This window comes from Carex rostrata, chromosome 1 (genome assembly GCF_964058835.1).
Source record: "Carex rostrata chromosome 1, lpCarRost1.2, whole genome shotgun sequence".
Lineage (NCBI taxonomy): Eukaryota > Viridiplantae > Streptophyta > Magnoliopsida > Poales > Cyperaceae > Carex > Carex rostrata.
The window spans coordinates 4,160,915-4,295,336 of record NC_135918.1 but is presented as its reverse complement, the minus strand read 5'-3'; the positions used below and the strand labels follow the sequence as shown (position 1 = coordinate 4,295,336).

At 34.3% G+C, this 134,422-nt stretch overlaps 9 protein-coding genes and 3 long non-coding RNA genes across 21 annotated transcripts; 8 read left to right on the top strand and 4 right to left on the bottom strand.

Annotated features, from left to right (window-relative positions):
• Window positions 1-3,583: 3,583 nt before the first annotated feature.
• Window positions 3,584-8,473, top strand: LOC144553078 (eukaryotic translation initiation factor 2 subunit gamma-like). Its single transcript, XM_078301157.1, has 9 exons — window positions 3,584-3,821; window positions 4,364-4,498; window positions 4,798-4,859; window positions 5,231-5,343; window positions 5,610-5,712; window positions 5,908-6,135; window positions 6,463-6,681; window positions 7,209-7,469; window positions 7,909-8,473. The coding sequence occupies exons 2-9, from the start codon at window positions 4,393-4,395 to the stop codon at window positions 8,227-8,229; spliced, it is 1,413 nt and encodes a 470-aa protein (XP_078157283.1). The 5' UTR covers window positions 3,584-3,821; window positions 4,364-4,392; the 3' UTR covers window positions 8,230-8,473.
• A 6,257-nt stretch (window positions 8,474-14,730) lies between these two features.
• Window positions 14,731-20,714, top strand: EMB1968 (ATPase family associated with various cellular activities (AAA)). Its single transcript, XM_078301145.1, has 12 exons — window positions 14,731-14,873; window positions 14,949-15,027; window positions 17,103-17,182; window positions 17,554-17,676; window positions 17,768-17,834; window positions 18,219-18,292; window positions 18,374-18,494; window positions 19,225-19,287; window positions 19,367-19,426; window positions 19,633-19,758; window positions 20,334-20,417; window positions 20,509-20,714. Exons 1-12 carry the CDS (start codon window positions 14,830-14,832, stop codon window positions 20,608-20,610), a joined length of 1,023 nt encoding a protein of 340 aa, XP_078157271.1. The 5' UTR covers window positions 14,731-14,829; the 3' UTR covers window positions 20,611-20,714.
• Window positions 20,715-25,013: 4,299 nt separating this feature from the next.
• Window positions 25,014-30,657, top strand: SWI3C (SWITCH/sucrose nonfermenting 3C). The gene is made up of 9 exons (XM_078301134.1): window positions 25,014-25,418; window positions 25,512-26,012; window positions 26,210-26,781; window positions 27,450-27,807; window positions 28,262-28,335; window positions 28,489-28,577; window positions 28,966-29,033; window positions 29,383-29,540; window positions 29,958-30,657. The coding sequence occupies exons 1-9, from the start codon at window positions 25,379-25,381 to the stop codon at window positions 30,450-30,452; spliced, it is 2,355 nt and encodes a 784-aa protein (XP_078157260.1). The 5' UTR covers window positions 25,014-25,378; the 3' UTR covers window positions 30,453-30,657.
• Window positions 30,658-35,998: 5,341 nt separating this feature from the next.
• Window positions 35,999-46,435, top strand: LOC144552979 (CELLULOSE SYNTHASE INTERACTIVE 3). 2 transcript variants are annotated; one of them, XM_078301050.1, is made up of 9 exons: window positions 35,999-36,283; window positions 36,808-36,858; window positions 37,723-37,850; window positions 38,266-40,865; window positions 40,914-41,356; window positions 41,636-44,171; window positions 44,737-45,191; window positions 45,599-45,715; window positions 46,015-46,435. In XM_078301050.1, the coding sequence occupies exons 3-9, from the start codon at window positions 37,777-37,779 to the stop codon at window positions 46,171-46,173; spliced, it is 6,384 nt and encodes a 2,127-aa protein (XP_078157176.1). In that variant the 5' UTR covers window positions 35,999-36,283; window positions 36,808-36,858; window positions 37,723-37,776; the 3' UTR covers window positions 46,174-46,435. The 2 variants fall into 2 exon arrangements, with proteins under 2 accessions (XP_078157176.1, XP_078157167.1); XM_078301041.1 differs by lacking the exon at window positions 36,808-36,858.
• An 8,375-nt stretch (window positions 46,436-54,810) lies between these two features.
• Window positions 54,811-59,935, top strand: LOC144553020 (aspartic proteinase Asp1-like). Of its 4 annotated transcripts, none has more exons than XM_078301099.1 (9): window positions 54,811-55,061; window positions 55,689-55,806; window positions 56,661-56,869; window positions 57,359-57,589; window positions 58,450-58,585; window positions 58,912-59,106; window positions 59,279-59,351; window positions 59,486-59,621; window positions 59,690-59,935. In XM_078301099.1, exons 1-8 carry the CDS (start codon window positions 54,871-54,873, stop codon window positions 59,593-59,595), a joined length of 1,263 nt encoding a protein of 420 aa, XP_078157225.1. In that variant the 5' UTR covers window positions 54,811-54,870; the 3' UTR covers window positions 59,596-59,621; window positions 59,690-59,935. The 4 variants fall into 4 exon arrangements, with proteins under 4 accessions (XP_078157225.1, XP_078157239.1, XP_078157218.1 ...); XM_078301113.1 differs by having other exon boundaries at window positions 54,813-55,061; window positions 59,486-59,573; window positions 59,695-59,935; XM_078301092.1 differs by having other exon boundaries at window positions 54,813-55,061; window positions 59,486-59,573.
• A 1,181-nt stretch (window positions 59,936-61,116) lies between these two features.
• Window positions 61,117-71,214, top strand: LOC144552993 (aspartic proteinase Asp1-like). 4 transcript variants are annotated; one of them, XM_078301058.1, is made up of 9 exons: window positions 61,117-61,642; window positions 62,243-62,360; window positions 68,019-68,233; window positions 68,711-68,941; window positions 69,807-69,942; window positions 70,276-70,470; window positions 70,643-70,715; window positions 70,850-70,937; window positions 71,054-71,214. In XM_078301058.1, exons 1-9 carry the CDS (start codon window positions 61,413-61,415, stop codon window positions 71,145-71,147), a joined length of 1,380 nt encoding a protein of 459 aa, XP_078157184.1. In that variant the 5' UTR covers window positions 61,117-61,412; the 3' UTR covers window positions 71,148-71,214. The 4 variants fall into 4 exon arrangements, with proteins under 4 accessions (XP_078157184.1, XP_078157199.1, XP_078157192.1 ...); XM_078301073.1 differs by having other exon boundaries at window positions 70,850-70,985; window positions 71,059-71,214; XM_078301066.1 differs by having other exon boundaries at window positions 70,850-70,985.
• A 1,573-nt stretch (window positions 71,215-72,787) lies between these two features.
• On the bottom strand, window positions 72,788-74,767 carry LOC144553048 (NAC transcription factor 32-like). The gene is made up of 3 exons (XM_078301124.1): window positions 74,483-74,767; window positions 74,081-74,358; window positions 72,788-73,617 (listed from the first exon to the last, which is right to left on the bottom strand). The coding sequence occupies exons 1-3, from the start codon at window positions 74,643-74,645 to the stop codon at window positions 73,096-73,098; spliced, it is 963 nt and encodes a 320-aa protein (XP_078157250.1). The 5' UTR covers window positions 74,646-74,767; the 3' UTR covers window positions 72,788-73,095.
• A 12,348-nt stretch (window positions 74,768-87,115) lies between these two features.
• Window positions 87,116-102,287, bottom strand: LOC144552966 (aldehyde dehydrogenase family 3 member H1-like). 2 transcript variants are annotated; one of them, XM_078301024.1, is made up of 10 exons: window positions 102,007-102,287; window positions 90,949-91,017; window positions 90,430-90,526; window positions 90,132-90,338; window positions 89,790-89,905; window positions 89,257-89,361; window positions 88,691-88,863; window positions 88,281-88,371; window positions 87,898-88,047; window positions 87,116-87,551 (listed from the first exon to the last, which is right to left on the bottom strand). In XM_078301024.1, exons 1-10 carry the CDS (start codon window positions 102,235-102,237, stop codon window positions 87,306-87,308), a joined length of 1,485 nt encoding a protein of 494 aa, XP_078157150.1. In that variant the 5' UTR covers window positions 102,238-102,287; the 3' UTR covers window positions 87,116-87,305. The 2 variants fall into 2 exon arrangements, with proteins under 2 accessions (XP_078157150.1, XP_078157156.1); XM_078301030.1 differs by lacking the exon at window positions 102,007-102,287 and adding an exon at window positions 92,191-92,615.
• Window positions 99,577-100,806, bottom strand: LOC144565820 (uncharacterized). Its single transcript, XR_013514980.1, has 3 exons — window positions 100,697-100,806; window positions 99,992-100,186; window positions 99,577-99,892 (listed from the first exon to the last, which is right to left on the bottom strand). It is a non-coding gene; the product is annotated as an uncharacterized LOC144565820 (long non-coding RNA).
• A 4,067-nt stretch (window positions 102,288-106,354) lies between the features above and the next one.
• LOC144552951 (pre-rRNA-processing protein esf1-like) lies at window positions 106,355-111,384 on the top strand. 2 transcript variants are annotated; one of them, XM_078301011.1, is made up of 9 exons: window positions 106,355-106,494; window positions 106,736-107,061; window positions 107,547-108,010; window positions 108,112-108,228; window positions 108,593-108,939; window positions 109,294-109,456; window positions 109,577-109,705; window positions 109,990-110,693; window positions 110,994-111,384. In XM_078301011.1, the coding sequence occupies exons 2-9, from the start codon at window positions 106,860-106,862 to the stop codon at window positions 111,184-111,186; spliced, it is 2,319 nt and encodes a 772-aa protein (XP_078157137.1). In that variant the 5' UTR covers window positions 106,355-106,494; window positions 106,736-106,859; the 3' UTR covers window positions 111,187-111,384. The 2 variants fall into 2 exon arrangements, with proteins under 2 accessions (XP_078157137.1, XP_078157132.1); XM_078301006.1 differs by having other exon boundaries at window positions 107,544-108,010.
• A 1,269-nt stretch (window positions 111,385-112,653) lies between these two features.
• On the bottom strand, window positions 112,654-113,491 carry LOC144565151 (uncharacterized). Its single transcript, XR_013514848.1, has 2 exons — window positions 113,288-113,491; window positions 112,654-112,992 (listed from the first exon to the last, which is right to left on the bottom strand). It is a non-coding gene; the product is annotated as an uncharacterized LOC144565151 (long non-coding RNA).
• A 10,515-nt stretch (window positions 113,492-124,006) lies between these two features.
• LOC144565144 (uncharacterized) lies at window positions 124,007-125,191 on the top strand. The gene is made up of 2 exons (XR_013514846.1): window positions 124,007-124,054; window positions 124,976-125,191. It is a non-coding gene; the product is annotated as an uncharacterized LOC144565144 (long non-coding RNA).
• The last annotated feature ends 9,231 nt before the right edge of the window (window positions 125,192-134,422 follow it).

Here is a 134,422-nt window from a genome sequence, read left to right as displayed (position 1 = left end):
ACGGCCCTTACCAGACTTAGCCGATCCAGCCTCTTTCCCATCTTGTACGGCCTGGCCGTACCACCTTGGTACGGGCCGTACATAGATGCCGCCTGACAGAATTCAAATCTTGGCAGAGGCTATTTAAAGCGAGGGATCTCTCCATTTTCGAGGATTCCATTCCATTCCAGATTGAGAGCTCAGAGAAAGAGAGAAAGAGAGCAAAGGAGCAAGGAGAGAAGAAGAAGGAAGAGGAAGAGGCGAGAATCGACGGATCAACCTCTTCTCAACTCCCGATCTTCGATCTAGTTCTATCATGCCTCTCTTTATCTCTTTATTTGTATTTCTGGACAGATCTATGACTTGTGAGTAGTTGATCATTGTTTCTAGGGTTTGATGATGGATTTTCTTGATTTGTTTTGCTTTTCTTGATTTGGATCTTGTATGAACTCTTTTGATTGAATTGATTGTGTATTTGCTTGTCTTGATTGATTTGTCTTTCTGTGATTGCATATGGTGTGTCTATAGTGGTAGATCAACCCTAACAAGGTCATGTGACCATTGCCTTCTCTCAACCAAACCAATCCCTTTAGGTAGACTTGTTCGATTTGAAGCCGAAAGGTTGAATTCTCCTCTAATTGACAGATTAGAGGATACCTTAGATCTCCAATCAATCAACTAGAGGATCTGGACCAAAACACGAGAGTTGAGGTTTAGAAACCCTAGAAGGTGAAGAATTGACTCCAAAACCTAGATCTTGAACCAACAAACGAGAGTTGAGGTTTAGGAACCTTAGGTATGGTCAATTGAACCTTTCTCAAGAGTTTTATACGAGGTACCAACAAGAAATGCATCAACTCGAACTTGTAAGCTCTGTTCTGGTACATCAGTACGGGTCTTACAAGAGTGGTGCGGCCTACCCGTACCAAGCCCCACACGGCTTGGTCGGACCAGGTTGGTGCGGCCTAGCCGTACCAACTTGGTAAGACCCGTACCACTAGAGGCAAATCAGAGATGAAGTCTGAAACCCTTGAAACATCTTTTATCCTAAATCAAAACACAGTTTATTCTTTTCCTTGCACAGTTACTATTCTATTGCATTGTTTGATTGTTTGAATTGATCCTTTAGGAAGATTAAATACCAAAACTCCTTCTTTCTCACTTCTAGTCTTTAGTCGAGATAAGTAGACTCTAGAAAAAGAATCCGTCCCTGTGGATCGATACCCGATTATACTCCTCGATAGGGTTGTGCACTTGCAACCCTAATCGGAAGGTGTAACCGCGGTTTTAAAAGGTACGCTCTCAAGCGTACCGAAACTTGAGTTGCGCTTTCACGCGAACAAGTTCTGAAAAAGAAAACTCCCGAAGGCTTGCCATGAGGGGTCGCGACAAAGGTCTTTCTAGCGCAGAATCTCTGAGCATATGCAGGACAGGTCTCCCCATCCGGACGGCCCCGATTTGGAGCCCAACCCCCGTCTAGTGGTTGTGGACGACCAAATGGAAATCTCGTCAACGACCAATGCTGAAGGAGACCAATCGGTCCGTACAGACCTTGTTTGTCGACCTATTTTTATACAAGTTGCATTTATTTTTAAATTCAATAAGAGAAAATAATTTATTTATAATAAGAAGAGAAAGTAATTTATACCCGGCACGCAATGCATAAGCCTCGGTACAGACATGCCAAGACCGCTGCTCCCCAATTCATCTGTGGAGGGTCATCCAAGTCCCTTAGCCACTGCAACATACAAGCAGGGACGGTGTTCCCAGAGGAATCTGGGAACAACCAGCAAGAGAATAACTCCATTATGTAAGCCCGTGTCCACCGATCTATCTTCTCCTCAGGCGCATCTTCTTCCAATTTTCCACTACATATACGAACTAATTTAGTACAGAGTATGAAGCATCACAATCAAATACTTACTATTACAAAAAAAATACTTACCTGAATGCCGCCCGCAAAAGAGGGATACTGATGTCATTCTTCGATGCAACCTTCGACCTCTTGAGGGACCTTTCCTTCATCAGGTTGGGTCCCAACAGTTCTTCGACGTCTTTTGTGAAGTCCCCGTACTCCACACCCGTCACAGCTCGTCCAGTAATAGGCAGTCCCCAGAGACAACTGACATCCTGGAGAGACACCGTAATCTCTCCGACAGGCATGTAAAATGTGTGTGTCTCCGGCCGCCACCTCTCGACCAATGCAGATAGAAGAGCGACATCTGCGACAATGGGGGTCAGCTGTGAGACATGCCACAGACCCAAACTCTTCAACACGGGAGCGTATCGGTCGTCGTAGAGGATACTCATCTGATTGTTCCGCGTATTCGTCAAGGTATGAGTCTGCATTCAATTTCAAAACAAACAAACATATAACTTACCTATTTTTATCTAAATGAAAATTAAAATTATTTGCATTTCTCAAAACAAAAACTTACATATGCGTTTTTGATCTTGTGCTCCTCGAATTTATACCAGCAAAGAGGACTGATACTCTCTTCCGTCATATTTGGAAATATGTGACGGGCCAGTGATAAATCTAACTGTAAATCATCTTGCGTCCGATTTTGATTGGTACTGCTGGTTGACGCCATACTAACAACAAATTTAACAATTTTATCAATTTTGACCTCTATTGATAATTTCAAATAGTACAAATCTAACAATAATACAAATATCTATGGTAATTCAATAATATATCACCATTCTTGAATGAATCGGTAAAAAATCTTACAATCTACGCTAATTCAGAAAAAAATAAATTCTGAATTGGTGCATTTATACTCTATTTTGGTCTAAATACAACATTTCTAAATTTGTCGATTTGTAAATTGGTACATTTCTAAATTCTAAATATAATTTTTAAATTCTATATACAATCACAATTCTAAATTGGTTTAAATACACAAATATTTTGGTAACCAACTAAACTACTATTTTAGTGTAATTTACAATATACTACTATTTAATAAAAAATATATACAAATAATAGTATATCGTAAATTACACAAATATTTACAAATAGATCACAATATACTATTTTGATCTAATTAACACAAATATTTACAAAACTACAAAAAAAAATAAACAACTATTTTGGTACCTAATTTACAATATACAATATATAACTATTTTGGTACCTAACTAAAATAAACTATCTAATAAAACTAAACTACTTAATAACTAAATTAAATTAAATTATTTAACAAAATTAAACTAATAAAAAAAAATTACCTTTTTACTGTGCTGGACGCGGCAGTGCGGAGACAGGGACAGGCGGTTTAAACCACTGCGGAGGGGCTTATATCCGGATCCACCACGTACGCATATCCATAGTGCGAACGGGTCGTCGGGAACGGGTCAGGTCGCGCACGGGTCGTCGAGAACGGGTCATCGGGAACGGGTCAGTCCGCTTATCCATTACGCGAACGGGTAGCGACCCGTTCGCAGATCTACTGTGCGAACGTGGCGGAATCTGAATTCGGAATTAACGGGTGGTATTGATTTAATTCTGATTTATCACGGTGGTACATAAAAAAAAAACGGGTTATATTTTCAATTCTCTGTTGAACATTTTTTTTCGGTGCACATTAAACAAGCGGTCCACAAAGCAAAAGTGAAGACCACCTTGTCGTGGCTTTGTGCTACGCTATTTGCAATTGAACACCCTCATCTTATCAGAAAACAAAATAAGTCCCTCCGCTCATAAAACCCTCGTATCAGATTCCCAGTCTCTGTTTAGCCCTAGCCGCCTTCAACTTCACCGGCGCGAGCAGATCTCCGAAACCGGTATCCACTATTAACCAGTCACCGGCGGTCACACCCAAAGCACATCTTCTCAGGTTCGCACTTTCTCCATCTCAATCGCTATCCTTCACGTGCCATTAACTCTTCCATTTGGGCAATTTGATTGGTAATTCTCTCTTGTGGTTGATTCCTTGTAGCAGTTTCTTCAATTCGGCTTGTTATCGGGGAGTTAAAGTTGTTTTTAATTGAATTACGTGAGGGACTACAAAGTGGCACGATGAGCATTGCAATTTTTATTTTTGACCGATTACAGTGCTGAAATGCGAATGAACTATCTTTAGTTTGATTTTGATATTTATATACTTGTTACTTGCACGATCACAAAGCTTAATCTCCCTGCTTCTCGTGCTGTCTATGTGTAATGACCTTTTCATGAAAATTTGAACACCCCATAGTATAATTTTCCTATTTTTGTTTCACATCAGCACTGATCTTCTAAGTTAATGTGTAAAGTTTGATTGATAGTTCTGAAAAGTGGTATTTGTTGCATATTTTCACTTGGATTTAATGCATTTATGGTTCAATTACACTTTGATGTGCAATTTACGATTAGCTTTACCATTGTTCTTTGATCCAGGAGTAAGTGAGCAGTACTATTCTAGCAAAATGTCGCGCAAAGGTTTGATGGAACAAGACTTAAGCAAGCTTGACGTGACAAAGCTTCATCCTTTGTCACCTGAGGTTATTTCTCGTCAAGCCACTATCAATATAGGTTTGTTTCCTAAAATTACTGGGAGCTTTGCTACACATTATTTGTTTCAAGCCCATCCAGTTTTGTTCTGATAGTATTGTTGGTAATATGAGGTCTCCTATTTGGATCAGCACAATTAGTCCATATGTTTCTGTTAGTTTTAAGGAATTTATGTCTCTCTCATTAAGCTTTTTGAATCGATCACATTACAAATTTTTGTATCCTTTTAGATTATATGTAGCAGTTCTATTTATTTAATAGTTTGGTTAGATAACATTTCATTTACTATGATATATCATGATAATGTGTTTCTATAACAGGCACTATTGGGCACGTGGCTCATGGAAAATCCACAGTTGTTAAAGCTATTTCGGGTGTTCAGGTGCTAACTACTTCTTAAAAGAAAATTGAGATCACTATTTATACTACTACTTAGTAATGCATCAAATGAGTTAGTATTTGCTCACTGGCATGGTAGTAAATTGAGTAAAGTTGGTATTTAGAAGTAGACAGTTATTGTTTTTTATATCTTAATCTGCTGTATTATAATTTTTCTGCAAATACCCATCACATAGTAAGAAAAAAAGGACATAAAAGTGGGATCAAACTGTTACATTCTCTCTGCCTGGGTTTTCGTACTTTCCATACTTGATATGTGGAAGACAATATGAAACTTTTCCTCTTGCATTTTTTATGGCTTTTGTATCTGCCAACATATCTCTTATGCTGTTTTGATGTTATTTACATATATAGACTGTTCGATTTAAAAGTGAGCTCCAACGTAACATCACCATAAAGCTGGGTTATGCAAATGCAAAGATATATAAATGTGACGATGAGAAGTGCCCTCGACCTCAGTGCTACAAGTAGGTGACCTTTGTTGCTACAAGTGAATCTCATATTACTCTCATTTGAACTGTTTGAGATTCTTACAAGTTTCAAATCGCTCTCTTTGGTATTGGAAGCAATTGAAAATAGCCCTACTCTGAGGGATTTTAATGCTTGCCTCTTGTATTGCTATTATAGATAACAGAATGAATGAACCATTAGCAATCTTTGAAATTACTCTCCTGAAGGTTTAAGCCATTGTGATCGTGTCTTCTTTTATTTTGTTATTCACTTCCCTGTGCAGGGCATATGGAAGTGGTAAAGAAGATAGTCCTCCGTGTGATGTGCCTGGATTTGAAAACACCAGGATGAAGCTCCTCAGACATGTCTCCTTTGTTGACTGCCCAGTAATTATATATTTCTCTTATCTGAATTCCATATTGTTCAGGCTAGATAATAATATCTGCTTCTTGGGTTAGGTTCCATTAGATGTTTATTTTATAATATCACTTGTTGTGCAGTCCCCCAAGCCCAGAACTTTTATATATATATTAGTCGTGCGTGTCGACAAAGAAACTTAGCACTATTCTCTCATTGTACAGGGGCATGACATTCTCATGGCTACAATGCTTAATGGAGCAGCAATCATGGATGGAGCGTTGCTTCTGATAGCAGCAAATGAGAGCTGTCCCCAGCCGCAGACCTCTGAGCATCTCGCTGCAGTTGAAATTATGAAGCTTAAACACCTCATCATCCTCCAGAACAAGATCGATCTTATTCAAGAAAGTGCCGCCATCAACCAACACGAGTCCATTCAGAAGTTTATTCAGGTACAAACTTGCTTATTCATATGGCTCTTTGCCTGGCAGGCTACCTAGCTTAGACTCCTTTTTAGTCTTTTTTTAAAGATCCACTTTCTTTACCCAAAAGAGAAACAAATAGATGAGTACACAAATTAATAACTAAACAAATAAAAGCACAAAAAAAAATTAAAATTGTCAAGAATTTGTTATTAGAAGTTGGCCAGTAACTAATCCAATGTATATGATACTACATTTTACATACTTTTCCATAACAATTGCCCAGCATGGTTGTAATCTTATTATGGCTGCTTTGCAAAAGAGAACCTATAACATCATTGAACTGCTCTTGAACAGCGCACTGTTGCAGATGGGGCGCCCGTAGTACCTATATCGGCACAGCTTAAGTACAACATAGATGTTGTTTGTGAATACATTGTTAAGAAGATTCCTGTCCCTGAGAGGGACTTTGTTTCACCTCCGAACATGATTATCATTCGCTCCTTTGATGTGAACAAACCTGGTTCAGAGGTTGATGAGATAAAAGGTGGTGTAGCTGGTGGAAGCATCCTGAGGGTATGTTGTCTGTTCTATGTCAAAATGCATTAAGGTTGTGGTTTTCTGGGTGTGGCATTTTTGATCTCAAGGCTATTCCTAAATATTAGCAAAGTTTAATTATACCCTTGACAAAAACTAATTAGAAAAAAAATATATGAGATTTAAGCTCATATTTATAAATGAGAATATAGGTCCTAACTGAATCAAAGGGACAAAGTATCACGTGTAATCCCATAAAGCCATTGAATAATCCATCCTAGTCTGTTGCTCCTTTTGTTCCTCCGTTATTTATTTGTAGATGCCCAACTCTACCCTGCCGTGGTTCTTTCTCTACATAAATTAGGAAGGTTGGAAAGGTTGGCTATTTCCTCTTTAACTGATGGGAAAGGAGGGCATAGTTTATCTTTTGCATGGTTTCATTTGCAGCTGTAGATGATGTTTTGTAAATTTAGGGGACACAGGAGAATTTTCAGTAGATATCAGTTCTGATTTGTAAAATTCTGATGATCACGGCAAACTGACTACTACAATATTTTTTTTCACAGGGAGTACTGAAGGTGAACCAATTTATTGAAGTGCGGCCTGGAATTGTGACCAAGGATGCAAGTGGCAACAGTAAATGCACACCAATTTATTCTAGGGTTGTCTCCTTGTTTGCTGAGCAGAACGAACTCCAGTTCGCTGTTCCTGGTGGGCTTATCGGTGTAGGGACTACCATGGACCCATCATTGACCCGTGGTGACAAGCTTGTGGGCCAGGTCCTTGGCTCAGTCGGCTCTCTCCCTGATATTTTTATTGAGCTTGAGGTTATATTTTTTCTTTTCAGATTGTCTGGGTTACCATCTTATTGCAAGATATAGCTACTTTGGTGTCTTCCCCGACAAAACAGAAAAGCACCTTTTTTTAATTATTCCTGAAAGAATGCAAAGAAAATTCACATGCAGTCTCAAGAAAGGCTGTTGTGTTGGTTTCCTCTTGACTTCCTTTCTAAGAATGAATGGCTACCAACAGAGCACAAAAAGGAACCAGTCATCAAAAGAGAATGGAGTTGCAAAGAAAAGGGAAAGAACTTGTTGGTTAATTACTTGATGCTTCTCCCTAATTTATACAAAAGTTATACTTTGTTAGCTTTCATGCTATCAAATCAGTGCGGTTCTTACCATGTAAATTTACCTCAAGAGGCTTTTCACAACATTACCCCTTTGAATGGTCCCTGATATAATAATACTTCTCAAATTCAATTAGGTCAATTTCTTCCTTCTGAGGAGGCTGCTGGGTGTGAGAACAAAGGGCTCGGAGAAGCAAGAGAAGGTATCGAAGCTGATTAAGGGAGAAAGCCTTATGCTTAACATTGGTTCCATGTCTACAGGTGGCAGGGTTGTTGCTGTCAAAAATGACCTGGCAAAACTTTCATTGATGACCCCAGTTTGTACCAGCAAGGGTGAGAAGGTTGCACTCAGCCGACGTGTCGAGAAGCACTGGCGTCTCATTGGCTGGGGCCAAATCCAGGCTGGCAACACCATTGACGTCCCTCCCTGTCCTGCTGAATTAGCTAATATAATATAATAAAGAAAGAGGGAGATAAAAACAGAGTACAAGAACTTCCAACAGAGTTCAGGGCAATGTGGGAAGGTAGGGAACTTTTAGGAACTATTTTTGTCAGATGGCGTAGAAAACTTCGAATTTTTTTGTTTTTGATTTTGTTAATTTTTGTTGTGGTTGCCTATTTGTTTGTAATAGCTGTTCCTGCGGAGTCATTTTCGTTTGAGGTGGTTCTAAACTTGTTGCTTTGGATGCAGTGTTTGTTTTTGACTGGGGGGTTTATTTGATTAGGGGGGATTTTACGTATACCCCTCAAAAACTTCAAATTACATATCTAGACTTCATAATATCATATTTGCCCTAAACCTCATTTTAGATTTATAAAATGTTTCGCCTTCTCCTTCCCCCACTTCCCCCGCAACTCTCACCTACATTAGAAATTATAAAATTATACAACGTTTCAGCTTTTCTTCCAGCCCTCAGTGCCTTTAATGCCGACGTAGGCAGGCCATCTTCCTCCGCTTGGCACGTGAGCGTGCACAGATTAACATGAAATATCAGTGTTCTAAATAGCGCTGCTATAGCGTTTTTGAAGACTAAACGCTAAGCTATCGCATCAAAACACGCTATTTGAGTTATAGGCGCTATAGCGGTAATAGCGGTCCACTATAGCGCATAGCGTGTAGCGCAAATAGCGCGCGCTATGCAACATGAGTTTTTTTTTTTTTTTTTCAATTTATATGGGCTTTAAATAAAGACTTATATTGAATTTTAACCGTGATTTTTTTTGCAATTGACGTACTAAGCTTTATATTAAACTATTAATTATTAAATGAGAGATCTATCATACGAAATCAAATAAGGAAGCTACAGTGCGCTATGCAACATGATTTTTTTTTTTTCAATTTATATGAGCTTTAAATAAAGGCTCAGATTGAATATATTAAGATATTTTTTGAAGTAACAAAATGATACTTACTATCAAGCTTCTAAATAGCGTTTATAGCGGTGTAACGAGGAGATAAAAAAAAAAGCTTTAGCGAATAGCGGAGCTATAGCGAAAGCTATTATAAATAGCGTTTTTTTATTTGAAAAATTATATTTTATATTTCTACTAATAGTAAAAAGAGTGATGCTTCTATGGACATAAGGGCCTATTTGTAAAATGAATATATTTTTATTTTCAAAGTTCAAACAGCCGATCCGAACCGTTCATCTTGTTCTCCATATTAATATATCTTTGGAGACCAAATTTTACATTTTTCTGAATTTATTTACTATTTATTAAGATGGGTATAAAAAATATCAAATTCAGACCATTGAATTTTGTACCCAACTTAATAAATAGTAAAAAAAATCAGAAAAATGTAAAATTTGGTCTCCAAGCACATATTAATATGGAGAACAAGATGAACGGTTCGGATCGACTGTTTGAACTTTAAAAATAAAAATATGTTCAATTTACAAATAGGTCCTTATGTCCATAGAAGGCTTTGCCTAGTAAAAATGTCTCATCAAGAAAAAAATATCAAATTAATTAAGAAGTTCTAATATTATTCATATTAAACCAATACAAAGTTCAAATTGTCATTCAAAATATCCCTAATTCAAAAACTATCGATATATTTTATATTCAAAATATACCACTACCATATATTAATGCATGATACAAAATTTAATTGATATAGCGGTATATCCCGCACATGTTCCATTGTATTGATATAGCTTAATAAAGTAAAAAAAAAACCAACCTAGATATTAAGGTCCATTAAAATTGCAAAATCATGTTTTCTGAAAAAAAAATTTGCAAAATCATAACCCATGTAGCATAGCGGACCGCTATTGCCGCTACGCGCTATGCGCTATAGCGGACCGCTATTACCGCTATAGCGGTTGTAGCTTGATTAGCGCAGTTTTAGCCCGTAGCTTAGCTTTTTGGGTCCAAAACCGCTATAGCGGCGCTATAGCTTTGCTATAGCTAGCTATTTAGAAGCTTGCTTACTATATGGTAGTTTGAATATTTTGAATAGATTAAAATAATTAATTATGCCATGATTTCTAGGTTATTTTGAAATTTAAATAGAAAAAAGATAGATTATGTCATGATGCTGAATATATTTTGAATAGAAAAAGATCGATAGTTTATAATATTAGTATTACTATGGATATTTTGAGTCGCAATTTGGACTTTGTATTGGTTCAATATGAATATTATAATTTTTTAATCAATTTGATGTTATTTATTGTTTATGAGACTTACATAATGTTAATATTTAATACAAATATATGATATAATTTTTATAAAATAAAAAAAATGCTATGTAGCATAGCTTTTGCTATAGCTTTTTTTTAGGCTTCCCGCTATGACGCGATAAACGCTATTTAGAACCTTGTGAAATATATACACTGCACATGATACTTTCTCCTCTTTGTCAATAAACTAGTCATTCCTTTGAGAATAAAACAAACTGGAAATTTAAACTTTAAAACAAATATTTTTATATATGACATGAAATGCAATTTTGGGCATAAAAATTGTTTACTGTTATTATTTGATCTTCAAAAACGAAGTCTAATATTTTAGCGAAGAGAGTTCAATCAGAAGACATGATTATTTTTTAGGATTTTGATAACAATTTCCGCACCTTTATCTCCGCAATTAACCTTGTAGAAACTTTCAAAACAACTATGAAGTTAATAAAATGCTAGTGTTGAAGCATCAAAGTATTTATGTTGAATTTGCAAGTATTAATCCCTATGTAACGATCTTTATTTATGAAAGAATAAATCAATTCATCAGCTATTTCCACACAAATTTTTTTTTCTTTGTATCGTCTCCGCATAATTGGGGACCATTAAATAAACATCGTGGTCCAAAACTTCATGGGCCGAACTTCTCAGACATAATGATAAATACTTGTCAGAAACAATAATAAATACTTTATTGAACATCAATAAATAGATAAATATTTATTTCTAAATATTTTAATTGCAACTTTTAGTAAAACATCTATGACTTAAAATAGATTAGATGAATATTTTATGTAATATAGATAAATAACTGACAATACAAAAATGAATATTTTGTTCTTGAACTTATCAACAAGTAATGTTTAATCAAATCAATGTATCATCATATCATAAATAATGGTAAATACTTGTCATACATAATGATATATACTTGTCGGACATAATGATAAATACTTTCTTGAACATCAATAAAAAGATAAACATTTATTTCTAAATATTTTAATTGCAACCTTCAATAAAACATCTATGACTTAAATAGATTAGATGAATATTTTATGTTACAAGGATAAATACTTGATGACACAAAAATGAATACTTTGTTCTTGAACTTGTCCACAAGTAATGTTTAATCAAATCAATGTATTATCATATCATAAATAATGATAAATACTTGTCATACATAATGATATATACTTGTCGGACATAATGATAAATACTTTATTGAATACCAATAAATATTTATTTCTAAATATTTTAATTGCAACTTTCAGTAATACATCTATGACTTAAATATATTAAATGAATATTTTATGTTACATGGATAAATACTTGACAAGACAAAAATGAATATTGTATTCTTGAACTCGCTAACAAGTCATGTTTAATAAATGACAATTATTAGCGGGACCATCGATAGTTAAGAAAGTTATTAGGGGACAGTATAATTTAATGAGGGAGTAAATGGAAGTTATTAGCGGGATAAATCTAGGGATAAATGACAGTTAAGGAAGTTAATATTGATAGAAATAGTGCAGAGATAAATAGAGAAATATGGGTGAGTAGAATGATATAATTATTCTACTTTTTAATATACTTGTTTCATATAAAAAATAGAACAAAAAAACTACTATTTATAAGTTTGTAATATTAGTTTAGAAAAAATGATTGCTTTAGATTTCTATAATGGGCATCAAGATTGTTGAGCATCATGGGAGTTCTATAAATTTCTAATAAAGCTGATAGTTGAATAGAAAAGAAGGGAAAAAAGGAGTAGGACATAACTGACATGCATTTTGTTCATTTAAAATGAGTTTTAATAAAAAAAAGTAATAAAATGAATAAATTTGTGAGTTTTTAAATTTTAGAAGGATAAATATAATATTAGAAAGTTTAGAGAGGGAAATGGGCAATTTTAAAGTTTTCGAGGAGTATACATGAAGTTCCCCCGGGATTATTGTTCTTTTTATTTGAAAGCAAGCGGAGGATGCTTGCTTTAACTCCATTTAATCATCAATAGTTACGAGCATCTTTAACCCAACGATCATATAAAAACGGATAAAAAACAATGTGCTTGCACAGCAGTAATGCTTTGCAATTTATGTTAGTCGATTGGTAAATCAAAATGCTTGTGCTCACATCAGGTTTTCTGTGTAATAGTTGACATTGGTGTTTAAGAAAAGAAGTATTCTTTTTTTCTTTCATATGAATCGTTTAAAATTATCACAATGCTTAAATTATATCTGAATCGTTTCAATAAATTAAATTGATATAAAAATAAGAGTGAGTCTATGGTACTATGCATATTACGATTTGTTACCGTGCTACGGCTCTATATTCGAGTTTTCAAATCCTAACGGTCGATCCGAACCGTTCATCTTGTTCTCCATATTAATATGTGTTTGGAGACCAAATTTTACATTTTTTGAAATTTTTTTACTATTTTTTATATTTATTGAAAATCACTGTTTTTGGATGGTCCAGAATTTTCAGATCAAGCGATTTTCTAAATATCTAAAAAAATAGTAAAATTTTTTCAAAAAATGTAAAATTTGGTCTCCAAACACATATTAATATGGAGAACAAGATGAACGGTTCGGATCGACCGTTAGGATTTGAAAACTCGAATATAGAGCCGTAGCACGGTAACAACCTGTGATATGCTTAGTACCATAGACTCACTCATAAAAATAATAATTGAAGCCGTGTGATTGATTTTGAACAATTCATATGAAAGAAAAAAAAAGAGTGCTCATTTTTTAAAAAAAAAAATAGCAGATTTGAATCCGACATTGGATGTTCCCAATTCCGTTAGTTTCAGATTCAATCTCGTGCTACATCCATTCGAGGTATTATACTCAATAGTCAGGGCTGATAATCATAAAATGTTGCCCTCTAACCATGTCTCATTTAAGTTTTGACACATTTGTCTGTTATGTTGATACTTGCTTATTTTGTAGATGTATACTCAGTTTTTAAGATTACTACTGACAATTGTTTCTCTGGGAGACTGGGACTCATTTTTCAAATATCATAAAATGGATAATTGATTATTATTCAATGCACATTCAAGTAATAACTACATCAAAATCACAGTGTACATTTATTTATTCAGCCTTCTTTAAAAAATTAGAGAAAAATTAGAGAGTATTTGAGAGGGTGAAGACTTGATGAATGCAGGTATTATTCCTAATCAATATATCTCCGAATATACTTCAAGGGTAAGCAAGTTCACCAAATGACCAGCTTAGGGCAACGAGTAAGGTGTCTAATAAATATCAACCTGACTACAACAAATCTCAGACTAGGCGATGAATAAATGGCCAGCTTAAAATGTATACAAATCTGCTGCGATTATTGTGATTGAACAGTAACTCTAAAATCTCTATTTTTTCGAATCTAGTCGGTGAACTGTTTTGAAATACGTATACATAAAAGTTCTTAAAAATAATTACTTTGAGATTTGTTTTAAAAAAAAATTAGACGGCTGAATTTGAAAAAAGATAAATTTTTAGAATTACTATCCATGATTGCACCTGATTTATTTCCGCTTAAAATTGGATAACATCTCTATTCCATCTCTTCGTTATCCATTTAACAGTCTTCTAATTTATCTGTTAACAAAATTACTTATACGATAAGTGAAACTATACATTTTTTTGTATTTAACAGGATGAAAAACAGTTATTGTATATTTTTATTTAAGTTTGTTAATATATTTTTGTCACCGATAAATATATAATTTTACATAATGCATATGTGATATTGAGATTGGCTAGTATGCTATTGATTGTATATCGACATGCGGTACTATATATTGCCTCAAAACTATAATAGGTATCAAACGATAAATTCAAACTATTAAAACCGATATACTTTACGAGTAATGCATTTGCATGCAAAATTTTTAAGTTTTTTAATTCATATAGTATAAATTCAAATGGTAAATAAAATGATGAAGAATCAATTGTTAAAATTAACTTATTCATTTTCTGACTGCTTGATTTTATCCTTTTTTTTTTTTTTATAAAATATTGATTTTATACTAGGTGACTTCGTAAAGTTAATTTTACGTGTAAATATATTTCTGGTGAAGCATATCGGTTTATACCTCTTGTTAGCCAAACTCATGTAATATTTGTTGAAGGTTAGAAAAATATATTGATGGGATAACACTTTGATTAATATATTCGAAGAAAAAACCTTGATTTTTTTCTCCGTTATAAAGCCCAGCCCGCAAATACCCTACTCAAGAGGTACGTGGTTTCAAGTCACGCAATAAAACCAAAAGCCACAATCGCCATTTTTTTGTCTCACACTAAGCTGTCTGAAGTCTGAGCAAAGCGAGAAAGGAGAGAAAATCGAGCGAGGGAAGAAATGGCGCCTCTTGTACCTAGCTCCCAGCCATGGGTGGAGAAATAGTAATCCCCTCTCCCCTCTCTAATCTCAATTTGTGTGTTAGCTATCGCTCTTTTCTAATTGCTTCTCGAATTCAGTCGGCCGAGGCAAGTGAAGGATGTGGCCCACCAGGATGAGGTGGTGCGTGTTCTAACTAACACTCTCCAGACAGCTGATGTAAGTTTAGAAAACCCTATTTTGTTGTTTCTTCCCGGTTTCTCTCCTTGAGAGTTCAGTTTATTGAGTAATGCGAAACAAACTGAAAGAAACCTTAATTGCTAAATGTTGGGGGTGTCTTTAGAGAGATGTGAGAGAAATAAGAAAAGTAAACCATAATTCTCTGTGCTTCGTTGCATGTAAGCCATGGGGGCTCTTTCTTAGAGTAAAACACGTTTAATCAAGCAGGAAATGGAAATGGAAGAAGGACATGAAGGTCAGTTTTAGTGGCCGAATAGGGTTGAACTGCAATTAACGAAGGTATTTTGGAAAAAAAAAACAACGATGAATGAAGTAGCAGCTGCTTCTCTTTGAAGAGGTAGCGAAGTGGTATACGAGTTGCTGTTTCTCTCTTGTAATTGATTTTTGAGAAATTTAGATATATATCCAACATAACTTCTTCAATTAGATATTTACCTATGAAAACTTCAAAATTAGTTATTTCCCCATCTAAATATAACTATATTATAAATATACCCATTTATTAATTAAATCAATTAAAAACTGATTGATAGTAATAAACTATAAAATGACAATAATGCCCTTACATTTAAACCTTTGTTATAATAACAGTTTCACCTTTTTTAGCTCCCATACTAATTCATCGCCCAAGGTGTTAGCACAGCTCAGAACTGTAAATCCCAAGGTGTTAAGCCGCGGTTCATTTGATATGACAGTAAATTCTTCAAACTACCTTGATGAGTGATTGCTATTATAATTCTCAGTCCAATCCAAAGAAGCCATCAAAAGCAAAAATGTTGGCCTGATACTGACACCGAAGCAGTATTTTTTTTTTTTGAGGGTTAAACCGAACTTGTATTATTACATTTGTTATTCCAACTATAATATTTTGATTCATATGTAACTAGCACTATATGATATCATATAAACCTTAAAATGACTGCTTACAATATATACACCATATTCTGTTTTATAAGTCTAGAAAAGGAAAAGGAGAGAAATATCAATTGAAGTTGGGAAATTTAGTTATAGTTACATGGCCATAAATCCATAAAAATGTATAATTGTTGCTTCTTTATTTTGTTATTTTCCTGCTTGAAAATTAATCTTCTTCATCAATGTCCTATTCCTTCATTCTCTTGACAAGTCAGAAAGATGCACCAGTGAAAAACTTGGCTCCTGATACGATACCAGTGGTGAAAGACAGAGCAACATTCTAGTAAATGAGCTTCAAAAATTGAAAATAAAAAAAAACAAAGCAAGAATCAGAGTAATTGAGATGGAGAAAGAAAAAACCGAGAAGATGAAATAGATCTCCGCTCTGATATCAAGAAAAATCAAATATCGATGACCTTGATTCAGACTTTCAGGTTCTGGTTGAAAAATAAATTAGCAATGAGACCTTACTATAAATCAAATAGGAGATTGAGTTCCTTTGCCAAAATTAGAGAGATGATGGAAGGAGGGAAGGAGAAAGAGAGAGACTGGATCGTTCAATTGAGAACGAGAGCTGCTGCAGGGAGAGAGAAAGAATGAGAACAAAGACATTAAAGAGACGGACTACCTTGGCTTACAAGCACGAATTTTGAGGCATGATCAAACGGTGGATCTGTCATCGGACCAGAATCGATTCGGGTATCAGAACGCCCCTCCCACGTTATAGGATTTTGAAAGGGGGCAAAATTGTCAATTTAATTATTAATCATTATTAATTTATATTCTTTTAGTTTAAAATGAAAAATGGGCATATTTATAATATAGCTATATTTGGATGGGTAAATTACTAATTTTGTAGTTTTAATGGGTAAATATCTTAAAGTTTACGGTGTTGAGAATAATGGGATAATCTGTCTAGATATACAACTCAATCTTACACTTTAGTCCCTACAACTATTATATTCACACTTTTACCTAAATACCCTTATATTAACAATACAATATCCAACATATCTAATTGAAGAAGTTATGATGGGCATATATCTAAATTTCTCTTGATTCTTATGGGGCAATTTAACTTCTGTTGTCTAATAATAACAGGGAGTGCTTATTTATGATTGATTTTGTTTATTGTTCAGTTGCCTCACATGCTCTTTTATGGACCTCCTGGTACTGGTAAAACTACTACAGGTCTTGCCATTGCTCATCAGCTCTTTGGGTATATTTTAATTTTATTTATTCCGATTCACAAAATTTCGATGAAATCTTGAAAAAATGTTGTCAATATCTCTTGACCGCTACAGTTGCATAGTAGATACTATATTGTTACTGCACAATTTTTTTGACTTTTTTTATTGAGGGACAATTGTAAAATCATCAGTTCTGCTATATTAAACTTAAAATATATTATTACATTCATCAAAAGAGAAGGAAACTTAGAAAATAATGGACCAAATAAATTGCAGATATTGATATACAAACATGATCAGATGTTTTCCTTTCTTTTTTTTTCGTTTTTTTTTTCTGAAAGATAACTGGTGCATGTGCTGCTTATTGCAAAAATTAATACTATTTTTTTTAATGTATTAGGCCAGAGCTATACAAGTCAAGAGTTCTAGAACTTAATGCAAGTGATGATCGTGGAATTAATGTGGTGCGAACAAAAATCAAGGATTTTGCGGCTGTTGCTGTTGGCTCCAAATCTTATCAAGGGTAGATGTATACCTCTTTATTCTAAATCCTATTTGTTTCATGGCTGTGCGAACTTAACCCTGTTGGTTTCTTTTAATTGTACTTTAAGCAGTTACCCTTGCCCGCCTTACAAGATAATAATACTAGATGAAGCTGATTCAATGACTGAAGATGCTCAGGTGCATTTTCATTTATTTCATGCTGTCATTAATAATGTAAAACATCCCTTAAAGTCTTCAAAAGGATCTTGTTTGTAAAACATACTTTATTTCATGCTATCATTTATTTTCACTTATCTTGTTTGGACCACAGGATAGTAAATCCTAGACTTTGTAAATAGCTACCTTCCTTTCAGAATTACGTTTGGTAATCTGAAGAGATATCACTCATGAAAAACTGTCTAACATTGCTTGTGATTCTGTATTGACACCCCTAAGGATGTGAATTTAATTTTTGATTGATGTTTCATTGATAGCAAGTTAAATATAACATATTAAATGTTATTTGTGATAAAAACGTTTTATTGTCTGCCCAGTTGATAATTATATTTGTTAATCTGTCAGAATGCTCTGAGGCGAACAATGGAGACTTATTCTAAAGTGACAAGGTTCTTCTTCATATGCAACTATATCAGCAGGTCAAATACTACCTGAAAGTTCTTTTATAAGTGTATTTGGTTTAAATCTATTGAACATATGTATGTATATGTTGTGTATAGGATCATAGAGCCGCTAGCCTCCAGGTGCGCAAAGTTCAGATTTAAGCCTCTCCCTGCAGAGATTATGAGCAACCGCATAACTCATATTTGTAATGAGGAAGGCCTTAACCTAGACAGCGAGGTTTATTCTTTTCCTTTGCTTTTCTCATGTTATACACTCAAAAAGCGTTTCCACCCAAAAGCATCCAATTGGTGAAATCACGGTTAGAGCCATGTATTCAACACAAAGCAACTAGCAATGTTAATTTTATATAGGATAAATTGCTAATACCTCTTGTTTATTTCTTGTCTGTTACGACTAGTTCTGTTGTTTTCTTGCTTCCTTCGGAGCATTTTTTTTTTTTGGCTTATGAAGAGAAATTTCAGAAAAACACAGTCAGTATCTATCTTTATTGAAGTAGGTTCTTGAGCTCGCTCCAAAAAACATATGCCTGCTATCGGAATATTAAAAAATAATATTGCAGCTCAATTTGAAAATGATAGCTCTATAAAATGTTTTAGGAAGAATGTAAGTTTGAAGGGATGGTTGTCAGAATGAGAGCTTTCCATTGTCAGTGGTGGAACTCCAGTTTCATGTTTTTTCTTGTACACTTCATCTGTTTTGTATGAGCTATAGCTTGTCAAGGGGCTATGCTTGAGAACCTTGCCTGGCCTAGGAAAAACTTTTGTATATATCTGGGTTAGTTTCAATCTTTTTTATTAGATATGCATCATCAAAATGTCTTTTGAGTGGCAAAGGTTAGGTTTGGTACCATTAAGAACTGGAGTTATCCTATACTTCTCATTAAGATCCTTAAGATTTTTCTGATGATATGTCGGCAATTTTTTGCATTTCTCATGGCTGACATCAGGCACTATCGACACTGAGCTCCATCTCCCAAGGAGATCTTCGACGTGCTATTACTTATCTACAGGTAATGCAAATAGATACATCATGATTACAAGTTTACAACTAATAAATATTACTATGCAAAACTCTACCTATGAATGCAGAGTGCAGCTCGGCTCTTTGGCTCATCTATTTCTGCAAGCAATTTAATTAGTGTTTCTGGGGTATTCATCTTTTACTCTACTTCTATTATCATGTTTTCAATTCTAGTAAGGATATAATTTATTTTCCAGGAAGTTGTTTATTTGATTTGCGGTAATGGTGACCTTTACACGCAACCTTAGTTCAATATTCCTTAAGCCAATTATAGAACAAAAATATTACAGTACTCAACCTAACCTGAGGTTTTGTTAAACATTTTAAAAATTAGGTAATACCTCCTGAAGTAGTCCAGGCACTTTTTGAATCTTGCAAGTCTGGAGATTTCGATAGTGCAAATAAGGAGGTGGATAATATTATTGCAGAGGGATATCCAGTCTCACAACTTCTCAACCAGGCAATTCCTCTCTTTTATCCTTTCTTCATACTGCTAAACCTACTCTACAATGCAACTCCTTTCTTATGCAATGACCTGCTTTCAGTTACTGCTTTTGAGGGAATTAATGGGGTTGTCTTTGTAAATAACAACATTTTTGTTCCTTCTGTGAATTATACCAAAGGAAAAAAAAAGATGTTTTCGAATGATACCAACCAGTTAGTCAGGGCATAGTATGTTCCAGTAAGACTGGCAATACTAAATTAAATCTAACCAATATCAGTGTCCGGCTTCAAGTTGCATGGTTAATATCAAGTGATCAGTATGTAAGGGAGAGGGAAATTTGTCTTTGTTGCTCAACTTCACATTGGTTTTGGTGGTTGGGTCTAATTTTCAAGTAATGCATAAGATTATTGTAGTTTATTGCAAAAATATGGGTGCTTCAGGTGTTGTTTGCAACTCAAATTTCATGTTAGGTGTAATTTGTAAAAGAAGCCTACCTGTTATATGACAAGTCTTGGTGTAGAAACAATTCTTGTTTTATGGTTTAGCTTTCTTTGTTTGGTTTTGCTTGCTAAATAGAGGTGTAATTCCAGCTTCTAGATGTTGTCGTAGATGCTGAGGATGTTACAGATGAACAGAAGGCAAAAATATGCAGAAAGTTAGGCGAAGCAGATAAGGTTTGTTAAGTTATGTAATCCTTTTCTTTTGTGGATTTCAGTTAACACTTGTCATAGTTGAAGTGTTTATTTTTAATTGGTTATTTTACAGTGCTTGCTTGATGGAGCCGACGAGTACTTGCAGCTACTTGATGTAACCAGTCAAACCATCCGAGCTGTTTGCAACATGCCAGAGGAACTCCGTTTTGACTAAATTTTCAGGAACTGCTTAGTAGATGTTTCTCATAACTATCCATGTTGAAAAGTCATAGAGCTGTGTTTTGAATTGACCATCTCTCTATTATTTAATGATATATCCATCATTTCTACTGATCGGGTGCGGATCCCCTATAAGTAACCCAACTTTTGGGTTTTGGATCGGACCGTCCGATTTGAATCCGTCGCTTGAGATTGCCTCGGGATTCGGATTCGTTGCTTGGGATGTGCGCGCTCCACTTTGGATGGATTGTTACGGGTTCGAATCGGACGGTCCTGATCTAAAATCCAAAAATTGGGTTACTTCACTGGATCTGAATTCTGATCCATGTCTCCTTGGGCTCAAGTGGGAGTAATGCAGAGAATAAGAAAGCGGGGAATGCGAACACATCTTGAATTATTGAACCAACATAGTGAAAATCGATAATTTATTTAAACTAAAGTTTTAATTAAATTGAAAATATATAATCTGCATGAATACTCAAGTTCTTGTTGTCAATTTGCTTAATAAGGAGATTACGCGAATAGACATTTAATAAAAGAAACAAATAAAAGAGAAAAGAACTAATATATTGCTTTGGGTTTGCATTTCTATTATCTACATCTCTCACTAGACAATGGCGCACTTTTAATATGGGAATTTATGCTTCATGTGCTTGCAAAACACACAAATTATTCTATTTTAATTTTTAATTTCTTTCTTTTAAGAAGGAAGATAACCTATTTATATTATAAATATTACAACATGGGAAAATGGACAGGCAGAGATGGTGTGGGGTTGAATTCGGATCCTCAAGTTGCACTACTTGGTTGTACTTTAGATTTGGACCGTTAATCGTTGAACCAATTACCAGGACTGAAATTTCATTTGAACTTATTCTCAGTTGGGGTTGAATCTCCATTCGTTCTTGAATCTTAATTCTTAACAAATGCATGATACGCAACAAAGCAACTGACTCCGTTTTTAATTTACTATATACGAACGAAAATGTTCAATAATGTTTCATGTGCAACTCTTTCTCAATTCAATAATGTTCAATTTTTGGGTGTTTTCGATTCTATAAAAATTAGTCAAGTACTGATAATATTTCATTAATTAATAGGGAATAAACACGGTTGTTTAAACTATTGAAAATATCTTGCCTCCTTACCCTAATAAACCATTGAAAATATATTTACATGGCTGTACGAACTTGGCATATACAATTGTCAACTAATCAGCACTAATTTGTGGCTTGTGAACTTTATAAGCTCCGTATCAAAGTTGGTGGTAGTCTCGTTATTTCACAAAAAGAAAGTCATTTTAACTTCCCATCGAGTTGAAATCAAATTATATTGTTTTAAGAATTAACGGATGAGAACTAGGATGTTTCTATTTTCTACGCTCACCAATTATCTGGCGATGTTAATTCTAAAACCTTACGTTTCCTATTTAAACTAAAAAAAATTATTGAAATGATTTCAAATGATATATATAAATTAGGGAGCACCTAGCTATCCCCCATAACAATCCTCCATTTCATCTCCCAATCATTAACTACTTCAATAACTACTAACTACTTAAGGGGACCACTTACTATTTGGGGACTACATAATATTTGAAAGATTTTACAACTGGCGAGTGCTAGTATTCATCTATAATGTATCAAGTATTCATCTATAACACATCAAGTATTCATACCTAATATATCAAGTATTTAAAAAAAAAAAAACAGACACATTTTTAGAGGTGAAATTTTTTTTTTCGTTCAATCTAATCAATATTTCTGACAATCGGTGAGAAATTTTGCAAATCTAAAATCACGAATGTTTTTGACATAATTTTATCTTTAAAATGAGATCCATGATGACATACTTTCGAGTTGTCCGTTGTACAAGTATTCATCCTTATCGAGAAAATATTCATCATCGTCGTGCAAGTGCAAATATAAAAACTGGACACATCACTCATCTATCTTTTACACGTTTTTAGAGGTGTTTTTTTTTTCTCCGTTCAATCTAACCAATATTTATTACGATATGTGAAGAATTTTGCAAATCTAAAACCACGAACATTTTCTACACAATTTTATCTTTCAAATGAGATCCATGATGACATACTTTTGAGTTGTCCGTTGCACAAGTATTCATCTCTTATCGAGAAAGTATTCATCATCGTCATGTAAATGCAAATATAAAAACTGGACACATCACTCATCCATCTTTTACACGTTTTTAGAGGTGGGTTTTTTTTCTCCGTTCAATCTAACCAATATTTCTGACGATCTATGAAGAATTTTGCAAATCTAAAACCACGAACGTTTTCTACACAATTTTATCTTTCAAATGAGATCCATGATGATATACTTTCGAGTTGTCCGTTGCACAAGTATTAATATCTTGTCACGCAAGTATTCATACCTAAGATATTAAGTATTCATTTATACACATTGAAGTATTCATTCTAAAACATCAAGTATTCATTTATATATCTCTATTTTTTTTTTCAAAATTTGTTTTTATGTCATTTATTTAATACGCAGTGGTCTAATTCACCATTAATAAAGCTTTGTTCTTTGCAAAACTCGATACTTCATGAGGAAGGAGAATATAAACATGAAAGGGATTAATTGCATATACATATACAAAATTATTTTGATACGATCGACAGTGACAGATTTGACCGGGTAGAGACGTGTTCTAGTATTCATTCATACATATTGAAGTATTCATTCATACACAATGAAGTATTCATTCATACACAATGAAGTATTCATTCATACACAATGAAGTATTCATTCCTGGCAGAGGCGTGCTTGATTGGGATGGAGTGACGGATGATCTCCGGCAGAACGTTCGCTGGAGCAGGAGTAGCAGGCGTAAAGGGAAAAAACCGAGGCGAAAGTGTAAGAGGGAGAGAGCTTATTGTATTTACCATTTCGAGGTGGGAGAGGGAGGGGAGCTTATCGAAGGAAAAACGGAGGCGGAGGAGGAGGTGGGATGCGGAGGTGGGAGAGGGAGGTAGAGGCGGAGGTGAGGTGAGGTGTAGGAGGCGGAGGTGAGAGAGGGAGGTGGGAGGCGGAGGTGGGAGAGGGAGGTGGGAGGCGGAGGCGGAGGTGGGAGAAGAATGTGGGAGAAGAAGATGGAGATGAAAAAGAAAAATGGAGGTGGAAGAGAAATGGAGAAAGAGGAAAGAAATAAAAGGTTGTTAGAAATAGTAGTTATAGTTATAGTTAAAATAAAAAGTTAGTTGGGGGATGAAATGAGGGATGGATAGGTGGGGGAAATTATAATTACCCTATAAATTATTGAAGCCGATCTACTTCACGAGCAGTGTATTAATGTGTTTACATTACAAATTTATAAATTTTCGAATTAATTTAATATAAAGTCAAGCGATAAGAGAAGATCTATAAGTTAATTTAAGACGTTTGTTTTTCATCTTTTTTAACCGCTCAACTAGGGCTGCACAAAAAATTCGTAGTTCATGATTTGATTCGAGTTTGATTCAAAAAAGTTTGTAAAAAATTCGATTCGAAATAGTTCGAAATTAATTCAAACCAAATTCAAACTGGACATGGTTTGTTCGAAATAGGTTCGCGAACCATTCTAGTTCGAAATTCAAAGTAACGTGAATCGTTAATTTATGTTGATGACTTAAAAGTTAAAATATAAAACCACCCAGCCATAAGTCATAACTCGTAAGTCGTAAGTCGTAATCCTTGTTCTCAGTTCTAAAATCCCATACGACTTTCACCTCTTGCTTTCGGCGCCTACAATCACTATTCCCTGTCGTAAAAAAGTTCGTAAAAGATTTGAAATTGAGTTTGTAAAAAATTCAATTCGAAATTAATTCAAACCAAACTCAAACTATGATAATTTCGATTCGTTTGCAGCCCTACGCTCAACTTTACACAAAATTAATTAAAATATATATAATTCTTTCACGTAAATAGTGAAGTAGATCGGTTTCAACGGTTTGAATTAGTTATTTGAAACCAATTCAATAGATATTAGAGTTAAGTTTATCAAAGATTCGGGTGAGCTTAAGAACACTAGTTCTTCTCATTTTGCACGTATCTTAGGAAACTAATAGTTACTAAAGTGGATTTTTAAAATTCAGTTGTGGAATCTATAACTTATTGGATGCACGATTAAGATTCGTATACATATTCATAAAGGTAAATTCATTAGATCGAATTTCGAATACACAGACGGCCTTATGGTATGTGGGCATTACAGCAAAAACGTTAAAATCTTGAGAGACTTCCCTTTTTAACTTTCTAAAAAAACACTTTCCTTTTTAACTTCACAAAAATAAACTGACTTTATCTTTTGATACTCCACACAATAATAACAAAAATATTACCAACCGATGGACAGTTCAGAATTTTTGCCAATTGTGCATGTCGCGCGTTAGACTTTAAGACCTCTTGATCGCAAATAAAAAGGTAAAATATCTCATTTGTAAATGCTAATCACCGTCCCCTATTCCAATTAGCTCGATCCTCCTAGCACGCCAGCCAGGCGCCATAATTCACCGTGCATCCCCAGCTTTGCTCCTGACGCTTTCCCACGTGCAGCGGGTTTACAATATTCTAATAGCAGTCTAAAGTAACCCGCCACACCAAATAAAACACTAAATTTTAGCAAAGGACTCGAACGAGGTTACCCGACTCGTCTTGTAGCCCAACACGACATGCCACAGCGCCACTGTCAGTACAGCTTTTCCCAAACCCCTCGAGTCACGTGAGTGTCACGTGCCCCAAATCTCCTCTCCATCTCCGATGCCTCGCCGTAGTATCCCTCCGGCCTCCCCCTCCATAGGTACTTTCTTCGTTTCTTTCTTTTTTTTTTTTCATATATTTGTACTCTACAATTCTCTCTCCTTTTCCTAAGCTAGGGTTAGGGTTTTTGTAGATCCTCGCCCCAAGTGGCGCAAGAAGAAACGCAAGCGCGACACCGGCAAGCAGGACTCCGACTCCGACTCCGACTCCGGCGGTGCCGCCTCCCCCTCCGCCGCGGCCGCCGCTGGGGTTGGAAGCGGTGCGGGAGGCGGCGATCCTTTACTCGACCTCCGTGAATCCGAAGTGGTCTCGGGTGGGGCTCAGAAAATCTGTGATTTCCCGGCAGCATTCAAGCGGACTGTAAGTAGGCCCCACCACTCTGTACTTTCTATTGTAGCAGCTGAAAGGAGGTGTCTCGCTTCAGCATTAGGGAATGGTTTGGGTGGAAATGCGGCGTTCATGGAGAATTTGTCGCATGGCCAGCTTCAGTCAGTGTCAGCTGTGGCTACTGAGAATTTGGTTGATGGAGATAAGCCGCCAGTTTATGTGTGCACGCCACCTCAGCTGATGGAAGGGAAAGGTGTGGTACGGAAATTTGAGGGAGATCGTGTTTTGGTTGTTCCGGCACATTCTGGTAAATTGCCTTTCTGTTGCTCTCAAATTTGTTTGCTTGACAATTCTATCATATACTTTTCGAATGTTTTAGCTGTGCTCATAAAGATAGAAATTAATATTTCCATAAGTTGGAAGAGTGATTGTTTAATGGGGCCTCATATTGTTACTGTTTCTTTTCCTCGATATATAACTCATTTTGCCAATGCAATTTTACAGAGTGGTTTTCACCCACAACAGTGCACAGACTAGAGCGTCAGGTGGTACCACATTTCTTCTCTGGCAAGTCCCCATCCCACACGCCGGAGAAGTATGTCTCTCTTCGAAATAAAATAATCTCAAAGTACTTAGACAACCCTACCAGGCGACTTGCATTTGGTGAGTGCCAGCCTCTTGTTTCAAGCAATGCAGAGCTATATGACCTAAGCCGCATTGTGCGCTTCCTTGACAATTGGGGGATAATAAACTACCTGGCGATAGGCTCAGTCCACCGTGGTTTACGCATGGCTGCCTCTCTCTTAAAGGAGGACCCTGCTACTGGAGAACTCCAGCTGGTGACAGCACCTCTGAAGTCGATAGATAGTTTAATCTTGTTTGATAGGCCTAAGTGTAGCTTGAAGGCTGAGGAGTTAGCTTTTCTGTCAACCTCATCGGGTTCTAGTTCAGGTTTGTTGGATTTAGATAATGGGCTGGCAGATCTGGATGGAAAGATAAGAGAGAAGCTATCAGAGAATTCATGCGGCTATTGTTCAGTTCCTCTGCCTGGGTTGCACTATCGGTCCCAAAAGGAGGTAATTTTCTATTCTTTTCGATTGTCCGGTTTATTCCTGCAAACTTAACTTGATATTGGGAAATTGGTACTAGGTTGCTATGGTTCATAAGTTGGCTAAAGTCAAGATGGTGTAAATCATGTTTATGTTGGGCTTCTAAGTGAAGTTGAGTTTCGTTTGTCAAGTATGGGACCAAACCAAGTCCAAATCAGGCTTGCTCTTTTCAGATCTATTTTGACTTAGGTTGTATAAAAATGCAAGTGTCTGAGATAGATTGCTTTCTGACTTATTGCTAACTATATGGTTGACCAACTGGATAATAGATCATATGGTTGTATCATGTAATTGAGTAAGAATATCTTCTTTTTTATTTTTTAGATTTTCTAATTTATTTTTGCTCTGATCTCACTATTTTAATCATATAAAGTTCTTTAACAACCCCTTTTATTTGTTGTTATCAAATGAAAGTATGAATTAGAGAATTAAGCGTTTCTATTTGGAGATACCCTCTTCTGTTTTTCTTTTTCTTGTTTGTGTCGTTTGCTTCTAGGACCCTAACCCTATCTCCAGACCAGGATTTGCCTTACAGGGGCAAATGGTTTTTTCTTGTTTGCCTTTAATTATTTTATCTAGATTGGCCTTCTTCTTTTTTCTTTTAGTTTTAAAAAATAATATTGATTATTTATCAGGCTGATACTGCTCTATGCTTGAATTGCTTCCACGATGCCAAATACATCACTGGCCATTCAAGCCTTGATTTTACAAAAACTGACTCCAAAAGAGAACCATTAGAAAGTGAAAGCGATAGCTGGACTGACCAGGAGACACTCCTGTTACTTGAGGGCATAGAGAAATACAATGACCGCTGGAATGAGATAGCGGGGCATGTTGGAACAAAATCAAAGGCTCAGTGCATTCAGCACTTTATCAGATTACCAGTTGAAGATGGGTTACTTGAAAATATGGATGTTCCTGAAATGCCCCAATCTGATGGGATGGAAAGAGAGGCTCCAAGCTCAAGTTACATTCCCAATGGAGAAACTTCAGGTACTTTTATTTGTTTTGAGGCGAGTGGTTTTTGTTTTGGCTGCATTTGTGAAATTTCATCCAGAACATACCTATGTCATTATATTAGCAGTTCAGTATTGATTTGGTATATACCATGATGTGACCATATAGCTTCTCTGTACTTAATTTTATATTTGTTTTTGGCGAGATGTTCTTACTTTTGTAATAACAAATCAATTATAATCTGACTGACAAGGTACCAGAAATTCAGCACAAGGAACCAATCATAGTCTGTAGCTAAATGTACCCAAGAAAAAGGAAAGAGACTTAAAGAAATAAGAAAATTTAATTAAGCATAAGAAAGCCAATCAAATGACATTCATTTGCAAAACAACAGCTGATAATACTGAAACTCTCATGTAGGATCGTGAAATTAATATTGATTAGCTGTAAGATAGGGTGTTCGACTAAGTGATTTATACATCTTATGTAGGTGTTTTACAACATGATGCTCAAGCTGCGCACAAGTTTCCTTTTGCTGATGCACCTAATCCTGTTATGTCTCTTGTGAGTAACTTTTGGCTGCTTACTTTTTCTTTCTTCTCCGTAATCTAAAAGAAATAATGTTCTTGAGAAACAAACAGTACATGCAACCCAGAGTACTAGCAACTGAAACAGATAAATATTGATGAGACTTTTTGTATGTATTTTTTTCACAAGGTTGCATTTCTGGCCTCTGCGGTTGGGCCTAGAGTTGCTGCTGCTTGTGCAAATGCATCTCTCTGTGTATTGACCAAGGAAGATTCAAGGTATAATGCTGCACTCCATGGCTTAAACGAGCTACATGTACTTTAGTAATATTTATTTAATAGAGCCATGAGCAACATATATGATTTGGCTTTTTAGTACTCCCTTCGCCAGTGTTGCAGACAGCAAGCAAAAAGTATTGTAATTTTTGAAGTGATGCATGATTTTACATTACTTCGGATATGTATATGACCATAATTTTGCATTCCCCTACCCCGAAACCAAAAAAAAAAAAAAAAATACAAATTGAACTTTTTTGAGCTAGGATGGGTGCCATATATAGGCTGCACCCCGCTCTTTGCAGCTAATTCCATATGTAAGATTTTATTTTTTATTATTATCAATAGTGATAATGGCAAAAAATGATTTGATTTTTAAATTCTGATAAAGGTCAAATTCAGATGGCTCTCATACTGAAGCTAACCATCGAGCCAACGCCAACATGCACAATTCTACTGGTAATTGTATTATTAATATTATTGTTCTGCACCACCAGGTTTTAATTCATATGAAATAGTTGAGATACTAACCTTTTAAAAGTTTTTCTCGCTGCCGACATTCAAAATAACCCTTTGCTTGTTTCTGAAAGCAAAAGTAAAAGTTGACCACCTGTTCATTACTCATGAAACAACCTTTATAATAATGTCATTGTACCAGTACCGGAATCTATACCCCTGGATTCAAAATAACCTTACATCTATGAAGTTGTTCCAACTCATTTTAAGGTTGTATATTCTATCATGGGTGCATAAATTATTCTTGTAAATATATATAGTTATTAGAAAGCTCGTAATTTGTGACTTTCAGATTGGAGTACAGATGATCCTCCCTCCCCGCTTTCCCCAGAAGGTGTGAAATATGCAGCAAGTTGTGGCCTATCGGCAGCTGCTGTGAAAGCAAAATTGTTTGCTGACCAAGAGGAACGTGAAATCCAAAGACTCTCTGCCACAATTATCAACCACCAGGTCCATTGATAGATTTATCTCAATTCAATATGAATTTGAATTCTGACTTCATTATGCTTGTTGTTTGTTAATTATGGGTTTGTTTATTATTAGTATTTTTTTAAATTTGGTAACAATTCACAAAATGCCCACTTAATTATTGTACTATAATATAGCAACAACATTTGACTTTCCTACAGCATACAGGAAAATTAGCGATATAGTTCACTCTTCCTCTTTCTTTTTCCAATACAGTTTTATTACTCCTTTGTTGCTGTTTAGTGCCCGAGAGTTCAGACTGCATGCGACAGGGGGTGTCTGACCTGTTGAGCTAGTGGTTGTCACAAGAGAAAGTTGTTTATTTTCATGTTCATCAAAGGCTAAGAATCTTTTGTAGTAGTTCCGCTGAGTTATTTAGTATATTGTTTATATTTGCAGTTAAAAAGATTGGAATTGAAGCTGAAACAATTTGCGGAGATCGAGACCCTTCTTTTGAAGGAATGCGAACAAGTGGATAAATTAAGACAACGCATCTATGCGGAGCGGGTACGTATGATGACATCAGGCCGTGTCGGGCCGCCATTAGCTGGGCCTATACCTGCATCCATGTCAGCACCTACTAGCACCAGCCCAATGAGTCCAAATTCTAGACCCCCACCGGCTATGAGTGCCTCCCTTAACATTCAGCCAAACATGCCGGGCATGCAACAAGGGACCCATGCACAGTTGCAACAGTTAATGCAGAGGCAACAACAGATGCTTTCTTTCGGTCCCCGCTTGCCTTTATCTGCAATTCATCCAAATCTCAATGCAGGGCCTGCACAAAATGTTGTGTTTAATTCTGTTACAGCAGGTGGTGTGGCACCTAACCATCCTAACCATCCCCTGAATTCCTTGTTGAGACCCTCTGGGAATAATTCAAATGTAGGTTGAGGATTCTAGTTATTTTTTAAAAAAAAATATTTTTATTTGTAAGTCATAGTTGTAGTAATTAATTTGTTTGGCCTCGTTCTTCTATTGCAATTGTAGAGGTTGCTAGTTTATTTATAATCTTTTTGTTTATTGTGTTTTTCTTCTGGACAATATGTCGTATCTTTGAAAGGAAATAAGATAGTATAGGTCTAGGCTGTTTAGCTAACCAACCTCTTTGCAATCATCCCTATTAATGCCAATTTGATTGCATTCCCTTTTGAAATTTGAGCATATACGGAGGATCATAGATGCTGAAGGAGAAATTGAGATGTGGAAAATTAGTCTTGAGGTTTGCCATCACACTTAAACATTTGTTCAGACATTTTATCATTTTGGTTTGTAAGTGTGGGCTCTGTATAAATTTGAATTTGGATTAGCAGTTGTATCTAATAGAAAAATCAGACAAGGTTTCATCTGACAAATGTCAAATTATGTTTTGATCTATTTAGACAAGTGCCACTGACAAATGTCAATTATGTTTTGATCTATTTAGACAAGTGCTAATTCCAAAAATTCAAATCTATATAGAGCTCTTAGCCTCTTACAATGATCATACTTAATCATTGTACAAGTTTAATATTATTTATACAATGATTAACTAATTTTAGTGTATTATACGGTTGACTGAAGTTTGTTTAAAGAAAGCGATACTCAAATATATCATTGAAAACTATTTAGGCCACTGAAAATTAACATAAATAATGGATCTATTATCTTCTGCCTAATGTTGCTGTTCATTCGCTGTCAATCGTATTTCTTATGATGTGCTTCTTGGGACATGCAAAGCGCAGATTTTGAATCACCTAGAGATTGTCAGCTAGATATAATGTCACTTGATCAGACTTGATATTATATCAACCTTCATAATTAATTAAAAAAGACTTGTTAACAATCGTTCTGTCTAACACATTCTTGCACTGAGCTTGTCCATTATTTAATCATTTTAACGTGCCAGAATTTCTTATAATTCCATTCATACGTGCGAGTTGTGCACAAATTCAAATTCATATGAAATATTCATACTTTTAAAAAAAAATTGTACAGTATTGGAGCCTAGAGCAACAATACCTCTGACGAAACAAAACATTTTCCTTCACCTTATTAAAATGTTTGTGACTCCTGAATTTTTTTCAAATACACATGTCAACTTTACAATAAATGTCGACCTATCCTTATATAGCTTCTAGCTTATCAGTTACGTGTTAAAACTAATTGATATCAAAGTACGAGCAGTTTCAGTGGAAGAAATACAAAAACTTAATATTTTTATCAGTAATTTTTTTGACAATCTTTTGGTTATGTTTGACATCATTTCCGAGTTATCCACTCGTCCGCGTGTTACTAGACAATATGTATGAGTAAGATATTTATAAAGTTAGTTTCAATTCATGCAACACATGACAATAAAGACAAAAAACGAGTATATGATATTGATGTGTTATATGAAATGAAATTAGTTATGTCAATATCTTTACCTCATGTATCCTGTTTATGAGTAATTATAATCCTCTTGACTCATGTATCAATATTTATATGCTTTATTACATTATCCTAGTATGTGTCTATGCGTTACAACATGAATATATCATTAAAAAAATTCTCATAGTAATATAAAAAGAAGAACAATGAAAATAATACTATCCAACAAGATATTAAAATGTATTGGTTATAAATTCAAGTTATAAATAAAAGGTCAATTAGTAATATAGAGTCCAATGATAAATCACGTCGACTGAGTGCAAATTGAAGATATCACAATAGTAGTTATATTATACACCTTGTACCTGTCAAAAAGAAAACAAATATTTAATTGCTATAATTGAAAACAAATAATAAAAACAGAAATGTTAAATTAATATGGTTCATACCTTACTAGTATCATGCCCGCGCATTGCAATATGGACAATATTATAAGAGAACAAAAACAAATCTCATACAAAATGACATATTTTCATAAAAAAAAATTAGACTAAATAACAAATAACATTCTTAAATGACATAAAATAACATCTACACATAAATAACATTTCTTAATGATATACATATTTTTTGTTTGTTTGTCTTTCTGACATATTTTCATAAAAAAAATTCATACAAAATGACATATTAAATGACCAATCAATTATCAATAAATTATAAAGTTTCTTAAATAAAGACATGACTAATCAATTATCAATCAATCTTAAAGTTTCTTAAATGACATATAAAAAATAGAAAGAAATCAAGACTAATAAAAAAGATGATACAATTTGCATGTGGCCAGTACGTGCTTAAATAAATTTGGACTTCTGCACGTAAAAATATATTTAAAAAAAATGCATAGAATCAAAAGAAGACGTACTATTTGATTGGAGGAATGATATTCAATTATTTTAATCATAGCCATTGGTGAATCATGGCATCTACATACTTAATATAAGAATGGAGATTCCTCGCTCAAGATCTTCCGGTAAACTATATTTTTTATATAAGCACTCTTTCTCTCTTTTGAAAGCTTCAAAACATATTACAACTTGCTAATATTTATTATTAGCGTATTTTTGGGCCAATAAGATTCAACTTATTTAAATAAATAATTAAATACATAATGATGATAACAGATATAGTGTATTATTATATATATTAATTTGAAATGATACATATTTGAATATAATAGAATCATTTTTACTTAAATGGGATCATTAAATGGCAAATAATATTTCTCAAGTGATATAAAAATGAAAGAAATGAAGACAACCAATCAATTATCAATAAATCCAAAAAAAATTTAGATGATATTTAAAAAATGAAAAATAAAACAAAACCAATATGAAAATTGAATATCTAACAATCAAATAAGTGTGGCGAGTACGTGTTTAAATAAATTTAAACTTGTACATGTAAAATAAAATAAAAGAGATACATAAAATAAAAATTTGCAAACTATTTAATTAGAGAAATGATATTCAATTTAAAATTTTATCTTTTAGTTTCCACTGTTAACGGATCAAACATCTACGTAATAATATTAAACACAGAAAAAAATAATCACAAAATACACGTTGAATCCCATAACTATTTTGCGACAACAACGTTAGAATTAAGAAGAGCAACCATAGATCTTGTCTTTATCTATTTGTACAATTCTGGAAAGCAGAGTAGCTTTAATGCTGATTTTATGAAAAAAGGTTTGTCACAACAACTTTGATTTTGACGATTACCAAGTAATAACGCCGACAAATTCTAGATTCGCAAATATTCAAATAAATCATTCAAGTAAACCGCCGAATAAAAGAAAAATATGCTAACGAAATGGTGCATACATAAAGCTACTAAATACATAAATGCATACAAATAGTCAACTTGTTTGTTTATTCCCGTTTCAAATATGATTAATGTCTTTCTGACCATTATAACCTTTAAAAAAGAATCATATATCCCTCTAACAGTATATTTATTATAATTACCACATATACCATACATATTATTATTTACCATGTATATCAATGGCGTCCATCAAGAGAGAGCACCATTTCAGGAGCATTATATACTGTTTCATATTTTTTAAGGTAAAATAAAATTGTCGGGTGAGATAACAATTATTCAATCCTTTCCAAATTTTATGACCAATATATTTTTCAAAGACATAATGGGATCGCATTATAAAAATTGCTTAATAAAACTACTCTTTAGACACAATTGGAATTTCATAGAAAGATTTACAAAAGACACAATTAAAATATTTTCTTAAAACTTGGAAAGACAAATCAAGGAAAACAAAATTGAAACCAACTTCTCGTTAATGTACACCGTTCTTTATAAAATATACAGTGTTACATTTGTGAATCAAGTAAATTCAATGCGAATCCAAAATTGGACCACAGACAATGTCTTCAAGATTTCTTACTATTAGATTCTATAAATTTAAAAGAGTGAGTCTATGGTACTATGCATATCACGGGTTGGCACCGTGCTACGACTCTATATTTGAGTTTTCAAATCCTAACGGTCGATCCGAACCGTTCATCTTGTTCTCCATATTAATATGTGTTTGGAGACCAAATTTTACATTTTTTGAAATTTTTTTACTATTTGTTTAGATATTTAGAAAATCACTTGATCTGAAAATTCTGGACCATCCAAAAACAGTGATTTTCAATAAATCTAAAAAAATAGTGAAAAAATTTCAAAAAATGTAAAATTTGGTCTCCAAACACATATTAATATGGAGAACAAGATGAACGGTTTGGATCGATCGTTAGGATTTGAAAACTCAAATATAGAGCCGTAGCACGGTGCCAAATCGTAATATGCATAGTACCATAGACTCACTCAATTTAAAATTCATTTTAATTACTTTCTGTTTAAAAAAAATAGAAAAAAAGGAATCAATACAGGGTCTTATTCTTATACCCAGCTCCCTGTTCGGCAGCAGCTTCAACTTTTACTGTTCACGTGGAAAAACAAAAATTTAATCTGACTGAATTTATTTTTTCACCATGTAAACAATAAAATTCAGTTCAAAATTTAAAGAGCATGATTTTCTAATAAAAAAAATATAAAGTATATTCCACCAAAAAAAAAAAATACAGCTTCACAGGGATACAGGCGCTCTTTTACTTTTATTTTTTTTATGGGAACTGACCGTCTATTTCAAATGGCTAAATCCGCATGTCTCCGTTTGAACAGTCAAACTACATCCTTTTATTTTGCTTACAAAGAGTCAAATACGCCTGGATGATAACGCGCATCATACACTAGACTAATATCACGTCCAACGGTCCAAGTAAAACCCCTAAATATTTTTTAATGTTAAGGAGAGATCGAGTTACAATAATTTTGAGTTACAACAAAGTTATAATAATTATTTTTTATATTTTTAAAGTCTAAATAGTCGATTCAAACCGTTTAATATGATTGATATGTTAAAATGTGCTTCCATATCAAATTTTATATTTTTTGAAACTTTTTTACTCTTTATTAAGATGGGTACAAAATTCAATGGTCTGAAATTGACTAGTTTTTGTAAAATATGTAATAAATAGTAAAAAAATTTCAAAAATTATAAAATTTAATCTGAAAACACATTTTAACATATTCATCATGTTGAACAGTTTAAATCAACGATTTAGACTTTAAAAATATAAAAAATAATTATGATAACTTTATTGTAACTCAAAATTGTGTTAACTCGATCTCTCCTCTTTAATGTTTCATGTGACTTTTGAACCAGATGCATTTAATAAACCATGGAACGAGTCCTGTCCTTTCTCGAGATGGTTGATTGTTCCGCGAACATGATTCTTAGAAAACCATTATCACTGACAAGTGGGTCAATTTGTGGGCCCCAGAATTATCATTGCCGATCGGTTTTTAGTACAACATCTCAATTAATTATTGTTATATTATTTCGCTTGTATTTATGAAAATCCTGCAGTTTGTACGTCTCCAGTTCTAAATATCGGGATCTTCCGTTACCAAAGGGAGCCGTACGTCGTATCACCTGGCACACAAGAAAACAAATACGAAATGACGGATAAAAATGGAATTTTCTTCCAATACATTAAAGGACAGTGACTCAGTGAGTGAACCTTTTGACAGCAGTCTCTGTCTCTCTGGTTCTGTTGTGGATCGACGCCATTTTCCGATCTCACTATAGGGAGAAGAGAGGGACAGTTGTGTAGAGAGAGACGTAGGTGTGTAAGAGACTTTAATTTGGGAAGAGGATAAGTTAAGAAGCTTTGTTTGAGACAGCTACCGTTTAGTAACGCTCAAAAACGCTTGAAAGTGATGCGACGCTAATTCTCGCCGAGGTACACTATAACTCCTTTTTTATGCAAATTCATCATCTCCGTGCCAAATGTAATTGTTTACTGTGGTTTAATCAGTGGTCGTGCAGAGTTTCCGAGATCTAAGGTAATTTTCGGTTGTTTATCTAAGAGATCCAAGGTATTTTTGTTCTCCCCTTTGATCCTCTTGTAAAAGGGGATTCCTATTTTCTGAGCTTCCTTTGGAAGAAGAGAGGTCCAGTTTCAGGTTTTGCTTTTGATAGACCTCAGAGCTGTAAAGATTCTCTCTCTATCTCTCCTTTTTACTGAAATTCAACAGTTAATTTTTGGCTATGTGACTTATTAGTTTGAATTTGTAGAACTTCGTGGTCTACAAAACTGAATCTTTAAAAAATTCTCTTCTTATAAAAGCTTAATCATAATAACTGGATATCTAAGTTTACCAAAAATTTAGTAAAAGAATAGGTATGAGGTCTCGTTATATAAACTCACAGCAGTCAAAATTATGATTATTTGCTAATTTGTACTTTCCTCTATGTCTTTCCTAGGTTGTTTGAAACGATATCAAAAGGAAGCTTTTCGTAGCAGTTTAGATTCTGGTAAAAGAAAAGATAAATAGCAAGTATAAAACGATATTATTGCATTTGAACTATTATTTTAGGGAAACATATGATAGTATGTTTATTGATACGACCAATTTCAAGTTTATGAGACCCAAAAGAATGAACGTGAAGGAAAGTCCATTTTTATCGAGAAAAGGCAGAATACTACTAAACTGGTAATCAGTTTAATCTGTCTGGCGTGGGAAAACTATAATTTCTCAAATTGGTTTGTATGAACTATGCAAAGTGGTTGTTGGAGATGTTTGGTTTAAATTCTGTATTGCGCGGGAAAAATGGGTTTATATTTGCGGACCTTTTACGCGGGAAGAAATTTAAAGTAATAATAAAAGCATACGAGACCATACCGCATGACTTAGTGGGACCCTCATAGCTGTGAACTGTACTTCTTTGAGCCTGGTATCTGTGTCCATGTCAGGGTGTTATTTTGTGTGCATGCATGTAGTGGCGGCTAGTGATGAAGCCAAGACTTTTGGCTAGTAGGCAATTAAGAAAATTTTAATGTCATATGACTTTACAAACACGTGCCATTTTAAAGGGTTCATTTAAACTTAGTTAGTGGGGTCAACTGACTACCATCAATTTCATGGGGATCCGCCCCTGATTGTAGTTTTTTTTTTTTTTTTTTTTTATAAAAATAAAAACATGCAAAAATGCCAAGTTGCTAGCTTTTAACTTGGCGTGGAAACCGATTTTTGTGTGACCAAGTCAGTGTGTTCTTTTGTGCAAATGTATTTGATAATGCGGGCTACATAGAATAAAAGAATGCTGACTTCTAAATTTGTGAGGAAACCAACTTTCATTAGAAATTTTTTAATTTTGTCTTTCAATGCTTTTCCTTAGGTTCTACTGAAGATTTGCATTTAAGGGTGATGATAATAGACAAAAATTATAAATATGGCACAATATTCCTCCTCCGGTGGTCGTGAACCCAATTCTCCCGTGCCTTCTTCTTCTTCGGGTAAATCAAGGTATATTTATAAATTTTAGTAACCATATTCTTTGTGCCTTGTTCCCAGGTTTGGGTTTAGATATTAATTTGAATTATATTGAATGGACAAATAGAGCAAGATGCTTATAGTGATCTTCAGGTTCTGTATTCCAGCTCCTATTATATATTGAGAGAAAATCTTTCTATAGGATTTATAGCAACTGCTATAGAAAATGACCAAAGCATGGCCATAAATTCTAAGCAGATGAAAGAAAGTTTCATTGGGCTGAATAAAAGGTGCAAAATCTGGGTATTTATAGATCAAGATGTTCCTTTTATGTGAAATAGGAAATGATGCTGGGAGCAGTTCAGCATTGCTCAGTGACAACTGTGAATTTGATTATTGTCATATATTGCTCTGACATTTATTAAAATCTTATTAATTGCCAAATCAGGGAAACCAATGGGCTCGCTGATTTGGATGACCCAGCAAGCACCGTGTCCACTGTGGCCCGCACCCTTGAGCAGCTCCACATCAGCATGTCGTCCCCACTTGGGAGAGAACAGCTCACCTCCAACCTACTCTCCCTTGCGAGGGAGAAAAAAGAGGCACGCATTCTCATTGGGACCCATGCACAAGCCATGCCTCTTTTCATATCCATTTTGCGAAGTGGGCCCCCACCTGCCAAATTTAATGTTGCATCTTTGCTGAGTGCAATCTGCAAGGAGGAGGACATGCGAGTGAGAGTACTTCTTGGTGGCTGCGTACCTCCACTACTTGCAATGTTGAAGTCTGACTCAGTAGAGGGGCGAAAGGTGGCTGCGGAGGCCATTTTTGAGGTCTCATCTGGAAGCTTGTCGGATGACCACATTGGCATGAAGATATTTGTGACTGAAGGGGTGGTCCCCACTCTGTGGGCTCAGCTCAGCAGTAAAACCAGGCAGGAGAGGGAAGTTGAGGGCTATTTGACTGGTGCATTGAGGAATCTTTGCCGGGACAAGGATGGGTATTGGCGGGCCACACTAGAGGCTGATGGGGTTGAGATAATTACAAATCTTCTTTCATCTGGAAACCCAGCTGCTCAGTCAAACTCTGCTTCCTTATTGGCTAGACTGGTATCAGCATTTGGGGATAGCATACCAAAGGTAATAGATGCCGGTGCAGTCAGAGCCCTAATTCGTCTCTTGGGGCAAGAGAATGATATCTCAGCTCGTGCAAGTGCTGCCGATGCTTTGGAAGTTCTCTCTTCGAAATCTACTGTCGCTAAGAAGGCAGTGGTAGATGCAGGCGGGCTACCTGTTTTGATTGGATCCATTATCGCCCCTTCCAAAGAGTGCATGCAAGGTGGTGAGTCTTGCCGCTCCTTGCAAAGTCATTCAGTCTGTGCCTTGTCGAATATATGTGGTGGCATGACTTCTCTGATATTTTACCTAGTCGAAGTATCAAAGACTTGTAATTTACCAGTGCCGCTTCCTGATGTATTGGGTGCGCTTGCCTATGCCTTGATGGTTTTTGTTGAAGATGAGGGGCACAAGGTGTTCGATCCTGTTGAAATTGAAACTAATTTGATAGTATTGCTGAAACCTGGGGATAAGAAGCTGGTTCAAGACCGGGTACTGGAAGCATTGGCAAGTCTATTTAATAATAGCTATCTCTGCAATAGAATCAGCAATGCAGTTGCCAAGAAGGTTTTAATTGGCTTGATAACCATTGCCTCTGTTGAAATCCAAGAGCATTTAATCCCCTGTTTGACGGGGCTATGTTGCGATCGTGTCATGCTGTGGGAGGCTTTAGGAAACAGAGAAGGTGTACAATTGCTAATTTCTTTACTTGGTCTCTCAAGTGAACAGCAGCAGGAATATGCAGTTTCACTTCTGGCAATTCTAACAGATGAAATAGATGAGAGCAAGTGGGCCATAACAGCTGCTGGGGGAATACCCCCATTGGTGCAGCTATTGGAGACTGGGTCCAACAAAGCAAGGGAAGATTCTGCGCATGTGCTCTGGAATTTGTGCTGTCACTCTGACGACATCCGTGCTTGTGTAGAAAGTGCGGGGGCAATTTCGTCATTGTTGTGGCTTTTAAAAAGTGGTGGGTCCAAGGGGCAAGAAGCATCAGCTAAAGCACTAAAAAAATTGATCCGGCAAGCAGACCCAACCATAATAAACCAGTTGTTGGTTCTTCTTTCTAGTGAGTTGGTCGGGTCAAAATGTCAGGCGATAACAGTTTTAGGTCATGTGCTTATGATGGCTTCCCATAATGATTTGGTGCATGATGGGTCCACAGCAAATAAAGGATTAAGGTCACTAATACAAGTATTAAATTCATCTGATGAAGAAATGCAAGAGCATGCTGCTTCAGTCTTGGCAGATCTTTTCAGCACCAGGCCTGATATTTGCGATAGCCTGGCAACAGATGAGGTTGTGAACCCATGCATGAAACTTCTGTCAAGCAGTGCCCGTGGCACAGCAACTCAATCAGCAAGAGCACTGGGGGCTTTTTCTTGGGTGACTAATGCTAGTTCGAGAAATCCCTACCTTGAGAAAGGCGATGTGATACCTCTTATCAGGATGGCCAAAGCTGCATCTATGGATTCAGCAGAAACAGCAATAACTGCATTGGCCAACCTCCTTTCTGACCCCAATATAGCACAAGAGACACTTGACCAGGATATTGTTCCTGCTTTGAAAAGCGTGCTCAAAGAAGGAAGCTCAGAAGGAAAGAAAAGTGCAGCCAGGTGTCTGTACCAGCTACTCAATCACTTTCCTCTTTGCAATGTGTTTACCGATTACTGCCAATGCCGGTTTGTGGTGCATTTATTGGTAGATTGGCTCATTGATGTGGACATGGGAACTGACACCTGTTTGGATGCCCTAGCTGTCCTTGCTATCACGGTTAGAGCCAAGGAGAGTGTCAATTTTGAGAAACCTGTGTGGTCTGCTATTGCTGACATGCCTGAAGGGCTGTTGACTTTAGTGAAATGTTTGGATTTGGGTTCCCCAAATACACAAGATAAGGCAATTGAGATTCTTTCAAGGGTTTGTCAGGAGCAAGGTAGTTTGGTTGGTCAGGAGCAAGGTAGTTTGGTTGGTCAGGAGCAAGCTAGTTTGGTTGGTCAGTACTTGGGTCAAGTCCGAGGCTGTGTGCTCTCTCTTGCTGAGAGAGTAGTCAACTCACCAAGTTTAGAGGTAAGGATAGGTGGAGCTGGGCTTCTGACATGTGCTATCAGAGAGAGAAGAGATGAGTCAGTAAGAGTGCTCTACTCATCGGAACTATCAGAAAAGCTTGTTGGTTCATTGGTAGATATGATGAGGCCTGATTTTAGTGCTAGTTCATTACAAATTGAGGTGTGGAATCCAAAGAGTTATCCAGAAAGGGATGAGGAATATGTGGGACCTGACCCAGCTAGGGTTTTGGGAGGCACTGTTGCCAACTGGTTGTTGCTGTATCTTTGTTCAGCTTCTGCAGTGTGTAGGATTACTGTCATGGAGGCTGGTGTTATAGGGGTTATCTCTGATCAACTTTCAAACTACACTGATCATCAGGTAATTATGCTTCAGTTATTTCATGTCATTGTTTGTGTTGACTCTTTGCAAGCTCAAACGGATTATATAATTAAAATAAATCTCAAGTGAAACCAATCAGATAAAAAGAAATTAGAAAAAGGAAAAGACAACAAAGCCATGTACCTAAAATCTGAGATTTGCATAATTTTGTCCACACATAATTGTACAGGTTTGTCTCTTGCCTTGATCTACCAAAATCCCTTTTCACACAAAATATTTCTTTTATTACTTGACATAAGTTATGATTATTTTTTACAGGCAGAATATGGAGAATTTGACGGTATTTGGAAAAGTGCACTTCTCTTGTCAGTATTATTTCAGGATCAAACTGTCATTCAATCCTCATCATTCACACGAATGGTACCTTCTCTCGTCTCTGTACTCAAATCTGAAGAATTAGCTGACCGATTCTTCTCAGCCCAAGTACTCTCCAGTCTTGTCCAAACTGGAGACAAAGAAACCCAACTCTCAGTTGCGAATTCTGGTGCAATTCCCAGCCTGATAACTCTAATTGGGTACACAGAGTCCAACTTAACTGCCTTGTGTGAAGAATTTATGTTACCAGCTGATCCAAGTTATGCCATAATGAAAAGAATATTCGAACTGGAGGAAGTGGTGACAGGTGCAATCGCACGGAAGTCAATACATTTCCTGGTTGACCTTCTGAGACCAATGGCAGATAGACCTGGTGCACCATTAATCGCGCTTGAGCTTCTGACACGTCTGGCAGAGGCTAGTGACACAAACAAAATCACCATTGGAGAGTCAGGTGCCATCGATGCCTTAACCAAGTACCTCTCTCTAAGCCCGCAAGATAAAACTGAGACTGCTATAACCAACTTACTAGGAATTTTATATACAAACTCCGAATTACTCCACCATGAATCTTCTCTAAGCACATTGAACCAGTTGCTAGCTGTTTTAAGGTTTGGGTCGAGAAATTCTCGGCTTGTTGCCGCAAGAGCTCTGAAGGAATTGTTTCAATCTGAGAGTTTGAGAGACACTGAGATTGCAAGACAAGCAATCCAACCTTTGGTTGACATGCTGAATGCAGGAAATGAAAGGGAGCAACAAGCTTCCCTATCGGCTCTTATCAAACTAACAACCGGAAACCTCTCAAAGGCTTCAGCTTTGACTGAGGTAGAAGGGGACCCACTTGACAGCCTCTGTAAGATCCTCTCATTCAGCTCCTCACTTGAGCTTAAAAATGATGCTGCTCAACTCTGCTGCATCTTGTTTCAGAACCCTTTTGTACGGGACCGTTCCACTTCTTTGGAGTGCATACGGCCTTTGACACAACTTGTCATGTCGGGGTCCGGTTCAGCCATGGGCCCTGCCGTCAGTGCTCTCAACCTGTTATTAGAAGACGAAGACAATGCAAATGTGGTTGCTTCAAACGATTTGGTTGATACTCTGGTACGATATGTATCACCAGAGAATTTTGAGCTAGCAGAGTCCAGTTTAAGTGCGCTTATTAAATTGGGAAAAGACCGGCCTAATTGTAAGATAGAGATGATTAATTCTGGGGTGATAGATAGTTCACTTGACATGATTCTTGAAGCACCAGCTACCGTCAGTTCATTGATGGTCGAGTTATTTCGCATCTTGACCAACAATAGTGGCATTGCAAGAAGCTCAGCTGCAGCGCGAATGGTGGAGCCCCTTTTTCTGGTCTTGCAGCGGCCTGATTTCACTGTGTGGGGTCAACACAGTGCCTTACAAGCTCTCATAAATATTCTTGAAAAACCGCAGAGTTTAAAAAATTTGAAGTTAACCCCAAGTCAAGTGATTGAGCCTCTCCTCATTTTCCTCGAGTCACCGTCTCCAGCCATACAACAGCTTGGCACAGAAGTTCTCATGCACCTCCTAGAACAGGACCATTTCAAGATCGATATCACCACACTAAATGCAGTGGTCCCACTCGTGCGGTTGGCAGGGATTGGTATAATAAGCCTACAGCAAACAGCGATCAGAGCTCTTGAGAGCATCTCTGTGACCTGGCCTAAGGCTGTCGCTGATGCCGGTGGCATTTTTGAACTTTCAAAAGTTATCGTGCAAGATGATCCATTGCCTAGCCTGGAGCTGTGGGAGTCGGCTGCTTTGGTACTGTCTAATGTTTTAAGGTCCAGTACTGACCACTATGTGAAAATCTCCATGTTGGTCCTCGTTAGACTATTAACTTCTAGTGTAGAAACTACGGTTACTGTGGCTCTCAACGCTTTGTTAGTTCAACAGAAGAATAGCACCAGCAGTGCCGTGTCAATAGCTCAGGCTGGAGCTGTAGAAGCACTTTTGGAGCTGTTAAAGTCGCACCAGTGTGAAGAAGCTGCCGCTAGATTGCTAGAGGCATTATTTAACAATGTCAAAGTGCGTGAAAAGAGGGTTGCAAAGTCTGTAATTGGGCCACTTGCCCAGTACTTGCTTGACCCACTTACCAGATGTCAACCAGCAAAGCTCCTGGTAACCCTTTCCCTAGGTGACCTTTTCCAGCATGATGCCCTAGCCAGATCGAGGGACTCAGTCTCTGCATGTCGTGCTTTGGTAAGCGTGCTGGAGGACCAACCGAACGAGGACATGACAACTGTGGCAATCTGTGCATTGCAGAACCTGGTGATGAATAGCAGAACAAATCGGCGTGCGGTGGCTGAGTCAGGCGGGGTCCTGGTTGTGCAAGAGCTGTTGTTGCACCCAAGTGCTGAGGTGGCAGCTCAGGCCGCATCGCTGATCAAGTATCTATTTGCAAACCATACACTTCAAGAGTATGTTTCAAATGAGCTCATCAGGTCGCTTACTGGTAAGTGTTTGGCTATTTTTGCGGGTTTATTTTTGCATATGCCCTTGAGAAAGATGATATTTTCAATGGTAATGATTATTTTTGTGTCCTTAGTTTTTTTTCTGATAACATTGGGTGCCAAGAAGTCAGTTTTAAATAAAAAATGTTCTAAAAGAGAACTAGCCGCACTGAATGTTAGGGAATAGCTCAAGTGCTTAACCCTTTTTTCAGGTTAGTGAGCTCACACTGTCGAAATTCTAAATTTATTTTTCTTGTAAAAAAATTACCTCTTCGAAATCAATTTTTAAGCAAAAAGAAACTGCAAATTGTGAAACGTTCCATTATATTTTCCATGGAAAAAGATGCTCTTTCTTTTTGAATAATGTTTCTTACTTCATCATGTCAACATTATAAATGTACACATTTATAAGGTCAAATGAGAGAAAGGCGATAATAATGGAACAAGTGACATAAATTTTGTTTGTATCACATACCATATTATGGTCCCTAATAACTGTCACAGGGATAATCCATCTAGTTTGAGATTATCAACTATCTACTTGTTCACAACTTCATATTTCTCCAGCTGCACTAGAGAAAGAATTTCTCTCGACATCAACAATCAACGAAGAGGTGCTTCGGACAATCTATACAATCTTTGCCAACTTCAAGAAGCTGCGCATGTCAGAGGCAGCCACGCTTTGCATTCCCCACCTGGTTGCTGCGCTGAATTCTGGATCTGAACCAGCCCAAGAAGCTGTGCTTGACACTCTCTGCCTCTTAAAGGATTCTTGGCCTCAAACTGGTGAAGACATAGCCAAAGCACAAGCATTAATTGCTGCTGAGGCGATACCGGATCTCCAATTGATGATCAAGAATTGTCCCCCATGTTTTCATGAGAGAGTTGATAGTCTATTGCATTGTTTGCCGGGGTGTCTTACTGTGACTGTCAAAAGGGGCAATAATTTGAAACAGACTATGGCGAGCACAAATGCGTTTTGTTGCCTGAAGATTGGAAATGGCCCCCCAAAGGAGACACGGGTAGGTCTTCCCAAAGTATCTTTTTTCTTTTCCCAAATCGTATGCAACATTATTTGGGTGTTTGTGATAATACCAGACTTTAGACTGATAAGAGGTATTAAATCTTGGAAAAAAAAAATATCTTACAGTCCCTGATAACTTCATTAATTTGACCATGCTCCATGCTGGTAAAGAAATACAGACTTTGGACACAATACTGTCATCTGTGATCTACTTGGCTTGTTTCGTGTATACTTCAGTGTTGTTTTTTTATGTAGAGGCCTTAGAGCACAACTTCCAGTTTTTAGACATTAATATGTAAAATGCAGGACATAATTTTTAAGGGTTTAAAAATATTTTGGTATAATTGCGGAACTAATATCTTAAAGATGAATGGTTTAATTAGTATTATATATTCTTATATGTAGGTGGTGAATCACTGTTCAAACCCTGAATGGAAGGAGGCCTTCACTTGGGCATTTGACATACCCCCCAAAGGGCAGAAACTTTACATTATTTGCAAGAGCAGGAGTACTTTTGGAAAGGTTTATTTTTTCACCATGCAATAATATTCCTAGTCTTTTGTTATGACTACTTTTGGCTATTTCCGTTGAGAAAATAGCTTTCATCACCAAACTATCCAATACCTATTTTAGGCCTGCAGCATTTTCTTTCTTGCATCGTTCTTTTCTGGGTCCAATTAATTTGCAAACCTTCCTTTAATAAGGTATACAGACATTGACCTGAAGGAAGTTTCGGTAATGCTGGCATTAATTTTTTCTCATCAACATCTCTCATTATTTCTTATCATTACTCTGACATGACTATTTTCATTGACTTGCAGCCTACACTAGGGAGAGTAACTATCCAAATAGATAAAGTTTTGACCGAAGGGATATATAGTGGTCTGTTCAGCCTTAGTCATGACGGTGGCAAGGATAGCTCGAGAACTCTTGAGATAGAGATCGTGTGGTCAAATAGAACTTCAGGGAGTACATTCTAGCAAAATTTTCTTAAAAAAGAAAATCTAAAACATTTTTAGACATGGTTAAAGGGTTGAGAGAGTATTGGCTTCTCATACTCTGATGGTTGAAAAGAGTGTTGAATACTATACTTTTTGTACAGGTGCTTAGAGAGTTGGGTGCGTGTAACTAAATTGAAAGTAGTGTTTGATGTGTCGAGTTGTACCAGTGCTGCCAGTGGAGTGGCGGTGCTGACTGTGCTGCCTTTCTTTTGTGTTGTTAAAAGAGGGGGTTGCACTATAATGTCAGTATGAAAGACATCTCAGATAAAATCCAAATTTCTCTCAGGCTTTTATGCTGTATATTTACTCGATCCCCATGGCCACCATCGTAATCAACCTTGAATATCACTAAGATTATGTTTTCTCATTCATATATCTGGTATATGTCAGCTTTGGTAGTCACTTGTATGATTAGAGACAAAATCAGACTTTCAAGTTATGGGGGTTAAAATAATGTTGGGAGGTCAATCATAGAAAATTTCATGGGGTCAATTTTACAAGAGTAGAACTAGGGTGTTCTTAAGTTCATTAAATCCCTTTGTTAACTTAGTTCTAAAACTTGTCGAATTGGCTTTAAACGACAAATTTAAACTATTGAAATCATTCTATCTTACGAGTGATGAGTTTATATGTAGAAATTTTAAATTTTAGAATTAATTTAGTATAAAGTAAAGTAGTCAAAATTAGAAGGTTTATAAATTAATTTAGTGTATTTATTTTTTGAATATTTTTTTAACACTTGACTCTATACAAAATTAATTCATTTTTTTTTAAATTTTTGTATGTAGACACATCACTCGTAAGGTAGATTGGTTTTAATGGTTTGAATTTGTTGTTGAATCAATACGATAGGTTTTAGAACCAAGTTCACAAAGCAGCATGGTGAACTTAAAAACACCCTAGTTCTACTCATTTTACAATACCCATCATATTTACTCTAAACTATATAAAATTTGAAAATGAATAGAGATTAATTGACCGCATTCAATATATTTGCCCTTGTATATGATATATTCATCTTACAACAAACACATTTAAGAATTTGGTGAACACAACTTCAAAAATCTATCAGATTGGCTTCAAACGATGAATCCAAACTGTGAAATCAATATACTTCATAAGTGTTGTGCGTACATGCAGAATGTTAAAAATTTCGAATTTACTTAGTACAAGTCAATCATTAAAAAGAATGATCAAAATTAAATGCATAAAATTATTTATTAAATTTTTTTTTTTTTACCTCTTGACTTTGTACTTAATGAATTCAAAAATTTCAAAATTTTGCATGTATATATATCACTAATGAAGTAGATTGGTTTTAACTGTTTTTATTGGTCGTTTGAAATCAATCTATTAGATTTTTAAAGTTAAGCTCATCAAATTTTCTTGGTGAGCACAACACACATTAGCTTTGCTCAAAGCATTTTGTGTTGAAGTTGTCTCATCTTCCAGACAAACATAGTACCAGGAATTTGTTAAATAATTTGAACAAAATCTAGATAGTTGTAAAAAGAACACATTTGCATGTTTGTTTTTCGAATCAGCGATTCCAGCGTTTTAAAAGTACAAATATTATTCGAGCCTATCTCAAGATTTCATAACTTGTGCGAAACTTCCAAAACAAAAGGCACAAATGTTAACTTGGCAGAAGTAGCACCCTTCTCGGAAAATCTCATAACTTAGAAGAAAAGACGTTGTGGTTTTTTTTTTTCTTACGCATGTTTTAATTTAAGAATAATTATTTATGTACCCGCGCTACAGTACCCGCGCTACAGTAACTGCATTTAGAGGAATAATGTATTATGGTCCCCACTAATTATATTGTGTCCACTAATTATTATTCTAAAAATATATTATATAGTCTCAACTAATTATTATTCTAAAATCTCAGTAGCACCCTTTCAAAGCCTCGCACTAATTCCGTGTCAACATTTCTCTAACAAAAATAGTTGACCTCATAAAAATAAATACTTTCAATACTTAGATATTAATACTTTCAGTGTCATATGTAAAAAGAGGAGAGATCCAATTACAACATTATGACAGTTTAAATCCCCACAAGCAGTTATGTAAAAATTACAACATTGTTTAGCATATAGATATAAATACTTGTGTTCTTTGAACTATATACTTCAAGATTTGACTATTAATATTTTAAAATAAAGTTACAGATCTGGAACAGTTGCGATCCCCATAAGCAATTATGGCAGTTTAGGCACGGGTACGATTATTTAAAAATAATTAATTTATCATTTACATTGTTTACTATATAGATATAAATACTTATATTCTTTGGACTACATACTTCAAGATTTGACTATTAATATTAAAAAAAAGTTACAAATCTGAAGTGCAGTTATGACAGTTTGGTCCCTACAAACAGTTATAACAGTTTAAGTGCGAATACTGTAGCGCGGGTACCCATATGAGCTTCCTTAATTTAAAGCGTCCAGATTTTTTTTTCTCTGCGCAGACGCTACTGTTGATAGCGTATATCTGACTTTTTTTTAGTTCAATCGGTATAAAAAAAATATGTATTAAAAATAATTATATTTAAATCAAAATGCTATTTGCTTGCTTCTAGCTTTAGTTGAAAATTATATTGGATTATTTAATTTTGGCGCGCTCAATAATTAAGGTCAGATTGATCTCATTTTGTCAGCTCAATAATTAAGGTCTGCACAACGTCTCGAGATTCATGTACCAATAATTAAGGTCGCTAGGCTGCTTTAACGTTGTACATCACAACTAGAGATGCTATCGGATCGGGTCCATATACAATTATATTTGGATTCGTACTCTAAAAGTGATTGAATTCGAATTTTAATTCATATACTTATTTGTTTCTAATCGGATCGGGTTCGAATTTGGATACTTATCTATTCGTAGATATTTCGGGTCCATTCTTTCGGTTCCGGATAGATAGATAGTCATAACCATAACTTGTTTGTAGATTTTCAGATCCGGTTCAGATATAGAGCGGTTCGGATCCGGAGTGGGTATATATCACAACCCTAAGCATTTGAAAAATCATTTACATTTAAATATAATTATAATTTTTAAACATCTCCCATAATAAATCATTATAATATAAATCAAAAGCTGCTGCAAAATAAAAATTATACTATTGTTTTTGTTCATAAATAGAATATTAATATTAACTTGTTTCAATCAGTGAATAGAGCAACAAATTTCAATAATATGTGTAAAAAGATAGATATATGGTAGACAAAGAGATCAAGAAAGATATATGGCAGATATTTGATTTCAATAATATTTATTACGAATGATATATCAATGAGAGCAATAAATTTTCATGATTATGCGGAGGATATACAAGATAAATATTGAAGGATATATTCATAGCAATAAATTTTATTCAAAAAATTAATATGCAAATTGTGATTATTGGCGTGACATTTTGTCGATTTGATTATATGCAAAATTATATTTTCATAGTTATTAATATATGTTTTAGAGTGAGTCTATGGTACTATGCATATCACGGGTTGTTACTGTGATACGGCTCTATATTCGAGTTTTCAAATTCTAACGGTCGATCCGAACCGTTCATCTTGTTCTCCATATTAATATGTGTTTGGAGACCAAATTTTACATTTTTTGAATTTTTTTTACTATTTTTTAGATATTTAGAAAATCACTTGATCTGAAAATTCTGGACCATCCAAAAACAGTGATTTTCAATAAATCTAAAAAAATAGTAAAAAAATTTCAAAAAATGTAAAATTTGGTCTCCAAATACATATTAATATGGAGAACAAGATGAACTGTTCGGATCGACTGTTAAAATTTGAAAACTTGAATATAGAGTCGTAGCACAGTACCAAATCGTAATATGCATAGTACCATAGACTCACTCTATGTTTTATCAAATATTTATACAGGTATCGGATTGGGTTTAGTTATAGGTCGGATAACTAAATCAAACCCATATCATATCCATTACAATATCGGTTTCGGTTCGGATCCAAATTGAATATTAAATTATTAATTTTATAACTGTACCTATAGTTTAATCAGTTATATTTTCTAAACCATATTCTATCCAAATTAACCAGATCCATTTCAGAATAATAAGGTAAAAGTAGCACGTTACGCACAACGTCTCGAGATTTTCCGACAATGTATTTTTTTTATTTTCATTAATAAAAAATTCGGTTAAGTTCCGGCCAGCAATATTATTATATTTCTCCCCTCATATTTAAACCGTTAGTCATCGTTTGGGTGAAAAAGGAATTGTTTACCATATAAAATTGGATCAAACTTTGCTGTTGGAGTTTAGGTTCAGTTGGGTGTGATTTCGTTTACATGCGGATTTAATTAGTTTTTAATAAAAATCCAGGTTCAAACTTTGCTGATTTGCAAAATCCACTTTTCAAATTTCAGAGTCATATCAAGGTTAAATTTGCACCTTATCTTATTCGATCTAAAAGACAACAAACCAAACCGCGTAGTAAATTAAAAATGAAAGAGTCAATATATATAGATATCCAAACTTATACGATTTAAGAAGAAGCGTATATATCTTAGTAGATCTATGAAAAATCATTAGTTTTAATATATTATTATATATGTTCATAACAGTCTTTAGCCCGACAGTCTTATAAACACGAGTTAAGAAGACGCGTTTCTTAATAATAAATTCTATTAAAAAATTAATATATTATCATGTTCATAATATTCTTTAGCTCGATAGTCTTTGCTAATATAAACTTCCATCTCTTCTGCTGCTTACGACCATCATATTCATATTTACTCCATATAATATGCATATTTATTCATATTTAACGGATATTTAGTTATTTACTCAAATACTAATGTTACTGTTTTACTTGATTTTTGTTCTTCATATATGTGTAGATTATCTGATACAATCATACATGAGGAAAACTAGGGTGTTTTTAAGCTCATCAAGTTTTTAGTGAACTTAGTTCCAAAGCGTATCAAATTAGTTTCAAATGATGACGTGTTTAAATGTAAATTTTTAAGTTTTTAATTTAATTTTGTATAAAGTTAAGCGGTAAAAAAAATATAATGTATTAAATTAACTTATAAACCATTTTTTATTGACCACTTGATTTATACTAAATAAATTCAAAAATTTATAAATTTTGTATGTAATATGTATGAAGTAAATTGGTTTTAATAGTTTGAATTCCTGAATTCAATAGTTTTTGGCACCTTAGTTCTATTCCTTATATAATATGAATATATTTCTTATTGATTACACCTTAGTTCTAAATATATATTTATCAACAAAATATTCAAATTTCTTTCATATAGGATGTATTCTTTATAATAACATAGACTTATTTTTGATAGCCACATATCCATAATGGTAGTCAGGGGCGGATCTACAATTAAGTCAGAAAATATTTAGTCACTCTAATAATTAAAAAAAAAATTATTCATATATACTAAATTTTAATTGAATGCTTTTTTAAATTTTATATAGTTCACTCTTTGTTATAATATGTTAAATGTGTGCTCGTAAATTAACACTGAGAGTTCTATTATGTGATTATAAACACACATATTATATTTTTATGTCTCTGCTCCAATCCAATTTTTTTAATTCTGCCTCTGCTGGTAGCTATATTGGGAGCAATATATCAGCACCAATTTTTTTAATATGTTTTTTATATAAATCTAATCGGGAAGTCAAGGTCAACATATCAAGATGTCAGTATCTAAATTAACAATAAATACAAAGCAGCCCTCTTTAGTAAAGAATATTAATAAGCAACCCTGCAAAGTAAACAAAGTATATTATTATACTCCCTTTAATGTCTCATTGCCTTTATGCACTACTTTATGCTAATGGCAAAGTTTAGAATCAATCAAGAAGGAAGCAAAGGCTTGGAATAAAGGGGTCTTTATGCCTTACCTAGTTGTAAACTAATAGCATTTAGTACTCATAGCAGAATTATAAACTAATATTTTGATGTATTTTATTAGCTGACCTAGGCGTGAAGTTCATGTGTAACCATGTTACCACTTCTTATAATTGCTTGTAGGATAAACAAACAGACAGGCAACACTTACAGTTTACTGCAAAATGAAGATGGTTTACGAAATTACCCCGGAATAATTTCTAAAATTTCAAGTTCAAATTTCTCATAAGTACAAATTTGAAAATGAGACTCCGGAAACACTCGGTAGCCACTACTGAGTTTTCCAAAAAAAAATAAAAAAAATAAAAAAAATAGACTCCGGAATATATTTTTTTTCTACTGCATATTATATTTACATATTCAGAACTTCTGAGAATTTTTATTCAATGTTCTCATTAGTAGGGATTAGGGAAAGAGGGTCAATAGTTTTAAATTTCCCTCAATCACATGTTTTAAATTTTGAACCTGCGACTCACATATGGAGAAGAATGCTATTAATTAATCGTGTTAGATAGTAAGATGTAGTTCTCAATTATTTTTCAAAGTTGTTAGAAAAACTGTTTATCAAATTATCACATGCTCAATAAATAAATTTTGATTGAAAAATATCATTAAACCATACCAAAATAATAATATGTAGTTAGCCTGTCCTGTCTAAGGCCATGTACGTACATCCTTATAATTGCAAAAAAAAATGTAGCTTTACAATTATCTTCATTCAATTTATTAGACTCGTTCAAGTTTAATATTCTTTTTTAACATCTTGCAATTCACCTTGCAAATTAAATACAATTTTAATTGAAATATTATAGCAATCTTGTAGAATTTTAATTTGCATTGGTTTGAATTAATCTTGTAGATAATGTAATTGTTATTTTGCTTGATTTGAAATTAATATACATAGTTTCATGTCATAAATTCCTAACTTTCTCCTATTATTTTTTAATATTACACTTCTTACATAGATTATTCACTTTTTAATATTTTTTGTCAGATTGTATTTTTTCCTTTTGATTTCAAGACCTTTAGGCTTTGGTTAGACTATCAAAACAATTGTGATTTAGTGTTGTACTTTTTATACAGTCAACTAGGGTTGGAGTCAGATTTTCGAACTATGGAATCAAATATATATATGGGAGTCAAATATATATTTTCTTTTTTTACAAAACATGAAAGTCAATTTTACCGTACTTGACATTTTACTTTAAATTATATAGAAAATGATATATAATACATTTAAAAAAAAAAGAGGATCAATCGACACCATTGGCTCTTCTTCAATCTATCTCTGATGCCAACAATTGATGCACTCAGATGAATAAAGATTTTAACAAAGTAATTTTTACTTCATACAATACACAAACTAACACAGATAATAAAATCAAGACAATGTTGCATATCATTCGCAGCCTCTACTAAGATTTAAAAATAAAATAAGTATCTTGCATATGATTTGTGTGCTACATGAAGTCAAAACTATTATGTTACATTCTTTATTCGGAATATGAAGATAAAGATTTTAACAAAATAATTATAACTTCATACAACACACACACACAATAAAATATAAAAACACTGTTCACAATATAAACTGCATTATCGAAGTCTTTTCGTCGGTCAGACTCTCCAAAATGAATATGTATTTTCGCATGTACCGCACTCTAGCTCTCAGCCGAACGATTAAAATTGTGTACCTATTTAGATATTGTAAGGACTAAGGAGTCTATTTTGAGATTCGTTCCAGATTAAAACTGAAGACTCAGATGTCATAGTCATTATTTTTTTCTGTCAGCTGGTGCACTAGATCCGAATTATTCCAAAATAGGGGGCCGTTTGGAAAGAGACTCGGAAAGTTACTTTTTTCTGGAGGAAGAAAAGGTAATACTTGAAAAAATGAACTAAAATAAACAGACAGAAGATCACACTGAAGTGGGACCCACCCCTTTATGAACGTCGTTACGCGGTTTCACTTGAAAGACCGGAAGTAATCCCGAGGAAACGCAATCTCTCTGCAAGCGTGGCCCACAAGATGTATCTCCTCCCTGGGGTCAGACAGTTGATTACAACTTCGGGTGGGTCCCACTTCTGGGGCAGCAGTCCCACAGCATTTGGTCCTGGACAAACTCCTGGTATTATTACTGTATGGTAACGTTATAAATCCAAATCTTCTAAAATATTTGTTTTTTACCGTTACTATACAGTATCTCGTGTGAAATGTCTTTTTTTTAGTCAGAATATTCTCCGCGATACGGTAAAATCGGATCAAAATTTGTTTCCAACCTGTTTGATATTTACGAAACTTTTTGGAATTTTTGTCATATTACCTGTTATGTATGTCACTATAAAATATTAACTGTTACGTATTGAAATATCAAGAAAAATTTAGTATTTACTATTTAGTAGTACAACGTTAACTTCTTGACATCTCAACTCTCAAGTACATGTATGCAAAATATACATCAACACCGTAACGCGTACTCTTCATCTCCAAAAAAAAATATTAGATGTATATGTCATAGCACTTAAAATAAAAAAGAAAACAGGGGTTTGACTGCAAACATTCCTTTTTCCAAACTTAACCTCCTGCAATAAATTACCAGAAGAAAACACAAACGACTCCATAAAAAGAGAGCAAACTTCCTGGTATTTTCTCTTCTCTATAAAAGGCACCCACCTTACTCGAACAGTCAAGTTACATTAATCCACATTTCTGTCTTTGTCTTCCTCTCTCTCTCTCTTTCTCTCTCTCTCTGCATATATAATGGCGAAGCCTCAGCAAATACTCCATCTACTTCTCGGTTTGCTTATTCTAATCGCCGCTGCGCCGTCCGTTTCCAACGCGGCAGCATCCTCGTCGTACAAGAAGTCCAAATCCCAATCCATGTCTGAGGCGTCGCCACGTGGCGGTTCCTCTGCCGTTTTTCCCCTTTCCGGTGACGTTTATCCGAACGGGTGAGCCAAAATCTAGCTAGTCTTTTTACCAAAAAAAAAAAAAAATCCAGCTAGTCTTTCTGATGCTATTCCCTTAACCACTCAGCTTAATTTAATCATCCTTAATTATGCTGTACTGTGAGATAACAAATCAAGCCTCATTTTCTCAAACCTTTATGAAGAGAAGTATATCTCTTGTTAGCGGAATGCACATCTGGTATATAAAACCGCAGTACATTCAGGTTTTTATTGAATTAATCATTGAGGTTCGGGTAAAGTGGAGAAAGTCTTGAATCATGAATAGTATTTTCTTAATCAAGTTAGTTCCAGTATTCAATTTATCAGTCCAACTCAGCTATCATAGTCGCTATTTTTTTTAACGAAAAAAGATTAAAAAAAAAATCGCCTTTCAAATGGGCCTTTTTCAATTTATAAAAAGAACCCTTTGTTGTCTCGAATTTCAACTGGGACCTTCTTTACCAAATGTGTTGCATAAGCACGCCTCTTATTATGCATAAAAGCACCCCTTTATCTGTCTGTAAGGATTTATCTTTGTAGCGGCATGCTTGTGAGCTATATGAGAATGCTAATGAAATATGAATTTATCCAACTAATTGAGAACCTAACGCAAACATTGAATCTATACAGGATGTATTATGTGACAATGAATATTGGGAACCCAGCAAAGCCATACTATCTAGATGTGGACACTGGCAGTGACCTTACTTGGCTACAGTGTGATGCCCCTTGTGTCAGTTGCTCTAAGGTATTCTTGAGACCTGAAATTAGTTACAAAATGCTGTGCCTGAAATTAATTACAGTTCTGTCCTCATTACATAAGGTTCCCTAAACTAACATCTATAGAAATTGATTGATTTTCCTGTAGAAGGAAAGATATATTCTTTCTTATATGATTGGATTATACTAATACTACCTGGTTTGTATAAGCACCAACATGGTTTGAGTATGACATCAAATGGAATTATGTCTTTGAAGTTTTTATCTCTTTCTCAATCTAACTGTTACTGATTTCTATTTCTTACCATAAATTGGTCAAGTACTATATTACTCTTTGAAATAATATTTAGTCTGCAAATTGAATGTATTGGTTTTCAAAGAGCAACCTGCATCTTCATTAGGATCTATGCAGTAAAATAGTAAGCGATGAAATTTAAGAAATTTGAAAATGATTATCATGTCTTACTTGAATAATAGACTGTCTCTAAAGGTAAGTAGGACTCTCTAATAACTGATCCTGTTAATTTGGTGCATTTATCATATCTTAGATATGTATCGGTGACATTTGAGAGAAACTGAGTATCATTTCACTGTTAATTGGGAAATGGTTCATTATATGCAGTTCAGTAACTATCTTTGTCTCCTCATCCATTGTATGGGAAAGAACATTCGGAACAATCTAAAGTGTCCCCTAAATTTGGATGTTCAAGTCAAAATGAATGACTGAGATCCAGCATTAGAAGCAATCCTTATTAATAATGTTGATGTTGTCTTATATCACAATTGTAATCCCATTTGCAGAAGATAATTTGGGATCCTAAACAGGTCATGGAAATTATTTTTCCTCAATCTTTAATCTAACATTTATGAACCTAACAACAGGTGCCACACCCATTGTACCGGCCGACAAAGCAAAAGCTGGTCCCATGCAGTGACCCTATATGTTCTGCATTGCGCCATTGTGAAACATCACAATGTGACTATGAGGTGCAGTATGCTGATCAGGGTTCCTCTCTTGGTGTACTTGTATCCGATGCCTTCACCCTTCGTCTTGCCAACTCGTCCACTGTTAGACCTACTCTCGCCTTTGGGTTTGTATTTTTTTATTGCACGTTATTCCATCATACAACAATTTCCGCATTTTGCTGCTGGCAGCCAGAATTCCTGTTGCTATTTGTATATGACTTCCAACAGTTAGGCTAGATGATAAACATAGATGTTCTGTTAAAATGAACCTAGTTATGCCCTACTTCTAGTTCAATTCTGAGAGACTTAGGTTGTATGCAATTTAGATCAGTAGAGGTAGGTTGAAGCCCAAAAGTTTGAGAAACATTACAAAAGATAATTTGTTTTTCTTTGTTTTTCCTCAATGGAAAGATTCTTTGGTCATTTTGGTTTAATGGTTTCACTGTGTCTGCAAGCATTTAGTGAAGGATGTGAGCATGTTAAAAATGTTATCTGGTGCATCTGACTTACAGTAAACTATGCAGACATTAAACCAAGTAGATTTTTATATCCCAGCAAACATGCTATCTAAGAGAGAAGTCAACATGAACTTAATCCTAATTTTCTTTATTCAGTTGTGGGTACGACCAACAGCTTTCAAATCCAAATGCACCAGCATTGACAGATGGGGTTTTGGGACTGGGAGGCGGTAAGGTGAGTATCATGTCACAATTAAAGGATCAAGGTGTGACCCGCAACGTGGTTGGCCACTGCCTTGGTAGGAACGGTGGTGGCTTTCTCTTCTTTGGAGATGATCTAGTGCCTTATTCTAAGGTCTCCTGGGCTCCATTGTCTCGCACCCATAAGTGAGTATATAAATTTTTAAACTTGAAAAAGCAGTTGTGTGTTATCTATATAAATTCTTATGAGTGTTTGCCGAAAGTCTTTAGCACCATCTAAAGTTGATGCAACGACAAAATCAAGCATAAAAGATCATATATAATTTATATTTTTATAACAATGTACTAAGAAAGTTAGATCAAATGTATTTGTTATTCTGTTTAAATATTGCACAGTTAAATCTTTATCTTTAAATAAAAGTTTTTATATAGAATTAGGTTGTCAGTATATCAGTTTATTAATGTGTTAGAAACCGACGTAACTTCTGTGGGGATATTTTCTAAATTTATTAAACAATGCGGTGTTTTTTTTTAGGAAGTTCTTGATTGTATAGGTTTATTTTTTATTTTGCTGTATGTTTTTACATATGTATCATAAAAATTAGTTTATTAGCAAATACTATACCTAATTGCTTTATTGTTTACTAATTACTTTATTTTTATATGGATGCTTGTGTATTTTTGGCTATCAAATCAAATTTTAAGTTAATTTAGACCAGTGTATAATTGGCATAGATTTTTTTTCTTTTTCAAAATGTATGTTAGAGTTCAGCAGACTGGGTTCTCATGTAGTATGGGTTGACAAAATTTCTATTGTTGATGCTTTTGTTTTTCAACTTCACTGGTGCTGTACTGGTACATGAAAACAATAGTATGATTTTAAAGTTGACAACCTTTGGTCTGCTAGAAATTTCATTTTTTGTTCCATTTAGCAAAACAACCATGAGGAATGGTGTACTGATCTAACTCTGAAAGTCCATATGTACCATATATCTTTTTTTCTATTATTGTAATTAATTTCTCTTAATCTTGAATTAATGTGGCAGGTATTACTCACCAGGACCCGCAAATTTGTACTTTGGGGGAAAATCTCTTGGCATAAAGAAAATGGATGTGGTTTTTGACAGTGGTAGCTCCTACACCTACTTCACCTCACAACCTTACCAAGCTCTAGTTTCTGCGGTACTAAAAATATCTCAATTTTAACTAATTGTTTCTTTTTCAAAATTGCAACGGTAGTCATATTTCATCACAAATCTGTAAGGACCCTCCCATTTTACTGTAGAAAAGAACCTATTACTTGGCCTTTAACACTCTTATTTAGGCAATGGAAGCCTTTTTATGTTGCGAGTTCTGATTATGTTTTTAATATGTTGTATCATAGTTTCTCTTCTTATATTTGTGGTAAGGTACTACTTTTGGTGTAAATTTGTTATCTAAAAATAGGCTTGTGTTAAATGAGAGAATTGAATGGTAAAATTTGAATCTGCATCTCTGATAATGTACAGGTGAAGAGTGACATAGGAAACACGCCATTAAAAGAGGTATCTGATGACCCATCATTGCCTCTGTGTTGGAAAGGTCAAAAGCCATTCAAGTCTATTTCGGATGCCAAGAAGTACTTCAAATCAGTGGTTCTTAGCTTTGTAAATGGCAAGAAGCCTAACCTGGAGATACCTCCTGAGAACTATCTAGTTGTCACGGTAAGATTTAAATTGCCAAGTTAACTTTGGATTAGCTGACAGGTTCTTGCTCTTATAAAGACAAAGTAGATTGAAACTATGTCACTGATAAAAAATTTGTGATGCATAGTATAAGCATTACTGATTGAGTTTTACTTTTGGCCATTCTCTTTTCCCTTTCTTTTCTTTTCAGAAATATGGAAATGTATGCTTGGGGATTCTCAATGGATCAGAGGTTGGGCTGAAGGATTTTAGTATTATTGGAGGTATAAAGTTCTTTGTAATATTATTCATTATGAAATTGATTATAACCATGTTGAGCTGTTATCTCTTTTTGTCCATTGAGCTTCATTTATTATCTCCTAATATAATAATTCTTAACACCTTTTGTATCTCCTAGATATAACCCTGCAAGATTTGATGGTTGTCTATGACAATGAGAATGGCCAGATTGGATGGATCAAAACAGCTTGTGACAGGCTTCCCAAGTCTAGACCTTCTCCTCTATGATCCCATTTTCTCATTTATGTACATAGGTGAATATATACCCTTCTCACTTTGATAATTTTTCTCCTTTTATTCTTTTCTTATTTATTTGAAACAGTGCAGATAGTGAAGGCGCAGGCTTCGGATTGGATGGTCTTTGCCGAGGTATATTAACCGAGGATTGTAACATTTACAGTGCCTTGTTTGGATAGGATAAAGAGTATCTCAAGAAAGAGAGAAATAGCAAAGAAAACATTATAAACATAGAGAGGGAAAAGGTTACAGACAATGAGGCCGAATGGAGTGTAGGAATTTGTATACACATGCATCTCAAATGTTCCATAACTTATTATTCAAAGAAAAATGTTCCATAACTTGCATTTCATTCATCGAAAATGTGCTCATAAAAATCCTGGGTTTAACAGACGTGCATTATTCGAAAATTTGAATTTGTATGTCTGATAATTGCAAGTTATAATTTCATTCATCGAGAATTGATATCAGTAAATGGCAGCAAACTGTCCTCTCCTCTGATACGACGCCTACCAGTGTTAAACGTGTATGCTTGTTTCATAACAATTTCGACGCTTACATTGAAACACAACGTTAAGTGAAAACGTGAAAAATGTTTCAATCAGACCTGTGATTCAGTTTTGTAAATTACAAATCTGAAGCAAATACAAGGAAAATAATGAAGTGACTCAGTGAGGTCCAAGCTCTTATCTTAGGGCTCTCATATGTAGCTTTTTCTTTCAGAGCATGAAGCGAGGTCAAAACCTCTGAAATTAATCATCCACAGTATGCGAGCAAAATTAACCCATTAATGTTAGGCACATGTCGTCATCCATATTTTGCCTTTAATCTGATTTAATTCGATAAAAGTTCAAGTCGTTTCCCACACTTTGAATTCATTAAAATATGCATGTTGCAAAATCTTAATTAGCTGTTTAGATGAGCTGAAAATACGGAGCAAGGGTCTCAAACATAACTACATAAGACAAAGTTGTGCAGTGAAGAAGTTATTAACTGCGTGCAGTTGCTAATTTTCTACCAAAAAGGTCGCTAACAAATGTGTGGCCCCACTAAGGATATGAGAGCATCAAAGACGTTTACATTTCTGGTTTTCTAGCGTTTATCAGTTTCTTAATTAAGCCAAGTAAAATGCATGCACATTGCCGCTTCTTCTCTTCAGAGAAAGCGAAAGATTTCTACTAAAGAGACATCCATTAAAAAGGAGGAGAAGCACAACAAAATTGATTCTCGAGTCATCCCCCCGACCCGAGAAAATGACTCCTGAAAATTGAAGCACTAAAAAGGAAACAAAAACGATTAAAATACATACATGCAAAAGAAACATCTATCAGAGTACACCTGCACGTGATTACGACCCATCGTTTGCTCTTAATCGACCATCAAATTTCTCTCCAGACAATTGTTATGATAAATGTTCACCTCGTCCTCCAACTCTAAAAGAACTGGAAATGTCCCCGCACCTATCTCTTCCTTGGCTTCGTGCGCGCTCCCGTTCTGACATCAAATTTCTCTCCTGAATGCTTCTTTTGTTGCACCTGTATTGAAGCGGAATTTCGTTCGAAATTTTCTCCAATTCAGTTGAGAAATGGAGAGGAGTCGAACATCAATTAATCCCTCTTTTCACCTCTTTGAAACACATGGGCCCGCTGGTTAGTGACGAAATAAACTACCCCCAAACATAGATACATATGAACCTCATTTTAATCCCTTGCTTCTCAGTTAATCCCCAATTCCTCAATCATCCCAGCCAGATCCAACTGCTAAGAACGGTCCTAGACTTTTGTTAGCAATCACCGTTTTACTGAATTATGTTAGCACAAATTACTAAAATCACTCTGATTCCGAAATCAGAAGGGCTTCTGAAGGTAAGTGAACATGTCCGACTGGAAAACAGGGTCTCGGCAAAACCCAGTAGGAGAAACTGGTCCGAACCCGTTAATTGCAAATTCGTTATTAAATCCCAATCCATGCCTGAGGCGTCGCCATGTGGCTATTCCTCTGCCCTTTTTCCCCTTTCTGGTGACGTTTATCCGAACGGGTGAGCCAAAATCCAGCTAGTCTTTTTACCAAAAAAAATAAAAAAATCCAGCTAGTCTTTCTGATGCTATTCCCTTAACCGCTTAATTTAATCATCCTTAATTATGCTGTACTGTGAGATAACAAATCAAGTCTCATTTTCTCAAACCTTTATGAAGAGAAGTATATCTCTTGTTAGCGGAATGCACATCTGGTATATAAAACCGCACTACATTCAGGTTTTTATTGAATTAATCATTGAGGTTCGGGTAAAGTGGAGAAAAGTCTTGAATCATGAAAATAGTATTTTCTTAATCAAGTTAGTTCCCAATCCAACTCAGCTATCATAGTCGCTATTTTTTTTTTTACTAAAAAAGATAAAAAAAAAAAAAATCGCCTTTCAAATGGGCCTTTTTCAATTTATAAAAAGAACCCTTTGTTGTCTCGAATTTCAACTGGACCTTCTTTGCCAAATGTGTTGCATACTTGCATAAGCACCTCTTTATCTGTCTGTAAGGATTTATCTTTGTAGCGGCATGCTTGTGAGCTACATGAGAATGCTAATGAAATATGAATTTATCCAACTAATTGAGAACCTAACGCAAACATTGAATCTATACAGGATGTACTATGTGACAATGAATATTGGGAACCCAGCGAAGCCGTACTATCTAGATGTGGACACGGGCAGTGACCTTACTTGGCTACAGTGTGATGCCCCTTGTGTCAGTTGCTCTAAGGTATTCTTGAGACCTGAAATTAGTTACAAAATGCTGTGCCTGAAATTAATTACAGTTCTGTCCTCATTACATAAGGTTCCCTAAACTAACATCTTTTTCCTCTCTGTTTTCCTTTACCTTTTCGAATAGTAGACTCGGATATAGAAATTGATTGATTTTCCTGTAGAAGGGAAGATATATTCTTTCTTATATGATTGGCAGGGGCGGATCCAGAATTTCGGTCAGAGTAGGGCACTAATAGGGTTTAAACCCATTAACTTATTGGATACAATACTATATTCGTATGATCCACTTTTATAATAAAATAAAATCATACAAAAGATAAAAATAATTGTAAAATTGACATAGTTAAATTGTAAATTCCAATATTACATAACAAATAATGTTATATACATCATAAAATAAAATAACAATTAAGAAGTAAAGAAAATGCAAAAGGTTAAATTAATTCTTACATATCATAGAAGAGATGAAGGTTAATTATTGATTGAATATTCTATTGATGAAAAGATGCCTTTACAAAATGTACGTAGGTGTATTTATAGATCAATAGCCTTTTGATCTTTCTTAATTACACAAGATTTCTAGCCATTGGTATTTCCTTAATACACAAATTTTCTATGGTTGTTATTTCCATAATAAACAGATTACACTTACAGGGAAGATTTGAGATAGGGAAGATTTGAGATAGGTGTATATTCCTAAACAGTGTGCTAATTAAAGCTGGTTAGCTGTTATTTGATCGGGTTGCTTTGGTAATCTTCAATATCTTCAACATTAATTAACAACATTAATTCTTGGGGAATTACAGGACCCTGTAATCCAAATCCGAACCGTTGGTCTTTCTCGAGATTTGTGCATGAAAAGTTACTTTTTTCGAGATCTGTGCAGAAAAAATTTGAACGGTTGATATTAGAATTTCAGGGCCCTGTAAGTCCTCTCGGGATTACAGCAAATTCGGACTCCTCGAAAACACTTGTGGGCTTTGGTGAGTCTAATTGAGCTGAAATTGTCTAAAAGTTAAATGCCATGTGTAATAAATTTAATGGGTCCCACTGTTATAAATATCTTCTTCATTTTCTCCTTCTTTCCTTTATGATTTATCTTCTCCCACTGCTCAAATCTCAAATTTATTTAAACCAGATTTTCTTCTTTTAGAATAGGGACTGAGCCAAAACATATCAAAACAAATGTATTTTTGAGTTAGGGGTAGGCACTCTATCAAATCAGGAGTAGGCACATCAAAAAATTAGTACTAATTCTAAAAAAAATTAAATCCAGGAGTAGGCAAGTGCCTACCCCTGAGCCTTCATAGATCTGCCCCTGATGATTGGATTATACTAATACCACCTGGTTTGAGTATGACATCAAATGGAATTGTCTTTGAAGTTTTTATTTCTTTCTCAATCTAACTGTTACTGATTTCTATTTCTTACCATAAATTGGTCAAGTACTATATTACTCTTTGAAATAATATTTAGGCTGCAAATTGAATGTATTGGTTTTCAAAGAGCAACCTGAATCTTCATTAGGATCTATGCAGTAAAATAGTAAGAGATGAAATTTCAGAATTTTGAAAATGATTATCATGTCTTACTTGAATAATAGACTGTCTCTAAAGGTAACGTTCACTTAAAAGTATAGAACAAAGTTTTAGTATAACAAGCTATACCTTTTAACCTGAACTACACTGTGACTCAGACTACAAGTATACAATCCTATCGATGGTATGGTCAGGTATCGATCCAGATGACAGTTCAAGTATTAACTATATTTTAACTAAATTACTTAAAAAATAGAAGTTTGAAAAAGTTGATTTGGGTGTTTATATTTCCTAAGTAATTCAATAACAGAGATTAAAATTAAGAGAGTAAATAAACTTGGTTTAATTCAGAAATAAAAAGACGTTTTCAGGGTTTCTGATTTCATCTTCAACTTTGCCTTTCGTACCAACTGCGGGCCACGTATTCTCATACGCAGGGCGCGTGGCCCTCGAGTTAATACAGCAGCTGTCTGTTTCTTTGTCGAAAGCTATGTGTAGGGTTCTATTGACCGTACCTGATGTTCCTAAACCTCAACTCTCGTTTATTGGCTTAATAAACTCGGTATGGGTATACAAAAATACTGGCGACCCACCCGACCCGTATTTTACCGGGTTTAGATGTTACTGGGTCGGGTACGGGTTGGATTTTGACAAATCTGTTACTCTGGGTCGGGTCATGGGTTTGCTCTTAATAACCCGTTTATACTCGGACCCGGCCTCAAATCTATGTTTCTACATTTTTACATAACTTCTCTTTCTATTTACTCCTCCCCTCACGTTTAAAGCATTCTTTATTTCTACCCAATCTGAGGATATTTAAGAGTTTTAAGTTTAATTTGAATTTGAATTATTATGTTTTTTTATTTCATGGATTTTATATGCGATTGTTATATGTCGCTGTCTTTTTTTTTAGGATGTTACATTCTAAATATGTTTTTTTATGGATGTTATATGTTAAATTATTTCTATTTTATTTATGTTTGTCACTTTTATTTGTATCTAGTTTTAATAAAAATAGTAAAAAAAATTATAATAGATTTTTGATCAAAATTATAACCAGTTTAACCCGTCTAACCCCCATAACTCGTAATAACCCGTATATAAAAAAATAGATGGGTTGGGTTGGGTTATGGGTGGGTCAAGTAAAGAATTATTGTAACCCGGTGTAATCGGGTTGGATTCAAATTTTAATAAAATAATATCGACCCGCCCGTTATACACCCCTAAAACTCGGTAACAGAATTACAATTTTTGTCCTTTTTAGGTTTCTAAACCTCAACTCTCGTTTATTGGTATTCTACCTAAGTTACTTGTCTGGTTTACTAAAGGTATCCACCATCTCTCGACGCATGGAAAGTTCACATCTCAGCTGCTAATTAGTCTCGCCTCTCGACTCACAAACCTACCTCATATACTTAGTCTGGTTGAGAGAAAGATCAAGGCCAAAGTACAAGAAAGATGCTTAAGTTCATCTAACAGTAAATCAAGAATAGTCTAAACAATTTCAACCAAGTAATTAAAATACTACTCAAACAAGTAAACACAAACATCAACACAGATTCAAATAACTTGCATATAAAATAAAGTATTCGACTACATCATAACCCTAGAAACTAAAAAGTCTAAACTAACATAGTTAAAGAGAAAATAAAACAAATAGAAAGAAGAAAGAAATGATAAAACTCCAAGAAAATAAGCTCCAAGCCGAGCCTCCTCTTTCCAAGCCCTCGAAACAAAGTGGAGAAGAATGGTGGTATCTGGTATCTCAGAGATGGCCTCCCCAAAAGGAAAGATGTCCTTCCTCCTATTGTCTCCCTCTCATTTATAGCTATTTTGTGACTTGGGGAGCAAGCAACCAAGAATGGAAGGTGAATCAATCAAGATCTCATGAGACATGACAATAAATCTCAGCTGATGCCTTTCTTAAAAGGTTCCTGCGACTTGCACATTACAAATTCTGATTTATAACCTTTCTAGAATTGTAGATCTCATTGTCATCTTTCTAGCAAGCCTTTATTTGTCTAAAACAGAGTTTGTATGACCAAGATATAACAAAAATACGAAAAGATGTCAAAAGCTAGAATTTTTTCATATTTGCTTTGTCTGCTTTCTGCGCAGCCTGCGTGGAGTTTGCACGGTCCGTGTCCTGCCTCAGTTTTTGCTGTGATCCAAACTTCAAATGGGCATAACTCATTATCCGTAACTCCGTTTTCATTGTTCTACCACTTTTCGGAAAGCTTGCGAGTAGATCTATAATTTGCTTCATTTCCTGAAATTTAAATAGACTTGAACAGTAACTTGATTTTTGGTATAATTCTAAATTAAATTAAACTAAATTAACCTAAATACATGAAAATTGGTCAAGTTATGAAACCTAGAAAAAAGTATATATAATTTATGCTCATCAGGTAACTCTCTAATAACTGATCCCGTTAATTTGGTGCATTTATCATATCTTAGATATGTGTCGGTGACATTTGAGAGAAACTGAGTATCATTTCACTGTTAATTGGGAAATGGTTCAATATATGCCGTTCATTAACTATCTTTGTCTCCTCATCCATTGTATGGGAAAGAACATTCGGAACAATCTAAGGTGTCCCCTAAATTTGGATGTTCAAGTCAAAATGAATGACTGAGATCGAGCATTAGTAGCAACCCTTATTAATAATGTTGATGTTGTCTTATATCCCGAAATTTTTATAAATACCCAAAAATATAACAAAATTACGAAATCTACAAACTTTTTGAACGTATCTCGGAAATTATCCAATCCGCTTACTCAGTAACCGGATTAAGAACAAATTTTCGCTAATTGGGCAACTGGATGCATGCAAATTGTTGGGTTACTGGGTAAGCGAAAATAGAGTTGGGTTACTCAGTTAGCGGAAAGGTGATTTTTTTTTAAATAGCTTACGAACTATAAGTACAACAAAATTTCTCCGTTTTGAATATTTTCTGAATTAAATAAAATTAATTATAAAAAATAATAAACTATAATTTATAACAAATTAAATAATAAGTAACATAATTTCAGAAATTAAATAATTTACAAATTAATTATAAGAAAAATTACCTTTTTCTTTTTCTTTTTTATCTTCCTTTCTCTCTGTCTGAGTGTCTTCCTTTCTCTCCGTGTGATCGTGTGCTTCGTATTTATAGCAGATTACAAAACCAATTATAAAAATTGATATTTAAAAGAAATAATAATTAACATAATTTCAGAAAAAGATAGATAGTTAAAAATTGATATTTAAAAAAAATAATAACTAACATAATTTCAGAAATTAAATCAAAATCCAGTTATAATACCATTCAATTTTTGGATAGATTTCGTAATTTCGTTTTTTTAGGGTATTTATAAAAATTTCGGCTGATAATACCCCACACAGCATGTAGCACTTAAATAGATCCTATTGGCTCATTAATTACCACACACATCAAAATATCCTAATTAGTATAAAAGATAATTAACATAATTTCAGAAAAAGATAGATAGTTAAAAATTGAAAAAATTGATATTTAAAAAAAATAATAACTAACATAAATTAAATAATTTACAAATTAATTATAAAAAAAAATATTACTTTTTTTTTTCTCTTTCCTTCCTCTCTGTCTGAGGCTTTCCTTTCTCTCCGTCTAAGTGTGATATGAGATTTGTTGCGAATATAGAGACACATTACAAAACCGGGGAAGGAATAACTAGATCTCTTTCCGCTAACTCACTAACCGAAAATTTTAGTCTACCCTATCACGATTTCGTAAGCTATTTTTAAAAAATCACCCTTCCGCTAAGTGGGTAACCCAACTCTAACCCAACAAATGCCCTCTTTCCGCTTACCCAGTAACTTAACAATTTGCATGCATCCGGTTGCACAGTTAGCGGAAATTTGTTCTTAATCCGGTAACTGAGTAAGCGGATTGGGCAATTTCCGAGATACGTTCAAAAATGGGTAGATTTCATAATTTTGTTATATTTATGGGTATTTATAAAAGTTTTGGGCCTTATATCACAATTTCTAATCCCATTTGCAGAAGATAATTTGGGATCCTAAACAGGTCATGGAAATTATTTTCCGCAATCTTTAATCTAACATTTATGAACCTAACAACAGGTGCCACACCCATTGTACCGGCCGACAAAGCAAAAGCTGGTCCCATGTAGTGACCCTATATGTTCTGCGTTGTGCCAGTGTGACACTGACACATCACAATGTGACTATGAGGTGCAGTATGCTGATCAGGGTTCCTCTCTTGGTGTACTTGTATCCGATGCCTTCACCCTTCGTCTTGCCAACTCGTCCACTGTTAGACCTACTCTCGCCTTTGGGTTTGTATTTTTTTTATTGCACGTTATGCCATCATACAACAATTTCCTCATTTTGCTGCTGGCAGCCAGAATTCCTGTTGCTATTTGTGTTTGACTTCCAACAGTTAGGCTAGATGATAAACATAGATGTTCTGTTAAAATGAACCTAGTTATGCCCCACTTCTAGTACAATTCTGAGAGACTAGGTTGTATGCAATCTAGATCAGTAGAGGTAGGTTGAAGCTCAAAAGTTTGAGAAACATTACAAAAGATAAATTTTTTTCCTCAATGGAAAGATTCTTTTGTCATTTTGGTTTAATGGTTTCACTGTGTCTGCAAGCATTTAGTGAAGGATGTGAGCATGTTAAAAATGTTATCTGGTGCATCTGACTACAGTAAACTATGCAGACATTAAACCAAGTAGATTTTTATATGCCAGCAAACAAACTATCTATAAGAGAAGTCAACATGAACTTAATCCTAAGTTTCTTTATTCAGTTGTGGGTATGACCAACAGCTTTCAAATCCAAATGCACCAGCATTGACAGATGGGGTTTTAGGACTGGGAGGAGGTAAGGTGAGTATCGTGTCACAATTAAAGGATCAAGGTGTGACCCGCAACGTGGTTGGCCACTGCCTTGGTAGGAACGGTGGTGGCTTTCTCTTCTTTGGAGATGATCTAGTGCCTTATTCTAAGGTCTCCTGGGCTCCATTGTCTCGCACCCATAAGTGAGTATATAAATTTTTAAACTTGAAAAAGCAGTCATGTGTTATCTATATAAAAAAGGCCCGTATGAGTGTTTGCTGAAAGTCTTTAGCACCATCTAAAGTTGATGCAACAACAAAATCAAGCATAAAAGATCATATATAATTCATATTTTTATAACAATATTAAGAAAGTTAGATCAAATGTATTTATTATTCTGTTTAAATATTGCACAGTTAAATCTTTATCTTTAAATAAAAGTTTTTATATAGAATTAGGTTGTCAGTATATCAGTTTATTAATGTGTTAGAAACCGAGGCAACTTCTGTGGGGATATTTTCTATTTTCATTAAACAATGCAACATTTTTTTTTTTTTTGGAAGTTCTTGATTGTATAGGTTTTTTTTTTATTTTGCTGTATGTTTTTACATATGTATTATAAAAATTAGTTTATTAGCAAATACTACCTAATTGCTTTATTGTTTACTAATTACTTTATTTTTATATGGATGCTTGTGTATTTTTGTCTATCAAATCAAATTTTAAGTTAATTTAGACCAGTGTATAATTGGCATAGATTTTTTTTTCTTTTTCAAAATGTATGTGAGAGTTCAGCAGACTGGGTTCTCATGTAGTATGGGTTGACAAAATTTCTATTGTTGATGCTTTTGTTTTTCAACTTCACTGGTGCTGTGCTGGTACATGAAAACAATAGTATGATTTTAAAGTCGACAACCTTTGGTCTGCTAGAAATTTCATTTTTTGTTCCATTTAGCAAAACAACCATGAGGAATGGTGTACTGATCTAACTCCGAAAGTCCATATGTACCATATATCTTTTTTTTATTATTGTAATTAATTTCTCTTAATCTTGAATTAATGTTACAGGTATTACTCACCAGGACCCGCAAATTTGTACTTTGGGGGAAAATCTCTTTGCATAAAGAAAATGGATGTGGTTTTTGACAGTGGTAGCTCCTACACCTACTTCACCTCACAAGCTTACCAAGCTCTAGTTTCTGCGGTACTAAAAATATCTCAATTTTAACTAATTGTTTCTTTTTTCTTTTTCAAAATTGCAACAGTAGTCATACTTCATCACAAATCTGTAAGTACCCTCCCATTTTACTGTAGAAAAGAACCTATTACTTGGCCTTTAACACTCTTACTCAGGCAATGGAAGCCTTTTTATGTTGCGAGTTCTGATTATGTTTTTAATATGTTGTATCATAGTTTCTCTTCTTATATTTGTGGTAAGGTACTACTTTTGGTGTAAATTTGTTATCTAAAAATAGGCTTGTGTTAAATGAGAGAATTGAATGGTAAAATTTGAATCTGCATGTCTGATAATGTACAGGTGAAGAGTGACATAGGCAACACGCCATTAAAAGAGGCATCTGATGACCCATCATTGCCTCTGTGTTGGAAAGGTCAAAAGCCATTCAAGTCTATTTCGGATGCCAAGAAGTACTTCAAATCAGTGGTTCTTAGCTTTGTGAATGGCAAGAAACCTAACCTGGAGATACCTCCTGAGAACTATCTAGTTGTCACGGTAAGATTTAAATTGCCGAGTTAACTTTGGATTAGCTGACAGGTTCTTGCTCTTATAAAGACAAAGCAGATTGAAACTATGTTACTGATAAAAAATTTGTGATGAATAGTATAAGCATTACTGATCGAGTTTTACGTTTGGCCATTCTCTTTTCCCTTTCATTTCTTTTCAGAAATATGGAAATGCATGCTTGGGGATTCTCAATGGATCAGAGGTTGGGCTGAAGGATTTTAGTATTATTGGAGGTATAAAGTTCTTTGTAATATTATTCATTATGAAATTGATTATAATCATGTTGAGCTGTTATCTCTTTTTGTCCATTGAGCTTCACTTCTTTTCTCCTAATATACTAATTCTTAACACCTTTTGTATCTCCTAGATATAACCCTGCAAGATTTGATGGTTGTCTATGACAATGAGAATGGCCAGATTGGATGGATCAAAACAGCTTGTGACAGGCTTCCCAAGTCTGGACCTTCTGCTCTATGATCCCATTTTCTCATTTATGTACATAGGTGAATATATAACCTTCTCACTTTGATAATTTTTCTCCTTTTATTCTTTTCTTATTTATTCGAAACAGTGCAGACAGTGAAGGCGCAGGCTTCGGATTGGATGGTCTTTGCCGAGGTATATTAACCGAGGATTGTAACATTTACAGTGCCTTGTTTGGATAGGATAAAGAGTATCTCAAGAAAGAGAGAAATAGCAAAGAAAACATTATAAACATAGAGAGGGAAAAGGTTACAGACAATGAGGCCGAATGGAGTGTGGGAATTTGTATACACATGCATCTCAAATGTTCCATAACTTGTTATTCAAAAGAAAAATGTTCCATAACTTGCATTTCATTCATCGAAAATGTGGTCATAAAAATCATGGGTTTAACAGACGTGCATTATTCGAAAATTTGAATCTGCATGTCTGATAATTGCAAGTTATCATTTCATTCATCGACAATTGTTATCAGTAAATGGCAGCAAACTGTCCTCTCCTCTGATAAGCCTTCTACCAGTGTTGAACGTGCATGCTTGTTTCATAACAATCTCGACACTTACATTGAAACACAACATTAAGTGAAAACGTGAAAAATGTTTCAATCAGACTTGTGATTCAGGAAATTAAATTTGCTGAAATCATTGAGGATTTCAGGGACCCTGAAATTCCAAATCGAACTGTCTAAGTTCGTCCGCACACAAATCTCAAAGCATACGGAATTTTATGTACAAATCACGAAATATATAGATGGTTGGATTGAGAATTTCAGGGTCCCTAAAATCCCCGTGGATTCCAGCAAATTTGTTTCCGTGATTCAGTATTGTAAATTACAAATCTGAAGCAAATACAAGGAAAATAATGAAGTGACTCAGTGAGGTCCAAGCTCTTATCTTAGGGCTCTCATATGTAGCTTTTTCTTTCAGAGCATGAAGTGAGGTCAAAACCTCTGAAATTAATCATCCACAGTAGGCGAGCAAATATTAACCCATTAATGTTAGGCACATGTCGTCATCCATATTTAGCCTTTAATCTGATTTAATTCGGTAAATTTTCAAGTCGTCTCCCACAATTTGAATTCATTAAAATATGCTTGTTGCAAAATCTTAATTAGCTGTTTAGATGAGCTGAAAATACGGAGCGTCTCAGACATAACTACATAAGACGAAGTTGTGCAGTGAAGAAGTTATTCTAGTTTCATCACAAGTTGCATGCATATAACCCAAAAGTTAAAGTTTATTAACTGCGTGCATTTGCTAATTTTCTACCAAAAAGGTCGCTAACAAATGTGTGACCCCACTAAGGATATGAGAGCATCAAAGACGTTTACATTTCTGGTTTTCTAGCGTTTATCAGTTTCTTAATTAACCCAAGTAAAATGCATGCACATTGTCGCTTCTTCTCTTCAGAGAAAGCGAAAGATTTCTACTAAAGAAACATATCCATTAAAAAGGAGAAAAGCACAACAAAATTGATTCTCGAGTCATCCCCCCGACCCGCGAAAATGACTCCTGAAAATTGCACTAAAAAGGAAACAAAAACGATTAAAATAGATACATGCAAAAGAAACATCTATCAGAGTACACCTCAGCACGTGATTACGACCCATCGTTTGCTCTTAATTGACCATCAAATTTCTCTCCAGACAATTGTTATGATAAATGTTCACCTCGTCCTCCCAACTCTAAAAGAACTGGAAATGTTCCCGCACCTATCTCTTCCTTGGCTTCGTGCGCGCCCCTGTTCTGACATCAAATTCGAACTTCTCGGTATGGCACACGCCGTTTTTTTTTTAATTCCCTCCTGAATGCCACTTTTGTTGGCACCTGTATTGAAGCGGAATTTCGTTCGAAATTTTCTCCAATTCAGTTGAGAAATGGAGAGGAGTCGAACATCAATTAATCCCTCTTTTCACCTCTTTGAAACACATGGGTCCGTCGGTTAGTGACGAAATAAACTACCCAGATACATATGAACCTCATATTAATCCCTCACTTCTCAGTTAATCCCCAATTCCTCAATCATCCCAGCCAGATCCAACTGCTAAGAACGGTCCTAGACTTTTGTTAGCAATCACCGTTTTACTGAATTATGTTAGCACAAATTACTAAAAGCACTCTGATTCCGAAATCAGAAGGGCTTCTGAAGGTAAGTGAACATGTCCGACTGGAAAACAGGGTCTCGGCAAAACCCAGTAGGAGAAACTGGTCCGAACCCGTTAATTGCAAATTCGTTATTAAATCCCATTCCAAGGGCATTCTCCCAGTTTCCCCAGTAATTGCTCGACTGACTATCGACCTCCTCCTCGCACTTGAATTCGGGGGAGAGCACGTGCTCTGAGCAACTGGAGTCCCCATTATACGGGTTCAGCGGCACAGACTCAGATTTGTCGAAATAGAGCATGTTGTCGGTAAGAGGCGGTGGGGTCATTTGCGGAGGCGCGTGCGTCACGTGCCAGATCTCACCCAGTTCGGATTCAACCTCCTCTTTCTTGAGTGCGGTTTGCATCAGGTTAGGATTCACAGTCCGGTTCGGGCTGTAATTCGCTCTCGGACGCTTTGATCCGACCGGTTTGCGCTCCTCCTCCTCAACGGGTTGTTTCTCGATCACCCCTTTCTTGTTGTAGATCCGACAGAGAACCCAGTCATCGAGCTGTAAAGTGAGAAATTATATCAAGACATTAGATATTTGATCGACGGATCTGATTAAAGTAATATAGCGACAACACAAGTTTTTGTTTGTATTAGCTAAAAGATGTGGCGCCGCTATCTTAGGCTTCTGTGAGGCGATAAGTACGAAGTGTGGGGCCCAGATAGTGTATTTATTCAATTATTGTTCTTTTCAGACCTAGGAATTAAAAAGACAAATTGACCTAGTTGCCGCAACGGACCCCACTGACAAACATAAAAAGGAGTAATTATTGTGTACACCTGGAGCATGCTTTCTAAAGTAACATCCACCGACTTTATGCAACAAGTGGGAGACGGTGCTCATATTATAGTGAACCAGGTATAACCAGTAATTACATTACCTCGCACCGGCGAGAATCGCAATTCGATTTATTTTTACACAAAAAATATATCGGATTTTTCTTAGAATTGTGAAAATTACGAACCCTAAGGCTGTTGTTCTTCTTGCGAGCCGATCGATCCACGTCAGCAAGCCGGTACTCGTGCATAATCCAGTTGGTTTTCACACCCTTGGGCGGTTTTCCGGCGTAGAACACAAGCGCCTTCTTTATGGCAACTGGTTTCGGCGAACCGACTGGTTTATCAGCCCCAGTCGCCTTCCAGTAACCCGAACCCGCAGCCCGGTTCGGCCTACACCCGTTGGGATACTTCCTGTCGCGTGGCGAGAAAAAATACCACTCCTTCTCCCCATACATCGCCATGCCTGGAAAAGTAAATCAGTAAAATCAATATGAGTGAATCATGCACCATTGGATCACTTCTCGATCTAACGATTCAATTAAAAGAGACTGAGCTAGATCCGCGGAAACTGCGCTGTAAGTACTAACCAGGGAGTTCCCAGGGGTTGTATTTGTAAAGATCGATTTCAGCAATGATCGGGACATTAATAGGCTGGCCCGCACAGCGGCGGCACAGGTAGTGCATCACGAGCTCTTCGTCCGTTGGATGGAACCGGAAGCCGGGAGGCAAGTTCAAATCTCCGCCGTTCATTTTCTCAGCTAGGTTAAAATCCCTACTAAAAAGCACGGAAAGGAAACAAAGATTGGGGAAAACAGCAAAATTGATCGCTTTCGAGTTTTCTCAAAAGCAGAAGACCAGAATGAATGAAGGCAGGGCGGGCGGTGTATTTATAGGCCGTGCAAGGGACACGTGTCCCCTGTTTGACAAGGTTAATGGAGATACACGTGAGCCTGACCATAGTCTTTTTGGAATGATATTTTGTCTGCTCTCGGAGCAAACCATCCCAATTTATTATGTCAGGGCATGCGTCAGCTACTTTGGAGGTCTTCTAACGAGGTGAGGTCGACTTTTTTTTAGATGAAGCCCGTGGCCGTGGAAAAGTATCCTCTGCGGAGTTTTCCGTGCGGATCTTTTAATCTGGTCAGTTAGTTTCGAATCGGACGGATCAGATCAGATTTTGTCCGAATTTTAAAAAATTCAAAATTTGGTGAACCCTTAATACAGTCTGTCCGATCCGAAACGAACGGATCAGATTAAAAACTCTGCACGAAAAAACTCCGCAGAGGATAGCGTTCCCGTGGCATAGGCGAGGTGGGGTCGACTGAGGACGATTCAACCGGGGATTCCATGAGCCATGGTTCACTGTATTGAAATTTTACAAATTTGCATTGTTTATTAGATGTTCTTTTGTAATGGTCTGACATGGGCCCCACTTGGTGGGACCACTATGATGAGGAAGTCTCTTCCGAGACGCGGCGAGCGGCGAGCGACGAAGTATTTTTTTCAACCCTGTTTTAAAATGTTTGATTCTCTTATTGAAACGTTTTAGTGTATTTAATTGTTGAGGGGAGATGGTTGACAATGATATCGACGTCCTGTTTTAATTAAATATAATTTTTACCATCAATGTTCTTCCTTAATTATTATAATAATATAAATCTAAATCAAAGGGAAATCCTTTCTGTTTTTTTTTTTTTTTTTTTGAAATTTGTACAGGTTGATTATATGATGAGATATATGGGAATATATTACAAGAGTCGAGAGTTAGCTGGCTGCCTTTATCAAGATAAAAGAATCAAACTCTAATTCCTGTCCCGCATAAATTCAATTGAACCTTTTGTAAGCGTCATTAATTTTTATTGACAAATAAAAATCTTAAAGTATAAATTGAATTCAAATTGAATTATACTAACTCATAAAATTTTTCCATAAGTTTATATTTAATTTTACGGTAGACATAAGATAGAATTGGCACATAACGTTTTCTAAGTGATGAAAGACATGGATAAAATAAGTAATGAAAGGGCCACGAATATTTTCTTTAAAGTAAAATATGTTCCTAGGTATTTAATCCAGAAATATTCTTAGTGTCGAATTACATATAAAGTGTATATTATTTGTTGTGATTTTTTTTATGTGGTCAACCGTGAAAAAACTCATTTTACTTCCGACCTTTTCTAGAAATTATCTTTTCTTGATCGAAATCAAATGAGCAAGCAACTGAAGTAATTTCAAGAATTTAAGAAAAAAGAATATACTCATTGTGCAAATAAAATTTGGAATAAAAGATAGATAGTTTCTATAACTAGTTATTTCCCTTTAAAAAGGAATTTACATTGTTCGATATACAGTCTGGACTTTGGATAGAGATGGCCATTAAAATCAACGCATAGACAAAAAGAATAATACGATTATACGAATACATTACCATCAAGGAAAGTCTCACAAGGCAAAACTCGATGACAATTGTTTTCTTTTCCTTAACAAATTAGCTTGTTTAACCTTTTCTGTCTAACAATTTATACTGATTTTTTTTTTATATTCGTAGTATTAATAAAATAATAAAATAAATCGGTAGCATAATCTATTTTAATATTTTCAAAAATAATAGAATGCAATTAGGGGTGTCAATGACACCCTTTTATCCATTTACCCGACTCGTATCGTATCTGAAAACACAGGTAAGAATAAGATTTTTTTTTTTTCGTTAGCTTATCGGGTATGGGTAAAAGTAATGATTTTTTTTCCTTATCTTATCCATTATCATATATGATAATTTTAAAAAATAAAATTATATATATATATATAGGGCACGGCTAAATTGTTGCCGGCAGCATTTCAGCGGAGGTGCTGCCGGGGCAATATCGTAATTTCTGATGTCCAAACAACAAATCCAAACGTTAGATGTTTAATCTATATTATAATCTACTTGGAGACCAAATTTTACATTTTTGTGTTTCTTTTTATTGTTACTACATTGCTAGTATTAATATGAATTAAGTACCAATTTATGGCAACTGGTACGTTGGTACCAGTCAAAATGCAGCTGGTACATTGGTACCAGTCCAAAACATCAGTAGGATTACTGGTAAAGGACTTGAAAATCAAGAATTGAAGTTCTAATTGTTTTTTTTTTATATTAATGGATCACAAAATCTCAACCTTAATTGAAGTTATGAACCTGATTTTTCTTAACTATGACAGACAAGAGATGCTTAAAAAGATATATTGAAGTTGTGCTAAATATAAACAGTCGGAGGTGTAAAAATCAAGCTCATCCAACTTGATTGTTCTTTAATTAGTTAAAATTTATAATTTCTGAAAATTTATTAGAATATAATATTCACCTTAAATTGATTATATGTGAAAATAAATTTATGCAATTTAAAAGCATCATTAACTATTAATTGGATTCTATGAAACAAAAAAAAAAACCTTAAAGGTTATATTGGTCTTTTACAATTTTTCTCCTACCATGACATTTTTAATGTATTGCTTCAACTTTCTTAATCTTTACGCATCTTGCCAAACAACCACTCCTTAGCAAAAATTAAATTTTTAATCCCTCACTCTTAAGGAGGGTTGCCGAACATGGCCTATACTCTTAAAAAAAAAAATTACTTACTAATTAATTGCATTATCTTGTTGAGCAGTGATATGTAGAGATTTATTAGTTTAAAAAAACCCAATGTAAAATTTTTTACAGGACGAACAAAAAACCTTGGTAATTGAAAAAGAAAAAGAAACCATGGTATAATAATAAAAAACAAAAAAATATTGAAGAGAGCAATGACGTGGCATGCTTGCATCAGCATTCTGCTGCTTCCTCGCAATTTCTCTCTGTACTAGGGTCCAAGTCGGGTTTCCAATTACCAAGAGGCAGCACGACTGGATCGTCGACGTGGACGGTCGTGATATTGACACGTCACACGTGTTCAAGACGACGCAGCGAAGCGGTTAAGGAATGTTTGCTCGTCGTTCAAAACTTGCGGTGCAGAAAAAATGGATAAGCACAAAATTAAGCCTCTTCTTGAAATAAAAAATAGAATCTTTGAAAATATCTGAGCTAAAAAAAAAAGTCTTGTGAAATGTGTAAAACTTAATTTTATAATTGTAGGGTGTGACGCGACGCCCATTACAAGTAAGATATTAATATTATTTTGCAAATTTGCCCGAATATTTTATTTTTTGTTAATATAGTAAATATGTACTTCCTGAGCTGTTATTTGAACGAATATTAAATACAATTGACTTTAAATGGAGCTCATTATTGGCTAAAAGATATGGTTGGATTATTCTATTAATATTGTCTTAATTACAGAAAATCTTAATTAAAATATGGTATAAAATATTAAAATTAACTATTAACTTGAGAGAAGGTAACATGGTGGCTTGCATAATTATGTAAAATCTTCATTCATTTTTCCAACTCATTTACTTTCTAGCACAACTTATTTTCTTTCCAGTTCGACTCATTTTCTTGTCTATTTCTAGCTCAATTCCTGAGTTCAACCATGTATACATAATGACATATTTAGTTCAATTGAATGGGATTCAACTGACCTCCTATTTATTACTAAAAATATTATGGGTATTGTAAAATTGACTCCTATTCGCAATAAGATTTTTTTTAAGCACGATTAACCTCCATTTATATTCAACTCTCATATTTTAACAGTTAGGCTCTGCCCTGTGTACGTACATTGAAAAAAGTCTAAATTGCTCAGAAAGTAGAATTGGACCAGTTGTTTTACTCATCATTTAAGATTGAAATTGTGATTTATTACATGAAAACAAAAGGGAGTTCATCAATTAATGGTCGTGGATCTGGAGCTCACTAGTCTTTTTTTTTAAAACCTTCGCAGAGGCTGCAAAGTCGTGAGTGGGAATCGCTCTCGACCTTTAGGTACAACAACTCTAGGACATTTTCCTAACTAATTGTGTTACCTCCCCTTTCACCAGTCAAACTTACTTTTTTCCGCAATTATTAAATATTTCATTGCCAATTAATTAATCGATAACTTGTGTTAGTAACAAAAATAAAGTACATAGAGTTTCTACATTATTTGTTATAAGGATTTTCATATGTTAACAATAATATTTTTCAATTGATCCAAATTTTTTTTTTAAAACCAACAGCTATATATATAAGAAACTTAACATTTTCCAACCGACTATCGTTGTGTAGATGTGTTTGTAGATGCTTTCTATCCAGTAGAAACATGTGTTCAATTGCAACAATAAATATTTAAAAAAGATAGACATATATACATAGAGTTAATAAAAGTCTCCAGTAAAAGAAGAAGAAGATAATAATCTTAGAGTGAGTGAAAATAAATCTGCTGTAATTCTTGGAGAATTACAGGACCTGAAATTTCAATCCGAACCGTTAGTCTTTCTCGAGATTTATGCATTAAAATTTACTTTTTTCGAGATCTGTGCAGAAAATATTTGAATGTTTGATATTAGAATTTCAGGGTCCTGTAATCCTTTCCGGGATTATAGCAGATTCGGACTCAAAGTGAGTCTATGGTACTATGCATATTACGATTTGTTACCGTGCTACGGCTCTATATTTGAGTTTTCAAATCCTAACGGTCGATCCGAACCGTTCATCTTGTTCTCCATATTAATATGTGTTTGGAGACCAAATTTTACATTTTTTGAAATTTGTTTACTATATTTTTAGATTTATTGAAAATCACTGTTTTTGGATGGTCCAAAATTTTCAGATCAAGTGATTTTCTAAATATCTAAAAAAATAGTAAAAAAATTTCAAAAAATGTAAAATTTGGTATCCAAACATATATTAATATGGAGAACAAGATGAACGGTTCGGATCGACCGTTAGGATTTGAAAACTCGAATATAGAGCCGTAGCACGGTAACAACCTGTGATATGCATAGTACCATAGACTCACTCATAATCTTATGTTAATTTCGCTGAATTTTGATTGTCAATTGTGTTCCATATTAAAAAGAATGTCTATTGTGATGCACCATTAATTTTCTAAATTAACTCAAGAATCGGAAGATTCTATGACTTGATAGGAATATACTCAAGCAAATTTTGTGACAGGTAGTATGAAACAAAGTTGGGTAACAATTTAACAACCTGATGATGTAGCAACTATTAAAAAAAAAAAAAAAAAAATCTGGCGATGCATTTCGGGCCATGCTGTGTGCTAGAAACAATGCGGCGTCAATTTATTGGACGGGGGCAGTTTTTGCCTGATCAATATATTTCTTTAGTGGGCACAATTTTCTTGTCCTATGTTGACGATTCCAATAAAATTTGTGGCTTATGTAAGCATTTCATTTTCTCAATATAATTAATACCTACTTTCGTATAATAATGTTGTGACGTGTGAAAACCCTGATTTATTAACACATAGATACATTATATGTCCGCAGTATTTCATTAAAGTGCTTTCATTGTCAACTTGCAAGTTAATATTTTTAATTTGGCTTATATAAGTTTCATTCTTAAATTAAAGTCTAGATGGAAAACAGTAATGCTTAACACAGTGACAAATTAAATCTGAAAATGATTAGGTGAGGTTTAAATTTTGTGATACAACTATAATTAGAAATAATATGTTACTTTATAATGCAAATAATGTATCACAATATTAATGTTTGTAGATAAAAAAAAAAGTTCATAAGATCTATAAATAATACGTGTCATAATTTGAGGAGATGATGAAAATATATAATATGTATAATTACAATTGCAAAAACTTTATTATATGACAATTAGTCTTTTATTGGAAAAGATAGATGTACTAAATTACTAATAAGTAAAGTCAAATACCAGATGAATCGGTAACCATAAATTAGCAAAATCATTTTGTCTCCATTTTAGTGGTAAAAAATTACTTAAAAATACAGATGAATCGCTATCTATTAAATGAATTTATACTCCTACATTATCCAAAAGCAAAGGAGAATTCGATCTTCGAGCACTATTTGTCTTCCCAATATCTGTGAATTGTTTGTACAGGTTTTTTTATCGACAAAATGAGACAACTAATACGGATTCCTTCTTGATGTTTAACAATGATTATGTCAAGTGATAATTTTTTATTTTTAGAAATTAAAAAAACAAATTACCCGAAACAAGATATAATTAGTTAGCACTTGACTTTATACAACATTAATATGAAAATTTAATTTTTATTGAATGTTGACGCACCGCTCGTAAGATACATGAACTTAAGAACACCTTAGTTCTACTTGTAATAGTTATAGTTCGCTTCCATCTATTTATTGAAAACAAAATCAGTATTTACTTTTAATTTCTAAAAACTAAAAAAGTGGGTCAATGACGCTGATGATACGGATGTCATTTTTCGATCGAAATGAAATAATCGAGTTTTGTAATGTGTAGGTGCGTGGGAACGCTTCTGGGGGAGGTGGTTACATGATTTATGAAGTTTAAAACAATTGATTTATTGAAATGTCAACCTCATCCGAGTCGGATGCTCTTATAAAATGTCGAAGGATTCACAAGTGGACGATTTTGGATACCATTTCTGACTTTCTATTTGGATTTTGGAATCATGCTTTTTCATGATTTTCTATGGCCGCTAGTTTGCGCTCTCTTGTAATGCTTCATTTGTAAATTCATTATGACATCAATTTATCAATAGCACATATAAAATAATAGGTCTAGCATAGTGCATAGATGTTGATCAATCTTACTTCTATGTAAAATTTATCGATTCGGTTATAGCAAAAGAATAATCTAATAAAAAATATTGGGTTAACAAAATCTTTATTTCAAAAAAGAAAATAACACACATTAATGAAGCGATAATGCAAAAACAATATCACTCTTGCCTTAAGCAGGAACTAAACTTGTGAAGACCAAATGGTTCACTAATGCATGTACAAGGATAGTTTTCTGATTGTTATTTGTTACATGAATTTTATCAAGTGCTATGTAAAAAATTTGATTTAGTCACAATAGATTGACAAAAATAAATAAATATTAATTTAGAAATATATTAATTCTTTTATAGAAATTAGTGGCTTCAAAGATAAAACTATAATAAGAAGATCTTAGTAAATACTTGTCAATGTCATTATGAAAAAAAAAGTACCACTTTATATATTTGTAAAGTTCTACAATCCAATTTAATAGCATGTTTCTGAAACCTATATACTAATTAGATTCATAAATTAGAATTAACGATAGTATAAACATTTGCATTTCAATCGATATATAGATAGCTTAGATTTTTTTTTCTCTGACTTAATAGTTGATTCAAACAACTCAATATGCTTTATGATCGAAATCTTGTCGAATGTTGTATTTTTATTTTATTGGATTTTTGAAAAATATCCTATTTGAAATAGGAATAATATTTTCATATGAACCATAACACTACCCGTCTACTTCCTCTAACCAATTCAATTCTATGGAGCATAACACTATCCTATAATTGTTGTATTGTATTACAATTTAAAGTTTTAAACTAAAAGTACCATAATATGAAAACAATAAAAAGCCTTAAAATTATCCTTAAATATCAATTTATTTCTATTGTAGCAACCATAAAAAATTCTTCTTTTCTAAGGTACGTATATATGACCTCCAAATAATATAAAAGCATTACTATTAAAGCCTCAAAACTTCAGCTATTATAGTAAGATTTAACTGAAAATAAGCCTGTATGGTAATTTGACGACTTTTCAAAAATCATGCCAGCCAACTTTTTTTTTTTCTTAGAAAAATGCTATCCCGCTTATGAAATCACCATTGAATTAGGGCTGGCAACGAGCCGACTCGATCTGAGCTAGACTAAGCTCATGGCTCGCTCGTTTTAGCAACGAGCGAGTCATGAGCGAGCCAACATTCGGATCCAAGCTGAAAAAGTGGCAGCTCGTGAAAGCTCGTGTCAGCGTTTTGACAACGAGCGAGCTGAGCCAGCTCGTGAAAGCTCGTGGGCCAAAAGCCCAAATATATTAGATAATGTAATATAAAGTTCACTACTATAAATTAAGTTTGTAATTAAATTCATACATACTAAAATACTAAATTTTCAAATTCATACAAACATAGTTCATAAAATAAATTCATACATACTAAATTCACATAAATTCATACCATATTACAAATTCATAGTTAGACCGAGCTGGCGAGCCAGCTCGCGAGCGAGCTAGGCCCCAGCTCAAACTTGTTAATTTTGGATCGAGCTAGTAATGAGCTGGCTCGTTAATAGTTCGGTCCACTAACGAACGAGTTGTTAGCAAGCGAGCCAGATGCGAGTCACGAACGGTCCACGAGCTACGAGCTTTCTTGCCACCCCTACATTGAACACATAATATTACGGCGGAAAGGATCCAGACCAAGAATCGGCTAAAACGTGCAGAGAGGACGAGAGGTGCATGCTTCTGGTTTTAACCTGCAGCGGTTTTCAACGGGGAAAGGATTCTCTGGAGATTCTGATACTGTATCTGATCTACTGTAACCATCTTTACGAAATTATCTCTGTAGCGGATTTGAAACTATAATGCATTAAACAATTACGTAAATTTAAGCACAGAGTTGCGCCATATGCGTGAGCATCTACAATAGTAATTGTTTTAAGATTGCTAATTTAATGTGTCAATTGCTAATATAATTACTTAAATATATTATAATTGCTAAATTAACAAATTTGCTTTATAAGAAAATATTTGTTTAATGACACTTGTTTAATTGATTAGCTCAAAATATTTCTTAGTATTTTCTCTCCAATAAAAAAGAAAGATGCGCTGATATGAATACAAAAAATAATTTTATTTAATTACATTAATGTAGCAGATTAATTTTTAAAATTTATTTAGCTATTAATTTCAATTGCTGATATTTTAGTGCGGTGTGTCGAAGGCTGCCAAATGATTGGGAACATCTCACGCTTTTTTCCAAAACAACCTATTTTTTTTATTAAAATGGTTGAAATTAGAGCTGCTTTACTCCCTTTCATTTTAACTTTTAATCAATCAATTAATTATTTTGAGGTGCATTTCTTCATGCGAGCTGACGGGGACCAGAAAAGGCTAGTTCTTTATCTTCCAATTATGTAGCTATCGTTTGAATGAATCCGTATCCTCTGCATTAACTCAAACTCTGAGTTAATATATCTTGACTGTCTGATTACGATTCAGACTAATTTGGTCTAAAGTGAAATGCACGAGATCCTTTTAAAATTCGTGTCAACACAGCTCGAATGATTCATATTTATTCTGCATTAACTCGAAGTTTGAGTTAATGCAAAGGATACAAATTTCGTTTGAGTGGTGTTATCGAATTCGTATCCTCTGCATTAACGGAACGTGCGTTAATAGATCCGGACCATCTAATTGAGATCACACTAATATTAAAGGACACCATGTGTCATAGGCGTATGCTGAATTGGCTCTGATCCTGTCAGATGGCCGTGATGCATTAAACTTAAAAAGAGAGAGAGTTAATGCAAAAGATGCGGACTTGTGTTATTCTTCTCATATTTTATTATGTTGTTATTTCATAGTTTTAAATCGAATATGTATGTAGTTAAGTTAAATGATAGTTCTGTATTCGTGAAATAATGGTCGTAGAATGGGATTATATTTGATTAAAAAATTCCAGAAAATTTGAAACTAAATAGTCATAAAATTATGTTGTTGGTCAATGGTCAAAGCAACATTTTGATCCAATCACAAATTTTGAATTTTGAATTTTTTTGCGGGAAGAGGTATAAAACATACTCGGATTTGTTTCCAATTGCAACTTTTGATTTGAAGCTAAAAAATTTAGGAGATCATATAATAAATTTGAGTATTTAGTTACATTTGAAATACTAAGTCGTTGTACCAAATAAGTTAAAAAGACGAGTTTTGATTTGAGTATTTAATTACAATTTGAAATACTAATTTGGTACAACGACTTAGTATTTCAAATGTAATTTCTTTTTCTCTATAAAAAATTACATTTTAAATACTAAGTCGTTGTATCAAATAAATTTAAGGACGAGTTTTCATTGGTGAGTATTATTACTTATATTTTCTTCTAAATTTGCTTTAACGAACTACACTTCTTTTCTTTTTTTGCTTCTGTTATGGACTTTCACAAAAAAAATACAAATTTTTTTCACTGAATTGAAAATTAAAAATAAATGATGTATATCTAGGAGTTAACTGATTAGATATTATTTGTCAGTATCCGGATTCGTATTTTAATTTTTGCATATTTGAATATTCATATACATATAGTTTGCGAAAAAAGATACAGGCAAGACCAAAGCCAGACATTTAAGTATTAGGGTCAGACGTGAATGGAGATTAATTATATATAATTTTCTTGTTGCGAATTAACATTAATTTTACACTACTTATAATATTTTACTCTAAACTATATATGATAAAAGATAAAGTTACACAAATTAAAAAAAAAAAAATGAGGGTCAATTGAACCAACCTCCCCCACCTCCAATTAACTATATATGATAAAAGATAAAGTTACACAAATTAAAAAAAAAAAATGAGGGTCAATTGAACCAACCTCCCCCAACCCCAATTCCTTTCAAGTGGCTCCGCCACTGGATACTGGTACAAATATAATTTATCTAGATACAAATTTGGTTTCGAAAGCGAATAAGGATATGGACCTTTTTTTTTAGTTTTTGGATATCCGTTTGTGCGGATTCGGATTCGGATTCGAATACAAATAATATAATTATTTGTATACTTTTTTTTATTTCTTCTTTTATAGTCATATATAATTAAAAGTATGGTTATGTTAGTGATTAAGTTTTGTAGTCATAAATATATTTTTTTTTAGTGACATAACAAGTTTATTATGAAAAAATATAACATTATTTACCATAATGATTGAATGTCCAAAATACATATGTATTTTATATTATTTTTATTTTCTAATAAAAAATAATTTATTAAATAACATGTTAATTTTATTACAATATTTAAATTAGGTACTTATATTATATCTGTATTTATATCTGTTTAATATCTCTCCATATCCGAAAATAAAAACAAAAACATATATGGTTTTACCATTATATGTTAGAGGTAAACGAGAGGAAATCTACAAAGAAAAATTGATCCACTGTGAGTATTTTAGCTGATAGAATTTACCAGCTAATTTACCAGAAAGTTACAAAGAGGAAAAATTCCTCTATCAAGTTATCTCTGGTAATTTACCAGAAAGTTACAAAGAATTAATTTTATTTGTCGATTTGTTAGATAATCATTGGTCTGATGATTTTTTTTTTAATAGACTTATATCCCACCCACCCCACCCTAATTAAAAAAAAGGTCTCTTCTTCAATACTGTGCCACGCAACTATAGCTAGAAAGAAACCTTTGATGTAGAAAAGTATAAAACCCTTGTACATGAGGAATAACACCAACAATTACAACCTAATATTGTATAAAATTAATTAAACTTTTGAGTGGTTTTGCTCATACATCCCCCCATATTAGTTTATGTTCATTTCTTCAGTTGAGCTGACAGGGATCGCTATTTTCCCTCTATTCATGTAGCTATCATACTAAAGTGTACTCTTTTTATATTTAATTGTGTTGCTATTCTGAGGTATCAAACCGAATATCTCTATTGATTATTACCTGATACCACTAATTCCCGGGACAACTTATGGTTCTAGAAAAGAATAATAACGAGATATATATGATTTTTAAAAGTATTCTAGAATGGTATTTTGGTATTATACTTGAATGGTTGAGGCAATATGGTAGGATCCATTACTGGTCCATCTTCCCTGTCTTTCCTCTTTTTGAGATATCACCCAAATAAAATTAGAGGTATCCCGGCCAATCCTAGCAACCGGTTTCTAGCAAATGAAAATACAATCTAAAGGTTGTGCACAAATTTAATGATTTTATTTTTTTTATTTACCAAGCATATCCAATGGACAAGAAGTGAGATAAACAAATTGATCTAAGCAATGGCAAATTGTGCAACTGACAAATATATACATTTTGTTTAACTTTTAGTTGTAGCACCTGCGTAAGCAAGTTTAGTTGTAGTTCAACTCTTACAAAATGTAGGCCTTGATTTTTGGTAGGTGGTGCCATTTGCACAAAGATTTCCTATACATTTCCTTACTACCATGAGAGTAATTCTGCCATTAATTACAAGCAACTGAATCCATTCTACTGTTTTATTTGTACCAGATAAAATCGAGAAAAGTGTCAGCAATTAACGAGTCTTATTAGAGAAAGAGAGTATTTGTGTCATTAATTACAACCTCAACTTCAACTCCCCTGCAACAAATTTTCAAAAGAAAAAAGAATGCAAACTTAGCTGAAACCACTCTTTATTATAATTCACAATTGCACAAGCAATTCTTCCCATTAGTTCATGCTCCTTAAAGAAATACAGAAATTGGGTTCCCACAGGACCTAATCTCTGTGGAGCCCAAAGAGGCCTAGAAAAAGAGCGATGAAACTGCCATCAATGATGCGCCTTAAGAGGATCTGTTTATGGTATGTGTATGGGGGGTACCGGGCCCTTATCCTCATTTCTGTAGCATAACCGCGCGAGAGAACTGCTTTCTTGTGGCTAAATGCGTCGAATGAAAATTTGCCATGATAAGCACCAATTCCACTATCTCCGACTCCACCAAATGGCAAGTGCGGGTTTGTAAACTGCGTATATCAAGTTTAAATTTCTAATACAGTTTTAGAACTTTTGATATTGACCTGGTCATAATTATCCAAGGCACTTACTTCATGCCTTTCCTTTTTTTTTCAAGTTGGGGCTACCTATTATTTTTAGATATTAAACAGTGAAGTTCTTGCTCCATTATTTCAAAAAGTTTGCAAGCATATTGAATCAACCAACAATTCTTAATACGGCATGATACCAAGCTGATCCTTAAAACAAGCCCAAAGTTTCTAAACAGGCTAATATATTAAGAAAAAAGATACCGGCAGAATACGTGGTAAGCAACTAAATGGATTTTTTTTTTTTTAAAAAAAAAAACAGCCTTACATGTAAAGCTGCATCATTAATTAGAATTCCACCAGCTGACACATTTTGTACAAACTCCTCTTCGAGTTTTTTGTTTTTGGAAAACAGATATGCCACTAGAGGCTTAGGCCTTGAGTTGATCAGTTCAAAGCTATCCTCCAACTTCTCCACCTGCCATTAAATTTTTGTGTAGAATATGTAATGTACATGCTAGTGCATCATTTGGGTCTTTAAGTTCACATCAGCCCAGTAAAAATCATGAACAACCCAGATAAAATTATTCCCATTGTGTGGGTCTGACATCCTTTATTTCACATCCATATCAAGATAAAAAGTTTAAAGGCATGCTAATAATTTGCGTCCACAAATATCATTGTGGACAGATCAAATCACTATAAACTAACCGTAATGATTGGAAGCAAAGGTCCAAAAATCTCATCCTTCATTATAAGAGAATCACATGGGACATCCAACAGAACTGTAGGAGCTATTTTCCTGAAAAGAGGTAATTCAAAGACCCTTGGCTTGAGATCAAAATAGATAGAAGAAATGTTTTCCACTTCAAAAAGAATATCTCCAATCTGCTACTTGTATACACTTCTTATTTTTTCCCTAAAATGGTATCCTTTTTGGTTTTATGTAGTGCTAAACATTTTTCTTAATCATTTATTTATTTATTTTACTTAATATGGTTTTGACAGTGTCTCTGCTCTTTTCTTTGTGCTCTTACTAACACTTAAATTAATAAGAAAAATACAGAAGCAGTTAAATGAATTTCATAATCTGGAAAGTGAAACTGAGTAAAAATGTTTACAGATGCTTTTCATCTCTCTCCCCTCCATAAACAATTTTTTCAGGAATATTTTCCTCATCAAGCAACTCTGTTAAACGCTTGAAATGACTAAAGCTCACAATTCGAGATAAATCTGCTGATTCGAGAGGGTCCTCCCCATAAAATTCCTCCAAAGTAGATTTTAAAGCATCCACCTGCCAAATTGACCACCAAACAAAAGAATGTTAGACTTAGGAACTGAGACCTCGCTGGAATCAAAAACAATGGGATGGAATTTAGAGCCTCAATAATTTTGTTAAAAAGACTAAAAGATGATTTGGTGATGAAGATTTGTGAATGTGAAATTGCAATCTCAATCAGTGCAAGTCCAGGTGGTGTGTGAGTTAATGTACCTGACCTGACCTGACCATTATGGTAGTAGTTTATAGTACATCAATGCAATTCATATTTGATAAGACAAGCCCGATAATTTAAAAATGCTCGTTATGGTAGTAGTCTATCATCCTTGCTCAAACTCCTCTGCTACTTAGTTGTTTCTTCGTTTAAAAATTGGGAATATATTGAGAGAGTGAAAGAGAAAATTGTACCAGTTTTGGGGCAAATGATTTAGTAGTAATGATATAATCAGGAGCGATGCAAGCTTGTCCATTGTTGCATCCCCACTTCCCAACAGCCATTCTTTTCACTGCGACCTTCAAATTGCAAATTAGAGTTAGACAGCACCAACTTAATACATGACCGAAATGAACAGAACAAACTAATGACAAAAGGTTCGAGTAGCTATCAGAAACAAATTGGAGAAATCACAACAGTTGCAAATCAATAGCAGATATAATTATTAGGCAGTGCATGTCAGTATTGTAATTAATGAAACAAACAGTTAGTTAGGAAGCTGTTTGATGTTCTGTCATTTCATACATGATTAGTTGATTACTGTGTGTATGTACTGGCTATATAAGCTAGGCTATTGCAAGTAATGAATTGTTACTTAATTACAATACATCAAACAGACCATCAACTAATCATGTATGAAATGACAGAACATCAAACAGCTTCCTAACTAACTGTTTGTTTCATTAATTACAATACTGACATGCACTGCCTAATAATAATTGATCACCTTTAAGTTTACATCAGAATCGAAAACAACTGGACATTTACCGCCAAGCTCCAAAGCCACTGGAGTTAGGTGCTTAGCTGCTGCTGCCATCACTATTCTACCGACCTTCCCACTTCCTGAAATATTGAAGAATAAAGATACCCTGATTATGTCTCTCTGTGAAAATTGTGGTGATTGAAATTAATGAGATCAATATTTCAGAAGGAACAATGAAGAATATAAGGACAACAAGGCAGCAATTATTTAACTGGAGCAAAATAATCTCCGGATCACAGCTTAAGAAGATGCTAATTAGCAAAAATTAGTATAATAAGGTCTACATTTCAAGGACAGGAGAAAAACCTGTATAAAATATCTTATCCCACTTCTGGTCCAAAAGTGCAGTTGTCTCAGGTACAGCCCCTTCTACAACTTTTATAAAAGAGCTGTCGACGTACTGTGGTAAAAACTTGGCAAAAAATGCTGCCGTGGATGGTGCGACTTCTGATGGTTTGAGCACCACGGCATTACCAGCAGCAACAGCCCCAATTAAGGGATCAGTTATCAAAGCTATGATGAAGGAAATATGTTATACGGGAACTTAAAATAACATGAAGAAAAAAATTACAAATGATTATAAAGAAACAACTGAAGGAATTACCAAATGGATAGTTCCATGCAGAAATGACCAAAACGATCCCAAGTGGTTCAGGAATTATTTGCGCAGTTGACGAAAAAGTTGCGATAAGAGATGGAACCTAACGAGAACAAATAGTTTACAAAATTAACATAAATATTTTTAAACAGGATCATTAGAACGCAAATAATACTTGAAGGTACTGTGGTACTAAAAGCTTTATTATTTTTGAGAACAGAGACTGATGGGTACAATACTTGAAGGTACTGTGGTACTAGAAGCTTTATTATTTTTTGCATTCTTTTTGACAAATATGATTTGATTTAAGCATAAAATATATCTCATATAGAAAACATATAGTTTTAAAAAAGCACTCTAGAACCTCAAGGCCATTTTTAATGAAATTGACATGAAACCTGCTGATAGCTTGACACTTAATGTGCTCTTACCAATAGTGGTGCAAGTCCAGGCCAAATAAAGCATTAGATCAAGACCTAAGCCAATACAGTACTGAAATATTAAATATTAGTTCTTGGTTATTACCTTCTCTGGCTGCATCCAGTTCTTTAGTTCTTTCAATGCAAACATGCATGCTGCCTTGGACAAAGAAATCTGCATGATTTATTATTTCAGAATTATTATTCTTCATCATATGCTTGTAATATCACCTTCCCTAACTCATAGAGCACTCTATTTTTATACCCCTGCTTGCTGTCTGGCTGTCACTTGTCTTATTCTGGTATAGATCTGTACACTGCTTCGGTTCTAGCTTGGACAGAACCATTGCTGGTATTCTTACCACTTTGGGGCTTGCGCTATTGTGAGATGGTTCAGGCACTTTCAACAGCTTTCGTTTCTAACTAATACTGGACTCATGGTGGGCATTATATACCAGAAATTGATTCAGAGTACAGCTGGTATGATCTGATATGTTTATGGCTACTAAGTGGAAGCAAATAAGCATACATGAAACTGCTGTCCCTGATGATGATTAGATAGGTTAATTTATTCTTTATTTTTGGTAACATTTAATTTGAGAATGGTATGGGCTCATAGCCTGGTACAGGTTAATACTGTAATTAATTTTTCTTCTTTGTTCTCTTCTCATAATTGATTGGTTTGTCTTTCAGCTAATCTCTTATCAATTCCACAAATTTATTAAATTTTTCCTCCTCCCACTATACCAACAAGCGGTCCAGTTCCTTTTCTCCTCCTTTTCTTTTGCTTGTGCTCTTTTATTCAGAAAAATAATTACAGCTCGTTACCAAACTTTATCATATACAAAATGAATATATTTCATAATCATCCCTTTTGATGCACACAGTAGTACTTAGTAGCTACCGTGTTGTACTACTAGTACATGTACTATTTTCAGATTCTCACTTGCTGCTACTGGTCATAAAACAAAACGTACTATAACTATATATTTTTATTATGACATAATCCAAACGAGAAAACTTATGGTATAATTGAAATTTGAGTTCTCGAATAAAGGACACCATGTAGTGAAGGAAATTTGTCACATCGTTACTGGTTCCGTCACAACATGTCACAGGTATGTCATGTTATGAGTGTAGGTCACGTGACGTGACTCGTGTGTCTCTTGACATGTCCATTTGTGTGACATGTCTTCCTTCAATTGAAAATAATGCACGTCATGCAAACTGATCCGGTCATGCCATGTGATCACACATTATGTGACTAATTTTTCCAACATTGTTTCTTTATTTTATTTTGCAATAGTTTGTATTTTTAGTATGTTATTATTTATTTTTATGAACTAACCTCGTGGAGGTACGCCTCCGTCTTAGGCTTGGCCAGGTCGGTCCAGAGCGCCTCCATTATTTCCTTCTCTCTCTCATTCATCATCCGTAGTATCCCCTCCAGTTGAGCCACTCTCCATTTGTACGACCTCGTCTTTCCCGCCTGAAAGCTCCTCCTCAAACCGTTCACCAGTGTCTCCATTCGCGCAGCTTCGATTTCAGCGTAGCACCTCTTCAATCGCTAAATAGCCGAGAAAGATCGAAGATGATACGGATGCGTAGCAGTTGAGGAGGATACTGAGAGCTTAATTGGGAAACATATCCATTGATTTTGGCCATACCAAAACAAACTTTCCAACTTCTTTTGGTAGATGGTTTGGTCTTTAATTGGGAGGATACGAATATACGATGATAATATAAATCCCAAAATAGCAGGATCGAGTAACTGCAGGTGAGTGTCTGACCTCAGCAAGACAGCAACGAACTAACGCCTTTTGTCGTCTTCTTCTGCTGATAGTCCGAATTGTCTTAAATCTTCAAATTAAAAGGACGACGAAAAGAAAAACGAAAAGAAAAACGAAAGCAGGATCTTGGGTCCACTTGTCAGTGACATGAGCTCCATATTTCTAAGGCTGTGCTCCAGAATCGTTTCATTAAAGGGAAGGGAGGGAAGGGGACGAAGGGGAGACTACCCTCGTAACAGTGAAATCTACATCCCGATCTGGAGGTGATAGATTTCGCCCAAAACTGCATTGTCTCTCTCCTCCGAACAGTGTGCGTTCCCTCTCGTTTCCCTTCGCTCCCTCTCTAATTCTCTTCTTGTGGAGCAGGGAACTTGATCTGAGCTGACCAAATTTTCAGAGTTTTCACCTCCGCTACCGTTCCTTCCCTCCGCGTCCCTCCTTCTGGAGCAAGTCCTAAGTAATCTTCATTAATTTTCATGTTTAGTTCCTTCTAAATTTAATTAATTTAAATGCTCATCCAATTAACTGTTTTAATAATCAAACTTAGCAGTCCGACTGAGATTGGACGGTCCAAATTGCATCTAGTTCGTGCAATGTGAAGCATATAAAATTTTCATTACACGAAAGGCCGGCGTACAATTTAGAAAGAAAATGGGGGCGGCAACATCATTTGATTCATTTCAATGTTGTAGCGGATCCATGCACAATGAAAGAAAATTAATTGATCCTATTTATTTTTATAAAATTTATACTTCTGCATAATATTTTATACGATTTAAAGTAAACTGTAATGTGTATCTTAGTACATAACACGAAAATTTTATATAATTAACCTTCATTATTTCAAAGTTTAATTCACTCGCACTTCTACATCAGCACTTCGAATTGTAGATCCAAGACGACGTTTGTGATAATTGAAAAAAATGTGTTGAACTTTCTATTTTAAAGGACGCATAACTCGCAATTGCAGGAGATTCATTGATTATTTAATTTCCTCATATATAATGTCATATTGTAAACGGAGCAAATAATACTAATATCAAATTTATATATGCCTTTCAAGACATCAATACGGATACATATAGTAAAAGAATATCAAAATTTAAAATCAAATTCACTTTAAATCAAGGTTCTAAATAGCGTTTATCGCGTCATAGCGGGAAGCCGAAAAAAAAAGCTATAGCGAATAGCGTCGCTATAGCGAAAGCTATGCCACATAGCGTTTTTTTATTTTTATAAAAATTATATCATATATTTGTACTAAATATCAACATTATATAAGTCTCATAGAATAATAAATAACATCAAATTGATTAAAAAATTATAGTATTCATATTGAACCAATACAAAGTCCAAATTGCGACTCAAAATATCCATAGTATTACTAATATCATAAACTATCGATCTTTTTCTATTCAAAATATATTTAGCATCATGACATAATCTATCTTTTTTCTATTTAAATTTCAAAATAACCTAGACATCATGGCATAATTAATTATCTTAATCTATTCAAAATATTCAAACTACCATATAGTAAGTATCATTTTGTTACTTCAAGAAATATCTTAATATATTTAATTTGAGCATTTATTTAAAGCCCATATAAATTAAAAAAAGAAAAAAAAAACAGCTCATGTTGCATAGCGCGCTGTAGCTTCCTTATTTGATCTCATTTAATAATTAATAATTTTTTTTATTAAAATAATAATTAATAATTTAATATAAAGCTTAGTATGTCAATTATAAAAAAAAATCACGGTTAAAATCCAATCTGAGCCTTTATTTAAAGCCCATATAAATTGAAAAATAAAAAAAACAACATGTTGCACAGCGGGCGCTATTTGCGCTACACGCTATTTGCGCTACACGCTATGCGCTATAGCGGACCGCTATTACCGCTATAGCGTCTGTAGCTCAAATAGCGTGTTTTAATTGTATAGCTTAGCGTTTTGGGTCCAAAAACGGTATAGCGCGCTATTTAGAACACTGCTTTAAATGGATAATGTTACACTAATATCGTGCCCGTACGTTCCGACGGGGACATATTATAAAATTGAATAAAATATGAAAAGATTTTGTTATTAATTCACATAGAATTAAGAAAAAAAAATAAGACAAATAATAAATAACAATAAATGAAAAAAGATTAAATATAACATGAAAAAATTCTTGAAATATCATTGCCATTGATCCTCTTCGATGTAGTCCAACATTTCTGAAAATGAACAAATAAAATATGAAAAGTAGATTACAATTGTTCAAATTGAAAACATATGATAAAATTTGATATGTTAAATTAATATGGTTCATGCCTTATCTCTCGCTCAAGACCTCCCGATAAACTATATTTTTTGTATACACTCATGGGGCATCAATTTCCAATTTCCTCTTTCCGTTTCAGCATAACTTTTGTTGTACATCTAATTTAAACCTCCTTAATTTAAAGTATCAACTATATATGATTTTTTTGACCTGAACCGCCAAGCACCAATTTTTAGTACTATATTCTTCCTAATTAGTAATTACCTTACCAAACTGGTACCTACAATTCCTATCAGACCCAAACCGGTAAGCACCAATTTTTAATATTGTATTATTCCAAATTAGTAATTATCTTACCAAGCAATAATTAATGGAAAATTAAAAAGGGAAGGCGGATAATAACTAACTGTGTAGGAGTAAGCACTCTAGCCAACAATGTCTTGCTCACCGCGAAGAAACCTGTGACCGATGAAAAGAAAGGAAAAAAAAGAGGGTGGCAAATTCAGAAATTGACCCCTTCTGTTTAAAAAAGTAGGTCTTTCACATGCAGGAAAGAAATTTAGTGAGGTTGTCATTCCAGTACTGATAAAATAGACACAAATGCTGATTTGAGAGAGAGGATATGAATTATTTTCCCTTTGTAACTCCCCCAAATACAAATAAGAAGCTTTGCCATATTTTTCCATAATACTCTATATAAGTATGTTAGGTATGCTACATCCAAGGATATGTTCAATTTCCAATTCCGATTTAGGAACAACACCTGATTAGGATGACGTACAGTAAAATATGCAGGGACAATTTTAATGGGCCTTACTGACATCCAACATGAAATTAAAGGGAAGTATTTTTTTTTTTACCCCTAATTATATTCAATTCAATTCGCCTGAAATTTCCTGGGTTAGGATTTACATATTTCCTGGTACAAACAGTTTGTAAGTTGTTTTTTTCCAAACAGTACTGGTTGGTGCATACTGGCCCCGCTATTTCATGGTAAGAGGGTAGTTCTCCCACTTGATATTTTTAATTTTTTTTCCCTTGTAATTACAATTGAGGAGTTTGCTAGTATAAATAGCATGCCTCTAATAAAAATAAATGACAACAACATAGGAGGCACTATACCTTCAATCGTGCATTTGTTGTTAGTTTGTAATAATCTAGAAGTCAATAATACGATAATTTATCATAAAGCTTTGTTCATGAATTGGATGATTAATATCATTTTGTTGCCTTGAGTATTATTGAATTTATGGATCATTTCGAGTTCATGACTGAAATTGTGAAACTCCATAATATAGATGATATATACTCTTAATCTTAAAAGGTCACTAACCAAGGTAATTAGCAGGAACACTAATTACCGCTATAAGGTTAGTATGTGGATTAAAAGATGGTTAAGTTTTACAAACCATTTGACACGAGATGTCATTTTAATCACATAGATACATGTTCTAGGAACATGGTATTTGACAGACCCCGAATGAGACATTAAATAGAATTGTGTTCGTGTCATTAATGTTTCTCATTCAGTGTCACGTTCTAAAGTATGAGGTATTTATCGTTCCCACTAAGAAATATATATGTGTGAGTGTTATCTAACACTGTCCGTAAAAAGCAGTCATAACGGTAGCATTTCGATATATATAGCTTAGCTGAGGAAGTGATAGTCTGCCAAGAATACTACTTGTCTCTCGTATCTCTATACGAGTTATAGCATCACTGGGCCCCTTGATAGAGTAAGATTATCAGCGCGCGGTATAATTACAAGAGTAATTATATTTGATAATCTGCTCAAGATCAAGAAAAGATTCAGTTAGCAAGGATGACACACATCTACCTTGAAACTGATCTGATAGCTATGAGACAGAAGAACAGACACAAGTAAATTGTTTACTGGATCGTGATATTGTACAGTACAGCATCATCTGTGTAATTGGATGGTCATGATGTGTTGCCAGACGCCACCCATGATTATAGAAGTTAAAACAGTTTTAACTCTATTTACCAACATAACACAGATCCTATTGGGTCACACCATATAGGAGTTAATCGGAGAATCTTATTTTGATTGATTATAAATTGGTTATGATCAATGACAAGATGGTTATAATTAATTATACGTGTTATAATTAAATTATAAATGTTATGTAAAAATAACAAGCAAAAACATTGGTTAATTTATAAACGTGTATGACACGTTGTATAAAAGTTAACCGGTTAATTTATAAATGTGCAGGACACATTGTATAAATTATCGAAACAACAACCGCAAGAAAAATATATATAATTATTCAGAATAATTATACGAATATTATTTGTGTTCGGGCCGAGGGCATTCGGATCTTTTCAGATTCGACCTTATCCGCATGACACGTCATCGATCCTATCCAGATGACATGTCATCGATACCGAAACAAATAACCGAAAGAAAAATATATATATAATTGTTCAGAATAATTATACGAATATTATTTGTGTTCGGGCCGAGGGCATTCGGGTCTTTTCAGATTCGAGCTTATCCGCATGACACGTCATTGATCCTATCCAGATGACATGTCATCAATCCTATCCACAAGGGCAAAATGGTCATTTCACACCTATGCCACCTTGCATGTGTAGAAGCATGGAGAAGGATGTGGAAGGGTGTGGAAGGGGTATTTTGGTCATTTCACATATAAAAGGATGAGGTGTGAATGGCATATCTTGTAAATAGGCCGAACTTGGAGGGCATTTTGGTCTTTTGCAACCGAATCTAAACACTATAAATAGGGGTGGAGGGGTAGAGAGAGAAAGATATATTCACATATATACATATGCACATTCACATGTATCTTTTCGTGCAGAAACGAATCGGTATTTTCTCTCTTTCCCGGTTTCTCTCCCAAATAGTGTTTCGGTTGAGAAAAGAAAGTTATACGTAGTTGACGTATAATCTTGCGGGTTGTTGTGGAGAATATTTACGGGATTGATGAATAGTGTTTTACCGAATTTCGCGGTATGTCAGTTTTGCATATTGATGAAACTGAGCAACCGAAAATTCGTGATTATGGGTTTTCGTCTTATTCCCGTGAATAGTGTTTTTGCATAATTCCGCGGTTTACGGTATTTCTGGCAGAAGAAATAAACCGCTCTCCGGTTAGTCCTGGTGGATTACCGATAGAGGTATCACACGTGTGATACTCCGAGTCGACTCCTTCCCTGGTGAGGCTCTACTCGCTCGGTCTGCATTCCAACTGTGATTTGGAAACAAGGTATAAATATGTTATATTAATCTATTTAATTTGTAAGTAGATTAAAGTTTTAGAAATCAATTATGGAGTAGATCTGTAAAAAGGATTAAAAGGGTCCTTGCAATGAAAGACTTCAGAAGGAACTCTGCTTTGGTCTTTCCGGCATATCCCTTTTAATTCACGGCTTGAGTTAGAAGTAAAAATTTTTGTTTTACGTTCTTTCCACAGCTTAAGCCTAAAAGGGTTTTGGTTACCGCAAAACCCCAAAAGTGGTATCCGAAAATCCTACATTTGTCACTGGCTTGTGCTAGTTTTCTTGGGTTGCTACATTGTCTCTGGTGTTGTCACTTTGTGGGTTGGGTTCTGGCTTTACTGGTATCAATACTGGTACCAGTTGAAGTGACTTTCTTTGGCTCTGATTTTACTGGCATCAAGTGGGTGCTTTTCCCTTGTGTTGGCCTACTTCTTTTGCCTATGTGATGCAAGGGACTATGATGATGATAAATTTTGTTTGATTGATTATATAAACAGTAGAAATAAAAGATGAGAAATGAAATAATTTGGGGATGCCTTTGGTCTCACTTTAGTTCATCTCTATTTTACCTTGTCTTGTTGATTTCACATGGAGGAAGCAGCACCTACAAAAGAAAAAACAAATATTATTTTTTGTTCTTATTTTTTCTGAGAGTCGCGGCTTCAGTTCGGACTACATTACAGATGTAGAATGTATAAGATTTTATTCAGCTCTTTAACCTCTGACTAATATTACATTATAACAAAAAAAAATTTACCATATTTGGTGTCCTGTAGCTAGGTTTACCATATTTATTTCCTTTTGTTGTTTTTGAGGGGTATGTTGTACCAGCAAAGGCGTCTTGACTTTTTCTTTGGTTCTATATTTATGTATGACTGGTACCCATGTCATGGGATTGGTATTGAGATCAGGAACCGTGTTTAGCATCTATCTAAAGACCTACACTTGTTTTTAGGGTTTCGGTTAAGTGTTTTATTTACAAAAAAAAATCAAAGGAAACAACATCAATTCAAGTTAAAATTCAAAGAGAACACAAGGCCCAGTTCTTGTCAAGTTTTAAATATGCAAAAATGCAATCTGGCCCTTGTCATTATTACTTATCTTATTCATGACAGTAGGCCCACAAGAATGAAATCAAGTTCATCTATATTTGTTCACTGCCTTGTAAGATCCTATATTCATGGTATTTTACAAATTAAGTTCATTCATAATGGCAGTGTTGTAAAATGCGGTATGCGGAAGGTATGCGGAAGGGCACGCATAATTTAACATACTATTTGATACTATTAAGTCTATATTTAAGTCTATTAAGTCTATATTTAACATACTATCCCATGAGAAGTGTTGATACACAATTTAGCTATAATGTAATTTTGATACTATTTGAAAAATTCCTTGATCCATACTAGAAACCTACCAGAGGTTAAAGGTAATTTAGCTGTAAGGTAATTTGTTCTAAGAACCTTTAATAATTTCTTTAAATAATTCTGTTGTAATGGATTGGTACATGGGTGTACCGATTTGGGTGCTCAAATTATTTCCTTCTTTTGGTTAAGCAACTAAATAAGGTTGTAAACAATCAATCAAATCAATCTCAATAAAATGAAAAACAAACCTCAAAATTCCCACTTCATCACTTCATGACCAAATTAGCGCACCGTGTTGTCATTGAAACAGTCATCCTTGATAACTTTAATGGCTACATCTTGGCCAAAATATAAGCCACAGTAACTGCATAATATGAAAACAAAGCAAAAGAAAAAAAGTAGGTAAATTTTTTTATTAAAGTGGCAGAGGTGAATTAGAATGGCAACCATTAGAAAAACATACAGATCACCGTATGTGCCAGACGCCACTTTTTTCCCAAACTTTAGGCAATTCACATCAATCTCCCACTCGTCTGTGCTGTCAGATGGTATTTTTATATGATCAGGAATAGGTGGGTGTTGGTTCTTGACAGATTCTTCTGATGTACAATGTTCAGCATCTTATATCTGAAGAGTTGATTGCTTCTAGTTGTTGCTCCTTAGAGGATAAAAAAATATAACACATTGTTATTCTATTTGCAAGATTTGCATGATTTAATATGGCTTGATTGCTTCTTGCCAGTAACCTGGCTTGAAGTTGTCATGAATTAGTATTTGTATATACATGATTACAAGGATTGCAGCATTGGTGGGTATAATAAGAGGCGGTCTTTACCAATGAAATGCTAACGGGTACAGGATTGAAGTTTTTTACATTTCTAAAATCAAAATTTCAAAAAAAAAATTATCTTGTTGAAAAGAGGGATAAATTACTGAACCCCTAACTTTAAAATTAACAGAAATCCAACTAAATCATGCAAATTTTGAAAGAAAGACACCAATTTACTGAATTACTATATCCCTTTTTTTGTTCTTTCTCGATATTGCATTTAGAGAGAAGAAACACAAAAAGGACAGAAGGATTTCTTGTGAGGCGGAAAAACTTTTATTTTATTTCTCGATTCAAATTTTTATTAGGCAAAATTTCAAAAGCGAAAGAGAAACCTACGTGCTCTCCCTTCTTCTTCTCCTAATGCTGGAGGTAGAGAGGCGCCGGTTAAGAGCGAGGTAGCGTAAACCCTAGACCTCCGATCGATCAAGAATCGTTGTTCGCTGTCTCCTTCTGATCAGGAAAATTCGCTCCAAAGATAATCATCGTTCGCCATCTCCTCTCTCGCTCGCTCTGGGTTTTTTTTTTCTTTTTTTTTTGGAAAGAAGGGAGCGGGGAAGGGATCGTAGGGAAGCGTATTGTAGTTTTTTCCGTGCGGAGTTGTGCGGACCTTTTAATTTGGTCGGATCGGACGGACCTTTTATAAATTTTGAGAATTTTTTTTTTAAATTCAGGTAAGATCTGATCTAGTCCGTCTGATTCAAAACGAACGAACCAAATTAAAAGCTCCGCACGGAAAAACTCCGCAGAGGATACGCTTCTGGGATTGTAGAGGGAGACGGGAAAAAAAATTGTTGGGGAAAGAGGCGTAGCTCCAGCGAAAAAAATTACACTCGTTGGATTTAATCTGCATGATTTTTGATTCAAATCTAACGGTGCAAAGCAAAAATGCATGTGGTAATATGTGTGGCTATACATGTGACGGGTCCAATTTGAACTAAATGTATACTTCTACACATATAAAGATGTATTTAATCAAATGAAGACAGATTATTTGACTGAAGGGTTCAGATTCAATCTGAATTTAGATCAATCAATCCCAGCCGTTGCAGTTTCAAGACAGCCAATTTAATTTAAGATGCATAATATGGAGGAGATACCAAATAATTCACGAATATAAATTCGAATATGGATCTGAAACGAATAATTGTCAGATAATTAAGGCATATGAAATTTAAGATACAATTAAAAGTGGAACTACGGTGTTTCTAAGATCATCAAGCTCTTTTGTGAACTCAACTCTTTTGTAAATGACAAATCCGAACAGTTTCATCGTTGAAACTGATTACCTTACGAGCGATGCATCTACATGCAAAAATTTTAAACTTTCAAATTTAATTTAGTATAAAGTAAGGCAGTCAAAAGTAGAAAGTTTAAATTAATTTTAGTGCATTTATTTTTTAAATGATTTTTTATCACTTGACTCTATACAAAATTAATATGAAAATTTGAAAAATTTGCACGTAGACGCATCAATCTTAAGTAAATGGGTTTCAACGGTTTCAATTCGTCATTTGAAATCAAATTCAATAGATTTTAGAGTTGAATTCACATTGAAGCTTGGTGAACACCATAGTTCTACTCTAAAAACATATATACACTAGAATTACTCATAAAATATGAAATCAAACAGGGCAAAACAGAGATACCTCATGAAGGTAAACCTCCATGTTGGGTTTAGCGAGGTCCGACTGAAGCGCCTCCATTATTTTTGTCTCCCTCTCCATTATCATCCGAACTATCCCCTCCAGTTGAGACACCCTCCATTCGTACGGCTTTGTCTTTCCCGCCTTAAAGCTCGCTGTCAGATCCTTCACCATCGCCTCCGCCTTCTTCCCATCAAACACCTCTCCAGTAATCTCCGCCTTGATTCCGTCCATTTCACTTGCTTCACCAATCTCCAGTCGAATCCGTGAAAGAGGTTAAGATGGAGAGACTCGCGCTAAGTAATGCAACGAGGACTAATTTATTGATAATTTATAGGCGTTGGTAAAATTGATTGTTCAAGTGAAAAGTAGTACAAGCTAAACCCCAGAAAAAATTAAACATCTTTGTTGCGTCCAATACAAGAAAGGAGAAGGAAATATATGTGAAGTAATATAATGGGCCACCTAAAGCAATAAACTTTGTTGAAATAATTTTTGATTTTTGATTTATTTATCAATTCATCAAAAATTGAGGTTTTAAGAAGTGTAAATTTTAAATATAAAAACAAGGAAAGACCCACGTGACACTAAGGCCACGGGGCCTGTTTCGGCCCTCCCCCGTAACCCCTTACGTAACCCCACGTGACACTAAGGCCACGGGGCCTGTTTTGGGAGAGCTCAGGGGGCCAGTATTATTTGAGTTTTGAGATTCGCGTAGAATGTATTTGAACAGTTGAGATTCTCCAAAAAGTCACGCAAAATATGAGATATCTTAGAGGATACGCATTCGGAGGCTTTGTCCGAAAAAAAAAATGGTACGACGTCCTATTTTTTTTAGATGTATGGTCTTATCTGATGTTGTATTATGTTATATTATGCTATGAGGTGTTCATGTGCTTCAGATTAATTATATTAGATCTGTAATGTTATGATATAGTCTTTTATTTTGAACTTATTTATTTTTATATAATTTAGATCTTTTATGCTATGTTCGTAACTAATTTAAATCACTTGTTATGTGATGATATTATTTTATGTGATGTTATGTTATGTTCAAATCTACGAGGCAACAATTTTAATTTGTGTAAGTTTCTAAAATTATATGTTTGTAGTTCTCACCTATCTTTTCTTTTATTCTTCTTGAATATAATTCACTAGATATTTAATTTAATTAGATGAGTAGAACTAGGATGCAGAAGTGGATCTTAGTGTACTCCAAAGACAACTAATCCACTCAATTATTCTATTTTTTTTAATTATGTATATTAAAATTTAATTTAATTTTTTGTTTACTTAAATTTTTATATAGATTAGCCTTCATCATGAAATAACAAATGTTCACTTGTAGCCTAGTGGTTAAAGTTGCTCATTGGATTTTGGGAGATTTTGAATTCAAATTTTAGCTCCCACATTATATATTATTGCATTTTATTTTTTAGCCACTCCTATCTAAATTTTCTAATTCTACTCCCGCTAGGGTGTTCTTAAGTTCACCAAGTCTCATTGTGAACTCAACTTTAAAACATACTGGATTGGCTTCAAACGATGAATCTGAACCGTTGAAACTCATCTATCTTACGAGTGATGTGTCTACATGCGAAAATAACATAAAATAACATCACCAAAAAAGAAATATATATTCGGACAGGGCCTCCATGCAGTGGTGGACCCAAGAAGGGTCAGGCTTGCCTACCTCTGAATTCGAAAAAAAAATTACACCCAGTGGTATTGTATACTTGTGCCTACCCCTAAATTTAATTTACGGTCTGGTAGAAGAAAAATTATGCAGAAAAGAAAGTCATCCTAGACTGATTCGCGTTAAAGGAAAAAAAAAGATGCAATCCAATTCGCTACTCTACTTAAAAGAATCGTTGATTTGTTAGGAGAAAAAAGAGGTCCGCTACTCAGGATATAATATGTACCGTGTCATGACTAGTCACGACATAACTTGGATCACGTGTCTTGTCATGCCGTGATCAAATTTGAAAGGATGGTCATGACACGTGAATGATCACAATATGTTAATCACGCCATGGCCAGGGCACGCCGTGACCATATGTGACGTGTCCAAACATGACCGGTCACGTTTATCACGTTTAACTCTTTTTTTAATAATTTAGATTAGTTTATTTAAGATTCATCATTCAATCAAGATCTAATGGTCTTAATCACACGTGACCATATGTCGTGCTATGACCAAATCTTTTGTGTGACATACCTTGTCGTATTAAATTTTTGAAAAATAGTCACATTATGTGGATGACACGTAACCGACACACGTGCTGTGATGGAAGCATGTTGTACCGTAACTTTTTTAGATCCCTATCTACTATTATGTTTTGATTTGTCGAGAGAAAAAAAAAGTATACTCTTATTAATATTTTATGCCTACCTCCAATTAAAATTTGGACCCGTCCGTCTCCATGACGTAAACATGTATTCCATGACGTCATACAAGGTCATACGAGAACACATGTATTCTCATTTCAAAATTTGCTCATATTTATTTCATTTTATTTGTCTATTCACAGTGAATAAAATTTTTGGCTCGAAATTTGACCAAAGATGATCCAAAACCAGATAATATTCCAAAGTCATTTGATCCGAATTCGACTAGACTTTACGTGTCCAATTGGCATCCCACTAAAAGTTGCTAGACCCAAATAGACCGCTTAACTGATTATGAATCTAACCAGGTAATTTCAAAGGAATTGAATTTTGTCCAAAAGACTTTGGATAGAATCTCATCTAAAATCGGAATTTGCCGTTTTACTTGTTTTAAAATTCATGCCAACATATTTAAAACTTAATAACTCTGAACAACTCCGTAAATCTAAACTATTCGTATAAATTTAAACACATATCAAACGGTTTACAATTGACTTTGAGTGAGGTTTTGTTCAAAACTCTTTGAATAAAAACTCCATTGATCAAACTCAACCAAACCCGTCCCAACCCGAAAAGATTCGAAACCAGTAAATTATGTGAAACATAACTACAAACTTGATCTGATCCGATTAGTGATAATTCGATTCCAACTAAATTCGATCCAAACCCGTCCGACCTATGCAAAATTACTACATGATCTAGTCAAATCCTCTTGGGTGGGGATTTTATCCAAACAATTTTGAACAAAGTCTTTTTTAAATCGTTCATCAAAATTCGTATAAATATTTAGATTCAAAAAGTCATTTAAATTTATTAAGTTTTAAATATATGTGCACAGATTTCAATATAAATTGAACGTTTAAGCTTGATAATGAATGAGATTTTATCCAAAGCCCTTTGAACAAAACTCAATCCTAATCCTCTTTATTCCAAATGCTGCATATCAAATGGTAATTCTTGCGATGCTTGAAAGGGTTCATATACCAACAGAAAAGATTAATTAATATATTTATTAATTGAAATACTAAGAAAACAAGCAGGACTTATTCAGAATTTTCATTAAGAGATAAAAATATAGCAAATTGGTTTCAAACTCATTAACTAATCAGATACTATATAAAAAGTAATGTTTTAACTTATAATTTTCAATAGTTAGACTTTTAATATTCAATGTTTTGGTCTTGAAAGGTCCCCCCCCCCCCCCCCCCCCCGCTCTGTGGAGTTATTCGCTTACTGTTTGCTTTTTGGAAAATTGTTGACAAGGGATGGTTTGAGGCGTAGAGGTATGCTACTAGATATGGGATGTGAAACGTGTCAGAATTGCCCGGTTGAGTCAGCCTTACATCTTTTTTTCTTGTGCCCTTTCGCTGTGACAGTAAGGTACCATGTTGGTAATATATTAGGGCAACCATTGATGAAAATTGGAGGCTCAGTGCAAGCAATTTGGTATACTTCCTGGGTAATGGTCAAGAGCATAGGAAAGATGAAAAAGAAAACATGGACGTGTCGTTTTCTTTGTGTTTTGGAACCTCTAGAAGTGCAGAAATGAGATCATATTCAGAGGGAGGCGCACTGATGCAATGGCTTTAGCGTGCAACAATGTTCTGTGCATGAAGGAATGGATTAAATACTGCTAAGTACATTCACACAGTGTAGTTTGTAGTTGTTTCTGTTTATTCTGATTGTAAGTGTAAATGGAATGATGTGTGTAGACAACAGACTAGCTAGTGAGCCGCACCTAGTGTATGTCTCCTTTGTAATACTCTTTGTTTAATAAAAAATTTGGCCTCTCCATTGACTGGACCCATCCAGTAAACTCCCAACCCCTCTCTCCCAGCGACCTTTTTTTTTTCTTTTTACTCCGCTCCGCTTTCTCTCTCGCGCACGCAGCGAACCCCGCCAAAACCCTAGTCGTCGATCCCCCCGCTACGCCTCATCTTCGCCTATCAAATCGCCTCCACTGTCGCACCTCTCTCACTCACGCGTATTCCCCATCACTCGGACCTAAACCTAAATCGCACCAAGAAAATCCTCGCCCGCTCCTCTCCTCTTTCGGCGCCAGATCCACGTGCCATCACGCCTCTCCTTCAAATCTCTCTACAGGTAGCCCTTCTTTTGCAAAATTTTATTTATGCATTTTCAAATAGATATTTTTTTTTCTCTGGCTTTGGCTTCTGTTTATATCCGTTACCATTTGATTTTAGTATTAATTTCTAGAACCATTTGATTTTAGTAACTTCAAGTTGATGAATGTGAAGAACTACGACGTTTTCTAAAATATTTGTTTATGAAATCTATTAGAGAACGAGAAGCTGCTAAAATTTCTTCATTTTTCATTGTGCAGGCCCGAAAAACAGCTGAAAGAAAATCGGACAAGTACCGCTTATAATTTTAGTCGGTTTTGTTAATCTGAACGAGCGGTCTCGTCTCTCGGTCTCTTCCTTTCCAATTTCGTCCCAGCCGCCGCCATGGCACCTTCAGCCGTAATCGACGAGAGGAAGCAGAATAAGAACACAAATAATAAGAGGAATAAGAAAGAGAGGTTTGAGTCGGGAATGGAACAACATGAATCTCAAAACCCGCCGAAGAAGAACAGGAGCAATGACAAGAAGCGCAAACTCGAGTCTTCTCTGGAGATAAATGGAGACGATGAGATGAGGGATAACTCAGGTTAAGTTCTATTGCTGTGTTCATTATGTCTTTTGAAAAAGTTTGAGACCCAAAATAAAAAAAATTGAAACCTGATTGTTTCAATTTTGCTTACTTGCTGCTGTTTTTTTTTTTCTTTTATCTGGAATGGTCTGTTTTCTATAAGGTTTTTTGAAAATGTACCACATTCTTCATTGGTAATCTTAATAGAATGATGTGTCAGGGTACTAAGTACGTACATAATCCCAAATTAAGCTCTTATTACTAAATGATACTGTAAATTCAACACAGAAAATACATGTTTGTCCCCCAAATGAAGTACTTATTCTTATAATGGACCATTTGCTTCAACCCAGGAAGAGATAATAACAAAATAAATAAGTAAAATGGTAAGTTGTTCTGATATGATTTGATAGCATCATAATTGAACTCAAAACACTTTTTAAACTTTGTATGATAATGCCCGAAGTAAAAAAAGTAAATTCTTACCATGTCCAACAAAGCAGGCTCAAAGAAAAAGAACAAAAAGAAGAAGCATCAGCAGCAAAGAACTAACAGTTCCGATGAAGAAGAGAATGATGCTGGAGAGAAAATAATAACTGATGAGAGATTTGCTACTATGCGCCAGGACCCATTGTTTAGGAGGATGAGAAGAAAAGAAAACAAAGTGGTGATTGACTCTCGGTTTGATAAAATTTTTAAAGATAAAATTTTTGCTGGGTCAGCTGCACCAGTGGATAAAAGAGGGAGGCCAAAGAATGATGAGAAGGGAAAGAGGTTCTTGATGCAGCATTATCTCAATCAGGAGAGGAAATTGGAAGAGAGAGATAAGGAGAGGGAAAAGGAAGATAGTGACAAAGAGGTGGAGGTGCAAGATAAAATGAGACTTGATTTATCAGAGAGTGATGATGTGTCGGAGAGTGATGAGAGCGGTTCTCATGATGACGATGATGACGACAATGATGATCAGGTTATTAATTTGATTATTTATTTATTTCTTATTTTTTTAATTATTTATTGCTTTAATAATCTGAATGAGGTGCTTGATTTTTTTTTTTTTTTTGGGTATAGAATTCGGTGAATAGTGACATTGTTCATTACTTGATGGCAAACCATGACGATACACCAACAATAGAGAATGAGACTTACCGGCTTGCGGTTGTTAATTTGGATTGGAGTCATCTTAAGGTACATGATATTTACAAACTGGTATATGAAAAGTTGTGGTATCAAATCCACGATTCGTTAAAGAAAATAGCTTCAGTATGAGATATTAGTGCCTTTTTGCTCCTTGTGGCCTTGTGGGTTACATTATACAATTGCCAAAGCTTCTATCTGAACTAGTTGGGCACCACACCATTTAGTCCTGATCGCAACTCGAGCAACCTTTTGGTATTTTCTTTGTTTCTATTTCTTTTTGTACCTATGAAACTAATTTGTAAAAGCCCGATGCTTAATAACAAACCTAAAAATGGTAAAAGTTAGTGGTTATTTTGGCTAAAACTTTCAAATCTTGTGTTAAAACATTTTGTGATTATTATCTCGTTTTCAGGCAGTTGACTTGTATGTGGTGATGAACTCGTGTCTCCCAAAAGGTGGGAAGATTTTGTCAGTATCTGTGTATCCATCAGAATTTGGCCTTAAGTGCATGGATGTTGAAGCTACTCATGGCCCCTCTGCTCTGTTGGATATAAAGCCTGACGATGATAAGGCTGATGCTGATGCTGATGCTGATGATGTTCATGATGATGTTGATGTTGATGTTGATGATGAGGATGAGGATGAGGATGAGGATGAGGATGAGGATGAGGATGTAAGTAATTTTGATGAGGATACAGGTGATGAAGATGAGGATGAGATCAACAATAAACTTCGAACTTATGAGCTAAATAAGCTGAGGTGACAAGTCAATTTTTTTTTGTGCTGTTTATTAGGAAGAATTTTTTGCGACGTACATTCTTTGAAATATATTACTTGAGTTATGGAACTTAACCAAATTAATACAATGTGGTTGCTTACCTAGTCAAACCATATGAGATCTGCTCTTAGGTTTGGTCAATACCTAACTCTGATACTCTATGCATTTTACAAGTTGTGGGGTATGAATTTAAACTATACGAAACTGATCCTTTGAGATTTTGACTAATTATTGTTAGTTTACAAACATCGGAGTCGTGTAATTAATTTTTCCAGAACTTACTGTTGTGAGATTTTGACTAATTGTTATGTTGTCTTTCTTTTTTCTCTTTATAGGTATTATTTTGCAGTAGTTGTGTGTGATTCAAGTGCAACTGCCAATCACGTGTACCAAACACTGGATGGTACAGAGCTTTTAAAAACCTCAAATGTGTTTGACCTTAGGTTTATTCCAGACTCCATGGAATTCAATCATCCACCCCGTGATGTTGCAACTGAGGTAGGCTTCATTGCTGTTAATTTTTTTTTTTTTTTTTTAAAGAAGTTGTGGAATTACCTTATACCTCATTTAGATTGGAGCGTGTTGAACATTCAGCTGAAAAGTTTGGTAATTATACAGGCACCAGTGAATTACAAGGAACCTGATTTTGAGACAAGGGCACTTCAGCACAGCAAAGTCAAGCTAACATGGGAAGATGAAGAGCCGGAGCGAAAGAAGGTTTTGAGACGGAAATTCAATCCTGATGAAGTACTCTCTCTCCATCCCTTTTTTTTTTCTCTCATGTGCATTTCTGTCTATTGGATTTAATTTGCTTCACACACTCTCTCTCTCAGTTTGGGGAAAGAAGAAGTGTGCGATTTGAAGTGTCTTTTAATGTTTGTTGTTATCTTGTGGGGGGTTATGGTTGATGGTGATGCTAGTGTATAATTAAACATTAGTAAAAAAATATTGTTGGGGTGCATTCTTTTATCGAATCTGTTTCTCAATATGATTTGTCCCTTCTAATGTAACATTGTCATATACATATATAGCTGGATGAGCTGAGCATGTATTTGGCCTCTACTGACGACAGTGAAGATGAAGAAGATGATTTAGACCCTGAGGCCAAGAAGCAAGCGACCAGAGAAAAATTCCTTTCCCTTTTGAATGCTGGAAACAACTCAGACTCAGAGAAGAGTGAAGGGGGAGATAAGGAGGGTGACATGGAGATCACCTTCAACACGGATCTCGAGGCACTTGGTAAAAAGATCGTGGAAAACAAAGACAAGTCAGAAGAGACTGTTTGGGAGTCGGTTCTGAGGAAGCAGAAGGAGAAGAAGAAAGCTCGAAAGATGTCCCAATCCATGCAAGATAATGCTGATGATCTGTATGATGATCATGGTAACGATTATGCCGGTGATGATGATGATTTCTTTATGGAAGAGCCGACAGAGAAAAAGGTTAAAGAGAAGGCCAAGAGGAAGGATAAAGGTAAGAGGATAGAGGAAGTCGAGGAGACAGGAGCTGCAACTCAGGCAGAGCTGGAGTTGCTATTGGCAGGTGACGAAGATGAGAAGAGTGAGAAGAAGGGGTATAACATGAAACGGCTAAAGGCAAAGGGCAAGAAAGGAAAGAAAGAAATCAATGACGTTGATGATAAATTTCCTGATGTTAACGTTAAAGCTGATCCAAGATTCAGTGCTTTGGTTAATTCCCATGAGTTTGCATTGGATCCCACTGATCCTCAGTACAAGAGGTATTATATATTTTTTTTTCTGGCTGTCAAAATCTGTTCAAGAAAATGCACTTCATTTTTTTTTTAAAATTTTCATGCAAGTTATTTTGACCTTTCCGTTGGCTGTCAAGGATAGTTTAAGTGTAGTGGGGGGTGAAGGGCTGGTCTGTCAAAATAATAAAATTGTTTTTTCAGATAGCAATATCTTAACGTGCAGTAAATGATTGATATGTTTTCGGGAATTATCTAAGCTTCCGCCTTTTTTGTTGTGAGCTCATTAGATAGGACTTAATTAAATACTTGTTTTTTTCATTGCAACAGGACACCGGCATATCTAAGAGAGAAGTTTAAAAACCCTAAAAAGACTGGTAAGAAAGGAGCGAAGCATGTTGATGCACTGGAAAATCCTGAGAATAGAAAGGTAGATCACGTATCTACCGAAAAAACTTCGTCAAAGAAACATGAGCTGTCAGCTGCCATTAGGTCGGTCATGAAAAACCTTCCCAAGTCATAGTATTAACGGTTAGTAATTCCTAAAATGCCCCTTCAAATTTTGTTAGTGCCATGTCAGCATCTCTTTATTTTAAGGTATCATCCTTGTTTGGTTGACATGGCAATAAATTTTGTAATCTTAGGGAACTATTTATTACGCATGAGTGTGTATTGAGGAAAAGTTATTTCTTTATCTGAGCTACGGTTCACTTTTGTAGCATGTTTTAATTTATGTAAGTTAGGATAGTGAGGTGGTATTAAATTTGTTATCACTCCATATATAAGCCTTGATTATTGAGTTTGGCTAGTATAACATCAGTGTCATTTCAACCTATATAACACCAACTCTAAGACCTATCAAATCGACTTCAAACGGTGAATCCAAACCGTTCAAACCAATCCACTTCATTAGTTGTGCGTTTACATGCAAAATTTATAACTTTTCGAATTTATTTAGTATTAAGTCAAGCGGTCAAATATGTGAGTTTTTAAGTTAATTTTAATACATTCATTTTTTCAATATTTTTACCGCTTGATTTGATACTAAAATAACTCGAAAATATAAAAAATTTGTATGTAAACGCATCACTCATAATGTAAATCGGTTTGAATGGTTTGGATTAATCGTTCGAAGTTGATTTGTTAGGTTTTAGACTTTGTGTTATATAGGCTAAAATGACACTAATGTTATATTAGTCATACTCTTGATTATTTGTGTCATATAGATCTATGGGTCAATAACCCTAAATTGATCCTTTTAGTGGTTGATAATACAGAAATAAGGTCGAATTTTTTTTTTTTTTTGGCGCATAAGTTCCTCATCCTATAAATTACCAGATATGGCTGTATTGATATCTCAGCTGTTGCGTTCAAATTTGATTTTGCAATTTAGATATTTTGTATTTACTATTTTTTCTTTGAGATTATAATGTGTATGTACAGGTATTCTTGCTTTTGCTCATCATAATAGCTAAAATGAATGATAAATTGTAGACATCATCCTAATATAAGATATTGCTAGATGTGAAGCCTCGTGATATTGCTAACTTTTATAAACACGCAACAACTTACATTTAGCGAGTTGAATAATTGAATTTATACTTTAAAATATATATATATATATATATATAAAATAACAGTTTACAAATGCGCTTCTGGATGGTCTGTGACCCTACATTTACCATTAATATTGAATTTGAGATGTACATAGATATAACCATATAATGCGTACAGTTTCCTTTTATTAAAAAAAAAACGCAGCAAGAGATATTTACACAAAAATACCCTACAAAGGAACAAACAGAACCTTGAGACCAAGTATAAGCCAAACCACGATAGGAGTACTGCACCCAATAAATATCACCACAATCGACAACCGTCTACACTCTGGCTCGACTACGAGATACACTGCAGTATGAGTGAAACAATCATAGACAGACATGCTACACTAGTAAGTCGATGGCCCCACTTCAGTTGATGCAGTTTAAACTTCACGGGGTCTCGCCAAGCCCAAATGAAACAGAACACAACAACTAGAGCACTGCACATAGCAATTGTATTGGATATGACAAAGGGTTTGAATGCGGGTTTTTTTAACAAGAATGGCAAAGCCTGTTGTTTGGTTGTAGCCACTGGGCATGGTAAACACGGCTGCGAAGGTGACAGTTGCAATTAGAGCTGCAACAACTGTATATGTTTGTACACTTAGTTCGAAATAGTCATTGGGTGTTTTCTTCCTTCCAAAGGATTTTGAAGATGGAACTGGAGGTAATTGTTGCTTCTTGCATCTCTTTGCTTCTTGTTTCTTTAGCTCTCTCCAAATATACATCTAATTAAAAATAAATTAATGGTCTTTAATTAGGAGTGATAATAAAAACAAAAGTTATATTTAAGAAGTAGGATGAACAGGTGAGTTTCAAAGATTTCAGAGTGATAAATTTATATTACAACAAAGTGCAATTGAGATGTGTTGTATAATCACAAATATTTGATATTGAAAACATCTTTTGTTAAATGGCTACTGGATGAGAAGTTCCCAGTTTTTGAAAGTTTCTGTCAATTTGATATAAAGAAAGGGCATGTTGAGCATTATCTAGATAATGCAGTACTCACTAGAGTATTACCTCATACGTGTTTGCTTCAAGCATCTCAATCACACTTCGAGCAGTTTGCCCCTTGTGGTTTAGCAAACAAGGGTTAACCCTTCTGTCCCTGAGAAGCAACAGAGATGATTGTATCCTTGATAGCTTAGCCGCAAGATGCAATGGTGAATTTCCATCAAAATCTTGATGGTTTATGGTCTCCTCTGGCTGTATGAGTTTTAACAAACATTTTGAGTGAACCAAATTTGCTTTTGTGGACTGCAACGGACACGGAGTGCATTCCCACCGTCCTGTCCGAACTAACACACTGCAGAATTAATGAAAAAAATTGATTAAAGAAATACAAGATAAACTTAAGGATTCACTCATCCAATTAAATAATATTTAGGAGAATTATTCCACCCTTACATTGTCTAAAACGAATACTAAAACAAACGCGTATTTCCCTTGCTAACATTGTCTTAGGAGAATAATCCAAATAATTAGTTTCATTTCTCTTCTCATAAGCTCCTATAAACACTACAACAAATCGTATCTCTTCAAATCTAGTTGTTAACGAACTAATCTTCAATTTTCCTATATAAACACTAGATTCTTTATAGGATCGTTTCTTATTCGAATAACTAAAATCAATTAGTCGCTAGGAACAAAAATTAATCAAGTGCAATACACAACGAACTTTAAAAATATGTAAAATAAACTTCCAACTTTTTTTTTTTTAGTAATTCTTCTTTAAAATAAATAATTTAAAAACTAATTGAAATATTTAAAAATTTATAATTTAAAAAATAACCATAAAGATTAAAAAATGTTAGAAATTTATAGCGATACTATCTATTTAGAAGTTCTCATTTATATACCATTGTTCGCCCTCTTCCGCACCGTCAGAATCTAAATTAGCCTGGGGCTGCGCCTCGGTACCGCTTTCTTCAGTGTCGACTTCGGATGATGATGCTTGTTGATCTTGATGTTGTTTGCGATTTTCAGCATCAATCCAATATTTCAAGCACACAAGTCTCTCAAAAATATGTGCACCCAACTTACTACGTTTATCGGAGATGATCATGTTCGTCGAACTAAAACAACTTTCAGAAGGGACGGTTGACACAGGCATAGAAAATGCATCGTGGACCATCATCGCCAGCATTGGATAGGCCATTGCATTCCTCCGCCACCACACCATGATGTCAACTTGTTCACTTTCGTTGCGCATCAGAGTATAGCACAATAACTCGTTTGTGGATGTGTGCGGTCGCTCTCCAACAAAAAATCTGCTAACAACCCATCACTGCTAGTGCTCCTGGAAGTGAAACTATTAAAAAATAAAAAAAATGTTATTCTTGGCGGAAACTACAATAACTTTGTCCTAAACTAAATATAAAATAAATAGTATAGTTTAAATACACTTGACACGAGAATTATTTATGGAGTTCGACACTAACGCCTACGTCTCCGGAGCTCGCGCCTTTCTTTATCCAATGACAATGGTGCCATAAATTTGTTCAATTGGTCTTAAATGACTTTGTCCTAAACTAAATATAAAGTAAATAATAGAGTTTAAATACACTTGACACGAGAATTGTTTATAGAGTTCGACACTAACACTTACGTCTCTGGAGCTCGCGCCTTTCTTTACCCAATGACAATGGTGCCATAAATTTGTGCAATTTGGGGGAAAAAAAAAATCGAGGACTCAATTGTAAATAAGTAATTTCCGTGAGGACTTAGAAAGATTTTATAATTTCAGAGTCAATCTGAATATTGCTATTAACCGCCATACATGTAGTCTTTGCGGCTTTGCGCAAGTGTGAACTTTTTTGTTCACCAATTGACAATTGTTTGTCGAACATGGCAAACATTTGAAGCGTCATGGCAGCTCACTCAGTATTTCCATCTTTACTTTGTTCTATTAAACTAGGGCTGGGCAAAAAAGCTCGAACTCGTAACTCGCTCATTTACAGTTCGTTTAACTCGGCTCATTTACAGCTCAGCTCATTTACAACTCGAGTTGGCCAACTCATTTAATAAATGAGCCGAGTTCGAGTTGGCCCCAACTCGCTCATTTATAACTCGAGTTGTAAATTATTGGTCACAATAAATTGCAAAATAATCAAACCCGAATCTCTAGACTATTATTTGTGCTTTGAGATTCGTGCAAAATATGTTTGAACTTGTGTTGTAATATTATCACTGGTTAAACGAGTTGTGAGCCAACTCGAGTTGATAATGAGCTGAGTTTGAACTTGTGTTGTAATACTATCACTGGTTAAACAAGTTGTGAGCCAACTCGAGTTGATAAGGAGCCGAGTTCGAGTTGGCTCTACAACTCGTTATTACCATCTCAACTCGAGTTGGCTCGCTCATTTATTAAACGAGCCGAGTTCGAGTTGGAGGTAACTCGCTCAAACTCGGCTCATTTACAGCCCTATATTAAACTATTAAATATATATATAACGCCATCTCTTGTATAGTGACGTGGCATCTCCCTCCCCTGACACATGGCCATCAAACGTCCTGCACGTGACACGTGGCTGTCAAAACGGCATGATTTCCTATACACAGCTTAGCATTTCTCCAACAGAGGCATTCTTCCTTTGCATATGGAGCTAGTGGATATTGTATATGCTCACCTGGTAACACAGTGACAAAGAATTATTCGGATTCAGTTTGACAAGATTAAAAATTCGTAATTTAATAATAATTCAGCATAATTCAGAATTATTCGGACCAGAGATCTCAGTCCTACAAGAGAGCAAAAAAATATATTCTGAAAAAAATTCGCAAATAATTCAGAAAATTCGAAAAAAGTTCATAAAATTTGCGAATTATTCGGGTTTAATTCGGTCAAAGTTCAGTCAACCAAATAATTCAACGTTCAGTTCGGCATCACAAAAAAAATGAATTATTTGAATTTAATTCAGATTTAATTCGCGAATCTTGTGACTATGCCTGGTAAGCATAAACATTTTCAAAGGACAAAATTAGCAACATAATATCTTTCAATTCCATCCATGTTTCAAATGCGTCTTATCGCTTAATAAAGTAGTAAACATGAGTGATTTGTTGGCGAAATTGAATCAATCATATCCACAAAATAAACCATTTCCGATGAGAATTAGCATAAAAAAAATAATTGTTCGTCTGCTGTCAGTAAAATACTGACACTGTTACGCTTGGGGAGTTAGGCCCGTTAATTTTGTAGAGAGAGAGAGAAAGTATGAGACTGAATGATAGCGGGCTGATTCTCTAAATGGGCCTACTTAATCATAGTTGGGTTACGAAATTGCTTGCTCTGGTAATTTATCTTTCTCATTTTAGTCAACAACATATAATTTTCTTTTGTTTTATTTTTTGACCAAACGAATGGACTCGTTCAGTTTCCTTTTTTTTTCCACAAAAATAATTTTTATTCTCTCTTTTCCATTGGAAAATCGGTCTCTCTTCTACACTCTACTAATTAGATGTTGGAGATAACTACAAAAAAGGTCAACAAATTGCTTCCAGATCTACTATTTTATATAATAAATAAACCAAATAATTTGTACTCTGCATGATTTCATCAGCATTCAAACAAGGTTGCCTCTGTTTATGGGAGGAACTGAAAACAATAATCCTGTTAGTGAAGGGGATTGCAAGCAACAACTTAATAAATCTTTGTACTAATATAGTAATTTTTAGATAGCAATTATATTTGAGGTTGAACAATAATTATGTATTCATTCTAGAGTCTAGACGCATGTGCTATGCTTTTTCCTCTTATTAGAGAACGATTGATTGCTAAATGTCTTACCAGGAAATAAAGGAGAGGGGGCCCACAACTCCAGGAGTCCAGGATAGTACACACATTTCTCAGCAAACAAGGAAGTGCAAAGTGTAAAGTTCAATCCAGTCTTGTGGCGGATATAAAAACACCACATCGTGTAGTTGGTCGCTGAAATGCAGACCCACCATGATTACATTATAATGGGTGATGCGATGCGTACATTTTGAAGCTGTCTAGAAGATTCACAATCAAGCACAGGAGCATCATATTCTTGTTTTTTTTGTGATGCTTGGTTAGTTGCCCACTTGCCCCTTGTGGGATGCCACGAACGGAAAGGATTTGTCCGACACGTTACAAATAAAACAGAGAGCAGATAAACTCCACATTATCTCACGTTTTCCCATAAAGCATTAACGAGTTCATCATTTCTTTTTGTTGAAACTGAAATTGAACATATTAGAAGAAAAAAATGTTATTACTTTAAAGTCTTAGGGAAAATTATTGAATGAGCAAGGCCAATTCGTGCAACCTATGGTGCTACCGTTGTATTATTTTATTCAGAGAAATAAATGGCATTTAAATCTTAAAACTTTGACATGAAAATAATTATTTCAATATAATAATAAGTTCTATAGTACAAGCTCAGTGGTAAATTTAAAGCTGACAAAATCCGGCCTGACACGAATAATTTGGCACCTTAGATCCGGATCCGTATCTGATCTCATCCGATAGTCTCGTGAACTCAAACTTGCTCGAACTCGACTCAGCCAGTCTGACCTAAGAAAATTCAAAATCCGAGACAGTAACAAATCCGATAAATAGACAAAAAACTTAAAAATGGAAAAAGATATGTACAAATTTTTAAAGTGAGAAAACATATTTCCGGAACGTCATATATACGAGAGGGAGGCTTGAATTCGCATCCTCTGAGATATCTCATATTTTGCGTGACTTTTTGGAGAATCTCAACCGTTCAAATATATTCTGCACGAATCTCAAAGCTCAAATAATACTGGCCCCCTGAGCTCTCCCAAATAGGCACCGGACACGTCGGTCACGCAAAATATGAGATATCTCAGAGGATATGCACTCGGCTTTGTCCGGAAAAAAAAATTAGTATAGCGTCCTATTTTTTTTTTGATGTATGGTTTGAACTTATCTGATGTTGTATTATGTTATATTATGCTACAAGGTGTTCATGTATTTCGGATTAATTATATCACTACATAAAAAGGTTTTACTACGACCGGTATCAGTGACCAGGGCTGACGCCGGTCGCAGATAGTTGATTTTTCTCAAAAAAAAAAAGAAAAACGAAAATAAAAGGCGACTATGACTTTCAGCGACCGGCGCCTTCGCCCTCTCTTGCTGTCTATGACCAAAATCGAAAGTTTGTTTGACAAAATTGACGTTGCTGTCTCTCTCTCTCTCCTTGACTTATAGAAATATGTTGTATTTGATTATTATTTTTTGTTAAAGTTGGTGCTTTGAGGGATAAATACAGAGCAGGTACGGATTGAACTAGCAGAGGGAAGGATCGAAGGCTTTGATCAGGTAAATCGATTGCTCATGTTTTTTTTCCTTCTCTATACTTGTCCCTTCAAGGCTGTGAAAGCTCTGAATCTCTGAAATCTCTGAAATTTGTGAATTTGTGAATTATGGAGATATTTAAAAAAAAAAAAAAAAAACTTTGGCTGGTGCTGAAACGAAATTATGGTAATATTTAGCAAAAATTTTATAGTTATGGTGATATTTTTATGTCTTCTTGAGTTATGGCCTTTGGTTCTTTGAACCAAATTATTTAAAATATGTTAATGTAGTCTATTTGCTTCATGCTTTTGGTCTGTGGAATCACAATGTAATTCTAAGATTTTGAGGGTACTACAACATACTTTTCTTTTGTTTAGAGTTGTAACGCAGCAATGCCGAGCGAAAGTTAGTTACATGCATCTTGAGCTTTTGAATTAATCATGCATTTCCCATAGGTTCAATGAATTAATCGTATTCATATTATTCTATCTTCTTATACAAACGATGGTATAGCAATGTATTTTTCTTTTCATATATAATATTTGTTAGTATAATCCTTCAATATTTTAGATGTCTAGTTTCTGAATTTTTATCATATAGCATATTTTTATCATATTTTAGATGTCATTTAAGAAATAATTTTGATTTTAGATGTCTAGTTTTTGAATTTTAAAATTATTTCAAAGTATTTACTCGATGAAGATTAATTTTGAAATTATTTCAAAGTTAGACTTTTTGTGCTATTTTTATGTTATTTTTCTCTATTTGGCTCGTTGGATAATATCTCACTATTATCTTCAAATTATTTAAGAAAGCTTGCACTGTTGCTTGTATTTTTATTTTGCTATCAAATTATTTAAGAAAATTTCAGCCACTAAGACATTTCCTTATATACTGCATATGAGATTTTTTTTTTAAGTCAAAGTGACTGCCCTTGGTACATTATTACTAGCTAATTGCAATGATACGTGTGCATGTTTTTTGGGTTTATATAGAGTTAAAGGGTGGACTAATGGTTGGTACTGTTGGAGAGGATGTTCATCAATTAACATTTAGATATCTATACTTGTATGCTTGACATATAGTTAGAAACTATAAAGAACATCATGAGTAATCAAAATAGAAACTATAAATAACAAATAAAACAGTTAAGCTAAGTTTTAAATTGCTTGTTATATATAGGGTATAGGTGCATAAGGAAAGAGGCTCAAAGAGAGGTACATAATAAGCAGAAGGATTGCTTGTAGTCAGGCAAGTTTTCTCTCTCTCTTAATTAAAATGTAGTTAATTATATTATTAATTGCATAGTTATTAGTATAGTATTGTTTTATGATCCAACAAAATCAGAATATTTAGTATGCCTTTTAGGTTTATACCCGTTCAAAATTAATCCAATAGGGATTAATTTTGAATAGTCCCCGTTCTGGAACTACTCTTTGAATGTTTTGTCTCATTTAGGATGTGAAGAAATATTTGTGGATCTAGTATTTAAAAAAGATTCGGTATCATTTTTTCTTGTTGTTCCTACGAGTACGTATTGAAACATGTCCAAAAGGATGTGTTTCTAATGCGTACTCGAAGAACTAAGGGGAAATGCTGCCGAATTTTTCTTAAATACTAGATCCATGGACATTTCTTCATTACTGAGACATAGCATTCAAAGAGTGGAATAGGATTGTACACATTTCTTCACTACTGATGATCAGAAGGTTCATGGAGATAACTATGATCTCGGTGCTGTAGGTAAAATAAACATTCTTTGAAATTTAAAATTTATTTTTAGTTTTGTCAGATAATACTAATTGTTTTACTTTTAATTTTTCAGGCAGCACGACACGCATGTTTCGCTCCAGTGGGTCTAGCAATTCTCAGTCGCATTCTTCACAATCATATTCTTCTATGCCACCAGCTCCGCAACTCACAGAAGAAGATATCGACAGGATATCTTCTCGGGTTCTTGATCAGTTGGAGGCTCGATTCAGAGCTTCTTCGGTACGAAATTTGATATTTCATTATGTTTTAATTGTGAACCCTAAACACTAAATCATAATTATCTAAAATATTTTCTTACAACTTCACAGGGATGTTCGGGCTCGCAGCCGGTCTCAATGTCCGATCCTCAGGATGACGAGGGGCAGTGGTCGGATGTTGGCGGTGATGGTACTGCTTAGACCTTTTTTATATATTTATATCTTGTCAAATGGTACTGTTTATGTTACTGTTTAGATGGTACTCGATTTTATGTTTATGGTGCTGATTAGATGATACTGTTTGGCATTTAGATTTACTGTTTATATTACTCGGATGTTTATGTTTGATGAGATGATATACTGTTTTTTTATTTTGATGTTTATATTTGTTTGTATGCTTATGTTGTATGTTGATTGTGTATCGATATTTATTTTTTGTTGTATGTTGGTACGTGTGGTACCAATTATTAAATGGTGCAAATGTAAATAATAAAAAAAATCGAAAAACCTAATAAATGGGTATCAGCGATCGTCCATATTGGTCTCTGATAATTCGGGTATCAGGGGCCAAATTAGACTATCAGCGACCGTTGTTTTTGATCGCTGATAACTTTTCATGATGTCAACAAAAAACAACAGTGACAAAAAAAATTAGTCACATAAAATTTATCAGCGACCGGTGATGTCATCATAAGAGTATCTGCGACGATGCTTTCAGCGACCGGGTATCAGCGGTCGTATTTGGCTTTTTGCGACCGATTTTTTGGTTGCAAAAGACTGATTCTGCTGTAGTGTATTAGATATGTAATGTTATGTTATAGTCTTGTATTTTGAACTTATTATGTTATTTTTATATAATTTAGATCTTTTATGTCATGTTCGTAACTAATTTAGATCACTTGTTATGTGATGATATTATTTTATGTGATGTTATGTTATGTTATGTTCAAATCTACGAGGCAACAACTGATTTTAATTTGTGTAAGTTTCTAAAATTATATGTTTGTAGTTCTCACCTATCTTTTCTTTTATTCTTTTTTAATATAATTCACTGGATAGTTAATTTAATTAGATCATGAGTAGAACTAGGGTACAGAAGCGAATCTTAGTGTACTCCAAAGATAACTAATTCACTCTATTATTCTAATTATTTTAACTATGTATATTATAATTTAATTTAATTTTCTATTTACTTAAATTGTTATATATATTAGCCTCCATCATGAAATAACAAATGTTCAGTTGTAGCCTAGTAGTTAAAGTTGCTTATTGGATTTTGGGAGATTTTGAATTCAAATTTCATGTCCCACATTATATATTATTGCATTTTATTTCCTAACCACTTCCATCTAAATTTTCTAGTTTTTCTCCCGCTAGGGTGTTCTTAAGTTCACCAAGTCCCATTGTGAACTCAACTTTAAAACATACTGAATTGACTTCAAACGACGAATCTGAACCGTTGAAACTTACCTATCTTACGAGTGATGCGTCTACATATGAAAATAACATAAAATAACATCACCAAAAAAGAAATATATATTCGGACAGAGCCTCTATGCAGTGGTGGACCCAAGAAGGGTCAAGCTTGCCTACCTCTGGATTAGAAACTTTTTTCCACTCAGTGGTATTTTATACTTGTGCCTATCCCTAAATTTAATTTACGGTCCAGTAGAAGAAAAATTATGCGGAAAAGAAAGTCAGCCCAGACTTATTTGTATTAAAGGAAAAAAAAGATGCAATCCAATTCGCTACTCCACTTAAAAGAATCGTTGATTTGTTAAGAGAACAAAAAGGTCCGCTACTCAAGATATAAATATGTACCGTGTTGTGACTAGTCACGACATAACTTAGATCACGTGTCTTGTCATGCCGTGATCAAATTTGAAAAGATGGTCATAACACGTGAATGGTCACAACATGTTAATCACGCCATGGCCAGGGCACGTCGTGACCATACGTGACGTATCCAAATATGACCGGTCACGTTTATCATGTTTAACTTTTTTTTAATTTAGATTAGTTTATTTAAGATTCATCATTCAATCAAGATCTAATAGTCTTAATCACATGTGACCATATGTCGTGCTATGACCAAATCTTTTGTGTGACGTACCTTGTCGTATTAAATTTTCGAAAAATAGTCACATTATGTGGACGACACGTAACCGACACACGTGCTGTGATTGAAGCATGTTGTACTGTGACTTTTTTAGATCCCTATCTACTATTCTGTTTCAATTCATCGAGAGAAAAAAAAATACACTCTTATTAATATTTTATGGCTACCTCTAATTAAAATTTGGACCCGTCCGTCTCATGTATTCTCATTTTAAAATTTGCTCATATTTATTTCATTTTATTTGTCTATTCATAGTGAACAAAATTTTGGTCAAAATTTGACCAAAGATGATCTAACACCGGATAATTTCCAAAGTCATTTGATCCGAATTCGACTAGACTTTACGTGTCCAATTAGCATCCCACTAAAAGTTGCTAGACCCAAATAGACCGCTTACTGACTATGAATCTAACCAGGTAATTTCAAAGGAATTGAATTTTGTCCAAATGACTTTGGATAGAATCTCATATAAAACCGAAATTTACCGTTTTACTTGTTTCAAGATTCGTGCTATATAACACCCGATAAATTTGATATTTTATTTTTTTGAAATTATTTTGGACTTAAATGTGAAATAAGGAAACTTAAGGGTTTGAATGTAAAAAGGGTAGACATTAATTAAAAAAAAAATATATATATATATAGAGGGACGTGGCATTGTTGGCCATGTGGGCCCCATGCATGAAACCACCTCTATCACCTAACCGACTTTCATTTCGTAATTTCCTTAAATACACTTAATCTTTCCATTTGAATGAATTGATAAGAAAATAAAAAGAATTAGAGACAGAGCGGCAGAAATGAGAAAAAGAAAAGAAAAGGGGGAAAATAAATATTTTGATAAGAACTTTTATTCGAATTATATGTTCGATTGGAATTCTGACTACATCGCGTTGATTCTGAATAGTCGTGGTAACTCGAATTGGATTTCTGTACTGACTGCTATAAGGTAATCGAATTTCTCTATAATCTGTGTTTTTGAGTTGTGTGGTCAAATTGGATGTTTGAATTGAGTTGTGTATTATGAGGGTATATTTAATGGGATAGCGGGACTGATGTTCGAATTTGATTTGTGAAATGATATTATTATGTGAAATTAGAATTGGATTCAGACTTGAACCTTGATTTATTTGGATAATTGGACCGTTGGATTTATAATAATGAAATTGGATCCAATATGAACTATTGGATTGAAATTGAATTTAAATAATTAATAAGCATTTAAAATGGGTTAAGATGGAAATATCTAATTATATGTATACAATTTTAATTGGGTTGCATTGAAATTAAATATAAGTACTGATTAGAATGTGTTGTTAACGTAGGCATAATTATGACAAAGGTTGACGAGACTGTCAAGAAAGATTAGACTGCTAGCGACCTCACCTGTTGCCCTACGATATCAGGTGCGAGGTTATTGGATTAGTCTAAGATTCATGACTAGGAATTAAATCGTAACTCGCTGTGCATTTTAAATATTTGATTTACTGCATTGATTGAACTGTTGCATCATATGCATAGCCCAATACAACTGAAACTAAATTACAGGTAAGTCTGTTGACTGTCATGTTGATATTGTTTATCGATTGATTGTTCTTATTGCAAATGATTGATTGAGACCACAGTGATTGAATTGATTAAATATGAAATACTGTAATCCTTGAACCTCCATATAGTGGAGAAAAAGGATTAATATATTGTAAAGTTTAGCTAGCTACTAAACTTTACTCCAGGACCCTTATGCGTATATGGTGAATGGCCCCAACTGAATCCAGTACCGGTTGGATAGGGGATATTGAATAAATGTGAATTGTGACTGTAAGACTAATGAACTGTGGTAACTGTCTTATCATTGATTTTCTTTCCGATAATAACAGTATTGTGATAATGATTTCGTATTGTTTCCGTTAATCAGGTTTTGGGATAGTTAAAACGGTATAAGCCCTGACATGACAGATACATGTTATAGTATCTATCAGTGTTACCAGACTAGAAATTGTAAAGTTAAGAAGCCAAACGTTACTAGACTTAGTGGTTATAAAGATTAGGTCCCAAACGTTACCATACTTAAAGTATTAAAAGATTTTGACCCAAACCATTTATTCTGATAAGATTCTTAGAGTTCTGATTTACTTATGAAATATTTGTTATTCAATTGGATACTTTTATTGAGCATTTGCATTCGTCATTATAGAACTGAACTGATAATTTCTCGTGCGGTGATTTCATTCTGAATATGGATTTCCTTCGAATCCAATAATCTGAGTGGCAATCAGCACTGAGAAATAATTTATTATTTCTCACTCGTTTCCCCTTGTGGGTTACAGGTTTATTATACGAAGATAAAGAGCGCTTCTGGGTAATTGACAGCAAGGCCACCTAAAGGTATGGGATTTGGGTTTATTATATCTGACAGGGTGCAGAGAATATATCTCTAGCATCATCCACTATAAAATGTCAGATAATTATTGTAAATAAATTGGGATGTGGCAAAAATAATGGATGCTATTGGCAATGCATAAAAAGATCCATGCCTTTTATTATGTTAATTGAATGGTAAATAGACGTGGTAATAATCGTCGCACCTCCGGATCGGGGGTGTGACATGCTAACATATTTAAAACTTAATAACTTTGAACGGCTCCGTAAATCTAAACTATCTGTATAAATTTAAACACATATCAGACGGTTTACAACTGACTTTGAGTGAGATTTTGTTCAACCAAATCCGTCCCAACCCGAAAAGATTCAAAAGCAGTAAGTTATGTGAAACGGAACTACAAACTCGATCTGATCCGATCCGACCTATGCAAAATTACTACATGATCTAGTCAAATCCTCTTGGGTGGGGCTTTTATCCAAACAGTTTTGAATAAAGTCTTATTCAAATCGTTCATCAAAATTCGTATAAATATTTAGATTGAAAAAGTCATCTAAATTTTTTAAGTTTTAAATATATGTGCACGGATCTCAATATAAATTGAACGTTTAAGCTTGATAATGAATGAAATTTTATCCAAAGCCCTTTGAACAAAACTCAATCCTAATCCTCTTTATTCCAAATGTTGCATATCAAATGGTAATTCTTGCGATGCTTGAAAGGGTTCATATACCAACGGAAAAGATTAATTAATATATTTATTAATTGAACTACTAAGAAACGAGCAGGACTTATTCAGAATTTTCATTAAGAGATAAAATTATAGTAAATTGGTTTCAAACTCATTAATTAATCGGATACTATATAAAAGGTAATGTTTTAACTTATGATTTTCAATAGTTAGACTTTTAATATTCAATATTTTGACTTCTAATTCTAATCATCAATCATAAATTAATAAATTTATTCTAATTTTAACTCTATATTTAAGCGAAATTGCAAATTAAAATTTCATAGAGAGGCAAATAAAATTTCTGGAAGAAACAACATTAGTCTGAATCATTAAATCTTCATAAAAATTCAAAATCCAGACCTGACTCTATGTGGAGCTGCCCCTACAGTACATGAACCTCTCTTTCTTTTTTATTGGGAAATATAATGTATAACTTTTTTTTTTAAATGGAATGTAGAAAATCAAGGCAGAGAAATTTGCTTGGGATCCAAATTCGAAGGTAGATGAATAATTATCTTTGCAAGAGGTGACATTATATTCTGGGCACATATGCAACTCAGATCGATTGGTGTAGGATTCGAATCTCCTACCCTCAGAGTCACTGCGGGGTGGGACCGGTTACTGTTAAAGGATTTAGTTACTGTTACTTTTTTTAAATGAGAGCCCACCCACACTGACTCTGAGGGTAGGAATTTCCTGTCCCCAGAGGGACATACGATTTGGTTCCATTGGTGTATCTAAAATACATGTAAGTTTGCCTCGAATTTATTTTTAAATTGATTTTATGCAATTATTCATGGAAAATGCTCAATTAATTTTTCAGAATTTTGTTTAGTAAAATTCAAATTTGATCTCCTAGAGCCCTGAATAATTAATTATCATAATAATTTTAGTTTCGCGAGGGAAGCTCAAATTCCGATGGTTAGTCATTATCGTTCACCCCAACGATATCACGAGAAATTTGTTCAAAGAATCATTGTTGCAAATAATGGAAGATTTCAGATTTATTCATCATCATCGATTAAGGGTTAGGATTAATCACGCAAAAGTTTATGTCTTTTTTTTGTAATGTTAGAAATAGAAAAAAGGCTATATGTACCGAATTTAAATCTGCTGAAATTCGAGATTCATGAAAAGTACTCCTGAAATTCATGAAATTTCGAATCCAACTTTTTCTGTGTACGCATCTCGAAACAATTAGTTTTTGTGTACGCATTTCGAATTCAACAGCTGAATTCTGAATTTCAAGATTGTTGTTTATGATCTCAAAATTCAGCAAATTTGGATCCATATGTACCTCGATACCGATGCGTACCAAATACAAAAAATATACCAACAGTAAAAAACAGCTAGTAGATAGCAATAGAAATGATGTATCAAATATATACTAATATCAATAAATACTAAATAGAAATACAATCAAATAATATTTTCACATACTATTCCCATAAATACAATCTCTCCTCAGGTCTCACAAAAATTCAACAATCATCTATCACCAAATAAGAAAATTATATCTTGACTAGGAAAAAATTATAGAGTTGTTGTACTCAAAGGTCGATAATTCGATTCCCTCACGACTTCGCAGCTTCTGCAAAAGTTTTAAAAAAAAAAAAAAACTCAAATTCAAAATAAGAGTTTCAGAAATATCATTTGTGTATAAAGAACCCGAAACTATAGATTCATATTAGCTTTGATTTTAAAAATAAAAATAAAAAAAACTACGATTTAATTATTGTCTTTCAACGAATGTACGACAGATTATTATAAAATGATGACGTTTTGAATTGATTTATTATAAAGAAAAGGAATACTTCGTGAAGCTGTATAATTGTCACATTTTTTTCTTAAATATAACTAGTAGGGGGCTACATAACAATAATTGTTTTTCAACTATTTTTTCTATTGGAAAAAAGACTAACAGTGACAATGAATTGAACTGGTTGGTTGTGAATCACGCATAATTTGCTACAAAAAATATTTGGAGATACGACACTATATATATACCAAATAAAATTGCATAAGGCTCTGTTCGGCTGCACAGTGGGAATGGGAATAGGAACGGGAATAGAAAAAGTTTGAACTAAAATTTACTGTTCACGTGGGAAAAAAAATTCAGTCTGAGTGAATTTTTTTTTCTCACGTGAACAGTATTTTCGGGATTACATCCGAACAAGCCCTAAAGGAAAAGAGAATTTGAATATTTTTCTTGGGTAAAGCATATGCGAATATTATAGATTTATAGTGTACTTGTTTTATACGAATAGGGAAAAAATTATAGTAGAACGAGTGAAAGTGGGAAAACCACCATCTGTTGAAAATAAATTGCTGCACGGCTGCCTGAGAATGGACACAACAAATCCGCAATAGGAATCCAAAAATTATAATGGGTAAATTTCACCGGAGGTCACTAAATTTGTTCTTGATCACAAATTAATCACTTGAGTTTGATTTGTTCATTTAATTTTTTATTTATTTCAATTAAATTATTCTATAATTTTTTTATTCAAAATACTAACATAATGTGTTTATTACATTCAAAATATTAATGAAATATGTTCATCCATCTCATATTCTCATGTCATTTTATGTTATATTTGTTTTTCTGACATGTGTGTGTGATGTTAAACAATAATATGAGAATATGACATGAGTGTACCTATTAGAATATGACATGAGTTTTTCTCACACACTCATGCTCATCCATCCATCCGAAATATGTTCATTCGAAACTGTACCTACAGTTTCGGACTTTCGGGTGGTTGATGCTAAACAATAAAATTTTGACAGTAGGTAACTTGGTGCGCAGAGGATGGCACTTAGTCAATAGATGTTGTTTGTGTAACAAACATGCAGAATCGGTCAACCACCTATTTAAATATTGCCTATTTACTGTACTAGTAAGAGGGGCGCTGGCAAGAAGAAGTAAACCAGAGCTGGAGCGACATGCATGTTTTATGCAAGGAAATTATCAGGCTACAATATTGAACTCCAAATCACAAATGGCTAAGCAGCTACAGTTGGCAATGGTATTCATTATATGGAAAAAAGAGGAGGATTCAAATGCCTCCATTTTTTGTGCCTCCACTACGCCTTCATTTTTTTTTAACTTTAATAACTCAAAATTTAAAACTTAAAAGTCAAAATAAAACCGTTAGATGTGATCTATGTAATTTTCTCTATGTGCTTATAAAAAATTATCACATTTCAATTTTGTTTTTATGTGAATCAATAAGTTCAAAAATCAACGTCTAGAAATCATCCATAATAGTGTGTTTTTTACAAGCTCTTAATGACAATCAAAATAAAATTGAAATGTCATAATTTTTTTACATGTGCATAGATAAAATGTTGTAGATCATATCCAACGGTTTTATTTTAACTTTTAAGTTTTAGATTTTGAATTATTAAAGTTTAAAAAAATGAAGGTACAGTGGAGGCACAAAAAATGGAGACATTTGAATCCTTCTCTGAAAAGAAAGGTGTAGAAGAATTTTTCAAGAAGTTTACAAAAGAGAAGTACAAATATCTTGAGAAATCATGAATGAAGGATATGGTTTTGAGTAAAGCTAGCGTGTGACATGCTCACCAAGAAAGTTTGGTGAGCATAACTCCAAAAGTATATCGGATCGACGTCAAATGTCAAATCCAAACCGTTGAAATCCATGTACTTCATGAGTGATGCATATACATGCAAAATTTTGAAACTTTCGAGTTTATTTGCTACACGGTCAAGTGGTCAAAGAAATAATAAAAATTGAATATATAAAATAACTTATAATAAAATGTTCATTTCTTTGACCACTTAACCGTGTAGCAAATAAACTCGAAACTTTCAAAATTTTGCATGTATATGCATCACTCATGGAGTACATGGATTTCAACGGCTTGGATTTGACATTTGACGTCGATCCGATATACTTTTGGAGTTATGCTCATCAAACTTTCTTGGTGAGCATGTCACACGCTAGCTTTACTCTATGGTTTTCTCTGAGATAAACCATTGCAAGCAAACATTTTGAAGTTTTTGTTGGCTGTTTCCTTCTGTTTTTATACTTTCGTTATTCTTTATTCTTTGGTTTTTCTTTTTGGTTACTCTATCTTACCCATCTTGTGTAAGCATTAATGGAATTTGGGGGATTGACCCTCATATTTCTTTTCTTTTCTTTTTTAAAGTTTGTGAAGCAGGTAAAAGAGCAGATATAATGTCAATGGACTTTCAATTGTTAATATGTTCTTTTAAGTTTTGCAACATCTTAAAATATCTAAAGGATGTGAAGGTAATTATAATAAATAATTTAGGCAACATATTTGTTTATTTTTTAAACCGAATTTTAATAAATAAAAATATATATTAATTTATGAGAAACAAGCAGTTTAAGAAAACAATTAATAAAAGACAAAATTATTTATATATTAAAATATTTTATCTTGTGTTAATAAAAACAAGGGCGGATCTACTATTGCACGGGGGGGGGCAACCGCCCCCCCTGGATTTCGAGTTTTAGTAGTGATCTATTGATACCGATCGACTTTGTCCCTCCTTGGAAATTTTTTTCCCCCCTCTGGATGTTTGATTTGTAATTCGGGTTAAATTTAGTGTTAAAATCAAAATAAATTTCTTGAATTATAATTGTTAATATTAATTATAAGTTATAAGATCAGAAATTATATGTCAGGATATTGAAAAATATAAGTCAAAATATTTTTTTTTTCGAGTATTCAATTAGTTAATGAATTTTAAATTCAATAAGTTATTTAAACCCGATTCGATATTTTTTTGCGCTCTCTGACGAAAATCCTGGCTCCGCCCGTGAATAAAAATATTCATGGCTGACGCAAATGAAATTTTCACGATACAATTACGCAAATAAAAATATTTAAACCCGATGTTTCTTTCTCAAATTGTACCGGCATGGGGCACCACTTTTTTTAATTCATTTGGCGTGTTTAGTTCATATACCCTTGTAAGATTTAAATCATATTCTGAAAAGATATCGACCTTTTTAGTAAAACGAGCAACATAGAGGAACGTATAATTAAAAAAAGATATAAATTGAGGGTTCTATTATAAAATTGCCTGCCTTAAAATAAAAGAAAAATTTTCAGAGTACCCATACAAACTTTCAAAATAACCAATTTCCCTATGAAATTAACATAATATCCAATATCCCCATACAAACTTAAAATTCTTACTTCTATCCCCTTTAATTTAGTTAACATATTATTTAATTACTTTACAAATAAAATTGACAAATATGTCCTTCTTCCTCCTCTTTCTCCTTCTTCACCGTATACTTTTTTTTTTTGTTACTCAAACAAAACAGGCCATGTCAGACCCCTTGTATTGTTAATTTAGAGCTCAAACCAAATATATAATCTCAGTAGTTGCTTTGATTCAAAGGCTCAAATTTGGCCTTGCATTTTGTCTATAGTGCGAGATGAGGATTCATTGAATCTAGTTGCTCTTGAAGAAGGGATGCCCTCTCTGTTGCGAACATATTTTAATAACTTCTTGGGATCAATTAGCGTATACTGAAGATGCAAAATTTGGGAGGGCATATTTAAAATGATTAATTAAATGTTAAAAACCAACCTAAATTAATATTGGGAGATGCATATTATTTTTGTTTGAGTTGCTCTGTTTACTTAAAAAGGCTGGTGAAGGAATATATATTATGAAAATGGTCTAACTGGTATCAAATTATTAGATCAAAGTTGACTTATCATGATCTCCAGGAAATTTCTTTATTTTTGTGATATAATTTTGTACGACAATAAATTATATTGATTATACCTTGACAAGAAGGAGCATTTCAATTCTAAAAATAATAACTTCTTTCGGAAAATTTCAAACCGCAAAGCAAGGTAGAATCTTTGATCCGAAAAATTTGTCTAAAATCAATCTATAAAGCACTACTGATCAAATCTTTAAAAAAGAAGGTAAATTCATATGGGATTTATAATTGTTGTAAAAAAAGGGAAAAAAAGAAAGAATGAGAAGACCGACCTGAGCCTTTGAATCAAAGCAACGATTGAGATGAAATATTTGATTTTAGCTCTAAAATTACAAGGGATCTGACGTGGTCCTTGTCATTTGAGCAGCAAAAACAAAAAAAAAAATTGTACAGTGAAGGAGAAGGAGAAAGAGGAGGGGGAAGGGTATATTTGTCAATTTCATTTATAAAATAATTAAATAAAATGTTAAATAGAATAAAGGAGATAGAAGAAAGAATTTTAAGTTTGTACGGGATATTGGATATTATGGTGTTTTAATGGATAAAATAGCTATTTTGAAAGTTTGTATGGGTATATCAGAAATTTTGCCTAAAATAAAACTGAAAAAAGATCCGTTATAAATTTGACAAATCCTGCACGTTGGAATGACAGATGCTTTCACACTTTTTGGATTATTAAACTGAAGTCCCAAGATATTTAAATATTTAAGGCAAGGTAGACATTTGCTCTCGGGTAGGGTACGGGTACTTCGGGTATACTCGGGACGGGTAGTCGGATAGAGCGGGTACGGGTAGGTTTTTAAAAAAGTGTACCCTATCCGTTTCAAACCCGTGCCCGTCTCGGGTAACGGGTACCTCGGGTAGGGTACGGGTATTTTTTTTTCGGTTTTTAATACTGTTTTTTTTTCTGTTTTTTTTTAGTTTTTTTTTCTGTTTTTTTTTACAGTGTCGTCCGATGATGTATTTTTGGTAGCTTAACAATTTAATCCCTAATCCTAATACAATTCAGTCACAAGCGCATGACCTTATCGCTTAGTAATTTGGGTATCGAACCACAGAGTGGTATTGTAAGTACTAGTTTACCGGTTTTCAATAATCTAGACAAGCAAATATTGAGTGATTTTTTATAAACTGAATTATAAAAATGCTGGATGAATTGACTAAATGCAGGATGAATTATAAACTAATGCAGACTAAATTCCAGAACCTCAGCCTGAATTCCAAACATAATGCAGGATGAATTATCTGAATGCAACTTAAATTAACAGAATGCAGAATTCCAGAAACAGAAAATGATGAGAAAAATCAGACGGAATGAATATCTAGGTTTATGGTTTCACTATGATACTTTTAATTATGTATTTCTAATTGTTTTTCTAATATTTGGGTTGCAATTATTGAGGAGGTGTTATCCTAATGTAGATGTTTATCCACTTTCGAGGCTTCGCACAGTATCTAGATTAAATAGGTCTCCTACGTTCGTGGCTTACCAGTTTTAATCTAAACCCATTAAGCTATTTGATAACCCGTGTTTTTCCCAAAAGCCTTTTGGACTACTTTCGTAGCTCCGAGTACTTAAATTTGTTTATATTGTTCTAGTAATTCAATTTCTCCTTTCGGTCCATCACCAAATTTACCTAAAATTATTTGCATAACTATTGTTATTTTAAAAAGTACTTCTAATATAAATTTCTCCTTTCGGTCTCAATTTATTATTAGCGGATCCCTTAATAAAATAAGAAATAACTAAACAAACCATTCAAGCATTCATAAACAAACCAACATCACAACCACAAATAAAATTCAAACAATTAAATTAACATAACAAAAGTATCAAGTTACTCCCATATCCCTAAACAAAATGTTTAGCCAAGCATACTTTCAACACAAGCACAAGTCATATTTGAGTCCATTAAAATCAGAAAAATGAAAGAAAAAAGAGAAGAATAAGGGCTCTCTTAATCAAGTGCATCTCTCTCTTCCTTCGATTTGCCTCTGACCCGATTATCAAAATGAAATGTTCTTCGGTTTTCTTTGTTTCTGGCCGAATTCCCCCCAAGTATTCCCGATGTCCCAATTAAAATGAGTAAAAAATACTAAAAACCAAGATGATCTCTCATTTCGTACAAAGCCCAATATATTCCTTCTTTGATTAAATGAAATTTTTGGTAAGAATTAAGTGCGCCACCATTAGCCAGCCATCAAATTCCTTAATTTGCCATTCAAGTATGCGTCAGATATGATTAATTGGTATCGATTAATTCGGCAGCCAAATAAAATGCATTAATTAGCAGCGAATAGCCAAAATATTATGGATCAATTTGTTTCTTCATTCGGCTTGATATTCTTCATACTCTGTGCACATGCAGATCGCGCGGTTTCGTGCTCCAATCCTGCAATAATTAACAACTTGCGCAGTATCTTGTGTCTTGACTAACATTAACTAAAATTAAATGAAATTAACTAAAATTAAACTAAAATGACAAATAAAATACAACAAAACATGATAATTAAGGTAAATTTTGGGTCAACTATGTTTCAAATAATGCGTTAAATTATGGTTCATCATACGAATATTATTACGTGTTTATAATTTGATTTTTATAATATGAATAGTTCGATATCAAATAGAGTATATATATACATGAAATTATCAAGTCTCATCTTTATAATTTATAAATGAATAAAATTTGTACCTTATATATAAAAATTATTCGTGCGAAAATTTGTATATTTATACGGCTAAGTACAAATCTATTTATTTATTTCTTTAAGCAAGTTATTTTATTTTATTTTCAAATTCTCATTCTAATTAAAACAATAAAATAAAAATAAAAATATCTTAAATTAATTTATTATTTTAAAAATAATTATGAATAATTTGAAAACAATAGATTAAAAAATAAAAGTTACCCTCCTCCTT

Bases quoted from the DNA above. Each gene is read 5' to 3' on its own strand.
- LOC144553078 (XM_078301157.1), top strand. From the start codon at position 4,393: ATGTCGCGCAAAGGTTTGATGGAACAAGACTTAAGCAAGCTTGACGTG. The intron at 5,344-5,609 runs GTAGGTGACCTT...TTCCCTGTGCAG, and splicing joins CCTCGACCTCAGTGCTACAA to GGCATATGGAAGTGGTAAAG. The intron at 5,713-5,907 runs GTAATTATATAT...CTCATTGTACAG, and splicing joins TCTCCTTTGTTGACTGCCCA to GGGCATGACATTCTCATGGC.
- LOC144553048 (XM_078301124.1), bottom strand. From the start codon at position 74,645: ATGAACGGCGGAGATTTGAACTTGCCTCCCGGCTTCCGGTTCCATCCA. The intron at 74,359-74,482 runs GTTAGTACTTAC...TTACTTTTCCAG, and splicing joins CAACCCCTGGGAACTCCCTG to GCATGGCGATGTATGGGGAG. The intron at 73,618-74,080 runs GTTCGTAATTTT...CTCACTTTACAG, and splicing joins AGAAGAACAACAGCCTTAGG to CTCGATGACTGGGTTCTCTG.
- SWI3C (XM_078301134.1), top strand. From the start codon at position 25,379: ATGCCTCGCCGTAGTATCCCTCCGGCCTCCCCCTCCATAG. The intron at 26,782-27,449 runs GTAATTTTCTAT...ATTATTTATCAG, and splicing joins ACTATCGGTCCCAAAAGGAG to GCTGATACTGCTCTATGCTT. The intron at 28,578-28,965 runs GTATAATGCTGC...ATTCTGATAAAG, and splicing joins TTGACCAAGGAAGATTCAAG to GTCAAATTCAGATGGCTCTC.
- LOC144552966 (XM_078301024.1), bottom strand. From the start codon at position 102,237: ATGGACGGAATCAAGGCGGAGATTACTGGAGAGGTGTTTGATGGGAAG. The intron at 91,018-102,006 runs GTATCTCTGTTT...TAAATCATGCAG, and splicing joins TGGAGGTTTACCTTCATGAG to ATTTCTTTGTCCAAGGCAGC. The intron at 88,048-88,280 runs GTTAGTTTATAG...ATTTAATGGCAG, and splicing joins CTTTGCTTCCAATCATTACG to GTGGAGAAGTTGGAGGATAG.
- LOC144552979 (XM_078301041.1), top strand. From the start codon at position 37,777: ATGGCACAATATTCCTCCTCCGGTGGTCGTGAACCCAATTCTCCCGTG. The intron at 40,866-40,913 runs GTAGTTTGGTTG...GTCAGGAGCAAG, and splicing joins AAGGGTTTGTCAGGAGCAAG to CTAGTTTGGTTGGTCAGTAC. The intron at 45,716-46,014 runs GTTTATTTTTTC...ATTGACTTGCAG, and splicing joins GCAGGAGTACTTTTGGAAAG to CCTACACTAGGGAGAGTAAC.
- LOC144552951 (XM_078301006.1), top strand. From the start codon at position 106,860: ATGGCACCTTCAGCCGTAATCGACGAGAGGAAGCAGAATAAGAACACA. The intron at 108,940-109,293 runs GTGACAAGTCAA...TTCTCTTTATAG, and splicing joins TATGAGCTAAATAAGCTGAG to GTATTATTTTGCAGTAGTTG. The intron at 109,706-109,989 runs GTACTCTCTCTC...ATACATATATAG, and splicing joins GGAAATTCAATCCTGATGAA to CTGGATGAGCTGAGCATGTA.
- LOC144553020 (XM_078301092.1), top strand. From the start codon at position 54,871: ATGGCGAAGCCTCAGCAAATACTCCATCTACTTCTCGGTTTGCTTATT. The intron at 57,590-58,449 runs GTGAGTATATAA...TTAATGTGGCAG, and splicing joins CCATTGTCTCGCACCCATAA to GTATTACTCACCAGGACCCG. The intron at 59,107-59,278 runs GTAAGATTTAAA...TTTTCTTTTCAG, and splicing joins AGAACTATCTAGTTGTCACG to AAATATGGAAATGTATGCTT.
- EMB1968 (XM_078301145.1), top strand. From the start codon at position 14,830: ATGGCGCCTCTTGTACCTAGCTCCCAGCCATGGGTGGAGAAATA. The intron at 17,835-18,218 runs GTGCATTTTCAT...TTAATCTGTCAG, and splicing joins CAATGACTGAAGATGCTCAG to AATGCTCTGAGGCGAACAAT. The intron at 19,759-20,333 runs GCAATTCCTCTC...GTGTAATTCCAG, and splicing joins TCTCACAACTTCTCAACCAG to CTTCTAGATGTTGTCGTAGA.
- LOC144552993 (XM_078301058.1), top strand. From the start codon at position 61,413: ATGTTAGCACAAATTACTAAAATCACTCTGATTCCGAAATCAGAAGGG. The intron at 62,361-68,018 runs GTATTCTTGAGA...ACCTAACAACAG, and splicing joins CTTGTGTCAGTTGCTCTAAG to GTGCCACACCCATTGTACCG. The intron at 70,716-70,849 runs GTATAAAGTTCT...TGTATCTCCTAG, and splicing joins GGATTTTAGTATTATTGGAG to ATATAACCCTGCAAGATTTG.